This window comes from Pleuronectes platessa, chromosome 3 (genome assembly GCF_947347685.1).
Source record: "Pleuronectes platessa chromosome 3, fPlePla1.1, whole genome shotgun sequence".
Classification (NCBI taxonomy): Eukaryota; Metazoa; Chordata; class Actinopteri; order Pleuronectiformes; family Pleuronectidae; genus Pleuronectes; species Pleuronectes platessa.
This window is the reverse complement of record NC_070628.1, coordinates 30,697,130-30,840,507: the sequence shown is the minus strand read 5'-3', so window position 1 is coordinate 30,840,507 and position 143,378 is coordinate 30,697,130. Positions and strand designations below refer to the sequence as shown.

Sequence of the window (143,378 nt, the reverse complement as noted above, 5' to 3'; positions counted from 1 at the left end):
AAAACAGATTTTATTACTTTTATTTTATTTGTAGCCTGTGATAGAATGTACTGCCAAACTGTTTCTCAGGGGATACACACTGTGGCCTGTCCCACTGACTGACTGCCCATCAACGATCTCTTGAAATAATTGACTGAATTACACTGAGGCAATACCTTTGTGTCCGTCTCCACAAGACACGTGTCCTGACAGATATGACAGTAGCTCTCTTATATACAGTTTTACAAATCCCAAAGGTGACAAAAGCAACTCACTTTGCCACTTTGCAACTTGCCATACTTGCCTCACAAAGTGTCACAGGTCCTTGTCACAAAACCACAAATGGAAATGAGGTTAAATACTAGGGCTACGCTGTAGCACTGGCGGGCCCGAGCACCCGCACGTTGAAGCCTGTTGCGGTCGGTTGAGAGAGCGATCGATGACCAAGCGCATGTCTCCGCGTTGCATCCATTTTGCGCTCTGCGGCAAGGATAAACGCTTCACTTCCTGCGTCCGTCATGTGATATCGATCCTTGCCTGCTAATTGCTCATTAAAAACCAGGCTATTGAATAGCACATCACACTGTGAACATTTTATGTAAATGTAATGATAGTTGTAAAACAAAGTTTACTTCCTTTTGCCAGTATGTGGCGCCATCACTATTATTACGCACAGACATGTAGATCTGTTCATGTAGGCGCTCTGATGTAGCGTGAGTTATTTTGTGTCAATTATACAATGTTAACACAACTTAATTTTCACACTTTTCAGTAGGTGGCGCTATGACCCTGAACTAATATTTATATATGGAGCTGTTCAGATCAGGATTGTGATCATAGGTCAGTAGTTTCGAGCCGGTTGGATAATGCAGAGTGGATTAACAAAGTACTTCCTGTTTCCTGGCGAATCAGTAGGTGGCGCTATGACACTGAGGAAATATTGACACATAGAGCTGTTCAGGCTTGTACTCTTATCATGTGACAGAAGTTTGGTAGTGATAGGACAATGCACAGTGGACTTATGAAAACATCGTGTCCTTTGGCGAAGGACTGTCCTTCGCCGCATCTCAATGTTTACATGGGTTGAGGAAATGTCACAATTCTGACCTTGATCCAAAATCTTGACTGAGCTCATTTGAGCTGTATATCGTAAAGCACCCAGGAGCAGTTCATCAAAGTATAAAAAATGTAACTTCATGTTGCCACCAGGGGCCGCTGTGATTTCAAGTAATAATTTCTGTGTAGATGTCATCAGGCCGGAACTTTTGTCTTACATGTCTAGTTTGGACTCGATTCGACAATATATGTCCGAGATACAGAACCTCGTGTTTTGATGGCGTTTAATCAAACTTTGACGCCACGCCAAGGTCACACGGTGTGACGAAAAATAAATCCCTAAATCAGTTTTTATCCCCATCTTGTTGTGATGACACTGATCTTAATTTGAAGTTAATCTGATGAAAGCCCTGGGACAAGTACATCAAAGTAAAAATGTGGAATATGGCAAAAATGGCCACTAAATCCAAAATGGCGGGGTTCCTGTTTAGTCTAGCATATCTATCCAAGTGAGTTATTTGTTTGTTATAAAAAGACACATGCCCAAATCGATTTTTGTACATGTCGGCAAATCGCAGTGCCGGGGCTGCCCGTTAGGGGGCGCTAGTCAGTTGTTTTGCCACGCCCATTCCTTGAAACCATGTGAATATCTTCAGGGGGGGGATGTTGCTACACACATGTAGTTTAAGTGAGATAGAACCATGAACACTGAAGTTAAAGAAATTTCGTGTTTCACGGCGAGTTGATGAACGTTGATACCACGCCATTAATATGGCGTTTGACTAAAAGTCACAGTTATCTTATGCCTTCATTATCTTTTTTCTGAACAATGTTTTTTTATTAATTTCCAATAAGAACCTACAAAACACATTGACACTTAACACACAAGTTGCACAAAGAAATGCAGGCGAACTTCAATGCATACACATACATAAAAAAATAAAAATAAAAATAGATAAAGATAAACAAGCACACAAACATACATACCTACGTAAAATAATAACGACTAGGGCTACGTTGTCGCACTGACGGGCCCGAGCACCCGCACGTTGAAGCCTGTTGCGGTCGGTGGAGAGAGTGATCGATGACCAAGAGCATGTCACCGCGTTGCATCCATTTTGCGCTCTGCGGCAGTAGGTTTGCCAGTAGGTGGCGCCATCAATATTATTACGCACAGACATATAGATCTGTTCATGTAGGCGCTCTGATGTAGCGTGAGCAATTTTGTGTCAATTGGACAATGTTAACACAACTTAATTTTCACACTGATCAGTAGGTGGCGCTATGACCCTGAACTAGTTTTTATATATGGAGCTGTTCAGATCAGGATTGTTATCATAGGTCAGTAGTTTGGAGCCGGTTGGATAATGCAGAGTGGATTAACAAAGTACTTCCTGTTTCATGGCGAATCAGTAGGTGGCGCTATGACACTGAGGAAATATTGACACATAGAGCTGTTCAGGCTTTTACTCTAATCATGTGACAGAAGTTTGGTAGTGATAAGACAATACACAGTGGACTTATGAAAAAAGCCAATTAGTTTAAGCGAGAGAAAAATAATAACAATAACTAGGGCTACGTTGTAGCACTACCGCCCCGAGCACAGGCAATTTCAAGTCTGTTGCGGTCGGGGAAGAGAGAGCGATCGATGACCAAGCGCACGTCTCTGCCTTGCGTGCGTTTTAAGCTCTGCAGCAAGAATAAACGCTTCACTTCCTGTAGCCAGCAGGTGGCGCTATGATTTTAAGTCATGGTGTCTTTGTAGATGTCATCAGGTCGCGACTCTTGTCTTACATGTGTAGTTTGGAGTCCATGGGACCAAATATATCTGAGATATAGAAGCTCGTGTTTTGATGGCGTTTCTTCACACTTTGACGCCCCGCCACAGTCAGACGGTGTGGCGAAAAGTTTTTTCTTTGATAACTTTAGATCTTCATTTTGTTGTGATGACAGTCGTCTAAATTTTAAGTTGATCTGATGAAAGCTCTACGAGAAGTGCATTAAAGTAAAAAATTATGGAATATGACCAAAATAGTCACTAAATCAAAAATGGCGGGCTTCCTGTTGCGTTTTTCATAATGCTCCAAGAGGCTTTTTTGTACATCTGGTGATGATACACAACTGTCTTCAATTTCGTGAGGATCAGTGAATGCTAAATGAGGTGCATCTCCGTAAATGAGGGGCTCTCCGTTGGTGGCGCTGTTGAGCCATTTTGCCACGCCCATTTCCAAATACCCCAGAATACGTACATTTTCACGACTTTCTAACTTACTGCAAACTTTTACAACTTTTTGAGCATGGTAAAGCCCTCAAAAAGCCAATTCATTAACGACACAGCAAAATAATAATAACTAGGGCTACGTTGTAGCACTAACGGGCCCGAGCACAGGCAATTTCAAGTCTGTTGCGGTCGGGGAAGAGAGAGCAATCGATGACCAAGCGCACGTCTCTGCCTTGCGTGCGTTTTAAGCTCTGCAGCAAGAATAAACGCTTCACTTCCTGTAGCCAGCAGGTGGCGCTATGATTTTAAGTCATGGTGTCTTTGTAGATGTCATCAGGTCGCGACTCTTGTCTTACATGTCTAGTTTGGAGTCGATGGGACCAAATATGTCTAAGATATAGAAGCTTGTGTTTTCATGGCGTTCATCACACTTTGCCGCCACGCCACGGTCAGACGGTGTTTCAGAAAGTTGTTTCTTTGATATCTTTTTATCTCCATATTGTTGTGATGACACTCATCTAAATTTTTTGTTGATCTGATGAAAGCTCTCCGAGAAGTACATAAAAATAGAACATGTACCAAAAACAAGACATTTGCTGTTGCCACCAGGGGACGCTGTGATTTTAAGTCACGATTTCTGTACCGATGTCTTCAGGTCGCGACTCTTGTCTTATGTGTATAGTTTGGACTCGATTGGACAAAATATGTCCAAGATACAGGAGCCTGTGTTTTGATGGCGTTTAATCAAACTTTGAGGCCACACCACGGTCAGACGGTTTTGCTAAAACTTAATCCTTCAATAACTTTAGATCTCCATTTTGTTGTGATGACGATCGTCTAAATTGTAAGTTGATTTGATGAAAGCTGTAGGAGGAGTACTTAAAAGAAAAAATATCGAATATGACCAAAATGGCCACTAAAGTCAAACTGGCGGGCTTCCTGTTGCGTTATTCATAATGCACTGATGGACTTTTTTGTGCATCTAGTCATGATACACAATAGTCTTTGTTTTTTTTGATGATCGGTGAATGCTAAATGAGGGGCTTTTCCGTAGGTGGCGCTATTGAGCGGTTTTGACACACCCGTTTCCAAATACTTCAGAATACGTAAACTTGCGCACATTTCTAATTTACTGTACACTTTAGAAACTTTTTGAGCACGTTAAAGCCCTCAAAAAGCCAATTCACTGAGCGAAGAAAAATAATAATAATAATAATCTTTTCAATTTCAATAGGTCCTCTCACCGATTTCGGTGCTCGGGCCCTAATAATAAGAATAATAATAATCATTTCAATTTCAATAGGTCCTCTCACCGATTTCGGTGCTCGGGCCCTAACTAGGGCTACGTTGTAGCACTAACGGGCCCGAGCACAGGCAATTTCTATTCTGTTGCGGTCGGTGAAGAGAGAACGTTCAATGACCAAGCGCTCGTCTCTGCGTTGCATGCGTTTGTGCACTGCGGCAAGGATTATTGCTTCACTTCCTGTAGCCAGCAGGAGGCTCTATGAACTAGAGGTAAGTAACCTTGAAACCATACAACCAAACCTATTGCTTTAACTATCACCATATACTTACATGCCTCAAGGCTTTTTTAATATAAAATTGTTATAAAAGTTAGTTTATTTAACACGTCTAATGAACACATTGAAGCAAGTTAACTGCAGAGTCGAATGTTTGGCTGTGACTTTGTTTTATTTTAATAAGTTAATATCAATACGCTACATGTGTAAGTTGCATGTGATAATAACTATGTTTCACCATTATTCTGATACAGGCTGATATATCCACCATTACTATTTTCACATTGTTAATTTAGTCTGGCATGGAGTTGTAGAGTCAATTAGACAGTATAGATAAGATTATAATGTCCAAACATCAGTGTTGTAAACACTTCTCCAGTTAATTATATAATTATGTTTTCACACTGAGGGAAGTGGAGAGACTTGATGTGGACTGTTATCAACAGCTCTTTGGGAGATCATCACCTTGAATATTACAGATGAGGTAGAAAGACATTTTATCTATGTGTACAATGTTGTATTTCTTTCTCACGTTTTATCAAAAGCGATTTAAAGTATGTGCATTTAACCATTAGTATACAAACCCAGACCCCAGTACATCGGTTCTATCTGAAATATGTGGTGCTTCATACACAACACAAAACATTCACAACAGTGCGCTTCTGCTCCTCATTAATGCAGCTCCTGATGTCCTCAGCAGCAACATGGTGGAGATTTGCAGCTTCATGCTGGTCAACTGGAAGACAACTGATTAAGATTAAAAGATTAAGATTAAGATCCATTTATTCGTCCCAAACACATGCACAGACATGCAAAGGCACACTCATGCAGGTAGGGAAATTTAATCTCTGCTTTTTACCCATCTGGTGCAGGACACACAGAGCAGTGAGCGACCATGTACGGCGCTCACGGAGCAGATGTTGGGGGAGTGAGGTGCCTTGCTCAGGGGCACTAGAGAGGGTAGGGAGACTCTTGGATTTTTGGACAGATCAATCCAGGTTTGTCTTTTGTTGTCTCTCCGTGGAGTCGAACCGGAGACGAACCAGAGACCTTCTCTGCCCATAGTCCAAGTTTCTGCCCTCTACACATCACTCCATACGTTGCTCCCTTAAATACAGGTGGCCTGCGAATGTCATGGAATTTTACAGTGAATTAGACAGTTTAGATATGATTTTAATCTCCACACATCAGTGTTGTAAACAGTTCTCAAATTAATTATATAATTATGTTTTCACACTGAGAGAAGTGGAGAGACTTGATGTGGACTGTTATCAATAGCTCTGTGGGAGATTATCACCTTGAATATTACAGATGAGGTAGAAAGACATTTTATCTATTTTTACAATGTTGTATTTCTTTCAGTACTTTTATCAAAAGCGACTTAAAATATGTGCATTTAACCATTAGGATACAAACCCAGACCACAGTACAACGGTTCTATCTGAAATCTGTTGTGCTTCATACACAACTCAAAACATTCTTTAACAGTGCGTTTCTTCTCTTCATAGATGAGGAACTGCAGCACCTGACGTCGTCAGCAGCAACATGGTGGTCAACACGTGGACGACTGCATCATCATCAGAAGCTACACAACACTTCTAAATTCCTCCCTTAAATAAAGATGGCCTGCAACTGTTTGGTGGTGGCAGTCATTGCTAAGTGGCATGGATAAGAATTCATTTCTATCTTCATTATGGTTGGTTAAAATAATAAAAACTTATAACAACAATGTGTATCTTTTGCTTTCTGATTTGATACACTTTAGATAAGAACCCAGTGTTTAATATTTCTGCTTTGCCATAAGAGACAAAACATGGTCAATTGGTCATCACAGCTGTGTCCTTCAGGCTCGTCCGTCCCTAATAAAATGAGAGGAAACATAAAAATAATCAGATCATAATCATTTCATCTTAGGAAATAGGTAGTGTACATCATTTTCAAATTCTCTATGAACACTGTCTGTTCTAGTAAAGTTACAAGGCTATAATGTATTTATATTTAACAAAATAATTCAGGGAAGTCTGCCTGAGATTAACGATGTAAACACTAGTAGACACGGTTATTTTTCACTGTAACACGTGACAGGACATCAACACCGTGACTCTGAATAAAGAGCCTTAGGATACGTAGTGCTCCTTTGCACAGCTGCTCTTACAATGTGTAGCAAGTGCTAAATCTCCATTAGTATAATAGTAATGAAAATCACCCTTCACATAATTGAACATATATTTTCCATGTGAACCGCTTTAACACAGTTCAATTCCGGAGCAAAATATAACTTATACAATATTTATTAGAGCTAGTATTAGTAAACAGATCAAACAAATAGCAGTACAACACATCACACGTGCACCAGCATGCAGTCTCACTGTCGCTATGGAATTGTTCTTAGAGTGTGTGCCGCGCACTGTACTATGCACAGTCAGTCCACAGTGTCTCTTTTGCTTATGATCACAGTCAGTCAGAAGTGTCCGTTTCACTTACGTAGCAGTTGAGAGATGCTTTGTTGGAGCTAGCAGGAGCTAGCTAATAGCCAGTGCTGATGTTGAGAAAGGCAGCGGCAGAGTTCACACAGGAAGAAACACGAGGGGAGAGGGGAAAAGAGCGTGGAGACACTCTAACCTGCTGAGCGAACAACGTCCACAGTAACTCCGACGCCGTCCTCTCATCCAGATTCGCCAACCGTTCTCCGGTTTCCCGTGACCCACAGCTCCGCAGCTTGTCACGCTGTAACTTTTTTCAAAGTCTTATGATGCGTTCACTTGCAGCTGTGTTCAATTGAGTTTCGTTTTTCATGTCGAGATGATGACCTCAGCTGCCAAGCAGTTAATCATCATGATGAAAAGTCACAGCAATCTTATGCCTACACTATCAATATCTTGAGACCCATTTCACACAGTTTGAAATGGTTTCGCAAAGTGGCTGAATAAAAATAACTCCAGGTGTGAGTTGACCAAAACAATGCGGTCTAATGATGCGTTCATGGTAACTCCGTTTAAATGAATGCCGTGTTTTAATGTTATTCATCAAACTTTAAGGGCACGCCACGGTCAGACGGTGTGGCGAAAAGTTGTTTTTTTGATAACTTTACATCTTCATGTTGTCTTGAGGAGACTCATGTAATTTTTAAGTTGACCTGATGAAGGCCCTACGACAAGTAAATCAAAGTGTAAGACGTATAAAAAAAAAACATTTCCTGTTGCCACCAGGGGACGCTGTGATTTTAAGTCACGATTTCTGTACCGATGTCTTCAGGTCGCGACTCTTGTCTTATGTGTATAGTTTGGACTCGATTGGACAAAATATGTCCAAGATACAGGAGCCCGTGTTTTGATGGCGTTTAATCAAACTTTGAGGCCACACCACGGTCAGACGGTTTTGCTAAAACTTAATCCTTCAATAACTTTAGATCTCCATTTTGTTGTGATGATGATCGTCTAAATTGTAAGTTGATTTGATGAAAGCTGTAGGAGGAGTACTTAAAAGAAAAAATATCGAATATGACCAAAATGGCCACTAAAGTCAAACTGGCGGGCTTCCTGTTGCGTTATTCATAATGCACTGATGGACTTTTTTGTGTATCTAGTCATGATACACAATAGTCTTTGTTTTTTTTGAGGATCGGTGAATGCTAAATGAGGGGCTTTTCCGTAGGTGGCGCTATTGAGCGGTTTTGACACACCCGTTCCCAAATACTTCAGAATACGTAAACTTGCGCAGATTTCTAATTTACTGTACACTTTAGAAACTTTTTGAGCACGTTAAAGCCCTCAAAAAGCCAATTCACTGAGCGAATAAAAATAATAATAACTAGGGCTACGTTGTAGCACTAACGGGCCCGAGCACAGGCAATTTCTAGTCTGTTGCGGTCGGGGAAGAGAGTGCGATCGATGACCAAGCGCACGTCTCTGCCTTGCGTGCGTTTTAAGCTCTGCAGCAAGAATAAACGCTTCACTTCCTGTAGCCAGCAGGTGGCGCTATGATTTTAAGTCATGGTGTCTTTGTAGATGTCATCAGGTCGCGACTCTTGTCTTACATGTCTAGTTTGGAGTCGATGGGACCAAATATGTCTAAGATATAGAAGCTTGTGTTTTCATGGCGTTCATCACACTTTGCCGCCACGCCACGGTCAGACGGTGTGTCAGAAAGTTGTTTCTTTGATAACTTTTTATCTCCATACTGTTGTGATGACACTCATCTAAATTTTTTGTTGATCTGATGAAAGCTCTCCGAGAAGTACATAAAAATAGAACATGTACCAAAAACAAGACATTTCCTGCTGCCACCAGGGGGCGCTGTCATTTTAAGTCAAGATTTTTGTGTTGTTGTCTTCAGGTCGCGACTCTTGTCTTACATGTGTAGTTTGGAGTCCATGGGACCAAATATGTCTGAGATATAGAAGCTCGTGTTTTGATGGCGTTTCGTCACACTTTGACGCCCCGCCACAGTCAGACGGTGTGGCGAAAAGTTTTTTCTTTGATAACTTTAGATCTTCATTTTGTTGTGAAGACAGTCGTCTACATTTTAAGTTGATCTGATGAAAGCTCTACGAGAAGTGTATTAAAGTACAAAATTATGGAATATGACCAAAATAGTCACTAAATCAAAAATGGCGGGCTTCCTGTTGCGTTTTTTCATAATGCTCCAAGAGGCTTTTTTGTACATCTGGTGATGATACACAACTGTCTTCAATTTCGTGAGGATCAGTGAATGCTAAATGAGGTGCATCTCCGTAAATGAGGGGCTCTCCGTTGGTGGCGCTGTTGAGCCATTTTGCCACGCCCATTTCCAAATACCCCAGAATACGTAAATTTTCACGACTTTCTAACTTACTGCAAACTTTTACAACTTTTTGAGCATGGTAAAGCCCTCAAAAAGCCTATTCATTAACGACACAGCAAAATAATAATAATAACTAGGGCTACGTTGTAGCACTAACGGGCCCGAGCACAGGCAATTTCAAGTCTGTTGCGGTCGGGGAAGAGAGAGCGATCGATGACCAAGCGCACGTCTCTGCCTTGCGTGCGTTTTAAGCTCTGCAGCAAGAATAAACGCTTCACTTCCTGTAGCCAGCAGGTGGCGCTATGATTTTAAGTCATGGTGTCTTTGTAGACGTCATCAGGTCGCGACTCTTGTCTTACATGTCTAGTTTGGAGTCGATGGGACCAAATATGTCTAAGATATAGAAGCTTGTGTTTTCATGGCGTTCATCACACTTTGCCGCCACGCCACGGTCAGACGGTGTTTCAGAAAGTTGTTTCTTTGATAACTTTTTATCTCCATATTGTTGTGATGACACTCATCTAAATTTTTTGTTGATCTGATGAAAGCTCTCCGAGAAGTACATAAAAATAGAACATGTACCAAAAACAAGACATTTCCTGCTGCCACCAGGGGGCGCTGTCATTTTAATTCAAGATTTTTGTGTTGTTGTCTTCAGGTCGCGACTCTTGTCTTACATGTGTAGTTTGGAGTCCATGGGACCAAATATGTCTGAGATATAGAAGCTCGTGTTTTGATGGCGTTTCGTTACACTTTGACGCCCCGCCACAGTCAGACGATGTGGCGAAAAGTTTTTTCTTTGATAACTTTAGATCTTCATTTTGTTGTGATGACAGTCGTCTAAATTTTAAGTTGATCTGATGAAAGCTCTACGAGAAGTGCATTAAAGTAAAAAATTATGGAATATGACCAAAATAGTCACTAAATCAAAAATGGCGGGCTTCCTGTTGCGTTTTTCATAATGCTCCAAGAGGCTTTTTTGTACATCTGGTGGTGATACACAACTGTCTTCAATTTCGTGAGGATCAGTGAATGCTAAATGAGGTGCATCTCCGTAAATGAGGGGCTCTCCGTTGGTGGCGCTGTTGAGCCATTTTGCCACGCCCATTACCAAATACCCCAGAATACGTAATTTTTCACGACTTTCTAACTTACTGCAAACTTTTACAACTTTTTGAGCATGGTAAAGCCCTCAAAAAGCCAATTCATTAACGACACAGCAAAATAATAATAACTAGGGCTACGTTGTAGCACTAACGGGCCCGAGCACAGGCAATTTCAAGTCTGTTGCGGTCGGGGAAGAGAGAGCGATCGATGACCAAGCGCACGTCTCTGCCTTGCGTGCGTTTTAAGCTCTGCAGCAAGAATAAACGCTTCACTTCCTGTAGCCAGCAGGTGGCGCTATGATTTTAAGTCATGGTGTCTTTGTAGATGTCATCAGGTCGCGACTCTTGTCTTACATGTCTAGTTTGGAGTCGATGGGACCAAATATGTCTAAGATATAGAAGCTTGTGTTTTCATGGCGTTCATCACACTTTGCCGCCACGCCACGGTCAGACGGTGTGTCAGAAAGTTGTTTCTTTGATAACTTTTTATCTCCATATTGTTGTGATGACACTCATCTAAATTTTTTGTTGATCTGATGAAAGCTCTCCGAGAAGTACATAAAAATAGAACATGTACCAAAAACTAGACATTTCCTGCTGCCACCAGGGGGCGCTGTCATTTTAAGTCAAGATTTTTGTGTTGTTGTCTTCAGGTCGCGACTCTTGTCTTACATGTGTAGTTTGGAGTCCATGGGACCAAATATGTGTGAGATATAGAAGCTCGTGTTTTGATGGCGTTTCGTCACACTTTTACGCCCCGCCACAGTCAGACAGTGTGGCGAAAAGTTTTTTCTTTGATAACTTTAGATCTTCATTTTGTTGTGATGACAGTCGTCTAAATTTTAAGTTGATCTGATGAAAGCTCTCCGAGAAGTACATAAAAATAGAACATGTACCAAAAACAAGACATTTCCTGCTGCCACCAGGGGGCGCTGTAATTTTAAGTCAAGATTTTTGTGTTGTTGTCTTCAGGTCGCGACTCTTGTCTTACATGTGTAGTTTGGAGTCCATGGGACCAAATATGTGTGAGATAAAGAAGCTCGTGTTTTGATGGCGTTTCGTCACACTTTGACGCCCCGCGACAGTCAGACGGTGTGGCGAAAAGTTTTTTCTTTGATAACTTTAGATCTCCATTTTGTTGTGATGATGATCGTCTAAATTGTAAGTTGATTTGATGAAAGCTGTAGGAGGAGTACTTAAAAGAAAAAATATCGAATATGACCAAAATGGCCACTAAAGTCAAACTGGCGGGCTTCCTGTTGCGTTATTCATAATGCACTGATGGACTTTTTTGTGTATCTAGTCATGATACACAATAGTCTTTGTTTTTTTTGAGGATCGGTGAATGCTAAATGAGGGGCTTTTCCGTAGGTGGCGCTATTGAGCGGTTTTGACACACCCGTTCCCAAATACTTCAGAATACGTAAACTTGCGCAGATTTCTAATTTACTGTACACTTTAGAAACTTTTTGAGCACGTTAAAGCCCTCAAAAAGCCAATTCACTGAGCGAATAAAAATAATAATAACTAGGGCTACGTTGTAGCACTAACGGCCCCGAGCACAGGCAATTTCTAGTCTGTTGCGGTCGGGGAAGAGAGTGCGATCGATGACCAAGCGCACGTCTCTGCCTTGCGTGCGTTTTAAGCTCTGCAGCAAGAATAAACGCTTCACTTCCTGTAGCCAGCAGGTGGCGCTATGATTTTAAGTCATGGTGTCTTTGTAGATGTCATCAGGTCGCGACTCTTGTCTTACATGTCTAGTTTGGAGTCGATGGGACCAAATATGTCTAAGATATAGAAGCTTGTGTTTTCATGGCGTTCATCACACTTTGCCGCCACGCCACGGTCAGACGGTGTGTCAGAAAGTTGTTTCTTTGATAACTTTTTATCTCCATACTGTTGTGATGACACTCATCTAAATTTTTTGTTGATCTGATGAAAGCTCTCCGAGAAGTACATAAAAATAGAACATGTACCAAAAACAAGACATTTCCTGCTGCCACCAGGGGGCGCTGTCATTTTAAGTCAAGATTTTTGTGTTGTTGTCTTCAGGTCGCGACTCTTGTCTTACATGTGTAGTTTGGAGTCCATGGGACCAAATATGTCTGAGATATAGAAGCTCGTGTTTTGATGGCGTTTCGTCACACTTTGACGCCCCGCCACAGTCAGACGGTGTGGCGAAAAGTTTTTTCTTTGATAACTTTAGATCTTCATTTTGTTGTGAAGACAGTCGTCTACATTTTAAGTTGATCTGATGAAAGCTCTACGAGAAGTGTATTAAAGTAAAAAATTATGGAATATGACCAAAATAGTCACTAAATCAAAAATGGCGGGCTTCCTGTTGCGTTTTTTCATAATGCTCCAAGAGGCTTTTTTGTACATCTGGTGATGATACACAACTGTCTTCAATTTCGTGAGGATCAGTGAATGCTAAATGAGGTGCATCTCCGTAAATGAGGGGCTCTCCGTTGGTGGCGCTGTTGAGCCATTTTGCCACGCCCATTTCCAAATACCCCAGAATACGTAAATTTTCACGACTTTCTAACTTACTGCAAACTTTTACAACTTTTTGAGCATGGTAAAGCCCTCAAAAAGCCTATTCATTAACGACACAGCAAAATAATAATAATAACTAGGGCTACGTTGTAGCACTAACGGGCCCGAGCACAGGCAATTTCAAGTCTGTTGCGGTCGGGGAAGAGAGAGCGATCGATGACCAAGCGCACGTCTCTGCCTTGCGTGCGTTTTAAGCTCTGCAGCAAGAATAAACGCTTCACTTCCTGTAGCCAGCAGGTGGCGCTATGATTTTAAGTCATGGTGTCTTTGTAGACGTCATCAGGTCGCGACTCTTGTCTTACATGTCTAGTTTGGAGTCGATGGGACCAAATATGTCTAAGATATAGAAGCTTGTGTTTTCATGGCGTTCATCACACTTTGCCGCCACGCCACGGTCAGACGGTGTTTCAGAAAGTTGTTTCTTTGATAACTTTTTATCTCCATATTGTTGTGATGACACTCATCTAAATTTTTTGTTGATCTGATGAAAGCTCTCCGAGAAGTACATAAAAATAGAACATGTACCAAAAACAAGACATTTCCTGCTGCCACCAGGGGGCGCTGTCATTTTAATTCAAAATTTTTGTGTTGTTGTCTTCAGGTCGCGACTCTTGTCTTACATGTGTAGTTTGGAGTCCATGGGACCAAATATGTCTGAGATATAGAAGCTCGTGTTTTGATGGCGTTTCGTTACACTTTGACGCCCCGCCACAGTCAGACGATGTGGCGAAAAGTTTTTTCTTTGATAACTTTAGATCTTCATTTTGTTGTGATGACAGTCGTCTAAATTTTAAGTTGATCTGATGAAAGCTCTACGAGAAGTGCATTAAAGTAAAAAATTATGGAATATGACCAAAATAGTCACTAAATCAAAAATGGCGGGCTTCCTGTTGCGTTTTTCATAATGCTCCAAGAGGCTTTTTTGTACATCTGGTGGTGATACACAACTGTCTTCAATTTCGTGAGGATCAGTGAATGCTAAATGAGGTGCATCTCCGTAAATGAGGGGCTCTCCGTTGGTGGCGCTGTTGAGCCATTTTGCCACGCCCATTACCAAATACCCCAGAATACGTAATTTTTCACGACTTTCTAACTTACTGCAAACTTTTACAACTTTTTGAGCATGGTAAAGCCCTCAAAAAGCCAATTCATTAACGACACAGCAAAATAATAATAACTAGGGCTACGTTGTAGCACTAACGGGCCCGAGCACAGGCAATTTCAAGTCTGTTGCGGTCGGGGAAGAGAGAGCGATCGATGACCAAGCGCACGTCTCTGCCTTGCGTGCGTTTTAAGCTCTGCAGCAAGAATAAACGCTTCACTTCCTGTAGCCAGCAGGTGGCGCTATGATTTTAAGTCATGGTGTCTTTGTAGATGTCATCAGGTCGCGACTCTTGTCTTACATGTCTAGTTTGGAGTCGATGGGACCAAATATGTCTAAGATATAGAAGCTTGTGTTTTCATGGCGTTCATCACACTTTGCCGCCACGCCACGGTCAGACGGTGTGTCAGAAAGTTGTTTCTTTGATAACTTTTTATCTCCATATTGTTGTGATGACACTCATCTAAATTTTTTGTTGATCTGATGAAAGCTCTCCGAGAAGTACATAAAAATAGAACATGTACCAAAAACTAGACATTTCCTGCTGCCACCAGGGGGCGCTGTCATTTTAAGTCAAGATTTTTGTGTTGTTGTCTTCAGGTCGCGACTCTTGTCTTACATGTGTAGTTTGGAGTCCATGGGACCAAATATGTGTGAGATATAGAAGCTCGTGTTTTGATGGCGTTTCGTCACACTTTTACGCCCCGCCACAGTCAGACAGTGTGGCGAAAAGTTTTTTCTTTGATAACTTTAGATCTTCATTTTGTTGTGATGACAGTCGTCTAAATTTTAAGTTGATCTGATGAAAGCTCTCCGAGAAGTACATAAAAATAGAACATGTACCAAAAACAAGACATTTCCTGCTGCCACCAGGGGGCGCTGTAATTTTAAGTCAAGATTTTTGTGTTGTTGTCTTCAGGTCGCGACTCTTGTCTTACATGTGTAGTTTGGAGTCCATGGGACCAAATATGTGTGAGATAAAGAAGCTCGTGTTTTGATGGCGTTTCGTCACACTTTGACGCCCCGCGACAGTCAGACGGTGTGGCGAAAAGTTTTTTCTTTGATAACTTTAGATCTTCATTTTGTTGTGAAGACAGTCGTCTACATTTTAAGTTGATCTGATGAAAGCTCTACGAGAAGTGTATTAAAGTAAAAAATTATGGAATATGACCAAAATAGTCACTAAATCAAAAATGGCGGGCTTCCTGTTGCGTTTTTTCATAATGCTCCAAGAGGCTTTTTTGTACATCTGGTGATGATACACAACTGTCTTCAATTTCGTGAGGATCAGTGAATGCTAAATGAGGTGCATCTCCGTAAATGAGGGGCTCTCCGTTGGTGGCGCTGTTGAGCCATTTTGCCACGCCCATTTCCAAATACCCCAGAATACGTAAATTTTCACGACTTTCTAACTTACTGCAAACTTGTACAACTTTTTGAGCATGGTAAAGCCCTCAAAAAGCCAATTCATTAACGACACAGCAAAATAATAATAATAATAAGAATAACTAGGGCTACGTTGTAGCACTAACGGGCCCGAGCACAGGCAATTTCTATTCTGTTGCGGTCGGTGAAGAGAGAACGTTCAATGACCAAGCGCTCGTCTCTGCGTTACATGCGTTTGTGCACTGCGGCAAGGATTATTGCTTCACTTCCTGTAGCCAGCAGGAGGCTCTATGAACTAGAGGTAAGTAACCTTGAAACCATACAACCAAACCTATTGCTTTAACTATCACCATATACTTACATGCCTCAAGGCTTTTTTAATATAAAATTGTTATAAAAGTTAGTTTATTTAACACGTCTAATGAACACATTGAAGCAAGTTAACTGCAGAGTCGTATGTTTGGCTGTGACTTTGTTTTATTTTAATAAGTTAATATCAATACGCTACATGTGTAAGTTGCATGTGATAATAACTATGTTTCACCATTATTGTGATACAGGCTGATATATCCACCATTACTATTTTCACATCGTTAATTTAGTCTGTCATGGAGTTGTAGAGTCAATTAGACAGTATAGATAAGATTATAATGTCCAAACATCAGTGTTGTAAACACTTCTCCAGTTAATTATATAATTATGTTTTCACACTGAGGGAAGTGGAGAGACTTGATGTGGACTGTTATCAACAGCTCTGTGGGAGATCATCACCTTGAATATTACAGATGAGGTAGAAAGACATTTTTTCTATGTGTACAATGTTGTATTTCTTTCCCACGTTTTATCAAAAGCGATTTAAAGTATGTGCATTTAACCATTAGTATACAAACCCAGACCCCAGTACATCGGTTCTATCTGAAATATGTGGTGCTTCATACACAACACAAAACATTCATTACAGTGCGCTTCGGCTCCTCATTAATGCAGCTCCTGATGTCCTCAGCAGAAACATGGTGGAGATCTGCAGCGTCATGCTGGTCAACTGGAAGACAACTGATCAAGATTAAAAGATTAAGATTAAGATCCATTTATTCGTCCCAAACACATGCACAGACATGCAAAGGCACACTCATGCAGGTAGGGAAATTTAATCTCTGCTTTTTACCCATCTGGTGCAGGACACACAGAGCAGTGAGCGACCATGTACGGCGCTCACGGAGCAGATGTTGGGGGAGTGAGGTGCCTTGCTCAGGGGCACTAGAGAGGGTAGGGAGACTCTTGGATTTTTGGACAGATCAATCCAGGTTTGTCTTTTGTTGTCTCTCCGTGGAGTCGAACCGGAGACGAACCAGAGACCTTCTCTGCCCATAGTCCAAGTTTCTGCCCTCTACACATCACTCCATACGTTGCTCCCTTAACTACAGATGGCCTGCGAATGTCATGGAGTTTTACAGTGAATTAGACAGTTTAGATATGATTTTAATCTCCACACATCAGTGTTGTAAACAGTTGTCAAATTAATTATATAATTATGTTTTCACACTGAGGGAAGTGGAGAGACTTGATGTGGACTGTTATCAATAGCTCTGTGGGAGATTATCACTTTGAATATTACAGATGAGGTAGAAAGACATTTTATCTATTTTTACAATGTTGTATTTCTTTCAGTACTTTTATCAAAAGCGACTTAAAATATGTGCATTTAACCATTAGGATACAAACCCAGACCACAGTACAACGGTTCTATCTGAAATCTGTTGTGCTTCATACACAACTCAAAACATTCTTTAACAGTGCGTTTCTTCTCTTCATAGATGAGGAACTGCAGCACCTGACGTCGTCAGCAGCAACATGGTGGTCAACACGTGGACGACTGCATCATCATCAGAAGCTACACAACACTTCTAAATTCCTCCCTTAAATAAAGATGGCCTGCAACTGTTTGGTGGTGGCAGTCATTGCTAAGTGGCATGGATAAGAATTCATTTCTATCTTCATTATGGTTGGTTAAAATAATAAAAACGTATAACAACAATGTGTATCTTTTGCTTTCTGATTTGATACACTTTAGATAAGAACCCAGTGTGTAATATTTCTGCTTTGCCATAAGAGACAAAACATGGTCAATTGGTCATCACAGCTGTGTCCTTCAGGCTCGTCCGTCCCTAATAAAATGAGAGGAAACATAAAAATAATCAGATCATAATCATTTCATCTTAGGAAATAGGTAGTGTACATCATTTTCAAATTCTCTATGAACACTGTCTGTTCTAGTAAAGTTACAAGGCTATAATGTATTTATATTTAACAAAATAATTCAGGGAAGTCTGCCTGAGATTAACGATGTAAACACTAGTAGACACGGTTATTTTTCACTGTAACACGTGACAGGACATCAACACCGTGACTCTGAATAAAGAGCCTTAGGATACGTAGTGCTCCTTTGCACAGCTGCTCTTACAATGTGTAGCAAGTGCTAAATCTCCATTAGTATAATAGTAATGAAAATCACCCTTCACATAATTGAACATATATTTTCCATGTGAACCGCTTTAACACAGTTCAATTCCGGAGCAAAATATAACTTATACAGTATTTATTAGAGTTACATATGAACAAAGTGTGTATTCTTATTTTCGGTGGATATTCAACTATGTATTTGAATATGCTTTTGGATTAAAATGTGCACTACCATGACAATGAATGTTTAGTATGGAGCTATTTCACATTAAAAGTATTGCATTATAATTTAACACATTATGTATTATGTGCAATACTTTGTAAGTAATGAAAACAGGTCTGTACCTGGAGTCAGTGTTCAGTCTGGTTGGATTCAAGTTGTGTCTCACGCTGAACATCCTAGAGGAACATTGAACACAAATACACAGATATGTTAAGTCATACATGTGCCATGTTATCTGCTTAACAGACTTTTACATGGTAATAATAAAATATTAATTCAAAGTTAATCAGATCATAATCATTTCAGCTTAGGAAATAGGTAGTGCATATTAGCCTACAATTCTGTATGACACTGTCTGTTCTAGTAAAGTTACAAGGCTATGATTTACTCATATTTAACAAAAGAATTCAGTGAAGTCTGTCTGAGATTAACGATTTAAATACTGAAGGTGGGAGACACGGTTACTTTTCACTGTAACACGTTACAACACTACTCTGAAGAAAGAGCTTTAGGACACGTAATGCTCCTTTGAACAGCTGCTCTTGCAATGCAGATGTGACTTTAAACACTCAGGTTTCTCAGGTTTCAGTTAGCATCGCTAGCCCGCTAGCGAAACTAACTTACAAGCCGACACACAGTCTCCTGTCTCAGAGTCATCCGCATAAAGTAACGCTTATATCTGCTGGGTGGACCCGCTCATGTCGTTTCATGTCGGTGTTTGTCGGTAATAACCCCAATCGAATCGAAGAACAGTTACTGCACCCATGCGAAGATATTGTTAGCTTGCTTGTTAGCGAGCTAGTTAGCCTCCGGCGCTAGCGGAAAAGAAGCCGACACACAGTCTCCTGTCTCAGATTCATCCTTATAAACGAACGCTTATCTCTGCTTGGTGGACCTGGGTTCATGGCGGTTGTTTCGGTAACAGCTGGCATTCGCATCGAACCCGTTGATATACACTGAGCTGGTATGTAGCTCCCGGATTAGCGTCCCTTAGCTATCACGGCTGATTCAAAGGCACCCTGCGAATCACATCGAAATAAAATACTTAACGTGACTTACCACAGAGCGCAGACGTCTTTGACGTGTCCCTCAGGAGAACAAGCAGAACTTCAAACCGTGTTTCTCATACGATATGGGAGTGGAAGCCGCGGACAGTCTGATGAGGCGTGTGCTGCTCACTCTATTGAGCTGAAACCGCAGCATGGCACCAGGAAGTGGGCGCGCGTCCCTGTGACGTCACGTGAATTTCAAACATCTATATCGCTTAAACGAGGGAGTAAAAATAAAATACACCCCCCTCAGAGTTGTCATGAAGGAAGAACTTAGCGATTGAGACTAAAACCAAAGTTTGAGCAATGCTGTAAAAGGTTTAATTCTCCTCTAAAGTTGGCCACCCTGTAAACACAGTCTGTTAATGCATAGATAACACAAAGCATGGTCTGACACTGCCATCTAGTGACTAAATATTGCAGCACATCTGCCAGATATAGATGTTTTCATTCCTCAAACTGGAAGCCACACCACGGTCACACAGTATTATGAAAAGTTGCAATTTCGTTAACTTTAGATCTTCATCTTGTTTTGAACACATGCATCAACTTTTTACGTTGATTTAATGAAGGCCCTACGAGTAGTGAATCAAACTGTAACACATAGAAAAACAAGACATTTGCTGTTGCCACCAGGGGACGCTGTGATTTTAAGTCACGATTTCTGTACCGATGTCTTCAGGTCGCGACTCTTGTCTTATGTGTATAGTTTGGACTCAATTGGACAAAATATGTCCAAGATACAGGAGCCCGTGTTTTGATGGCGTTTAATCAAACTTTGAGGCCACACCACGGTCAGACGGTTTTGCTAAAACTCAATCCTTCAATAACTTTAGATCTCCATTTTGTTGTGACGACGATCGTCTAAATTGTAAGTTGATTTGATGAAAGCTGTAGGAGGAGTACTTAAAACAAAAAATATCGAATATGACCAAAATGGCCACTAAAGTCAAACTGGCGGGCTTCCTGTTGCGTTATTCATAATGCACTGATGGACTTTTTTGTGCATCTAGTCATGATACACAATAGTCTTTGTTTTTTTTGAAGATCGGTGAATGCTAAATGAGGGGCTTTTCCGTAGGTGGCGCTCTTGAGCCATTTTGCCACGCCCTTTTCAAAATACTCCAGAATACGTAAATTTTCGCCGCCTTCGAATTTACTGCAAACTCCTACAACTTTTTGAGCACATTTAAGCCCTCAAAAAGCCAATTCATTTAAGCTAAGAAAAATAATAATAACTAGAACAGGGCTTCCTGTTGCGTTTTTCATAATGCTCCAAGAGGCTTTTTTGTACATCTGGTGATGATACACAACTGTCTTCAATTTCGTGAGGATCAGTGAATGCTAAATGAGGTGCATCTCCGTAAATGAGGGGCTCTCCGTTGGTGGCGCTGTTGAGCCATTTTGCCATGCCCATTTCCAAATACCCCAGAATACGTAAATTTTCACGACTTTCTAACTTACTGCAAACTTTTACAAATTTTTGAGCATGGTAAAGCCCTCAAAAAGCCAATTCATTAACGACACAGCAAAATAATAATAACTAGGGCTACGTTGTAGCACTAACGGGCCCGAGCACAGGCAATTTCAAGTCTTTTGCGGACGGGGAAGAGAGAGCGATCGATGACCAAGCGCACGTCTCTGCCTTGCGTGCGTTTTAAGCTCTGCAGCAAGAATAAACGCTTCACTTCCTGTAGCCAGCAGGTGGCGCTATGATTTTAAGTCATGGTGTCTTTGTAGATGTCATCAGGTCGCGACTCTTGTCTTACATGTCTAGTTTGGAGTCGATGGGACCAAATATGTCTAAGATATAGAAGCTTGTCTTTTCATGGCGTTCATCACACTTTGCCGCCACGCCACGGTCAGACGGTGTGTCAGAAAGTTGTTTCTTTGATAACTTTTTATCTCCATATTGTTGTGATGACACTCATCTAAATTTTTTGTTGATCTGATGAAAGCTCTCCGAGAAGTACATAAAAATAGAACATGTACCAAAAACAAGACATTTCCTGCTGCCACCAGGGGGCGCTGTCATTTTAAGTCAAGATTTTTGTGTTGTTGTCTTCAGGTCGCGACTCTTGTCTTACATGTGTAGTTTGGAGTCCATGGAACCAAATATGTCTGAGATATAGAAGCTCGTGTTTTGATGGCGTTTCGTCACACTTTGACGCCCCGCCAAACTCAGACGGTGTGGCGAAAAGTTTTTTCTTTGATAACTTTAGATCTTCATTTTGTTGTGATGACAGTCGTCTAAATTTTAAGTTGATCTGATGAAAGCTCTACGAGAAGTGCATTAAAGTAAAAAATTATGGAATATGACCAAAATAGTCACTAAATCAAAAATGGCGGGCTTCCTGTTGCGTTTTTCATAATGCTCCAAGAGGCTTTTTTGTACATCTGGTGATGATACACAACTGTCTTCAATTTCGTGAGGATCAGTGAATGCTATATGAGGTGCATCTCCGTAAATGAGGGGCTCTCCGTTGGTGGCGCTGTTGAGCCATTTTGCCATGCCCATTTCCAAATACCCCAGAATACGTAAATTTTCACGACTTTCTAACTTACTGCAAACTTTTACAACTTTTTGAGCATGGTAAAGCCCTCAAAAAGCCAATTCATTAACGACACAGCAAAATAATAATAATAATAAGAATAATAATAATCATTTCAATTTCAATAGGTCCTCTCACCGATTTCGGTGCTCGGGCCCTAACTAGGGCTACGTTGTAGCACTAACGGGCCCGAGCACAGGCAATTTCAAGTCTGTTGCGGTCGGGGAAGAGAGAGCGATCGATGACCAAGCGCACGTCTCTGCCTTGCGTGCGTTTTAAGCTCTGCAGCAAGAATAAACGCTTCACTTCCTGTAGCCAGCAGGTGGCGCTATGATTTTAAGTCATGGTGTCTTTGTAGATGTCATCAGGTCGCGACTCTTGTCTTACATGTCTAGTTTGGAGTCGATGGGACCAAATATGTCTAAGATATAGAAGCTTGTGTTTTCATGGCGTTCATCACACTTTGCCGCCACGCCACGGTCAGACGGTGTGTCAGAAAGTTGTTTGTTTGATAACTTTTTATCTCCATATTGTTGTGATGACACTCATCTAAATTTTTTGTTGATCTGATGAAAGCTCTCCGAGAAGTACATAAAGATAGAACATGTACCAAAAACAAGACATTTCCTGCTGCCACCAGGGGGCGCTGTCATTTTAAGTCAAGATTTTTGTGTTGTTGTCTTCAGGTCGCGACTCTTATCTTACATGTGTAGTTTGGAGTCCATGGGACCAAATATGTCTGAGATATAGAAGCTCGTGTTTTGATGGCGTTTCGTCACACTTTGACGCCCCGCCACAGTCAGACGGTGTGGCGAAAAGTTTTTTTTTTGATAACTTTAGATCTTCATTTTGTTGTGATGACAGTCGTCTAAATTGTAAGTTGATCTGATGAAAGCTCTACAAGAAGTGCATTAAAGTAAAAAATTATGGAATATGACCAAAATAGTCACTAAATCAAAAATGGCGGGCTTCCTGTTGCGTTTTTCATAATGCTCCAAGAGGCTTTTTTGTACATCTGGTGATGATACACAACTGTCTTCAATTTCGTGAGGATCAGTGAATGCTAAATGAGGTGCATCTCCGTAAATGAGGGGCTCTCCGTTGGTGGCGCTGTTGAGCCATTTTGCCACGCCCATTTCCAAATACCCCAGAATACGTAAATTTTCACGACTTTCTAACTTACTGCAAACTTTTACAACTTTTTGAGCATGGTAAAGCCCTCAAAAAGCCAATTCATTAACGACACAGCAAAATAATAATAACTAGGGCTACGTTGTAGCACTAACGGGCCCGAGCACAGGCAATTTCAAGTCTGTTGCGGTCGGGGAAGAGAGAACGATCGATGACCAAGCACATGTCTCTGCCTTGCGCGCGTTTTAAGCTCTGCAGCAACAATAAACGCTTCACTTCCTGTAGCCAGCAGGTGGCGCTAGGATTTTAAGTCATGGTGTCCTTGTAGATGTCATCAGATCGCAACTCTTGTCTTACATGTCTAGTTTGGAGTTGATTGGACCAAATATGTCCAAGATACAGACGCTCGTGTTTTGATGGCGTGTGATCAGACTTTGACTCCACGCCATGGTCAGAGTATGGTGTTTTCCTATTTTGTAGCAGGTAAAAATACCAGTTAAATGTCAACAGTTGTCTTTATTGTCGGTCTGTTATTTAATAAATGCAACAAACTATAGTTTTTATATATATTGTATAACTATATATATATATATATATATATGTATATATATAACTTTATAACCTGTGTTATCAAATATGTTGTGCGGCTCCAGACAGATTTAAATTGGGGGAAGAGGGGACGAAATGGCTTTTTCAATAGTTACATTTTGTGTCTTGATCAAACCATGGTGTTTCACTGACCTCTGGTGCCTTAATATTGGCACTACAGGTGTAATTCAATATTGAGTCACTAGAGAGCAGTGTTGGACCATTAACTACAGACATGGTGTTTTCATTTTGTTTATCAAATTTATAAGCCTCACCACGGTCACACAGATTGATGAAAAGTTTAAATTTTGATAACTTTAGATCTTCATCTTGTTTTGTACACATGCATCAAATTTTTACGTTGATTTGATGAAGGCCCTACGAGAAGTGAGTCAAACTGTAAGACATAGAAAAACAAGACATTTGCTGTTGCCACCAGGGCACGCTGTGATTTTAAGTCACGATTTCTGTACCGATGTCTTCAGGTCGCGACTCTTGTCTTATGTGTATAGTTTGGACTCGATTGGACAAAATATGTCCAAGATAGAGGAGCCTGTGTTTTGATGGCGTTTAATCAAACTTTGAGGCCACACCACGGTCAGACGGTTTTGCTAAAACTTAATCCTTCAATAACTTTAGATCTCCATTTTGTTGTGATGACGATCGTCTAAATTGTAAGTTGATTTGATGAAAGCTGTAGGAGGAGTACTTAAAAGAAAAAATATCGAATATGACCAAAATGGCCACTAAAGTCAAACTGGCGGGCTTCCTGTTGCGTTATTCATAATGCACTGATGGACTTTTTTGTGCATCTAGTCATGATACACAATAGTCTTTGTTTTTTTTGATGATCGGTGAATGCTAAATGAGGGGCTTTTCCGTAGGTGGCGCTATTGAGCGGTTTTGACACACCCGTTCCCAAATACTTCAGAATACGTAAACTTGCGCACATTTCTAATTTACTGTACACTTTAGAAACTTTTTGAGCACGTTAAAGCCCTCAAAAAGCCAATTCACTGAGCGAAGAAAAATAATAATAATAATAATCTTTTCAATTTCAATAGGTCCTCTCACCGATTTCGGTGCTCGGGCCCTAATAATAAGAATAATAATAATCATTTCAATTTCAATAGGTCCTCTCACCGAAATCGGTGCTCGGGCCCTAACTATGGCTACGTTGTAGCACTAACGGGCCCGAGCACAGGCAATTTCTAGTCTGTTGCGGTCGATGAAGAGAGAACGTTCGATGACCAAGCGCTAGTCTCCGCATTGCATGCGTTTGCGCTCTGCGGCAAGGATGATCGCTCCACTTCCTGTAGCCAGCCGCTGGTGCTGAACAAGAGGTAAGTAACCTTCAAACTATACAACATAACCTATTGCTTTATCTATCATCATATGCTTACATGCCTCAAGTTTTGTGTAATATGTAATTGTTATAAAAGTTACCGTTTATTTATCACGTCTAATGAACAGATTGAAGCAAGTTAACTCCACAGTCTTGTTTTGGTTGTGACTTTATTTATTTTTTTAATAAGTTACTATCAATACGCTACACGTGTACGTTGCATGTGATAGTAACTATGTTTCACCAATATTCTGATACAGGCTGGTATATCCACCATTACTATTTTCACATCGTTTATTTAGTCTGTCATGGAGTTGTCGAGTGAATTAGACAGTATAGATAAGATTATAATGTCCACAAATCAGTGTTGTAAACAGTTCTCACATTAATTATATAATTATGTTTTCACACTGAGGGAAGTGGAGAGACTTGATGTGGACTGTTATCAACAGCTCTGTGGGAGATCATCACCTTGAATATTACAGATGAGGTAGAAAGACATTTTATCTATGTATACAATGTTGTATTTCTTTCTCACGTTTTATCAAAAGCGATTTAAAGTATGTGCATTTAACCATTAGGATACAAACCCAGACCCCAGTACATTGGTTCTATCTGAAATATGTGGTGCTTCATACACAACACAAAACATTCATAACAGTGCGCTTCTGCTCCTCATTAATGCAGCTCCTGATGTCCTCAGTTGCAACATGGTGGAGATCTGCAGCTTTATGCTGGTCAACCCAGTGTTTAATATTTCTGCTTTGCCATAAGAGACAGAACATGGTCATCACAGCTGTGTCCTTCAGGCTCGTCTGTCCCTAATAAAATGATAGGAAACATAAAATATATCATTATTGTACAGGAAGTGTTACTTTTGAACAAGTGTGTATTCTCATTTTCTGTGGAAATTCAACTATGTATTTGAATATGCTTTTGGATTAAAACGTGCACTAACATGACAATAAATGTACAGTATGGAGTTATTTCACATTAAAAGTATTGCATTATAATTTAATACATTATGTATTATGTGCAATACTTTGTTTGTAAGTAATGAAAACAGGTCTGTACCTGGAGTCAGTGTTCAGTGTGGTTGGATTCAAGTTGTGTGTCAAGTTGGACCTTCTACAGGTACTTAAAACCAATACACAGATCTGTAAAGTCATACATGGGCCAGGTAAAATAATTAACAGACTTTTACATGGGAAAAATAAAATATTAATTCAAAGTTAATCAGATCATAATCATTTCAGCTTAGGAAATAGGTAGTGCATATAAGCCTACAACTCTGTATGACACTGTCTGTTCTAGTAAAGTTACAAGGCTATGATTTACTCATATTTAACAAAAGAATTCAGTGAAGTCTGTCTGAGATCAACGATTTAAAGAGTGAAGGTGGCAGACACGGTTACTTTTCACTGTAACACGTTACAACACTACTCTGAAGAAAGAGCTTTAGGACACGTAATGCTCCTTTGAACAGCTGCTCTTGCACTCCAGATGTGACTTTAAACACTCAGGTTTCAGTTAGCTTAGCTAGCCCGCTAGCGAAGCTAGCTTACAAGCCGACACACAGTCTCCTGTCTCAGAGTCATCCTCATAAAGTAACGCTTGTCTCTGCTTTGTGGACCTGCGTTCATGGTTGTGTGTCAGTAACAGCTGGCATTCGCATCTAACCCGATCGCAGCTGGTATGTAGCGTCCGGATTAGCGCTACTAAGCTAGCACGCCTGATTCAAAGGCACCCTGCGAATACATCTAAATAAAATACTCTACGTGACTTACCACAGAGCGCAGACGTCTTTGACGTGTCCCTCAGGAGAACAAGCAGAACTTCAAACCGTGTTTCTCATACGATATGGGAGTGGAAGCCGCGGACAGTCTGATGAGGCGTGTGCTGCTCACTCTATTGAGCTGAAACCGCAGCATGGCACCAGGAAGTGGGCGCGCGTCCCTGTGACGTCACGTGAATTTCAAACATCTATATCGCTTAAACGAGGGAGTTAAAATAAAATACACCCCCCTCAGAGTTGTCATGAAGGAAGAACTTGGCGATTGAGACTAAAACCAAAGTTTGAGCAATGCTGTAAAAGGTTTAATTCTCCTCTAAAGTTGGCCACCCTGTAAACACAGTCTGTTAATGCATAGATAACACAAAGCATGGTCTGACACTGCCATCTAGTGACTAAATATTGCAGCACATCTGCCAGATATAGATGTTTTCATTCCTCAAACTGGAAGCCACACCACGGTCACACAGTATTATGAAAAGTTGCAATTTCGTTAACTTTAGATCTTCATCTTGTTTTGAACACATGCATCAATTTTTTACGTTGATTTAATGAAGGCCCTACGAGTAGTGAATCAAACTGTAACACATAGAAAAACAAGACATTTGCTGTTGCCACCAGGGGACGCTGTGATTTTAAGTCACGATTTCTGTACCGATGTCTTCAAGTCGCGACTCTTGTGTTATGTGTATAGTTTGGACTCGATTGGACAAAATATGTCCAAGATACAGGAGCCCGTGTTTTGATGGCGTTTAATCAAACTTTGAGGCCACACCACGGTCAGACGGTTTTGCTAAAACTTAATCCTTCAATAACTTTAGATCTCCATTTTGTTGTGATGACGATCGTCTAAATTGTAAGTTGATTTGATGAAAGCTGTAGGAGGAGTACTTAAAACAAAAAATATCGAATATGACCAAAATGGCCACTAAAGTCAAACTGGCGGGCTTCCTGTTGCGTTATTCATAATGCACTGATGGACTTTTTTGTGCATCTAGTCATGATACACAATAGTCTTTGTTTTTTTTGAAGATCGGTGAATGCTAAATGAGGGGCTCTCCGTTGGTGGCGCTGTTGAGCCATTTTGCCACGCCCATTTCCAAATACCCCAGAATACGTAAATTTTCACGACTTTCTAACTTACTGCAAACTTTTACAACTTTTTGAGCATGGTAAAGCCCTCAAAAAGCCAATTCATTAACGACACAGCAAAATAATAATAATAATAAGAATAATAATAATCATTTCAATTTCAATAGGTCCTCTCACCGATTTCGGTGCTCGGGCCCTAATAATAATAATCATTTCAATTTCAATAGGTCCTCTCACCGATTTCGGTGCTCGGGCCCTAACTAGGGCTACGTTGTAGCACTAACGGGCCCGAGCACAGGCAATTTCAAGTCTGTTGCGGTCGGGGAAGAGAGAGCGATCGATGACCAAGCGCACGTCTCTGCCTTGCGTGCGTTTTAAGCTCTGCAGCAAGAATAAACGCTTCACTTCCTGTAGCCAGCAGGTGGCGCTATGATTTTAAGTCATGGTGTCTTTGTAGATGTCATCAGGTCGCGACTCTTGTCTTACATGTCTAGTTTGGAGTCGATGGGACCAAATATGTCTAAGATATAGAAGCTTGTGTTTTCATGGCGTTCATCACACTTTGCCGCCACGCCACGGTCAGACGGTGTGTCAGAAAGTTGTTTCTTTGATAACTTTTTATTTCCATATTGTTGTGATGACACTCATCTAAATTTTTTGTTGATCTGATGAAAGCTCTCCGAGAAGTACATAAAAATAGAACATGTACCAAAAACAAGACATTTCCTGCTGCCACCAGGGGGCGCTGTCATTTTAAGTCAAGATTTTTGTGTTGTTGTCTTCAGGTCGCGACTCTTGTCTTACATGTGTAGTTTGGAGTCCATGGAACCAAATATGTCTGAGATATAGAAGCTCGTGTTTTGATGGCGTTTCGTCACACTTTGACGCCCCGCCACACTCAGACGGTGTGGCGAAAAGTTTTTTCTTTGATAACTTTAGATCTTCATTTTGTTGTGATGACAGTCGTCTAAATTTTAAGTTGATCTGATGAAAGCTCTACGAGAAGTGCATTAAAGTAAAAAATTATGGAATATGACCAAAATAGTCACTAAATCAAAAATGGCGGGCTTCCTGTTGCGTTTTTCATAATGCTCCAAGAGGCTTTTTTGTACATCTGGTGATGATACACAACTGTCTTCAATTTCGTGAGGATCAGTGAATGCTAAATGAGGTGCATCTCCGTAAATGAGGGGCTCTCCGTTGGTGGCGCTGTTGAGCCATTTTGCCACGCCCATTTCCAAATACCCCAGAATACGTACATTTTCACGACTTTCTAACTTACTGCAAACTTTTACAACTTTTTGAGCATGGTAAAGCCCTCAAAAAGCCAATTCATTAACGACACAGCAAAATAATAATAATAATAATAATAAGAATAATAATAATCATTTCAATTTCAATAGGTCCTCTCACCGATTTCGGCGCTCGGGCCCTAATAATAATCTTTTCAATTTCAATAGGTCCTCTCACCGATTTCGGTGCTCGGGCCCTAATAATCATTTCAATTTCAATAGGGCCTCCCACCGATTCCGTAATCATTTCAATTTCAATAGGGCCTCCCTTCGATTTCGGTGCTCGGGCCCTAATTAGTGTGACATTAAGAGTTCGTCCACTGTTCCTGAGAGACTCCAGCATGGTGTTGGATCCTTCCGTTAGTACACCAAGATATACATGTTATTAAACTGCAGAGAACTACATTGTTAATTTCCACAGGTTAATATTGTCTCAGATCAAATACAGCCATTGTGCACTTACAATGATGATGTAAACATTTGAACACCATTATTGTGGGTCAAAACCTCTGCTTACGGCTTTTACTCACTACAACCTAAATATTGTGTCACCACAGGGGCGAAAGACATGTCCTCCTTCTCAGCCGTCATTTCACTTATACTTTTTTAACTATGCATTGAGCAATTGTACAGTACAAAGTTCCTGCAGGGATCAACAATCGTGTACAGAGTACTTGAAAGCCATACTTGAGTAAAAGTACATATATCTTACCTGAAAGTGACTCCGGTTAAAGTAAATGTCACCCGTAAGAAAATGACTTGAGTAAAAGTCTTAAAGTAGCTGATATTAAATGTACTTAAGTATCAAACGTATCTGGTGTTGAAATGTACTTAAAGGGGACATATTATGCCCATTTCACCACAGTTGATATGGTTCCTTTGGGTCTTAATGAAATGTCTGTAAAAAATGTTGGTCAAAATACCACAAGGATAATTTAAAACAGCACCCTTTTTACCCTGTCTAAAACAGCCTTCCTCAGATTGACCTGTTTTGAGTGCCCCGCCCCCCCTCTCACTGCCCCGCCCCAGACACACACAGACACACACACACATCTTAAATTTCCCCATAGCATATTTAAGGTTGTAAAATCATTTTAAGTCACTGTCCTACACATATATTTCTGTATCCGTTTGTTGTGTTTCTTCATTGAAGCTACAATTTTCAAACTACTACACCTTCTGATAAAGATGTACATTATTTAAATACATGCATTAGATATGTGTGTAAACACTATAATTGTATGTGTATATTCATTCATACAGGGCATATATTCTGAGCGCGCACACAGACACAAACACACACACACATCCAGTTTCACGTCTTAAATCTCCCCTTAGCATATTTAAGGTTGTTAAAATCATTTTAAGTCACTGTCCTACAGACATATTTCTGTATCTGTTTGTTGTGTTTCTTCATTGAAGCTACAATTTTCAAACTACTACACCTTCTGATAAAGATGTACATTATTTAAATACATGCATTTGATATGTGTGTATACACTATATAATTTTATGTGTATATTTATTCATACAGGGCATATATTCTGAGCACGCACACACACACACACAGACACACACAGACAAAGGGATCGTGGGGGGCTACAGCTTTGGAGGCTAACACTGCTGCAACTTTTGCGGCGAAATGCACTTAAAACCCCGGGTATGAGTTTATTTTAAAGCGAGCGACGGAGGCGGCAACAAGCTGCTGGTGACCGTCACCGGTTCGTGCAGCTCGGGGTGCGTGGAGCAAATCTGTACGGGCCACAAAAGTTATAAGGCGCTGCTCTCTCCTCCCCTCCTCCGCTTCGCCGCCCGGGCATCACAGGAGAGGCTGTCCGCTGAGCGCGGGTACAATGCAGCCGGAGACCGGGGGGGTCCTGGAGCACGTTCCGGTGCTATTTTCTAACAAAGACAGACACACACAGAAGCTACGACTCGGGTAAGCCTCCGAGTGCATTGTTTTCTATGTATACCTGCTGCATGCACGGGGCGCCAGACACACACACACAAGCTATGACTACGAGAGCATTGTTCCTCCACTCCGGACCCGAAATGGGATCTCTCCCCCCACCTCCCAGTCCGATGCTTCCCGGCCGGGGTTCCACATGCAATACTGCTGTAAATACGTTCACAAGCAGCCATTCCAGAAAGTGCTGCAACTTTAAACACAAACTAACAGCAAGCTAGCGTTAGCTCCCTGCTGCTAACCGTAAACAAACACCGACAAGTTCACCAGAAGCGAGCCGCTGACATGGAGCCAGCATCCCGACGACATCACCCAGCGAGCCCGAGCTGAGGAGGGGGCTTTGGCTCGTGACTTACCCCGACTGCAGGCTCTGCTTCTCGGACAGATCTCCGCCTCTCACCCCGCTAATAATAATTTTACACTTTTTGAACCACAGATGCTGAGGTTCCAATAGTAATGGACTAGTGCATCTGAAGTTCTAGGGACAACCATGAACTAAAGCAACAGAATAAACAAGGCCCTCTTGTGTCTGCCTAAGAACACTAATAGACCACAGTATAACCGCATACAAATTATTAACTGTAAATATCACTAAACATTGACCTTTCAATTTCTAATCAGTAGCAGGGATGATACACAATGCCCCTCATGCTAACTCAGCAAATGAAAACAAGTTCTAGGCACAAAAAATAGGATAGTTTCTCTTTTGTTAACAACCTGGACAGTGCTAGTACAGAGAACAAAAAATCACTGGACACAGTCTGGTTTTGCTGCAGGCCAAATTTCAGACACAATAATAACACTGAACCGAGCTCCTGCATAATTCTAAAGGGAATAAATGGATCGGGAATGTACTCGTGTTGATTACATCCCTGCTCTTTGTACACACATCGCTACTACCCATTGGATGGTTTAGTAAGCTCCTTGGATCGACCTAGCCAGAGTTGGTCACGTCCCTGGCGGAATGCAGAGAAGTTGAAACTTGAGTATCTAGACTAGGAAGTAAAACTCATAACAAAGTGCCACTGAAGGTGTTTGACAATGGAGTCTTATCACTCCAACCCCACAGCTCTCTTTTGATCTCATTTATGGAATAAATCTGCAATGATACAACATGTGACAGGGGACACATCAGTTCACATCCTCTTCTCAGACTACCGTCTCCTTCAGCTCCAAATGCAGATAGAGTATAACAAAACATGTATACATTGTAGACAAAACCCGTCAATTGAAACGGTCGTATAGTGATTAACTTTTGACAATCATACAAATTTGTTCTATTCAAATCCCATAAGAAAACTACATCTCAGATAATTCCTTGCGACCCTTAACAAGCAGCAGCACTTACTTTTGAAATAACTTGAATACTCCTTACAATACAGACTTGTGCCTTACACATTATAGCTGTAATTGCTCTTTCAGAAAGTAGTCACAGTAAAATGCATTAAACGTTGGAATGACAATTAGAAGCAGAACACTCCATAAACATACCGGTCTCCTTCAGCTCCAAATGTAGACAGAGAGACCGGTTCCTGAGTGGCACATACCAAAGTGCAACAGGGGGGTTCACAGACCAGAATACTAATATACATATTCAGATGAAAAGAAAAGGTTCATAAAACATTACTCCTTTTGTAAGTATTGAAAATAATCTCACAACGATGTTAGGACTTTTTTTAGCCTAATCGTTGGCTAAAAATAAAAATAAGAAAGTATTAGAAATCCCCCCCTCCTCTCATTGTCTGCAAATGGAACATCCCCCTGAGACAATTAAGGTGAAGGAAAACGAACAGAGTTTATTGGCAGGAGAAGATGGTGCAGGCTGGAGCGGCAGGGTGCTAGCTGGCTGGGAGATCCAGGACGAGGCGAGGATGAGAAGCTGAGCGGTAAGGCACATGGAGATTCTGGGTAGATGAAAAGCACAAAGGTTAGTAGAAATCCAAGAAGACGAGATGATCGAGAGAACTACAGCATAACAGCTACCGGAGAAGACGGAATAATCTGGCGTCGAAGTGATGAGCAGACCAGGCTTTTATGTAGGGGATGATGAGATGAATTGGGAGCAGGTGTGCCTCGTCCGCTGCAGTCAGGAGCCAGCCACACCATTGCCACACACAACCTGCACAGGGAGAAACAATAAGGGAAGGAGGAGACACAACAAACAACCACAACACCAAACACAATCCTCACAATAAGTTCCCCTTATTAAAGTCCCCAAGAACTGTCCTTCTCTCCACTCCCAGTACCTGTTCCACGAGTTGACGGTGAGCCTCGCGCACGTCAGCTTGCCGCGGGATGTAAACTCCAGCGGCGAGTTGACGGTGAGCCTCGCGCTAGTGATGTGTCGGTCGTGAACGATTCGTTCGTTTTGAACGAATCCTTACAAGGACTCGGGAGTAACGAGTCCTCTCAAAGAGAGATTCGTTCATTTTCTCGTGGCCGCGCATCGGGACTGTTGCATAGGCTGATGCAGGTCACGTGAAAAAGGATCCAAAGACTCGTATCCGGCAGATGAACGAATCACTGATCCGAAGACTCTGTTGGCAGAAGAACGAAACACTGATCTGAAGACACTAGTGATGTGTCGGTCGTGAACGATTCGTTCATTTCGAACGAATCCTTAAAAGGACTCGGGAGTAACGAGTCCTCTCAAAGAGAGATTCATTCATTTTCTCGTGGCCGCGCATCAGGACTGTTGCATAGGCTGATGCAGGTCACGTGAAAAAGGATCCAAAGACTCGTATCCGGCAGATGAACGAATCACTGATCCGAAGACTCTGTTGGCAGAAGAACGAAACACTGATCTGAAGACACGGTCGGGAGGTGAACGATTCGTTCATCTGCCGGGTACGAGTCTTTGGATCATTTTCTACGTGACCTCCATAGGCTCAGAAGAGGAAACAGTTACCTCATCCCCTTTCGCGTGACCGCTGTTAAAAAGCAGCCATGACTGACAGCTTTTGTGTGGCAGATCATATATTTTTTAAGAAAACCTCCTCTATTAAATACAGTAAAACATGACAGTTTGTATGGTTTTAAATTGTCATTTATTGTCACACTGGCATTTAATTATCACGGGAAATAATTACACTGCACTAAACTGTAAGTGTAAATGTAAAGTGAAAATAACAAAACCAGTCATTATGACTTGTGAATAGGGCTGAACGATTAAGATTTAATATGCGATTCTTTTATTTTATCCTCTCTTCCCCCCCAAAAATAAATAATGAATGATTTAAATATGACCAACACAATATTAGATACTGTACAATATTCTTTCCCACATTTTTATTTGAATGCGGCGTTGTTATAGTCAGTGGATCAGCAGCAGATTAAGCTCTGTGTCCGCGGATGCGGCGGGCCAGCTGGATGTGCTGGCAGCGTGCGAATCAGCAGCTCTATGGATTCCCGTTCATGTCCGGGTGGACGTGCAGCGGTATGGAGGTATGGCGATTTTCCCGTGCGCCGCCCGAGAAAATCTCGGCCACACATGAGCTCGCTCTGTGTGCGCGCACGTCAGCTTGCCGCGGGATGTAAACTCCAGCCAGGATAAATGAAGTGAATTCACAGGGAGAGTAGAACGGTCTGCAAGTGATGAAAAAAGTTTCCAGGTCACGTCGCTGCACCAGCCATGGTTTATATAAAAACAAATCCCTCCACCTTTTGCTTTGCGTCAGATGATCGGGTCGCGGTCCGCGTGTATCAGCTGAAAGCCAGTCAGCTGTACGGTGGAGTCCGGTGTAGCTTCGGTCAGCCACGATTCCGTGAAACACAAGACAGAAGAAAGGGAAAAGTCTCTATTTGTCCGGAGGAGAAGGCGAGGTTAGTCCATCTTATTGCACAGCGAGCAGACATTGGAGAGGAGTATGCTCGGGAGAGGTGAGCGTAATCCTCTCTCCCTGAAGCGCACCAGAGCCCCAGCATGCTTTCCTCTCCGTCTCCGCCTCAGTCTCGCTGCGTGACTGAGGACCACCGTTGGTCAGTAAATCCACTAAATCCAGGGAAGAGGTGAGAAAGTGGGGACATAAATTGGATGGTGTTGTGTCCCTGATGGTAAGAAGATCGTCCATCGTGAAAGTAATCCGAGTAGGGTCGCAGTACACAGAATTAAATACTAAAAACAACCACAGAAATGCGCACCAAAACACCGAGGCAGCCGTTTGTGGCGCCATCTTGTATCGAAGCAACCATTCAATCAGTGGAGTAGAGAAGTATTACCCAGTGAAGAAGGTACTGAAAAGGAAAGGGCTTGAAAGTTTGATTTGTTGTAATTTAAGGTAAAAAAATTCAGTTGGAATATACAAAAAAAATTGTACTACAGAGATACTAATAGGATTTACAATCACCACAACTTCAAACTGTAAAATCATCTGACCATAGGTTTGCTTTTCATGGTAAACATATTTTAATGTTCTTCAGGGGAACATTATGGAACTGGTGGAGCGGGAGCCCTGTTCCATGTGGTATGTAATGTCTCTTAATTGGATTTGATTGTCCCTAAAATTACTTAATTAAGAAATAAGTATTATATATTGTTAGTTTTTCATATATAACATTATGCATTATGTTATATAAGTATAAATTATTTCTTGACAATTGACTATTATCATAATCAGGTAATTGACACTAATCAGCTTACTGAGTGCATGTTAACATATTCAATGCATACAGCATTTATAGCTCACTGTGTCTCATTGCCCTTCTTCCTTTTCAAGTTTTGAATTCCATTCAATGCTAATGTAATTTTTTATTATCAGTTAATTACAGTGGGAAGATGTGGCGCTTGCAGTGGGTGCCAAAGGAGAACACCAGGAGTTGACATACATATACTCAAAACGCATACACACACATACAAGTGTTTATTTTCAAGAAGTTTTTGTTAATATTACATATATATATATATAGATAAATAGATGTATTACAACAGCATGTCAATATATATACTGTATATACAGTATATATTACTAATATTACTATTATTTTTATTTGTTTAAATTAAAAGACTATCCTACTGTATCTTTAGCTTACTGTTATTTTGTATTTTTGGAATTTATTCATATTTGTTTTGTATGTATGGTACATTAAAAGGGTGACGTGGCCTAGGGGGTAGAGCGGGTGTTCTCCAACAAGAAGGTTGCCGGTTCGAATCCCACTCTTTCCCATCTGCATGCCTAAGTGTCCTTGGCAAGATACTGAAACCCTAAATGGCCCCTCATAAATGTTGAGTGTACTAAAAATGTAAGTCGCTTTGGACAAAAGCGTCAGCTAAATAATAATAATAATACATTTTATTTATAAGGCGCCTTTTAGGATACTCAAGGTCGCCGTACAACAGTCAACAATACAGTTAATTAAAAAATTTTAAAATGCACAAAGCAGAGCAGCAGCAGAACAACAGCTTCAGCAGACAGGAACATTAAAAGTTATATGCCTGCCTAAACAGGTGGGTTTTAATGCAAGATTTAAAAAGAGTGAGTGAATTTGGGTCAATGTTCCTGATGTCAGGGGGGAGGGAGTTCCAGAGGTGAGGGGCAGAGTAGCTGAAGGCTCTAGGTCCCATGGTGGACAGATGGACTCGGGGGACGGTCAGGCTGATGGAGGAAGCAGACCTGAGCGACCGGGTAGGGGCATTGATATGGAGGAGGGCCGAAAGGTATGGAGGAGCGAGGTTATGGATGGCCTTAAATGTATGGAGGAGGATTTTATAGTCAATGCGGTGTTTAATAGGAAGCCAGTGAAGTTGATGTAGAACGGGGGTGATGTGACTGATGGATGGTGTTCTAGTGACGATACAGGCAGCAGCATTCTGTACCAGTTGAAGTTTATGGAGGAGTTTGTGTGGGAGACCAAAGAGAAGGGAATTGCAGTAATCCAGGCGGGAAGTGACAAGGGAGTGAACCAGGATTGCGGCGGTGTTGGGAGTGAGTGAGGGGCGGAGTCGGTTGATATTGCGGATGTGGAAGTAGGCAGACCGGATAGTGTTGTTGATGTGGGTATGGAATGATAGGGTGCTGTCGAGGACGACAGCACCCTATCTTATATAAATGACATGTAATGTAATTAAAAACCATTCAAACCCCAACGCCTTGTGTGATTGTGTGAACTGCTGAAACCATTTGCTGCTGGAATTGCTTCCTGAATTTTATATATAATTATATAATTGATTTAGCCCCTGCCTTATACAGTATATCTATACAGTACATCTCTATACAGTTCTACAAAATAAAAACAAAAATTCCAGTAGACAGTAGATTTTTTTTTATTCATCGCTATTACAGGGCACATGAAGATTAACTGTATGTACAAACAACTCTTTACATACTGGAAATACAAATACAAAGTTATAAGCAAAAAGTATTAATGTTATAGGAAAAATAATCTTAATGTTCATCATCATCAGTCCATATCAAATTTATCAAATACACAATAGGCATATATACTGTAACGTCCCCGCCTCACAGACGACACAGAACTTCTTTTTTTATTTGTAACTTTATTAAAGTCTACACGAACATTCCACACTTTTTGTTCCTCCTACGGCACTCCTAACAACATCAAATGTCTTCCTCACTCCCCTTCCTCATTCACCCCTGACCCCCAACAAACCAGCCAGTGTCATCCCACACAACCCCACAGCCTTTGGTCTAGAACTGTCACATGCCCCACTCCGACCTGTTCACTGACCCTCAGGACAGCTCAATACTCATTTAACACGGTTTCTTAAGTGAACATAAGTCATAAAAAACATAAGCATTAACCTAACTACCAGTCCGTTACAATACTGTAGAAATGTGCACTCACCATACTAAGCTGTCCAAGGTGACAGATCCACTCACGCATGCGCGATCGTGCCTGCCTCGGTATGAACAGAGTCGCGGGGACATCTTAGATCCTTTGAATTAGAGGTGTAATCTATCATCAAATATTAATTTTAAATAACGTGAATAACATTCACGATCACTGAACAACACAACACACGGACGATGATTCAAACAGCACGCTACGACGGGGTTTTCAGCATGGCAGCGCTCATAGCAACAATCAGAGCAACGATAAAAACGTGACGTATTGTCTGGCGAGATCTGAAAAACATTTGTGATAACTAATAAAATATACAGTGCCTTGCATAAGTATTCACCCCCTTTGGACTTTTCTACATTTTGTCATGGTATAACCACAGATTAAAATTTATTTCATCGTGAGTTTATGTAATGGACCAACACAAAATAGTGCATCATTTGGAAGTGGGGGGAAATATTACATGGATTTCACAATTATTTACAAATAAAAATCTGAAAAGTGTTGAGTGCATATGTATTCACCCCCTTTACTGTGAAACCCCTAACAAAGATCTGGTGCGACCAATTGCATTCACAAGTCACATTTGCAAGTCACATAATTAGTAATTGGGGTCCACCTGTCTGCAATTTAATCTCAGTATAAATACACCTGTTCTGTGACGGACTCAGAGTTTGTTGGAGATCATTACTGAACAAACAGCATCATGAAGACCAAGGAGCTCACCAAACAGGTCAGGGATAAAGTTGTGGAGAAATATGAAGCAGGGTTAGGTTATAAAAAAATATCCAGAGCTTTGAACATCTCTCTGAGCACCATAAAATCCATCATAAGAAAATGGAAAGAATATGGCACAACCGCAAACCTACCAAGAGGAGGCCGTCCACCCAAACTGAAGAGTCGGACAAGGAGAAAATTAATCAGAGAAGCAACCAGGAGGCCCATGGTTACTCTGGAGGAGTTGCAGAGATCCACAGCTGAGGTGGGAGAATCTGTCCACAGGACAACTATTAGTCGTCTACTCCACAAATCTGGCCTTTATGGAAGAGTGTCAAGAAGAAAGCCTTTGTTGAAAGGGATCCATAAAAAATCCCATTTGGAGTTTGCCAGAAGCCATGTGGGAGACACAGCAAACATGTGGAAGAAGGTGCTCTGGTCAGATGAGACCAAAATTGAACTTTTTGGCCTCAATGCAAAACGCTATGTGTGGCGAAAACCCAACACTGCCCATCACCCTGAGCACACCATCCCAACAGTGAAACATGGTGGTGGTAGCATCATGCTGTGGGGATGCTTCTCTTCAGCAGGTACAGGGAAACCGGTCAGAATACAGGGAAAGATGGATGGAGCCAAATACAGGGAAATCCTTGAAGAAAATCTGATGCAGTCTGCAAAAGACTTGAGACTGGGGCGGAGGTTCATCTTCCAGCAGGACAGTGACCCTAAACATACAGCCAGAGCTACAAAGGAATGGTTTGGATTAAAGAATGTTAATGTCTTAAAATGGCCCAGTCAAAGCCCAGACCTCAATCCAATAGAGAATCTATGGCAAGACTTGAAGATTGCGGTTCACAGACGGTCTCCATCCAATCTGACTGAGCTTCATCTTTTTTGCCAAGAAGAATGGACAAACCTTTCCATCTCTAGATGTGCAAAGCTGGTAGAGACATACCCCAAAAGACTTGCAGCTGTAATTGCAGCGAAAGGGGGTTCTACCAAGTATTGACACAGGGGGGTGAATACTTATGCACCCAACAGATGTCAACTTTTTTGTTCTCATTATTGTTTGTGTCACAATAAAATTTATTTTGCACCTCCAAAGTACTATGCATGTTTTGTTGATCAAACGGGAAAAAGTTTATTTAAGTCTATTTGAATTCCAGTTAGTAACAGTACATAATGGGAAAAAGTCCAAGGGGGGTGAATACTTATGCAAGGCACTGTAGATCATAAGCATGAACTGGCTGAAGACTGTGGAAACAAAGAGCATATTTCTCGCTAGAAATGGTGTCAGAATGTATTTTTATGCCCAAACTAAGTTACAAAATGACATTTTTATCTGAAAAAACAAGGAATTTCAGCCATGATTTCCTTTCCGCAGACGGGAACTTGGGCGTCACGTGACGTGGGAACACGCCAATGCAAAACAATGGGCGGACAAAAAAATTCCCATCTCACAACTTATCTCACAATTTGAGGGTCCAAATTGTGAGATGGGAACGTTTTTCCAAGTGGACCAACGTTGCCACTAAATTATTTCTGGTGAGACAGCAATATTAAAATTAGATTGTTTCAAAACCAGTTAAAAACTCATTGTAGCAACTTAAATGTGTCTGAATACATTGTGGAAGAACTAACAGTGTATGGAGGACGAAGAAGTTGCCGAGAGTGAAGCGGCACCAGGCGGTGAGGTCAAAGGTGCAGAGCTTCTTTGTATTGGGGGAAGCAGTGGTGCTACGGGGGAAAAAGTGAACTGATACTAACAGAGGAGGAGTCTCTGTGTTGCAGTGAATTTCTACCTTCACCATGAGTAACACTACACAAAAGCTTCATAAGAAGAGACATAGTTTAGGATGCTGAAAAGAAACAGAAGAAAACAAGTAAAGCCAATGGGAGAATTAGACGTTGTTGTTAGACGAGTAAAAGCAACAGTGCTTTATTACTTACACGGCACGTTTTTATATTCTCATCCAAGACTAGCTTAGCACATATACTACCTGTGTATTTGTTACCTTGCGGTACTAAGAGTTTAGCCCAAAGTTTCTAGCTCTGATCGGCTCTTTGTTGTTGTAGCAGTGGTCAAAGTAACCTGGTAATCACTACCACTAAATTCTTTAGTGCCACAAATATTTACAATATTACGACACAGCACTTAGCTTAGCTTCTCAATTGCTCCAGTGGGTAAGTGCTCTGTGCATACCTGTGGTATTTATTATTAGTCAGTGCTGAAGTGACCTCAACTGCCTGTTCTGTACGTAGTCTGTTTGAAATGGATAAAGGGGTTATTAGCTGCCATAACCCATTACCTATTGAGATACTTTCCTAGAAACCAATGATGACTCACCTTTTTCCTCTTCCACTTCTTTAACTTAACAATGTTCTTCAAAACCATTGTGATCATCACCATGGTGTAGGAATAAGATTACTGTGACTTTTCGTCAATCGCCATATTAATGGCGTGGCATTAAAGTTCATCAACTTGCCGTGAAACACGAAATTGCTGTTACTTCAGTGTTTATGGTTCCATCTCACTCAAACTACATGTTTGTATCAACAGCCCCCCCCCCCCCGAAGATATTCATATGGTTTTAAGGCTGTGTGACCGTGGCTAGCATTAAAGTTTGATTAAACGCAATCAAAACACTAATAATAATGTTTTAATAATAGGTAATAATTAGTCCGGAAACATAAAAAGCCAGCGATCTCAGCAAATAGAGAACCTCTACAAACGTTCTCTGAAGGTTCCAAGGTTATATTTTGCAACCTTTAGAGCAGTGGTTCTCAACTGGTCTGGCTTCGAGACCCAGCATCACTCCTTAATGACAAGCCGCGACCCAAATCAAGGAAAATGTCAACTTCAATCAATCAATCAATCAAATTTTATTTGTATAGCCCATATTCACAAATTACACTTCGTCTCATAGGGCTTTAACATGGTGAGACATCCTCTGTCCTTAACCCTCAGCAAGAGTAAGGAAAAACAACTTAAAAACCTTGTTAACAGGGTAAAAATACATAGAAACCTCAGAGAGAGCCACATGTGAGGGATCCCTCTCCCAGGACGGACAGACGTGCAATACATGTCAATTGCAGGAAAACATCATCAAGATTCAAGTTTTTTAGCAGCATTGATAAGGGTAAACATCTTGAAGGATAACTTCAATACGATTTGTCAAGTAGTCAAGCTGCAATCATAGTCCATGGTCAGCAGCCAGCAAGATAATGATCCATCATCCTGGTCGGATCCACTATAGTCCACAGTCATTGTCCACTGCCGCTTATTAAGATCCATCATCAGGCGCCGCCTCGGCCGTGGTCCACCACCATTATCTCACTCCAACGCGACAAAGGATCCGTCATTCACACTACGATGAGCCAGCACGATATAGAATCCGCCATACTGGATCCACCATTGCGACCTCTGATGCACGATCCAAAAATCGTAATCCATGGTGCGGCCACAGCGGGTCCGGATCTGCGGGCAATAAAGCAAAGGGACTCGGGTAAGGGTCAGTAACATGTACTGATGAGATATGACTTACTTCAATGTGATAGGGATGGAGAAGAGGAAGGAGAAGCTGGAAAGATAAGCTCTGTGTGTCATAAATTCCCTTTGCGTCTTAGCATCATCAGGGGTTTTTGCCTTGTAATCAATGATACAGGCTGAACTTGGGGGAACTTCTCAAATTTATTTAATGAAAATATGGTGCAGTTTGAACCTGAGATATTACAGAATATCACAGTATGCCGACACAAAAACAAGTTTAATGATAAACCAAAACGACCAGCAGGTGGCGATGCTAGAGAGGGAAAATCCCCTTTGCCCTCAATTAGCTGCATTTTAATCAAAAACCCCAAAGTGCCTCTTAAGGACACAAGGTTATACAACATATATAACAATTCAGTAAATTCAGCCTTTTTTAACAGAAAACGGGTCCAGGACCCACCAGTTGAGATTCACTGATTTAGAGATCATGGTAACATTGCAGTGAGGTAAGTTTTGAACCAGTTTAGAGCTGTGCCTTCGATACCAATCAAATTTTCGAGTCTGTGTAAAATAATCTCATGATCTACTGTGTGATGCTTTTTTGTTATCTGGGCTCACCCTAAATTCAATTATTACTCTCACCAATGCTGTTTCAGTGCTATGTCCCTCTCAAACCTTTCTAAAATCGATCATATATATGGTTCATATGTAAGAACTCGTCCAACTTTTCCAGAATTTTAGGCAGGTTGAAAGTGGGTCTGTAGCTGCTCAGCATAAAGGAATACTTTTTTAAAGAAGGTGCTATACCAGTGCACCTGGAAAGATACCTGTTTCTAGTGAGCAATTTACAATGTCAAAAAGATTAAGAATAAAACAGTGAAAACTTCTTTAGACATTTTTTATCAGAATTGCATCGATTGAGTACGTGGAAAGGTTCCCCCTTCACTGATTTTTGTCAAAAAATAAGTCAAAGTGTCCTGGGATGAGGTAGGTTTATTTGTTGCTTCTATGTTGTTTTCTAAAGTTTCTAAGTTATATTTATAAAACTGTTGAACGATTAAGTATAGCAGTTGATAGCATATAGCATATGCCCTGTATTTTGCAACACTTTCCCCTTAGGATTTTAATAGAGGTATGTACACGATTATTATATATTGTTACTGACTAGTAGTTCATGTTATAGTTGACTGTTATATGTGGTTTTGGTTTATGACTAATATTCAGATGAGTTAGAAGAATGTTGTTGAAGTACTGACTTTTCCCGAATGTCAGTAAACATGTCAGGGTTGGGCATGTGACACTGTTGGACAGTTAAAGACCAATGGCTGTTGGTTTGGTAACATGGGATGCTTCTCATTGGCTGAGAGACAGGGGTTTTCCTCAGGTTAGGGTGAGAAGGAGGGAGTGAGTGTGTAGTGAGACAAGTGCTGCATGTGAGTGAAGAACGGACCGAGAGAGAAGCAGCAGTTTACATGTTCTTTTGGTGTTGATTACGGCCTACAGTAACCTGTGTACGTTCATAGATAAATCTGTAAATAAGGAGAGCTGAAGTCTTGCGTTGTATCTTCTGCCCACATGTTGAGCCGCACGGAGAAGCTCTATCGCCGTCTATGAAAACCTCAAGATATGACGGAAAAGCTAACTAGTAAGCATCCAATGCCGAGGCTGGAAAGTGGTAAACAAAGGGAAAAGCCCTCCAGTCATCCAGACTGAGTTAGCCCAGGACTATTTCCTACAGGCCCTGTAAGCTGACCGGCGTGCCCAGACATTACCGCTCCAGCCAGGCGGTCTTGTGACTCACACCATTACAACACAGACAACAGAGACTGTGACCGACATGCCTGTGTGCTACAGCCCCCCAGCCCCTGCTGCACAGCCTCCTCGGCCTGTCCTCCTACTACAGGAAGTTTGTGAAAGGATTATACTGCATAGCTGTGCCCCTGCTCTACCTGCTAGAAAAGAGGGAGACGTCCTCATGGACAGATAAGTGTCAGGCAGCATACACTTTGCTTCAGAAAGCCCTGGTGGAGGCACCAATTCTCTCCACGTCTGACCTCACCCTTCCCTTTGTTCTTGACACAGATGCCAGCAACGTCGGCTAAGGTGCTGTTTTGACCCAGGTGACACCTGAGGGAGAAAGAGTGGTGGCGTACTAAAGCAGGACATTCAACAAGGCTGAACGTTGCTAATGTGTCACCAGGCGGGAACTGCTCGCTGTGGTCAGCGCCATCCGGCACTTCAAATATTACTTTTGGGGCCTCCACTTCACGGTCCTGACCGATCACTCCGCCTCACAGTGGTTAATGTCCTTCAGGTAGCTTGAAGGCCTACTGGCACATATGATTTCACAGTTGTCCATAGAATAGGTGCACAGCATGGCAACGCAGATGCACTCTTGTTTATCTTGTGGTCCAGTCAGTAGTTTAAAGGTTTCAGTTTGTGGCAATAGAGGATGCCACTGGGGTCTCCCAAACACAGCCAGAGATGAACAGGTTTCTTGTCATCAGTTTGTTTTCCTCAGGGACTCTGAGCAGAAACAATTTGCTAGAAAAATAGCTAATCTACACAGTCTTTCATGCGTGGCAGGGGATAAGCATCTGGTTTTGTTGTACCATTTACCTTCCCGTAGTCAGGACAGGGACTGAGGACTATAATCAGCTTTATCCACAAGCAAGCACGGAGATGCCCAACTTTATTTATTTTTCCTTTACCTTAAGTTTTGCCTGAGATACCCTGTAAAACCAAGTCAATGTCATGTTCAAACAAGTGTGTATGAATTGGAACATCATTAAACAAACACAAGTAATTGTTTGACGAACGCAGACAGCTCAGCGCACCATTCACCATTCAGGCTCTCATTAGGTGAAACCACACCATCTTCTTCATGTACAGACCTACAGCAGCTAGTGAGTGTCTTCAAACAGTGTCTGTCACTAACACAGGTTTCACAGTCTGCTCTGGCACTCTCCCCAGTTTCATAAGATGGTGACTCACGAGAATCAAAAATGGCTTTAACAAATTCATCCATAATAACTCCCCAAACCCCCAAGTGTCCCTACTGATCATGCAAGGTCCTCAGTACCTCTTCGCAAAACTTTGAAGGAAGAACAACCTGAAAAAATGGATAACCGACACAGTTAACGCCACAAGGAACCCATTTCCTCACTAACAACTAATCCTGACACAGATAACCCATAGCAGCACTCTTCCCATCAGCCTCTGGTATCACTTTTTTCAAACAGCTCACTAAGTGAAGGATCAGCTTGCTTCTCAGCTGCCAGGACACTGCAAGGGACTGTTAAAAGATAGTCAGGCATGGAAACAGAGGGGCTCCCAGTCCCCTCTGTGGTGCTCTGCTCAACTTCAGGTTCTGCCTTCTCATGGTATATAGCTCTTTAACTGCACAGGCTGTAAACACGTCTAGGAAGCACTGCACACTCTCATCAGGCACTGTAGTGACAGAAAGAGAGGATGTCATTACAGGAGATGGTGGACAGCTAGCCCACACACGGCTACCTCACAGATCATTCCCCAGAATGATATCCACCCCTGGGATTGGCAGTAAGGGTGCACCCCCATACCTCACCCTGTACCAAGCCACAACCAAGCTCTAACTTATGCACTGGAAGACGCAACACCGTCAAACCAATTTCCAGCATCGGAATGTACTGTCATGTGTTAGTACGCTGCTGCAAAAGCAGTTCTTTAGCCTGTTCAAATGTTAACGCAGCCTAAGACTCTGGAGAAACAGCAGCAGGGAATTTAGCGTCAAAGACACCAATTCCCAACAGATTATCACAACATCCTCACAGCGCTCTAATAACTCCTGATGGAGCACTCAGAAATTAATCCACAGTAGCCTGGACTGAAAGACACAGCTAACGTGCCTGAATATTGATAATCAAACCCTGTGCACACTGGCACATCCTGACACAGCTGTTATGGGAATGCATAAAACAAAAATACCAGTTCAGATATTTGGCAATAAAAACACTCACTGATTTTATAAGGACCTGTATTACTTTAATATGAATATGTGTCTCTTAGCCTAACTATAAATTTAGAAAAGTCACTAACTGATCTGGCATAGAGAGATCATTTAAAGTAAATTTTGACTTTTATTAAATATTGTGGTGTATAGTGGTGACAATTTCACACAAATTACCTACTACAGAATCATATTAAATGTACAGTTATGTGTTTAGAACTATAAGTGTGGTCTGAGAATTATTGTCTGTCCCCTAAGATTCATGCAGTTACACAACTTTGTCTTACAGTGAAAAGCACAGTTAACACAATGTCAAACAGTGACAGTGTTGAAATGTTCAATACATGCTTGTATAACTACAGACGTTTGTGTGTGTGTCCTTGTATGTGTTTGTTTTGTGACTACAGCAAAGTTTGATCAACACAAGTTAGGTCAAGCTGACTGGATAAGCTAACAGTTATATAACTGGCCAAAGAGCAGTGGTAATTTAGATGTCCAGCAAAACACACAATATAATCCCCCCTTTTGTGGTCCTTAGAACCCAAAACTATCTGTCAACATATTACTCAACATTTAAAATCTCACTAGTAAAACAAATCTAACATCCTCAAACTTTCTTCAACACCAAGTGTAAAAGTGGTGTCTGAATAACATATGTCACCAACTGGCTCAAGGTTGAGAACAAAAACGGAGGCCACACACAGATAGATCAATCAAAAATAATTAACTATACTAATACAGCATATTAATAAACTGGTGGGGTGTGTATGTATGAGAGACATCAATTGTGTCAGAAGTGTGTGGATGAGTGACAATATAGTGCGATGTGTGTTGGTTGGTGCAGCAAATCAAACAAAGGAACAAGGATGCGGCTGGTGCAGCAGGCCCTGCTGAGAAAGACACTCCCAGAAGAGCAGTCTTTTATGCCTTCTTGGATGCCCCCACCCAGGTGGGTAGGTAGGAGCAGGTGATTGCAAGGCACACAGAGTGGAAGGGCTGTCCCACATATGACCAATATTGTATTGTTACAAACAAAGTTGTATATGTGGTTATTACTTACATTTTAAACTATAAAAATATTATAACAGGCGAGTGCAAAAAACATATCGTCAACTCAATCAATGTTTAAATGTGCTTATTGAGTATACATGATCCACCTAATCAGAAACAATTTTAAATCATAGGAATTAGGAGATCCCAGTCTGGGCACAAGGTGATGTTTATTTGTCCCTTATTCCAGAGTTCACTCCATTGCTCTGGGATCTGGAATCTCTGCAGATTTTAGAGTAGTAAATGGTGTGGACTTTGTAGATAATTGGCAAACTTTTTGGAGGAAACCTGATCTTGTTAGGAGAGACGGAGTTCATCCCACTTGGGATGGAGCAGCTCTCTTATCTAGGAATATTACTCAGTCTATAAAATGACAACCCAGAGTTGGGATCAAGAAACAGAGCTGCAGTGCTAAACACTTCTCTGCACTACCTCTGGATCAGTCACACAACCACGAACCCATAGAGATTGTGTCTGTCCATCGTCCCATTAAATTATTTAAATTAAACAATAACAGTGGGAGAATTCCACACAAAAATCGAAGACAAATTAACACAACCTCTGCAACAACTCAAGAAACAAAGACGTTTAAATGTGGTCTTTTAAACATAAGATAATTATCATCAAAGGCTATTATAGTTAATGAACTAATGTCAGATCAAAAAATAGATTTATTGTCCCTCACTGAGACCTTGCTGCATCTCAATGAATATGTCGGCCTAAATTAATCTACTCCCCCCAGTTGTGTAAATTCACACGTTCCCCGAGAATTTGGCCGAGGAGGTGGAGATGCTGCCATTTTTAACCCCAGTCTATCAATTAATCCAAAAACCTAAACTAAGCTACAACTCATTTGAAACTCTTGTTCTTAGTCTTCCCCACCCATCCAAGAAATACCAACACCCAATCATATTTGCTGTAGTTTACCGTGCTCCTGGGACTTATTCTGAATTTTTATCAAACCTAGTCCTAAAGACCGATAAAATTATTACTGTGGATGACTTCAATATTCATGTTGATAATAATGATAGCCTTATCGAGCATTTATAGCATTTGTTTCAGTACTAGACTCAATTGGTTTCATTCAGTGTGTACACCAACCTAATCATTGTTGTAACCACACACTTGACCTTGTATTATCATACGGTGTCAAAATGAAATATCTAATAGTACTTCCGCAAAATCAAATTCTACCGGACCATAATTTAATAACCTTCAATTTTTCATTATCAGAATTTATGCCACTAACAAAAAACGAATTTTCTAGATGTCTACCTGAATGATGTCTAGCTAAACTTAAGGAAATAATTCCAATTACATTTAAACCCTTATTATCCGTCGATATAACCAACAATTTCTTTAAAAACTCTAGCTCCACTGAGATTAGACTCAATAGCGCCTCTAAGAAAGAACTGTGTAAAACATAGTAAATTAGCTCCTTGGTATAATTCCAAGACACATGAATTAAAACAAGTGTCAAAAAAACTAGAAAGGAAGTGGTGGTCCAGCAACCGTGTTGAATATCTCCTAGCCTGGATAAATAGTGTTAAAGCATATAAGAAGGCCCTCCACAAAGTAAGAGCTGCCTACTACTCCACTAATAGAACAAAATAAAAGCAACCCCAGGTTTCTCTTCAGCACTGTAGCCAGGCTGACACACCTCCACCAAACCCATTATTCCTCGATCCCTTAATAGCAAAATTTTTATGACCTTCTTTAACGATAAAATTCGAACTATTCGAAATAAAACCAACCATCTCCTGCCCTCAATTGGCACTAATACCCCATCTAGAATGGAAATCTCAGAAACGGCTGAGAATCTTACCAAGTTTTTAGACAGCTTCTCTCTGATCACTCTTGATCAGCTGACCAAAATAATCTCATGTTCTAAACCAACAACTTGTATCTTAGATACCATTCCTACAAAATGACTTAAAGAAATTCTGCCCCTAATTGATAGTATGTTAGTGAACACAATCAATCTGTCATTGTCATCAGGATATGTACCACAGTCTTTTAAAATAGCTGTAATCAAACCCCTTCTCAAAAAAAAAATACCCTAGACCTGGAGGTTTTAGCCATCTAGAGACCGATATCCAACCTCCCCTTCCCGTCTAAAGTCCTTGAAAAAGCTGTTGCCAATCAGCTGTGCAAGTTTCTCAAGAAAGTAGTATATATGAAGACTTTCAGTCGGGGCTTAGAGCTAATCCTTCACAAAAGTTACCTTCTAATATCTTCAGATCGGGGAATTGTGTCTGTCCTCTTTCTGTTAGATCTTAGTGCAGAATTCGAGACAATTGACCATCATATTTTATTACAGAGACTAGAAAGGTTCATTAACATTAAAGGAACTGCCTTAAACTGGTTTAAATCATATTTTTCAGATCGATTCCAATTTGTGCAAATTAATAATGAGTCATCTGTTAACCAGGCAGTTCCACAGGGCTCCATAGCTGGCCCAATTTTATTCTCATTATATATGCTTCCACTAGGAAACATTATCAGGACAAACTATAAATTTCCACTCCTATGCGGATGACACCCAGTTATACTTGTCATTAAAACCTGAAAAGTGAAACAAATTAACTAAACTCCAAGCATGTCTCAAGGACATAAAACATGGATGACCTGAAATTTTCTCTTATTAAACTCAGATAAAACAGAGGTTCTAATACTTGGCCATAAACACCTTAGAGATACATTATCTAATGATATAGCTGCGCTAGATGACATTGCCCTTGCTTCCAATGAAACAGTCAGGAACTTGGGAGTGATCTTCGATCCTGATTTGTCCTTTAATTCACCCTTAAAACAAATTACTAGGACCAGCTTCTTCCACTTGCGTTATATCTCAAAAATCAGACATGTCCTTTCTTAAAAAAAAATGCTGAAAAACGAGTCCACGCCTTTGTTACATCAAAACTTGATTATTGTAATTACTTATTATCAGGCTCCAGCAGTATGCTTCTCCGAGTCCGTTGCGGACTGACGGACGGACGGAGCGGACGGACCCTTTTTGATTTATAGTTCTACCAGCCTTTTTGTAGTGAAAACAATTCACCGCCAGAACAGTAGATGGCGCAACGGAAGTTGAGCTTAGAGAAGCCTACCTCATGAGGTATATAGAAGAAGTCCACGCTGGTTTATTTACGTCCTCCCGGCTCCTCACACACAGTGAACGATGGCAACTAACAGAAAAAGGATGTTGATGACGAGACAGTTTTTGCTGAAATAAAGTGACACCCAGCGGGTCAAAATGCTTATGTTATCGTGTCTTAACGCAGCGGTTCCCCGGTCTTGTTTCCAAACTGCGTTGCTAATTCAACAGCTGCAACAGCTTGAAGCTACACGGAGGCAGCTAGCTTCCCCCCAGCTTCCACACAGAGTCAGCAGGGACACCCGATACTAACTACTACCAAGTGTTTGCTTCTAACCTGACTGTGTTTGAGAAACAGTGTCATGACAGCCGTGGGATTAAAGTCAGCGGGTTTTTGCGCTGTTCCCACCGCAGTTGGCATGGTGGCTAGCCCGCTAGCCCCGTTATGAAAGTTCGTTATAACCGCATGTGACCGTACACACATGCCGTAAGTGCTCTAACCAGCCACCGTCAGCCGGACAACGCCGCTGGCTTAACACACTTGTCACATTAATCATAGAGTCGTAGTTGTGATTTTGGTTTATTGTGATGTAGGGAATGGAACAGGAAGTTTGAGATCCCGAAATGCTGGCGTTAGCGGACCAATCACAGCCAAGGGCTCTCCGCTATTTCGACGTGTAGTTAGAAAAATGAAAGCTGCACGAAAAGCTCTCCGAGGAGACGCGGAGAGGCCCGGAGAGGGCGTTCCACGTTGGAGAAGGCGGTCCTATCTGTCCGTGTCGGTCAAAACGGAGAAGCATACATTGGCCTTAAGTCGTTAAACAATCTGCGGCTTGCCCAAAATGGAGCAGCACGTGTCCTGACAACAACCAAGAAAGATACCATATTTCTCCAGTATTAGCTTTGCTACACTGGCTTCCGGTTAAATCTCAAATATAATTGAAAATTCTCCTCCTCACCTTCAAGGCCCTTAATAATATGGCACCATTTTTCTTTAAAGAGCTGTTAGTACCTTATCAACCCACTAGAGCACTGCTCTCCAATAATTCAGGCTTACTTGTCGTCCCTAAAGTCTCTTAAAGTAGAGTAGGAGGCAGAGCTTTCAGCTACCAAGCCCCTCTCCCATGGAATCAGCTCCCACTTTCAGTTCGGGAGGCAGACACCATCTGTACATTTAAGAGTAGGCTTAAAACCTTCCTTTTTGATAAAGCTGTGGTGGCTGATTGTGATAATAATGGCGGATCCAAAAGTACAGATATCTTACCTGAAAGTGACTCCGGTAAAAGTAAAAGTCACCCGTCAGGAAATTACTTGAGTAAAAGTCTTAAAGCAGCTCATATTAAATTTACTTAAGTATTAAAAGTATCTGGTTTTGAAATGTACTTACGTATCTTAAGTAAAAGTACAAGATGCAAAATGCTTTTTATAGCAAGCCTATACAAACATAAAACAACCCAACATTTTTCTCTTCAGGATTTATGTCAACTGACTGAAGAATTATAACAACAATCTACATATAATGTATAATTTTACAAATTTTGAACCCAAGATGCTGAGGTTCAAATGGTATTGGACTAGTCCATCTGATCTTCTAGGGACAACAAAGAATCAACACCACAGAATAAACAAGGTCCTCTCGTGTCTACCTAAGAAGATTAATAGACCACAGTATAGCCACTAAACAATTCTGTAAATATCACTAAACATGGACCTTTCAACAGTAGCAGGAATGATGCCCATCATGATAATTCAGCAAAAGTAAACAACTTCTAGCTCACAAAATAAGGTAGTTTCTCTTTTGTTAACAGCCTGCACAGTGTTAGTACAGAGAAGAAAAAAATCACTGGACACAGTATAGCTTTGCTGCCAAATTTCAGACAGAATACTAAAGACTGAACTGAACCGAGCTTGCCCCTCATGATAATTCAGCAAAAGTAAACAACTTCTAGCTCACAAAATAAGGTAGTTTCTCTTTTGTTAACAGCCTGCACAGTGTTAGTACAGAGAAGAAAAAAATCACTGGACACAGTATAGCTTTGCTGCCAAATTTCAGACAGAATACTAAAGACTGAACTGAACCGAGCTTCTGCATGAGCACCTGGATAATTCTAAAGGGAATAAATAGATTGGGAATGTGCTCGTAATGATTAAGTCCCTGCCCTTTGTACACACATTGCTACTACCCATTGGATGGTTTAGTGAGTTCCTCGGATCGGCCCTTGGTCACGGCCCTGGCGGTGTGCCGAGAAGACGATCAAACTGGACTCTAGAGGAAGTCAGACTCTTAACAAAGTTTCTGAAGGTGAACTTGCGGAGGGATCATTACCGGTACAGCCTGCTCGACCCCGGTCGACCAAGGCAGCCCGACCAACCTCCGGACGCTTAGGGTCTTGTGCTGCCTATAGACTATGATTGCAGCAGGACTGCTTGATACACAGTATTTCTCTTCAGATATTAGACCATTACTGACAATAATCCATCAATTAATTGACCTTTGGTTATGCTTCAAAATGTTTCCCCTTATCAATGCTGCTAAAACCTTTATCTTGATGATGTTCTCCTATACACTTGACATCTATTGTACACCTTTCCGTCCTGGGAGAGGAATTCCTCACATCTCTGAGGTTTCTACGTTCTTTTTACCCTGTTAAAAAGTTTTTTTAGTAGTGTTTCCTTACTCTGTTAAGATCCCTGCGATCTAAGACATTTCCCTTGTGCTTGTTGTGTTTATGTTGTCAGGCCATGTGCGTTCTGTCATTGTCCGGAGACTCTGCCCTCTGCTGCTTCCCGGCCTTTTCCCCCTCACCAGTTCCCTATCATCACCCTGATTGTTTTCCTGATTTGTTCACCTGTGTCTTTTCTTTGTTCCCCCTTCTATATAAGTCCAGTCTTTCTGTAGTCCCCTGTCGGATTGTTATTGTTTGTCTGTGAGAAGCTACGCCAGGATACTGCAATTTTTTAGCTCTGTTTACCTGGAATGGTATTGGACTTTCTGATTTTTAATCCTCTGTATTTTTCCCTTTTTGGAATTTCTGTGTTTTTTGCATCTTGGTCTGCGATTTGGTCCTTACTGTGAGAAAGCCTAACATTCTTGTTGGGGGTTAAGGGCGGAGGATGTCACACCATGTCAAAGACCTATGAGACAAATTGTGATTTGTGAATATGGGCTATACAAATAAAATTTGATTGATTGACTATGATTACAACAAGACTGCTTGATATATAATATTTCTCCTCAAATACTCGACCATTACTGACTATAATCCATCAATTCATTGACCTTCAGTTATGCAACAAAGTGTTTATTCTAATCAATGATGCAAATACCATTATCTTGCTGAAGTTCTCCATTACACGTTGCATCTATTGCACTTCTGTCCGTAATGGGAGAGGGTTTTTAGTAGTTTTTCCTTACTCTTGTTGAGGGTTAAGGACAGAGGATGTCACATCTTGTTAAAGCTCTGAGACAAATTGTGATTTGTGAATATAGGCTATACAAATACAATTTGATTGATGGCACCTGGAACTGATGGCATACCTGGCCGAGCTCTCAAGGTGTGTTCAGATCAGCTGGCAGATGTGTTCACAGACATTTTCAACTTTTCACTGCTCCGTTTTCCCTATTCCCAAGAAAACGAAAACCCTCTGCCTGAACGTCTACCACCCAGTATTACTCACCTCAACCATCATGAAGTGTTTTGAGTGGTTAGTCAAATCCTTCATCACCTCCTGACTCACTGGACCACTTTCAGTATGCCTACAGGCCGAATAGGTCATCCATATGCCATCTCCCTCACGGTACACACTGCCCTCTCCCACCTGGACCAGAGGGACACATGAGAGAATACTGTTCATAGACTAAAGTTCAGCGTTCAATACCATCGTGCCCCTGTAGCTCGTCACCAGGCTGAGAGACCTTGGGCTCAACATCGCCCTCTGTGGGAGGCCCTCACATCCTCCACCCGGACTATAAACACTGGTACCCCCAGGGCTGCGTGCTCAGTGCTCTCCTGTTCATGACTGCATGGCCACTCACAGCTCCAGCACCATCATCAAATTAGCTGATGACACTGCCGTCATAGGCCTGATCACGGGTGACGATGAGAAGGCCTACAGAGAGGTCAGAGCCCTGACATCTTGGTGCCAGGACAACAAACTCCATATCAACGTCTGCAAAACAAATGAGCTGATCAAGGACTACAGGAAGAGACAAGGAGTAGAACACGCCCCCTCTCCATCAACGGGACTACGGTGGAGGGAGTCAGCCGCCTCAGGTTCTGACCTGACCTGACCTAGACTCACCACACAGACTCCATCACGAAGACAGCGAGCCAGCGGCTCTTCTTCCTCTGCAGGCTTCAGAGGCCCAACATGGATTGCCGGGATCCTCTGCAATTTCTACAGGTGCACAAGACAGTTATCATCCCAGAGGCCCTTAAGACTTTTAAACTCCTCCAATCTCCCATACTCCCGCAATTTGCACTACTTTTTTAAGGTGTATGTTTTTTTTTTTCTTCACTAAATCCACATCTGGCTCATGTTGTGCTCACAAACAATCAGGGAAACATTTAAGCATATCTTGCTTGAATGGATTTTCTCCTCTTTAACGTGTGTCAGTAGTGACGTATTTGAAAACCTGTTTTCCCTTCCGGTATTTTTGCAAGCATAGGCATTCTACACAAGAATTTAACCATGGTCACATCAGGAGAACAGAAAATCAAATGATTATCACAATTACTTTCCGTTTGACATTTAAAGGAATTTTCATGATTACACTGTACAATGATTACACTGTACAATGATAATCAAAGAATGAAGAACAGCTTGCTGTACAAACCGCACACACACATAACGTTGAATAAAGGATGATTTTAAGAAAATGCTCCAACTCGAACTGTGTGTTGACGTTCACAAACAAAATTTCATGGTCAACTCTGGTGCAGTTTATTCTGTGGTCAGGATGTCCGATTTGCCCACATCTCTTAAAATGAGTGGTCGCTTTATTTTCTATCAAGGCTCAACAAAGGAAAATTTTACAAAACCTCTCCCATGCACGGTTGAATTTGACAAACATCCCATAAGGTTTGAACATGATTTTTTGTTGTCTCCCTGTATTTGGTATCCTCCCCTGATCAAGTGGCGGTTACGCACAATTCCTCATCTCCTTTCCTCACGTCACAAACCACACATGAGCAGCTATTTGTATATCAGTGCATTGCACCTCAAATGTGACAGACACACCAGATCACGTTTATGAATCTCTGTTATTGCCTTTTCCCGAAGATTCTCTGAATGTGTGCAACATTTTTGGGTCTGGTTCCAGAAGTGCAGCTGCCATCTCACTCACCGACCAGCAGATGGCACTGCCTAGCTTCTCAAATTCCAGCCCTCACGTCTTGCTTTCTATGTCCCATGATGACCAGTGGCACGACTTATGCCCATTGGTCAGATCATGCAAGTCTACCACTGATTGGCTACCCACAACTACGCCTGACGTAATTTATTCACCTAGTCTAAGAGCATTTGATCGAAAAGTTCTCCAACCGTGCTTTTCGGTTGTAGACTTATCCAATGTTTTTTGGGGGACGACAGGGAAGAACACAACGGTATTGCTTAAGTTCAAGTCCAGTGTTCACCATGAACTGACCTGTCTGACGAACCTCTTTCTAACTCTGACTTGACTCTGTATGTAGATGGGTCCTCTGGTACTAACTGTGTTGGTTTTTCTGTTTGTTCAGATAACGACATTCTTCTCTCGAGTTCTCTATCCTTACCCTTCTTCATCACCTCTCAGCCCAAACAGCAGAGAAGTATGTAAATTGGCTAGTGACTGTTGCTGTATGCAAATGTATGGCACATAGAGGTAATACGGATGTTGTGTTTCAGGGAAATGCTGCTGCTAAAGCTGCGGTTCGCCTACCACTTCCTCTTTCAAACAACAGGCTGTCACACTTACATCTGACATGTCACTTCCCTCTTTTTGATACACAGACGCTATTAACACTTCTGATATTTCCTCTCTCTCTGCAGTACAGTCCACTGTCACTCCTCCTGAGATCTCCCTATTCAAGACCTCTGGTGTATGTTCTGAACTGGTGTGTGGTATGGTCCTGACAACAAACCCTGTTTGCCAAAATATTTCTTCCCTCATTATGCAAAGTTGGTCACGGTAAAGATCACATCTAAAATGGGGATTTGCTATCTATGATCAAAGAACATTGGTTTACGAAAGGTTTCTCCACCTATGCTCAGAAATACTGTCAGGCATGTGTTATCTGCAGCAAACACAATGTTGGCAGGCCAGTGGCTGTAACCAGCCAGGCAGCACACCCACCGCCTGTACGATCTTTTCAACATCTGCTGATGTACTTCATAGAGCTATCACCATCATAACGTAAATCTCACTGCTGAGTGATGGTCGCCATGTGGTAAAAATGGGTTGAAGTATTTCCTGCCTCAAAACAAACTGTAAGTGTGGTCACCAAGCCACTGGTGGAGATGTGGAACAAGAACATGGCACACTCAAAACTAAGCTTGCTAAGTGCTGAGAAGACACAGGTCTCACATGGACAATGGTCCTGCCTCTGGTGCTGATGTAAATGAGGATGAGAAAAGGAACCAGGTCTAATATTTCACCTTATTAGATTCTCTTTGGATTGTTGTCTTTTCCACAGACTTGTGTGATAATGATGATGTTTAGCAACCTGATTTCCTCCTACACCTTGCATATTCTTGCAAGGACAAGTCTTATTTTCCTAGATAATTGATAGAAAAACCCTTTCAGCACTATATTCTGGGTTTATAATGTGTATAATTTGACTGCATCACATTTAAATACAACTGCAGCTCCACACTCACACTGGAGAATAAGCCAGAACCCTTGACCCTCTTTTTTGTCTCAGTACTAGTTTGCCCAGCAATGAGTAAACAACTCTCTTTCAATGCACCATACTCACCGACACTGACAATGTAGTGTCTTGACACACACATTCTTCGAACTCACCTCAAATGTCAATATACTCACTTAATACAAATATGAAAAGAGATCAACTGCAAGAACCCCACTACAAAGAGCAGTCTCAACCTGGTAGGCAACAAGATCTACGCATTCCACAGCCACACCCAATGGTTATCTGCTCAACAATATATTGCTTCAAACAAAAGATATCCGAACCCCAGACGCATTGTCAAACATTGACGCCAGAACAGGAGTGGCGTCTGCCGGGACCCTCCGGTGCAGGACAGAGACTGGAGAGGCGCCTGCCGAGACCCCCGACGCCGGAAATGGATTGGTATCTGCTGTGACCCTTTGGCGAGGAACAGGGACTAGAGTAGTGCCTGCCGACACCCCCGACGCAGGAACTGGAGTGGCGTCTGCCGGGACTCTCCATCGCAGGCCTTGAGTGGCGCCTGCCGGGACCCCCGACACCGGAGGAGACTGCGGCCCAGCCAGGACTGGAGGAGGCTGACGCCTAGCCAGGATGGATTGCTGGTGCCTGGCTGTAGAGGAGCAGGCTGTAGAGACGTGGGGTTCTTGCTGTGGACGCTGCCTCTCCGACGTTTGCCACCCAGAGCAGAAACCTGACGGAAGCTGCAGGGTTCTCCAAAAGCCAGGCGGATTCCCAGGTAAGGGTTAGTGGATAGGGCTGGAGGGGTGAGGTAGTCCTTGAGCCTGTCCTGCACCATCACCAGGCAACCATATCTTTTTGAACCAGAGTCAGGTGGGCCAGAGCCTGCCCAGCTCCCCAGTGCAGCCCCTCAGTGGGAGCAGTGGGAGCTGGAGCTTGTGCAGCAGCAGGATCCTTCCACACTGTTGAGTCAACGTTTAGAGGTGACCCTTTCCGCAGGATCCGAGCTTCACCCTAATGCACAGTGTCGGCAGTGTCAGCCCGGGCTCCACTGGCCCGGCTCCGTCGGCGCTGTCTCTCCCCGGAGCCGGTGAGATGATGGTGGGAGGTGTTCCAAGGCCATGTAGCAAGACTATGACATATCGTAATCCCATTCGACGCCATCTAGCGTATCGTTTCTGACATAGAGGAACCACAACTAATCGGGGGAGTTGTTTTTTTCCAGAGTTTTTGGGACAGTAGACATGCCAGATACCCAAATTAACGTGTAGAAGCACTACAAAAGTGGAATTTTCATAATATGTCCCCTTTATTACAATGAACCGACAAGGACAAAGGGAAGCACAGAGGCTTATATACACACACAGGGAAGGCAGGGGTGATTGAACAGGAAGTGAAGAAAGAAAACACACTAGGAGCAGGGCCTACAAAATAAAACAGGAAATAGAACACAGGGAGTGGGAAAACCAAAGACACAGAAACAACAACACATACAAACATAAACACAAGGATATACATGAAACACAACGAGGTTCTAGTACTAACTGAAAACACTCTAAAAACTAAACAATCAAAAGACAAAACCATGACAGGCATTGGCAACAGAACTAGCACTTTATCACAAAGCTTGAATTGTCGCTCAACGGCTGTCTTATCAAACCTTCTCTTCTTGCTGTTCTGGGAGGAGGAAAGAATTCCCCTGTCCACATGGACACAAGCTGTAAGAGCTCCAGACACAGCGAAACAAACTTCACCTTGTCAGTCTTGTGCAAAGACCCAGAGAGCAACTTCTTCTTTAACCCTTTTAATGGGCCACGCACTTTGTCACCAAATGTTTAGAAGGACTAAACCCAAGGGATTCTTGCTTTGAATCAAAAGTGGCAAGAAAATAAAAAAGGCCAACCCTCATCCCAGTCTTTCCCGGTGTCATAAATGGTAAAATGGTAAATGGTTTTGTATTTATATAGCGCTGTTCTAGTCTTGATGACCACTCAGAGCTCTTTACAGTACAATTTTACATTCACCCATTCACACACACATTCATACAGTGCATCTATTAGCAGCACTTTTTTTTGTTCGTTCTATGAGGGGCAATTTGGGGTTCAGCATCTCCCCCAAGGACACTTCAGCATGCAGACAGGGAAGATTGGGGATCGAACTGCCGACCTTCAGGTTGGAGGACTACCGCTCTACCCCTCAGCCACACTGCTTTCGTAGCACACACTTCAGAGTCTGATGCCATCGTTCAAGTGCACCTTGTGACTATGGATTGTAAGCGCTAGACACTAAGTGGGAAACACCCAGGGACTACAGTGTGTGTTTAAGGGTCTTGGAGATAAGATTTGTGGCAGTTGACCATGCCACAGAGCTCTCACCACAGCAGCAAGAGACACACCATTCAGGTTTCAGTATAGTTGTATTCATTTTAAGATTCACAAACTGTAACTCAAAATACGCTAGCACTTCCTGCTGGTGTCTCTGCTTTTCAGCTCTGTCTCTCTGTGTGGCTCTCTGTGTGTCAATCTCAGTCTTTATGTGTCTCTGTGAGGCAGCTATGCTGCTGCCTTTTGTACCAGAGGATCAATCAGCTAACAGCTCTCACCTGCGCTGATTGATCCTATGGTCCAGGTCCTCCACATAACCCCATCATCAAATTCAGGCCAGGAGGGGAAGCCAGTCCGCATGCTGAGGCTCTCCCGGGGTGCAGCAGGCAGGTGTCGCCGCACGTAGGGCGTCTCCGCAGGCCGGACCGCTGGCCTCAGCTTAGCGAGGAGGCGTGGAACCAGGAACAGGTGGCGTCGGCTTCACCACCAACGAAGGGCCACCGACAGGAGAGGGAGCAGGGGGCATTGGCCTCAACACTGACAAAGGGCCACTGACAGAGGCAGGAGTAGGGGTGTCTGCCTTATCAGGGAGCACAGAGGAACAGGAGCAGGCCCCGACTGGGCCAGCAGATGCTCCATCAGCGCTGTTTTCCTCTCTGCCTACCTCTTGAGAGCCTCCAGCTGCCATTTGTTCTCTGCTGCCTGCTCCAAGTACACAGCCAATAGTTCTCTGCCATCCGTACCAGTGCCATCTCAGCCTGCAGGTCTTCATCTCTGGCTGCGTGGAGCCACGCGTTGGCTGCCACTGTGGAATAAAACTATCAATCAATCAATCAATCAAATTTGATTTGTATAGCCCATATTCACAAATCACAACTACAGTATGTCTCCCAAACACAACCAGAGACAAATGTGTTGCTTTTTAGTATCTTTTATTAATATCACACAGTGCAAACATAACTTCAACAAACTTAACTTAAGATGCCAGCACTTTCTGCTGTTGTCCAGGTTTTCAGCTCAGTCTGTCATAAGTCTCTCCCATGTGTGTGTCCCACCTGCGCTGATTGATCCTCTGGTACAGGTGAAGGTACCCTCCCAACCACCTCCACTTACCCAGTCAGCTCTTTCTATCCCGGAAGAGCTCCCATTTGTTACGTTCAGGGGATGCGGGGAGTAACAATATATATAACCCAAGGAGAAGAGTAATTGGCAATGGATGAATAATCCGAAATAGTAATTTATTAACAAATGACTGAAAACTTCTTTCTAAAAAGAAAAGTGACACTGACAAACAGCAGTTTTTCTGTTCATGCTACCAACTGCAGCACACATGACTCGAGCAGAGGAGATCACAACATCCACAACACACACAGTTTATAAGCTGCCCCCTGGCCCACTTGGGTGTCTGTCTGCTACTCCCAGCCTCTTAACCACCATGGCCTCAACTGGTGATTGAGCCCACACAGAGCAGAGAGAGAGCATAAAGAAGACACAACAAGGCATGTAACAGAGCATGTGACACATTTTCCATCTAAAACCATCATTCTGCTCCTCTGTCAGCTGACATCCATTCCCATGCTGAAACCCTAAATGCATATCAGACCATATTCATGAAAAATCTAACTCATTAACAGAGCGGCCTGCCTTATGTTATGAATTGCAATTTAATTATAAACCCTGCCACAGTCTTTATAAGATCTGGAGCTCTGTACAGATCACTGTAGCTCACAGCACTCTGATCTAACAAGCAGGCCTATCACGGAGATAATGATAATTTTCCAGTCATTATTTTTGCATGTTTTAGGCACAAAAAAAAAACTTTTCATGCTGATCTCCTAACAAGCCCTCAGTTAGTTTGGGTCATTTTCTGCCCCGTGTCTGATCTCATGGATGACATAACTCCGAAAATGTCATCTTGATAACGCTTAGATCATTTCCAACCTAAACATAGCATTAGAGAGAGATAGGAAAGTCATAAAGACAGCAAAAAGACAATATCTAACCAACGTTTGCTACAAGCTAATCTTTTCAACGATAAGTGGGTTTGATTTGAATTTCACTTACTACTGGACAAGCTGCTACACAATGTACTTGAATATGTACAGTAAAATCTCTTTTATACACAAATGATTGCAGGTCCATTTGAGAGAGACTGTACAGACGCACAGACATAGAATGAGACTGAGTGTAATGCCATGTGGAAAGATAATCTTGTTTCTGGCTATTCTGGTTTCTATTCTGTAGTATGTTTTGAAGGGGAGAGGCTAAACCATTTACATCCAGGATGTGAGGAGTCTAGAATGATTTTTCCTGTCTGTTCCCCAAGTTACAGCATGTACAAGCACAGGGGAGTGAGATCCGAATATCTCCTCCACAGTTCTTGTTGCATTCGCCTCCTGAACTTTGGTTTGGTTCAAAAGCTGAGGCTTACCTGGAACAGGACGTCCCTCTTCTGCAATGAAGAGGCCCCCACTCCACTTCAAGTAATGATGGGTGATAGTGCTGAGCATAGCCAGGTCATCCTTGAAGGAAGGAAGTAAGATAAGGAGGAGGGGGGAAGGAAGGGAGGAGGGAAGTGAAGAGTACAAAAAGTAGTTTTTTCTTTTTGTTTTAGCTTTTCCCATGTTTATTCTGTATTATTTTTAGGAATCTCAAGGAGAGATATGACCATGTTAAGTCACCAGTTAGCTGCTGTTGTTTCCATTTATTTCAGCACAGTGTGAAAACAACATGCAGAGACCTGACTCCTAGTCAAATGTATCACTGAACATGTTGTGTAACAGTAGTCACACAGAAAACACATTAAAATCTTACATTGGTGTGTTGAAGAGAAGAATGAGAGATTGACAACTTCTTATGAAGCAAGCATCCAAGTTCCTTTCGTGTCAGGTCAACACAGATAGATTTCAGAGATGAGGTGAAGGCAGGAGGGCAGCTATAACAATCTGTAATTATTATCCCACAGTTTACCTAACCTTTGATTCTCTCTCTCTCTCGCTGTCTGTCTCTCTCTCTCTCTCTCTCTCTCTCTCTCTCTCTCTCTCTCTCTCTCTCTCTCTCTCTCTCTCTCTCTCTCTCTCTCTCTCTCTCTCTCTCTCTCTCTCTCGCTCTCTCGGAGTGAAGAGGGAGGGAAATCAGCCCAGTAAAGAGAATGAAAATACAGTGAGGGGTGAGAAAGTCTGATTGTGTCACATAGAGAAGATAGGTACATAAACACACATAGGAGGACTGAGCAAGAAGACAGAGAGAGGGAAAGTCGGAGTAAGTGAGTGAGTGAAGCACAGAGAGAGAGAGCAGCAGGAGAGGTAAAGTGTGACGGAGAAGGAGAAGGAGAAAGACAAACTGTTAGGGGGTTTGCTGCTGCTGTGCTGGGATCATGTCTCTTCAAGGCAAGGTGGCTCTTGTGACAGGGGGGGCTCAGGGCATCGGCAGAGCCGTGGTCCAATCACTGCTACACAGCTTAGCCAAGGTCAGTACCACAGCGTCTAAATAACCTTACAACTCTCCATTTTAATCCTCTGACTTTATAAAGTTTAACGAATGGTGCTTTAACTTTACTGCCTGTTTGTTTAAACCAGGTTCGTCATTACGAGCTCTGTTCAGCTCTTGAACAACATTACTGTTGCCTGTTTTAACTTTACATATTACATTTAATCATATTTCCTGTGTGTTATTTTTACTGCATCACCGCATTTGTTCTAATAGTAATCCAGCCATGTCAGCTCGGCTGCTGACCTGCTTTTATGTTTTTTAAGGCCTTCAAGAACTGAATCCATTGAGTTTTACTAATGTTTTAGAATGAGACCAAGGAGTTATTTGGAAATTATACAAACTATTATATAAGAAAAAAAAAGTATATATATATATCACAGGCAAACCAAACAGGTTTTTAAGGGAGACAACTTAGCTTTTTAGAGCTTCGTTCACACTCTTTGATAGCAGGCTAATTGTGGCAAAGCACAAACATGACCATGTCATTATTCTTGTATTGTGTTCCTTATGTGCTATTCAACACTTGTCAAACCACAGCAGGTGATATGCGTAAGCAGGGCTCTCTCCTCTGTGCTGTAGCACTAAGTTCTGCAGAGATGAAGACAATTGTTAGAACCTATACTCATTCAGCGTACAGCTGCAGGTGAATTAAAAAATGTGAGTTTTATCCTCCAGGTAACTGTGGTCGATCTGAACAAGATCTGTGGTGAAGAGTGCAAGACACATCTGGATGCAGAGTTTGGAGAGGGCAACTGCACCTTTATTCAGTGTGATGTGTCTGATGGAGATTCACTGAAAGGTAAGAGTGCCTATGGGACTTGAAAAAGAGTTAAATGACTGGTTGGTTGGTTGATGGTTTTGTATTTATATAGCGCTTTTCTAGTCTTGATGACCACTCAAAGGGCTTTACAGTACAGTTTTACATTCACCCATTCACACACACATTCATACAGTGGATCTATTCCAAGCACTTTGTTATTCTATGGGGGCCATTCAGGGTTCAGCATCTTGCCCAAGGACACTTCAGCATATAGATGGGTCAGTTTGGAGAACGACCACTCTACCCCTCAGCCACAGCCGCCCCAATGGTGCCTTTACATCACCTACCCCTTGTTGAGTGACACAACACATTCAGTTTGTTGATTTGTTGGCAGCTGCCTAAGCAGTTGTTATGACTCCTTAGGCAGCCTGAAAATATGACTGCACAAGAAGGCTGTACTAATCCCAATCCTTTTAAGCTTCCTCTTGATGAATGAAGAGAATTAAAAAAGCAAAAACACAGGTCTATTTTTAGCAAGCATTATAAGCTTTAGCCTGGAGAGCCTCTTTGAGTTGACAGCCGCAGTTAGAGGGTGTGAAAAAGCAGCATACTCAGTCAAGCAGACCGCAAAGGATGATCTGTGACTTTTGTCAAAGCAGGAGGTTCTTACCTTAAGATTACCTTAACAGTCAAGCTAAAATTATATTTATACAACACGACGTGTACATAGATATATAAAATGCTCCATGCTCTTCACTTCTGCCACTGCTGTTGTGTGTGTTTGTGTGTCTGGGTGAAAGAAGAAGAGAAGAAGCAGGGAACAGAGCGAGAGAGAGGAACAAGGTTTCATTGTCTGATATTGAAAAAGTCAATCCCTGCAGGCGAATGCGTGCGGAATGCTGTTTGGTGTTGCTCCTAACTTTGTGATAGCGATGCTGTTGATATGGACACAGTGTGTATATATATACTAGCCTGCATGTCTGTGTGTGTGTGTGTGTGTGTGTGTGTGTGTGTGTGTGTGTGTGTTGTGTTTGTGTGTCTCTCAGGCAGGTGAGTGTGTTTTTTTCTAATTGGGGGTTGTCCAGGTGTGGAATGCGGTAGGTGATGACACATGCAGGTTTTACCACCTCAGGTTTCTCCCCGCAGCTGTTTATCCAGCTATGTCTGTCTGCCCAAATTGGGAGATGAATAATGAGGTGGGGGCTCATTCTTTAAGAGCACAATGTGTATCAGTTTTTGTGTCTTTTGCCGACACGTTTTAAGTCAGTTTAGCCGCATACACAAGGAAACAAAATATGTGTGTAGTGAAGGGATCTTGCCTCATTATTAAGACAGCAATGGAAAAACTGACACATTCTTGTGTAAGAATTTCAAGTCCTCTAACATTCTAAGAAAATAAAAAACATTTGGACAAAGAGATCATGTTTTAGGTGGGACTACGTCTAAATGAAACTAGAATTGTGTCAGGCTGGGGGTTACATCGTCGTCTGTCCTGATTAATAACATATGTAGTGAAGACTTTGGAGGAAATACAGCCATGACAGTAGATGGTGCCTCATATATGTATGGTGTTGCAAAGAAGCCACATATTTAAAACACATATCTTTAGTTAGTTTGAAGAACTGTTGTATCAGCTGGAGTATTTAAATCCTTACAGCTAATCTTACATCTAATCTTAAACAGCCCATGTCAGTGGCGGGGAATAAAAGCAGACACTGGACACTGTAACAGATTGGCTGAGGGTCTGTTCAAATAGTCCATTTTGCTTATGAGGGTCCATAACTGAGTGAAATGACCCAGAAGTATTTTAGGGGCCGCAATAATAGGAGGTATTCAAATTCTCAAAATGACAAGGAAAGGAGCTTCAATTCTTTCTGTCTTCTCTCCTTTAGCATGTAAACACTTGATCCTTTATGAAAGTAAAGGAGAAAATACTATACCACAATTCTTTGCGGCTGCAACATTTAAAGCAACGCAATCTTTTAAGTAGCACCTGGAGACCCACGTAAACATAAAAAAACAACAGCTGTTTTATTCACGTGTCAAAATCCAGACTTAAGGTAAATCCTCCGATGATTGTCTGAGCTCCTGATTTCTTCTTTCTCACATCTGTCAAGGAGTCTGAACAACAAACATGTTATACATACAATTCATGATATCATAATCAAAACTAAATGCACATATAAATTAGGGCTGTGAAATGATTACAATTTTTAATCAAATTAATCACAGGTTTCTATGGATTAATCATGATTAATCACATTACCGATTTTTTCGGAATATTTTTGTGAAAACAAGATTTATGACATTTAACTTTTCTTTTGTGCTGCAACTCAGCAGTTCTTCAGCAGTTATCATTGCTTTTCCATATGGAACATTAATATAATCTTCATCCTAAACAGAATTCGGGCTCCTTAGCCATTGTGTGGTTGAATAAAACTTTTTTTTTTAAATTAAACAGAAATTATTTGAGCTTCTTAGCCATAGGATGGTTGACATTTTTTATATTTTTTGTCACACAACCATTAACCACACCATGATACAATCTAATGCCTCTAAAGGCCCTCTTAGCTACTCGGTCTTTAGCCAGTTGGTGAGGCAAACTAACTTGTTCAAATTCTCTGACAGTAAAGCTGACCGCTTCTTTTGCACAATGTGTCCGGCGAGTGAGTCTGGTTTGGCGCATTCCACTTGAACGCCCCTCGCCGACCAACACATGCTTCGCGTTGCGGTGGTTAGGCGGGTATTGCTACGGTGAAACAATAACGTCTTCTCGCAGAGTGTGCATATCACCTTGGTTTTACTGAATGTTCGATCTTTGTTTTTTTGGAACACGATCTTCCCATCCAGAAGGTCCTCAGGTTCATCAGAATTATCCATGTTGTTTGTTTGTTTGAATGGCAGCTGCCGTCTGACTGCATTAGAGCGGCGACTAGTGCAGAGGCGGCGGAATTGGAAGGTCCTTCTGCGCATGCGTTAAATGCGTTAAAAAAAAAAAAACGAATTAATCCTGTAATTTAATCATAACGCGTTAACGCGTTATTTTTCACAGCTCTAATATAAATATCATCATTACAACATTGCAGCTCCTCATTTATATTTATTTCCAATTAAATGTATGGTTTGTAACTGTAGGTGCACACCCTACAGCACAGAGTACCATACAGTATGTGTGTATCTTCAGTGAAGAAATAAAGACAGACAGCAAACCAAAATAAACCTGAGCCTGTCTGGACAGGCTAAAGGGATTAGTGAAAACATCTTCTTCTATGCAAGCGTGAGTTGTGGGGAATCTCCACCCATCTCTTACTTAAGTGTAATTGGATTGGTTCTTTTTCGTGGGTGAACCTCCCACTTGAAATCTGATAGGTTATTTTGGGTGTCAATATAACATTTTGTTACTGAAACAAAGAATCGGCATAAGATTACACTGCTGGGGTGAGTTTAGCAGGGTGGATTGTTGGTCCACATAGACTGCACTGAGGAGGCGCTCGGAAGGGTAAAAAAAAATCTGTAGGACGTTTCATACACAGAAGACTATGCAAGCAGCATAGTTCACAGAGGCTTGGCAGTGAGTGCCCACATCTGGGATTTCATGTACATACATCAGATACGTCGACTTGCACACTGCCTCCAATGTTGCCAAATAAGTCTCAACAGAAGTAGCTATTGGCTCTCTGAAATGTAGCTAAAAGTTGCTAGATTATAATGTAAAGGATGTGAAAGCATGATTATGTCAGAATAATTACAATATGTGCCTCTCCCTCTACCCTTCTTTCCACAGTCAATCTTGATCAATTAATTGCGTAACAGTGGAGAAGTTAATCAGATCTGGTCGGGAGTTTTCAGGAAATGGGCTAAAGCTGTAAATCCTGGTTTTCAGCTCTAATGATGTCAGTTTCTAAAGTTACTCACAAATTACTTTTATTTGTGCTAGATGCCTTCCAGAGAACTGTGGACCAGTTTGGTCGTCTGGACATCGTTATCAATAATGCTGGCATTAACAATGAAAAGAACTGGGAGAAGACCATACAAGTCAACTTGGTAAGATGGCAGTAAGACTTTATAAACCTGTAAAATCTATCTACATCGGATTAAAAAATGTGTACAGTGACAAAAAAATTGACATTGTAAACAAATTGAAACAGAGTGGTAAAGTTAACACACAGACATGTAAGAGTGGAGGTTTTGAGAACATCTGTGTAAATATGTATATATAAACCCTTACATTTGACTGAATCCACTTCTGTGATTATTGTACCCTGGTTTGAAATTTTGTGAAACTGTCGTGGACACTGCAGAATGCCACTATATCACATGGTATTATAACCTTGCTGAAGCAGGACAGCTGCAGTTTTCTGAATCAGGTGCTGCAGTTTCCCTTCACCAATAAACCACTTCTTTTGTCCAAATTGGCTGGAGGCTTCACAACAGATACAACATGGTCTCTGTTTTTATTAAAAATAATTGAAGATCTGTTATCTCCTGTAGTTCTCTCTCCCAGAGGAAGCTATACAGTGTTTGACCTCCTCATGGCAGCTAATTATTTTACATTTCACCCACACTTTTACAGGAATGAAGCTGTAAAGACAGTGTTTGGTCAGGGTAACATTCTTCATGTGGATTAAGATTAAAAAGGTTGTGTCAGCTGAAAATGTCATTTGCCTGATGGTATATACGTGGTTTATCAGGTGACAAAATATATGGACATTTCAGTGGCCAAAAAGACTAAAATAAGGTCACAGTAAGTTAAATATTCTTCATTGTTGAGGTCTTGGTTGCTCAGCAACACAGTTATTTATCCTAACCAACTAATTAACCTTCATAATGGGCCAGAAATCCATCGTCAGTTTCAAATGGGCTGATGTCCCGGCACACAAACTTCAGCCCCTGATGTCCTCTCGTTTGGTGGTTTGAGTGTTGAGTTTTTGCAAATGTATCTGTGAATGGGCATGGCACCTGTGCTTCTGCAGCTGTCAAGGTGTTTCCTCAGCGACGAAGTACCTAGCTTTCGGTTATCAAAATCTAATACTTTTTGGCATTGTTTACAAGCAGCAAAGCCATTGACAATGTTGTTCTCAGAGTCTTGATAATACCAAATTTGTCCCAAACGTCCGACTTGGCTCTCGACGATGTGTTGTCCACATTTTGACATTCACCACTGACTATTTTTGTCTTTTGTCATCCATTCTGATCTACTAGCTAGCAGCAAGCCCACACCGCTGTCACATCAATGATGTCAAAATAAAGTTTAGGTCAACCTGTGTCACAGGATTTCGCAGTAAAAACATTTTTCAGTGGCTTAGACTTTTCATCAATGATATCAATTAAAACAATTACAGCAACCACATAGTTTTGTTATCACCTGCTATCTGCCTGAATTAAATTCACTTTTACCTGTGCCAGTATCCATGAATTTACAAACTAATAAAAATCGTTATTGCGGGTTACCATCATCAGGATAAAGGTTTTAGCGGCATTGATAAGGGTAAACATTTTGAAGGATAACTGAAGGTCAGATACTTGAAGGTCAAGTATCTGAGGAGAAATACTAAATGCCAAGCTGTCCTGCTGCAGTCTATGGTCAACAGCCAGCAAGATCATGATCCACCATCAAGATCGGATGCCACTATAGTCCACAGTCATTGTCCACTGCTGCCAATTAGGATCCATCATCAGCTGCCATCTCGGTCGTGGTCCACCACCATTATCTGATGCCAACGTGATAAAGGATCCTCCATTATTAATCATCTCGCTTGTGGCTCTCATGTCACTTGGTCGGTAAATTATGGGCAACAGAGACGCAGACAGTTAGCCTCCAGGTTAGCAACTATCAGATTGCAGGGGAGCTGGAGAAGCCCCAAGAAGTGCAAAATTTACTAAGAAAAAAATTCCCCCTACCGGATGATTGTTCCAAGAATATAAAGCTAACGCAGGCCTTCTGCAAGTTCATCCAAAAACACAGTCTGTGTATCATACTAAAGTGACCAATAAACAGCCAATTCAAACTTAGCATAACTGCTAGCTACTTAGCCCCGGTTCCTGTTGGTAGAGTTCATTCTAAAGGCCGGAGCATGCTTCTGCGTTTTCACGGGCCCGTAAGCGCAAGAGCCTTTCTTGGTCCCTTACGTGCTTATGCATCTCTTCTTACGTGCTTACGTGCGTCGCCCAATTTTTCTAACTATACGAAAAAGCGACACGTGCCTCACGCAGCCCGCCTGGCTTGTGATTGGTCTGCTTACTACATCCCGTCCGGAGTCTAGTTTCCGGTTTCATGCCCCCATAATACCGGCAGAAATCACGGAAGATTTAGAAGAACGAATATGGACCAAATAGAAGAACACTTGGCAGAAGAGATCTGAAAGTATGATCACTTGTATAACCCGTCACTGACTGGCGGATTTGTCCGCCAGAGAAAGGCTACGAGGAGCCATAGTTGCTATGTAAATAAACAATCGACGAAGAAGAAAGAAGGCTTGGGGAAGCTTGGGGAAGCATGAATGACAAAGAGTCCTGAGACACAGCTGCGTGAAAAGCCGCCGACGCAGTTGCAGAAGCATGCGCCGGCCTTTAGTCCGGCTAGCCAGTGTGATTTGTAGGCATGCTGGGGATAGTATGTCGTATCTCCACTATTAAACCTGCAGGGATGGTGACAAAGTTGGATTATTAAATTGCGGGAGATCGACTTCACCACAATGTGTATTTAATAGTTAGTTGCTGTTAACAGAAAAATGTAAGCATTATAACATATTCTTAACACTGTCGTAAAATTTATAGCAGCCTAGATACACATTAAGACAACATTCAAAAAGACAAAACAGCCGATTAATTAACACGCTGCAGCGCAATGTTATGAGATCACTAACAGTAGAAGCAATTCACCAATCTGGCGATCAGAGGGATTCATTCAACAGGTGCCCTGTTTGTGGATGTTACCAAGCTAGCAAAAAATCACAATGCCGTCACTGTATAAGGATTTTAAGTAAAAATTTGGTTGGGATACAAAAATTGCCTGTACTTTAGTTAATGTATTTCTATCAACTAAGCAACTCTCTGCCACCTGTTTGTAGCCCGGTAGCAGCTCTGCAAGACTTCATGTGATCTTACATTTGTTACCTGGGTTATAAAAGCACCTAGCTTTGCAGACTGTATTAGTATCACAGTTAGCAACAGATGTCCTGAGTTACAAACACAAGTATAAATACCTTAGCCTTTCAGTTCACACATTGATCACTTTTAGTTTCACTTCCTGCTTAACATGCTACACTTGCCTGCTGTGACTATGTTGTCTCTTTATCTTCGTAGACATCTGTAATAAAGGGAACCTACTTGGCACTGGAACACATGAGTAAAGAGTATGGCAACGAAGGAGGCACCATTATAAATGTATCCTCTATGGCAGGTAACAGACACACACACACACACACACAAACACGTGTGTACTCCCATGTTTACTGAACCATTAAAGACATTTTTATTTTTAATGTATTATCAACCTTCCTTGACACATATAACATTAGTCAAGCTGATGAGGTAAGCATTGTTTGAACTAAAAGACAACGGTTGTTTTCTGATTTACTTATTTAAGTCATGTAAATACAGATAGATCTGAGTTGTATAAACATTTACAGAGATGCCAACTGTAAAGGCATTTCCTGTCTCAGTTTGGTTTGTAATGAAGGTGGGATCAGGTGAACCAGCGAAGTTTTTTTTTAATATATATATATATATATATATTTTCTATGCAGGCACATTTAAAAAAAGATAAGGAAAAGTGTTTTCACAGCACATTGACAAATACTGACTTGCTGCCAGAACTTGATGGAATCATTATGTCAGTTAAACAGGCTGTGGAAGGAAAGTATGGCAGAATTTGATTTAGCTGGACTGAAAATATACACGTGTAATGTGGACCCTATTACTTTTGTTGGCTCACTACTTTCTCTCTATGCCAGTTTATGTTGTGTTTGGTAAAAAAGCAACTATACCTCACATTTAACTGCTCAAGCTGTGGTCACTAAGCACTACAATATTCTTTGTTGCTTTGAAATTGGCATCAGTGCATATAAGTTGGAGAGGAGTGATGTGAGCAATGTACAGTTATGTTATGCAGCTATGGATATAATGTCACACACATATTCTCTCTCCCACACCCATGCATACACACACACCCATTTGCACATTCCAGTAAGAGGATGGTCTCCATTGTTATTACAAGATATCATTATGAATGGTCCAGTTGATTTGTGAATAGTGTACTACTGCAGATTTCAGAGGAAGGCAATATGTAGGAGAAAAAAATGACAGTACATTAACCTTGAGAACTAACCTTGTTGGAAGGTTGGACGGAAAATGTATTTTCACTTTCCTCTGACTCAGGATCCTGCTGCAGTGTAGTCATTCCACTGGTATCAAATTACAGAGTAAAGAATGACAAAGAGGAAACTCTACCAAAAATGTAGCTGTTCACTGAAGCTGTTGGAAGATTGTTAAATTGTAAAATCAGCAACTCCAGGTTGGTGGATGTCAACTGTAAGTGAAAATACTGAAGCATGGTGCACATATATGAATGTGTATGGAAAAGCTCATGCTTCTTCAAAATCGTATTATGCTATTTTCACACACACATACACATTCTTTCCCCCAAACAATAGGCTTGTAATACGTTTGCCCATGTTTGGACTAGTCTGTTTGTTATAGGAATGAAAAGCACACACACACACACACACGCACAGATTTTATCACGACTGATATAATTGAAAAACGAATACCATATGTCTGCTAACCAGAGGCTGAACTGTTCTAGATCTACAAGGTGATATGTCTGCCTGCAGAAATCAAGAACATCCACACACAGCACGGACTGTAACCAAACAACGCTTATCTTGGAATTCCATTAAAACATACAGCAGCAAAATTCTTCTCTTTAGTATGAAAAAAGAGCATCTAAGAGAAAGCAGGTCCTTTTGTTTTTAACTCTTGATGAACCACACAAAGGTCACCTGTAGTGCACGTTCATTTGTGTCGTGACTTATTGATAGTCTTACCACATTTTTCAATAAAATGAAAAATGTACTGCATCTCTACCCTAGACCTTGTTACCTTTGGTGTGTAACTGATAGGTAAATCATGGGCTAATTATTTACTGCCTAAATTGCCCAGCTGCACATTTGACATTAGAATTTTCAAAAGCAAATAATTTAACCTAAATTGGAGGATGAAAGTAATGGTTATGTATTGGAGAAACAGAGTTTGTTGCAGGTGGCAGCACCTCCATTGTTATGGGAGTTAGGGCAGTGGAGCGGGTTGTCCACTAACAGAAGGGTTGGTGATTTAGATTGAACCCCAACATGATCCTGACTGATAGACAAAATGCTTGATCAATAAGTACTGTATGAATGTGTGTGAATGTCAACTACACTGTAAAGCAGAAACAGGTGAGGACCCAAATGCAGGCCTTCGAAAAGAAAAATTCAAGTAAAGGGTCTATTCTGACTTTTCAGGTTCTGCCCACAGCTGATCAATTAGAACAGAGGTCCCCAACCTTTTTTGCGCCACGGACCGGTTGGAGGTCAGACAATATTTTCACGGACCGGCCTTTAAGGTGTGGCTACGGACCCTCACTACGGAGGCCCTCTGGTGACATCGGAAGATTATTTTTTAATTTAACGAAATTAACGAATTGTAAATACGCAGCCTCAAATTAATTATTGCGTGGTAAGTTATCAGCAAGATGGAGACGGATGGATAGCAAAGCTCAATTACGCACACACTACGCCTCTGTTTTTGTTTGTTATTTAAAATTAAAAATGAATTTCGTCTATTAAAAAAATTTCCACCGATGTCACTAGAGCAGGGGTGGGCAATTCATTTTCTCCAGGGGCCACATGAGAAACATGGACAGTTGTGGTGGGCCGGAACAATTAGCTGAACTCAATTCTACTCATAATAATTTGATAAGCTTCTACAGCTAAGAGTAAATGTTATGGTTAGGCAATGAAAAAGTGAGACAGGCAAAGTAATAACGCCAACATTATATTACACTTTAATCAACATTTATAAGAACAGTTGTGAACAAAAAATGCAATTTTTGCACTTTGCCCAGAGTCATCTGACAGCTATGTGGTAGCCTATGTCCCCATGTTCAGTCTCATGCTCCTCCAAAAGTGCAACAAACTGTCTGAGATAGAGATGAGCCGGATACTCGGCTGAAACGAGTATCCGGTACGGATAAAGCACTTTTGCCGAGCACGAGTATTATACGAGTAATACGAGTCAATATCTGTGCTCGGACTGAATGAAAATCCTCACACAGCGTCACAGCGCTCCTCCCCTTCACACACCGCTCTGCTCACTCACTCAAAGAACAGCTCTCTGTCTCTCAGTCACTCAGGTTCGCGGGTCTTTTCCGTTAACGTTTAGGGTTTCTTCAGCTTGAAGTTTGTTTTTATTTCAGTTTGTACTTACTTATTAACCAGTAGAGTTCTGTTAAACGTGGGTTCGTTCAGACGTGGTGCTGGTAGAAAGCGACTCGCGTTGCGTCTCTGCCTGTCGGAGATTTTTTTTTAAACAGTTTTTTTTTTTTTACTTTAACGGTTTAAACTTTTTTTAAACCGTCAGTTGGCTCTAACCAGTTTTATTTTACTTCACGCACTGAGTGTCTGACAAGTTCTAGGTAGTAGTGGTATAAAAAATATTACAAATTAAGCTACACACACACACACACTCCCCCTCTCTCTCTCTGTCTCTCTCTTACTCACTTACACACACACACACACACACACACACACACACACACACATACACACACACACACACACCTGGTGTGGAAATAAATTTAAAAAAATTCAAAGTTAAAAAAGAAAGTTATGTTGAGTATGAAAACTGAAGATTGATCTGAAGCTCAATGCTGATGCTGTCCTGTAATAGTTTTCTAATCAGCAATAAATATAACAATTTCTGATCAACCCATATCAATTGCATGCTTAAAATAACATACTGGTTAAAGCCCCGCCCATTTCAAGACAACCCGGCCCACTTCCGGGTTAAATCACACCCACTTCCGGGTTAGGCCCCGCCCACTCCGAGTACGGATACGGATACAGATAATTGATATGGTTAACAGATACAGATACAGATACAGATAATACTGTACTCGCTCATCCCTAATAAACGGTAACTTTTATAACAATTTTATATTAAAAAAGCCTTGAGGCATGTAAGTATATGGTGATAGTTAAAGCAATAGGTTTGGCTTTAATGATTCAAGGTTACTTACCTCTAGTTCATAGAGCCTCCTGCTTGCTACAGGAAGTGAAGCAATAATCCTTGCCGCAGTGCACAAACGCATGCAACGCAGAGACGAGCGCTTGGTCATCGAACGTTCTCTCTTCACCGACCGCAACAGACTAGAAACCGCCTGTGCTCGGGCCCGTTAGTGCTACAACGTAGCCCTAGTTAGGGCCCGAGCACCGAAATCGGTGAGAGGACCTATTGAAATTGAAATGATTCTTATTAGGGCCCGAGCACCGAAATCGGTGAGAGGACCTATTGAAATTGAAATGATTCTTATTAGGGCCCGAGCACCGAAATCGGTGAGAGGACCTATTGAAATTGAAAAGATTATTATTATTATTATTTTTCTTCGCTCAGTGAATTGGCTTTTTGAGGGCTTTAACGTGCTCAAAAAGTTTCTAAAGTGTACAGTAAATTAGAAATGTGCGCAAGTTTACGTATTCTGAAGTATTTGGGAACGGGTGTGTCAAAACCGCTCAATAGCGCCACCTACGGAAAAGCCCCTCATTTAGCATTCACCGATCATCAAAAAAAACAAAGACTATTGTGTATCATGACTAGATGCACAAAAAAGTCCATCAGTGCATTATGAATAACGCAACAGGAAGCCCGCCAGTTTGACTTTAGTGGCCATTTTGGTCATATTCGATATTTTTTCTTTTAAGTACTCCTCCTACAGCTTTCATCAAATCAACTTACAATTTAGACGATCGTCATCACAACAAAATGGAGATCTAAAGTTATTGAAGGATTAAGTTTTAGCAAAACCGTCTGACCGTGGTGTGGCCTCAAAGTTTGATTAAACGCCATCAAAACACAGGCTCCTGTATCTTGGACATATTTTGTCCAATCGAGTCCAAACTATACACATAAGACAAGAGTCGCGACCTGAAGACATCGGTACAGAAATCGTGACTTAAAATCACAGCGTCCCCTGGTGGCAACAGCAAATGTCTTGTTTTTCTATGTCTTACAGTTTGACTCACTTCTCGTAGGGCCTTCATCAAATCAACGTAAAAATTTGATGCATGTGTACAAAACAAGATGAAGATCTAAAGTTATCAAAATTTAAACTTTTCATCAATCTGTGTGACCGTGGTGAGGCTTATAAATTTGATAAACAAAATGAAAACACCATGTCTGTAGTTAATGGTCCAACACTGCTCTCTAGTGACTTAATATTGAATTACACCTGTAGTGCCAATATTAAGGCACCAGAGGTCAGTGTAACACCATGGTTTGATCAAGACACAAAATGTAACTATTGAAAAAGCCATTTCGTCCCCTCTTCCCCCAATTTAAATCTGTCTGGAGCCGCACAACATATTTGATAACACAGGTTATAAAGTTATATATATATATAGTTATACAATATATATAAAAACTATAGTTTGTTGCATTTATTAAATAACAGAACGACAATAAAGACAACTGTTGACATTTAACTGGTATTTTTACCTGCTACAAAATAGGAAAACACCATACTCTGACCATGGCGTGGAGTCAAAGTCTGATCACATGCCATCAAAACACGAGCGTCTGTATCTTGGACATATTTGGTCCAATCAACTCCAAACTAGACATGTAAGACAAGAGTCGCGATCTGATGACATCTACAAGGACACCATGACTTAAAATCCTAGCGCCACCTGCTGGCTACAGGAAGTGAAGCGTTTATTCTTGCTGCAGAGCTTAAAACGCACGCAAGGCAGAGACGTGCGCTTGGTCATCGATCGCTCTCTCTTCCCCGACCGCAACAGACTTGAAATTGCCTGTGCTCGGGCCCGTTAGTGCTACAACGTAGCCCTCGTTATTATTATTAGGGCCCGAGCACCGAAAGGTGAGAGGCCCTATTGAAATTGTAAGGATTTTTATTAGGGCCCGAGCACCGAATGGTGAGAGGCCCTATTGAAATTGTAGGCATTATTAGGGCCCGAGCACCGAAATCGGTGGGAGGCCCTATTGAAATTGAAATGATTATTATTATTATTATTATTATTATTATTTTTTTTTTTTTCCGATTAAACTTATTGGCTTTTTGAGGGCTTTAATGTGCTCAAAAAGTTGTAGGAGTTTGCAGTAAATTCGAAGGCGGCTTAAATTAACGTATTCTGGAGTATTTTGAAAAGGGCGTGGCAAAATGGCTCAAGAGCGCCACCTACGGAAAAGCCCCTCATTTAGCATTCACCGATCCTCTAAAAAAACAAAGACTATTGTGTATCATGACTAGATGCACAAAAAAGTCCATCAGTGCATTATGAATAATGCAACAGGAAGCCCGCCAGTTTGACTTTAGTGGCCATTTTGGTCATATTCCATATTTTTTCTTTGATGTACTTGTCGTACAGCTTTCATCAGATCAACTTCAAATTTAGACGATCGTCATCACAACAAATTGGAGATCTAAAGTTATTGAAGGATTACGTTTTAGCAAAACCGTCTGACGGTGGTGTGGCGTTAAAGTTTGATGAAACGCCATCAAAACACAAGCTTCCATATTTCAGACATAGTTTGTCCAATTGAGTCCAAACTAGACACATACGACAAGAGTTGCGACCAGAAGACATCACTGCAGAAATTGTGACTTACAATCACAGCGCCCCCTGGTGGCAACAGGAAATGTCTTGTTTTTAAGACGTGTTATGTTTTTATGTACTACTCGGAGAGCTTTCATCAGATCAACTTAAAAATTAGATGAGACTCTACAAAACAAGATGAAGATCTAAAGTTATCAATATTTAAACTTTTCATCATACCGTGTGACCGTGGTGAGGTCTCAAAGTTTGACTAAACGCCAATATAAGCGAGCTTCTGTAACTTAGACATATTTTGTCCAATCGACTCCAAACTACACATATAAGACAAGAGTCGCGACCGGAAGACATCTACCTAGAAATCATGACTTAAAAGGAAAGCGCCCCCTGGTGGCATCAGGAAATGTCTTGTTTTTGTACATCGTGCGCTTTGATTTATTTGTCGGAGAGCTTTCATCACATCAATTTAAAATTTAGACGGGTGTCATCACAACAAGATGGAGATCTAAAGTTATCAAAGAAACAACTTTTCGACACACCGTCTGACTGTGGCGGGGCGTCAAATCAGCTCGCCATGACACACGAAAACGCTTTAAAGGGGACATATTCGCTTTAAAGGGGACATATTATTTCCATTTCACCACAGTTGATATGGTTCCTTGGGTTCTTAATGAAATGTCTGTAAAATATTTTGGTAAAAATACCCCAAGGATAATTTAAAACAGCACCTTTATACTCTGTCTAAAACAGACCTCCTCAGATCAACCTGTTTTGAAGGCCCCGCCCCCCTCTCACCCCGCCCCCATCTTACCCCACCCCCTTTCACCCCTCTCATCCCTCCCCCTTCTCACCCCTCCCCCCTCTCATGGAGGTGTAGGACATGTGCTTGAATGTGTTCTCACTACAGAATGCATTCAACATCTATAGAGCAGATTATGGGCCTCGTGAAAATTTACGTATTCTGGGGTATTTGGAAATGGGTGTGGCAAAATGGCTCAACAGCGCCACCAATGGTGCTTTCCCTCATTTACGGAGAAACACCTCATTTAGCATTCACTGATCCCCACGAAATTGAAGACAGTTGTGTATCATCACCAGATGCACAAAAAACGCGCTCGGAGCAATATGAAAAACGCAACAGGAAGCACGCCATTTTCGATTTCGTGGCCATTTTGGTCATATTCCATAATCTTTTACTTTGATATACTTCTCGTACAGCTTTCATCACATCAACTGAAAATTTAGACGAGTGTCATCACAACAAGATGGAGATCTAAAGTTATCAAAGAAACAACTTTTCGTCACACTGTCTGACTGTGGCGGGGCGTCACATCAGCTCGCCATGACACACGAAAACGCTTTAACTTCCGTGTTCATGGGTCCATCTCCCTCAAACTACATGTGTGTATCATCAGCCCCCCTCCCTTGAAGATATTCAGATGGTTTTAAAGAATGGGCGTGGCAAAATGGCTCAACAGCGCCACCAACAGAGCTTCCCCTCATTTATGGAGAAACACCTCATTTAGAATTCACTGATCCTCACGAAATTGAAGACAGTTGTGTATCATCACCAGATGCACAAAAAACGCGCTCGGAGCAATTTGAAAAACGCAACAGGAACCCCGCCATTTTCGATTTGGACCATATTCCATGTTTTTTATTTTCAAGTACTTCTTGGAGAGCTTTCATCAGATCAACTGAAAATTTAGACGAGTGTCATCACAACAAGATGGAGATCTAAAGTTATTGAAAGATCAATTTTTCGCCACACCGTGTGACCGTGGCGAGGCGTCAAAATGTGACTAAACGCCATCAAAACACAAGCTTCTGTATCTTGGACATATTTGGTCCAATCGAGTTCAAACTACACATGTAAGACAAGAAGCGCGACCTGATGACATCAACAAAGACACCATGACTTAAAATCATAGCGCCACCTGCTGGCTACAGGAAGTGAAGCGTTTATCTTGCAGCAGTGCGCAAATGCATGCAACGCTGAGACGAGCGCTTGGTCATCGAACGTTCTCTCTTCCCCGACCGCAACAGACTTGAAATTGCCTGTGCTCGGGCCCGTTAGTGCTACAACGTAGCCCTAGTTCTTATTATTATTATTAGGGCCCGAGCACCGAAATCGGTGAGAGGACCTATTGAAATTGAAATGATTATTATTATTATTATTAGGGCCCGAGCACCGAAATCGGTGAGAGGACCTATTGAAATTGAAATGATTCTTATTATTATTATTTCGCGGAGCGCAATGAATTGGCTTTTTGAGGCCTTTAACATGCTCAAAAAGTTGTAAAAGTTTGCAGTTGGTTAGAAAGTCGTGAAAATGTACGTATTCTGGGGTATTTGGAAATGGGCGTGGCAAAATGGCTCAACAGCGCCACCAATGGAGCTTCCCCTCATTTACGGAGAAGCACCTCATTTAGCATTCACTGATCCTCACGATTTTGAAGACAGTTGTGTATCATGACCAGACGCACAAAAAAGCCTCTCGGAGCATTATGAAAAACGAAACAGGAAGCCAGCAATTTAGGATTTAGTGGCCATTTTGGGAATATTCCATGTTTTTTTCTATGATACACTTGTAGCAGAGCTTTCATCAGATCAACTTACAATTTAGACGAGTGTCCTCACAACAAAATGGAGATCTAAAGTTATCAAAGAAACAACTTTTTGACACACCGTCTGACTGTGGCGTGGCATCAAAGTGTGACGAAACGCCATCAAAACACGAGCTTCTATATCTCAGACATATTTGGTAAAATGGACTCCAAACTACACATGTAAGACAAGAGTCGCGACCTGAAGACAACAACACAAAAATCTTGACTTAAAATGACAGCGCCCCCTGGTGGCAGCAGGAAATGTCTTGTTTTTGGCACATGTTATATTTTTATGTACTTCTCGGAGAGCTTTCATCAGATCAACAAAAAATGTAGATGAGTGTCATCACAACAATATGGGGATAAAAAGTTATCAAAGAAACAACTTTCTGACACACTGTCTGACTGTGGCGGGGCGTCAAAGTGTGACGAAACGCCATCAAAACACGAGCTTCTATATCTCAGACATATTTGGTCCCATGGACTCCAAACTACACATGTATGACAAGAGTCGCGACCTGAAGACAACAACACACAAATCTTGACTTAAAATGACAGCGCCCCCTGGTGGCAGCAGGAAATGTCTTGTTTTTGGTACATGTACTATTTTTATGTACTTCTCGGAGAGCTTTCATCAGATCAACAAAAAATTTAGATGAGTGTCATCACAACAATATGGAGATAAAAAGTTATCAAAGAAACAACTTTCTGACACACCGTCTGACCGTGGCGTGGCGGCAAAGTGTGATGAACGCCATGAAAACACAAGCTTCTATATCTTAGACATATTTGGTCCCATCGACTCCAAACTAGACATGTAAGACAAGAGTTGCGACCTGATGACATCTACAAAGACACCATGACTTACAATCATAGCGCCACCTGCTGGCTACAGGAAGTGAAGCGTTTATTCTTGCTGCAGAGCTTAAAACGCACGCAAGGCAGAGACGTGCGCTTGGTCATCGATCGCTCTCTCTTCCCCGACCGCAACAGACTTGAAATTGCCTGTGCTCGGGCCCGTTAGTGCTACAACGTAGCCCTAGTTATTATTATTATTTTGCTGTGTCGTTAATGAATTGGCTTTTTGAGGGCTTTACCATGCTCAAAAAGTTGTAAAAGTTTGCAGTAAGTTAGAAAGTCGTGAAAATTTACGTATTCTGGGGTATTTGGAAATGGGCGTGGCAAAATGGCTCAACAGCGCCACCAACGGAGAGCCCCTCATTTACGTAGATGCACCTCATTTAGCATTCACTGATCCTCACGAAATTGAAGACAGTTGTGTATCATCACCAGATGTACAAAAAAGCCTCTTGGAGCATTATGAAAAACGCAACAGGAAGCCCGCCATTTTTGATTTAGTGACTATTTTGGTCATATTCCATAATTTTTTACTTTAATGCACTTCTCGTAGAGCTTTCATCAGATCAACTTAAAATTTAGACGACTGTCATCACAACAAAATGAAGATCTAAAGTTATCAAAGAAAAAACTTTTCGCCACACCGTCTGACTGTGGCGGGGCGTCAAAGTGTGACGAAACGCCATAAAACACGAGCTTCTATATCTCAGACATATTTGGTCCCATGGACTCCAAACTACACATGTAAGACAAGAGTCGCGACCTGAAGACAACAACACAAAAATCTTGACTTAAAATGACAGCGCCCCCTGGTGGCAGCAGAAAATGTCTTGTTTTTGGTACATGTTCTATTTTTATGTACTTCTCGGAGAGCTATCATCAGATCAACAAAAAATTTAGATGAGTGTCATCACAACAATATGGAGATAAAAAGTTATCAAAGAAACAACTTTCTGACACACCGTCTGACCGTGGCGTGGCGGCAAAGTGTGATGAACGCCATGAAAACACAAGCTTCTATATCTTAGACATATTTGGTCCCATCGACTCCAAACTAGACATGTAAGACAAGAGTCGCGACCTGATGACATCTACAAAGACACCATGACTTAAAATCATAGCGCCACCTGCTGGCTACAGGAAGTGAAGCGTTTATCCTTGCTGCAGAGCTTAAAACGCACGCAAGGCAGAGACGTGCGCTTGGTCATCGATCGCTCTCTCTTCCCCGACCGCAACAGACTTGAAATTGCCTGTGCTCGGGCCCGTTAGTGCTACAACGTAGCCCTAGTTATTATTATTTCTTCCGATAGTGAATCGGCTTTTTGAGGGCTTTATCATTCTCAAAACGTTGTAAAAGTTTGCAGTTGGTTAGAAAGTCGTGAAAATTTACGTATTCTGGGGTATTTGGAAATGGGCGTGGCAAAATGGCTCAACAGCGCCACCAACGGAGCTTCCCCTCATTTACGGAGAAGCACCTCATTTAGCATTCACGGATCCTCACGAAATTGAACACAGTTGTGTATCATCACCAGATGCACAAAAAACGCGCTCGGAGCTATATGAAAAACGTAACAGGAAGTCCGCCATTTTGGATTTAGTGCTTATTTTAGTCATATTCCATAATTTTTTCTTTGATGTACTACTCGTACAGCTTTCATCAGATAAACTTAAAATGTAGATGACTGTCATCATAACAATATGGAGATCTAAAGTTATTGAAGGATTAAGTTTTAGCAAAACCGTCTGACCGTGGTGTGGCGTTACAGTTTGATGAAACGCCATCAAAACACAAGCTTCTGTATTTCAGACATGTTTTGTCCAATCGAGTCCAAAGTAGACACATACGACAAGAGTCGCGACCAGAAGACATCGGTGCAGAAATTGTGACTTACAATCACAGCGCCCCCTGGTGGCAATAAGAAATGTGTTGTTTCTGTTAGTGTTACAGTTTGATTCACTACTCGTAGGGCCTTCATCAAATCAACGTAAAAATTTGATGCATGTGTACAAAACAAGATGAAGATCTAAAGTTATCAAAATTTAAACTTTTCATCAATCTGTGTGACCGTGGTGAGGCTTATAAGTTTGATAAACAAAATGAAAACACCATGTCTGTAGTTCATGGTCCTACACTGCTCTCTAGTGACTTAATATTGAATTTCACCTGCAGCGCCAATATTAAGGCACCAGAGGGCATCCTAAGACCATAGTTTGATCAAGGCTCAAATTGTGACTCCTGACAGAGCCATTTCGTCCCCTCTTCCCCCAATTTAAATCTGTCTGGAGCCGCACAACATATTTGATAACACAGGTTATAAAGTTATATATATACATATATATATATAGAGAGATATACAATATATATAAAAACTATAGTTTGTTGCATTTATTAAATAATAGAACGACAATATAAAAAACGGTTGACATTTAACTGCTATTTTTACCTGTTACAAAATAGGAAAACACCAAACTCTTATGAATTGGAGAACAAAATACATGTGTGGGCCTAGTTTGGATTAAACTAAACACAGAACTCAGCTTTTTTTCCTCATCTCCAGCTTGGTACTTTTCAGCAGATGCTGTGAGCTTGCTCTGGAAATATCTTTCAACATTACATTTCTTAATGTTTGCTAATTCCTCGCCACATATCAAGCATACATGTAAGACAGCATCGGTGGCAGTGAAAGCAAATTAATCTGTCCACGCAGAATTAAACTCTATTTTCCTCCCAGACTTTTCTTTTCTGGGATTTATCCATGATTAGTTTACCGAGGCTGGGGGTCGGAACTATAGATTAGCGACCTCCAGGGAAGAGCGCTGGGACGTAATAGGATGTGACGCATATTTTAGTTGCTGAAATATTAAAACAAAGCGTGAGAGCAGGTCAGACTGGAGGCCGACACAGAAACTGCAGATCGGTACAAACCACCTGCAGCTTCTGCTCTGATCAAGAAGCTTAGGCGATGATCTCTGATCAGCTGAGACCAGAGAAACTCGTTGTTTTCACTGTTTCCACTGTTGAGAAGCAGCCGGTCAGTCACTGAGAGGCTGCTCCACGTGAACGAGCTCCGATCTCACTGTGTCTCTCTGAGCGAGTGAGCGTGGGCTCAGGGCGGGGGGCGGAGCCCCGGATCTGTGTGTGTGTCCACTATCTGGGAGCGCGCACCCACACACACACATTGACCCGCTCCTGGTATTTCATGATGGCCTGATACGATGATTATTTAAAAAATGAACGTGAACGCTACATTCACTCACGTTCATCATGTGAAAGAACTGATTCGTTAAGTTCACCATTCGAGAACAATATGCGCAACATGCACTGTAGAGGGAGCCACTGCAGAGGGGCTGAAGAGCTGCATGCGGCTCCATAGCCTATGTTACATCTATTGACAACATTAGGACTCACCATCACGAACGATGCCATATGATGAATATGAGCGCAACAACACTGCTGTAATACATCACTGCTTAAAACACTGCATTTATTGAACGATTAAAAAAATCACATGATACAGCTTGTCACACAAATTCAGCTTTAAAAGTTACTGTCATTTGTCTATTGCAGACGAAAATTAGCTGCCTGCATATGAAACTGATTGCCCCCAACCACTTGGAACAAGGAACAGATGCCAACAAGAGCATGATTTAGTAGAAGACATCAAGTTATCAAAAAAATCAACATTTCGTCACACCGTCTGACGATGGCGTGGAGTCAAAGTCTGATCACACACCATCAAAACACGAGCCTCTGTATCTTGGACATATTTGGTCCAATCGACTCCAAACTAGACATGTAAGACAAGAGTCGCGACCTGATGTAATCTACTAAGACACCAAGACTTAAAATCATAGCACCACCTGCTGGCTACAGGAAGTGAAGCGTTTATTCTTGCTGCAGAGCTTAAAACGCACGCAAGGCAGAGACGTGCGCTTGGTCATCGATCGCTCTCTCTTCCCCGACCGCAACAGACTTGAAATTGCCTGTGCTCGGGCCCGTTAGTGCTACAACGTAGCCCTAGTTAGGGCCCGAGCACCGAAATCGGTGAGAGGACCTATTGAAATTGAAATGATTATTATTATTCCTATTATTATTATTTTGCTGTGTCGTTAATGAATTGGCTTTTTGAGGGCTTTACCATGCTCAAAAAGTTGTAAAAGTTTGCAGTAAGTTAGAAAGTCGTGAAAATTTACGTATTCTGGGGTATTTGGAAATGGGCTTGGCAAAATGGCTCAACAGCGCCACCAACGGAGATCCCCTCATTTACGGAGATGCACCTCATTTAGCATTCACTGATCCTCACGAAATTGAAGACAGTTGTGTATCATCACCAGATGTACAAAAAAGCCTCTTGGAGCATTATGAAAAACGCAACAGGAAGCCCGCCATTTTTGATTTAGTGACTATTTTGGTCATATTCCATAATTTTTTACTTTAATGTACTTCTCGTAGAGCTTTCATCAGATCAACTTAAAATTTAGACGACTGTCATCACAACAAAATGAAGATCTAAAGTTATCAAAGAAAAAACTTTTCGCCACACCGTCTGACTGCGGCGGGGCGTCAAAGTGTGACGAAACGCCATCAAAACACAAGCTTCTATATCTCAGACATATTTGGTCCCATGGACTCCAAACTACACATGTAAGACAAGAGTCGCGACCTGAAGACAACAACACAAAAATCTTGACTTAAAATGACAGCGCCCCCTGGTGGCAGCAGGAAATGTCTGGTTTTTGGTACATGTTCTATTTTGATGTACTTCTCGGAGAGCTTTCATCAGATCAACAAAAAATTTAGATGAGTGTCATCACAACAATATGGAGATAAAAAGTTATCAAAGAAACAACTTTCTGACACACCGTCTGACCGTGGCGTGGCGGCAAAGTGTGATGAACGCCATGAAAACACAAGCTTCTATATCTTAGACATATTTGGTCCCATCGACTCCAAACTAGACATGTAAGACAAGAGTCGCGACCTGATGACATCTACAAAGACACCATGACTTAAAATCCTAGCGCCACCTGCTGGCTACAGGAAGTGAAGCGTTTATTCTTGCTGCAGAGCTTAAAACGCACGCAAGGCAGAGACGTGCGCTTGGTCATCGATCGCTCTCTCTTCCCCGACCGCAACAGACTTGAAATCAGGGGCGTCAGCTCACCCAATACCATACAGGGGCACAATAGGGCACCGAAAAAAAAATGTGAGCGCGCGAAGCGCGCGAGCTAAAAAAATTTTGGGCAATTATTTATTTAAAAAAAGCATGGGCACAGATAATTAATGCAAGCACGCAAGCAAATATTTTATAGCACTTATTTATTATCATAAAGCGTATCTTTATCAAACATGAATAAATATCTGTCAGCAAACATGAACTTGAAAACTGAAAACTTGAAATGTGCAACTGTAAAAGGAAAAACAAAAAAACACCTCTACATACATACATGTCTGTGTTTATCATTTCTATTTCAGACCATCCTATGTGTGATGGTGATGATCCTATGAGGTGTGTATATCATGGCCAGAAAGATAGGGGAGCTGTTCATTTTTTTAACAGTAAACGGTAGCGCCTCTGCTTCATTTTTGCGAAGCTGTCGATCAATTGTGACTGGCTTAATTTGGAGAGTTCTCCTCGCTCAACCGACATGATGGCAAGATGATGAAGCCTATCTTGCCCCATTGTGCTCCTCAACCAAGTGTGAAGGCGTCTCAGTACGCTGAATGTCCTTTCACAACTGCAGCTGGACACAGGAATGGTCAGACATATTTTAATGACCTGTGTCAGTGTAGGGAACATGACATTATCGAGTAAACCGAAAAGACATTGCATGTCAGTAATTGGCAGGCTCTCCTGCTTTCTGTCCAGGTAATGTTTCGCTACCCACACCTCCTCTTGTTTAAGATCAACATTGTAGTGATCTGCGAGACCTCTGAGGTCCTCCTCTTTGAGAAAGGTGCTCGAGCCTGGGTTACAGGCCTGAACACCCTTCAGAACAACGCTGTTCAGAGATGAAAAGCGTTGCTCCAGCTCCGCAATCATCCTGTCTAGGCAAGGTAGGTAGACATTTGTTCTCAATTTTTCAGCATTGCCTAGGTCACTCGCTGCCCCACAACTAGACTCGACTATGTACTCCTCCAGGCGTCTTTGCTTTTGCCTTTGTCTTGGAACACATGACTCAGGGATTTGGTGCGTTTCGCACAAGGCCTTTGCACGGTCATATACCTCCGTCGCTTTGGGGTCAGTGCGCATTTCTTTTAGAGTGGCACACACAGCGCATTTAAACTCCTCTGCTTTTGCCAGGTCCACAGTTTCACTTTGCAGGTATTTGTGAAGACTTTCTGTCACAGACAAAAAAGTCTTGAAGACCATCAACAGATAAATTGTGGTGAACCTGGCAAGGTTGGCATGCAAACCCACAGCCGTGGGGTTGCTGATGTTGGACAGGCACGTGAGAACTGCGGGGAAATTCTCTATCATAGCGTTGATTGACCTCAGCTGGCACGACCATCGGGTCTTGGACAGCTGTACCAGCTCAGAAGGCTGTAAGCCAAGCTGTTTCTGGGTCTCCTTAAACTTGTCGTGGTTAACAAGGGAGACTGAAAAGAATGTATACACATTCTGCATGAGGTCAAATAAATTCCTGGCCTCTGGTATGGCTTGACATGTGCAACACAGCACTAAATTCAATTGATGTGCATAGCAATGCACATAAATGGCCATGGGATGGTTCTCTCTGAACTTAGCTTGGACCCCTCCAACAGTCCCACTCATGACTGAGGCGCCATCATAAGCCTGTGCAACCACCTTCACATGATCTAAGCCATTCAATCTTAGCTGATCTTCAATTGCAGTGGTAATGGACTCTGCGTCAAACCCTTTCAAATCTGTCATGGCTAGCAAATGCTCTTTCACACTCCCCCCAGCAACATAACGAACACACACAGCTAGCTGCTCAGTGGTGCCATCTCTCGCTTCATCTGCCATTACTGAAAACATTCCAGCCTCCTTTATTTCTTGACTGATAGCTTTTACTATCTCTTGGGCACAGCATTGAATGACCTCATTTTGGGATGAAGGTGATAAGTATGTACTGTGAGATGGTGGTGAATATGCCTGAAGAAAAGGATCAAACTCTTTCAAGAGGTTCATACACTCCAGAAAGTTTCCCTGGTTGTCGCTGGACATGCCCTCATCATGGCCACGGAATGGGATATTTTGTTTACCCAAAAACTTGGTAACAGCCACAACCCGGCTGAGGTACTCGCGTCTCTCTTTGATTTCACGCTCACTTGCAGAATCCAACTGCTCGACAACACTGCCATGAGCCGCACTGGCTTTATAACTACACCAAGACTCCATGCTTGCCTTATGGGCTGGTGATTTCTCATGCTCTCTATAGACATCCAGAGCTTTTTTCCAATTTTGAAAGCCAGTGTTTACAAAGGTGTCATTCTTCAAATGTTTCCCAAATATTCTACAGGGAAAACAAAAGGCTGCATCTTTAGACTTGGAATATTCCAGCCATGTAAAGCTTTCAAACCAGTTGGCGTTAAAGGATCGATTCTTGGCACCAAAGTTGTGCTGGGGATATTTTGACAACTTAACTTGGTTTGGGCCAGACTCCTTTCCCCCAAGATCACTTGTATGTCCCTCAACATTGTGGACACTGCTTTTTTCTCTTGCCCCCAGTCTAATGTTCTCTGCCACTGTGGCAACTGTTTTCTCAGTCTCATATCTGGGGTGTGATCTCTCTGGCCTGTCTGTCTCCTGTTGTCCTTCCTTCTCTCTCTGCATTTCCCCTGCCTCAACCAGCTCATTCTCTTCTGCCCTCTGATTCTCCTGTCTGGTGCAACATACAAAAAATCATATGATCAATGGTTACCTCAGATAACCATTAAAAGTTCAAATAAAATTAATCAAATCTAAGCTGAGTCTCACCTGTCAGTGTCATCTCTCAATGCCAACTCTACCTGCGTCCCTTCAATCTGCTCCTCTCCTCTGCACTCTGCTGCACTGAGTCTTGAAGCAACAAGAACATATTACAGTCTCCTGTCTGCATTTTCACTATCTAGATTTGTATATATGCATATGTAAAGTTACTTGTGTATAACCTGTTTGCAGTTATTCCTAATTAATATGAAAGTAATAGTCATATCACCTCTGCTCGTGCTCATCAACATCCCTCTCTCCTTCACCTTTTCCTTCAACTCCTCCGTCACCTCCTCCGGCACTCTGCTGCTCCTCTTTGTCTGGACAGATATGTAACTGTTAGGCTTGGGCTAGTGACCAGTGGTCAACTCAACTGGGTTGTTACCTAAAAGTGGTTTGCATTGCCTTGTTACCTAGCGTAGCTCTCTCATTTCTCCTTGCTGCTTTATCCCTGCTCCGAGCGAATAACTTTCTGATGTCCATCTACAAGAACAATGTTGTTTGAGTTGAATTGAGATCAAAATCATAACTAATACAGTAGGCTGTTATATCTAGTTCCGGTCACTGAGATAACAAATAATTCAATGCCAGCAAAAGATCATAAAATAACATAGCCTACTAGTACAACATACTTCTTCCATAACTCTCTACATACCTGACACACCAAAAAAACGAATAGTAAAAACAGGACATTCGTCTATATGCATGCTATGAATGATACCTATCAATTGTTTGTTTTTTCTACATTATGTTTCTACTGTCTTGAAAGTAACCACCTGTATGTCATCATGCCCCCTTAATGTCTGTGCTTTTGTCTGTAGGCCTACTCGAGCAGAAAACACCAGAATGAGAATAATTTCAGAATCATTCATTTTCAACTTTGAGACCAACGTGTGCTTGAGCTGCTTAAGCCAGCCTGCTTATTTAAGCATGCACTGGGCTATTTTTAAAAGCAACAGCGTACAAAACAGCTTCCACCTCCGAGTGTTGTATTCTGTTATAAATTGCGCTAGTATAACATCGGTGCCATTGGTTCCAGGCAACTTGAGAAGATGTCTTATACAGTATGCCGATAGCTAGCTAACTAAGCTGACAAGACAACTTGGATACCCCATCACGGGATCATCACCCCCTGAAAACATGAACGTAAAGAATCGAGAAACACCATAAGATGGCATGTAGTGTGAACCCGACATTTGTGATCTTTCTCCGATCAACAGGTCCAGCTTAAACAGTTATCGCTACAGTTTAATATATTAGCGAACTGTCTGGCTACTATAGCATAACGACAGACGTGACCACATTAGCTAATAACACCACTTCAGAGACGCCCCTTCACCTTATTTGATGAAAGGCATACACATTTGTTAGACATTCTATGCTTCCAGAGGATAAAAATGTAACGCTTACTGTTTACTTCACTTCACGCCGGCCGGAGTGAATGGTCGCTGACGCTGTGCTGGACAACTCCTGGCTCTGTGTTACAGGCAACTCTCCGGCTGCAACATGCTCCGAGTGGCCGCAAGTGGATTCTAATTACTCTGTCCGTATGTCGGACTTAAATTCTAACGAAAGTGGTAGTCTATAGGCCTATTTTAAGAAAAAAAAATGCTAGCATGCATTCTGTAGATTGCCAGATGAGTCAGACTTAAATAAAAAAAAATTAAAGGTATAAATAAATTAATTAATTAAAAAATCAGTGCCCCAGGCATACCCAGGCACCGCAGATCCACAACGGGGCACGTGCCCCGGTGAAAAGGGTCTGCCGACGCCGATGCTTGAAATTGCCTGTGCTCGGGCCCGTTAGTGCTACAACGTAGCCCTAGTTATTATTATTTTCATTCGCTCAATGAATTGGCTTTTTGAGGGCTTTAACGTGCTCAAAAAGTTTCTAAAGTGTGCAGTAAATTAGAAATGTGTACATGTTTACGTATTCTGAAGTATTTGGGAATGGGTGTGTCAAAACCGCTCAATAGCGCCACCTACGGAAAAGCCCCTCATTTAGCATTCAGCGATCCTCACAAAAATGAGGAAAGTTGTGTATCAAAACCCGACGCACAAAAAAGCCTCAAGGAGTATTATGAAAAACACAACACGAAGCCCGCCATCTTGGATTTAGTGGCCATTTTGGTCATATTCCATATTTTTACTTTGATGTACTTGTCGTAGAGCTTTCATCAGATCAACTTAAAATTTAGACAAGTGTCATCACAACAAAATGGAGATATAATGTTATCAAAAAAACAACTTTTCGTCATACCGTCTGACCCTGGTGTGGCGTCAAAGTTTGATGAAACGCCATCAAAACACGAAGACACAAACACAAAGCTTCTGTATCTCAGACATATTTGGTCCAATCGACTCCACACTAGACATGTAAGACCAGAGTTGCAACTTGAAGACATCTACACAGAAATCGTGACTTAAAATCACAGCGTCCCCTGGTGGTAGCAGGAAATGTGTTGTTTTTGGTACGTCGTACACTTTGATGTATTTCTCCTCATCCACTTTGCAAAAACATGTCAAACCGCGTCAAATGGGTCTCACGACATAGATAATGTAGCCGTAAGATTTCTGTGACTTTTCATCATACAGATTATTAATGGCGTGGCATCAAAGTTCATCAGCTCGCCATGACACACGAAATTGCTGTAACTTCAGTGTTCATGGTTCTATCTCCCTCAAACTATGTGTTTGTATCAACAGCCCCCCCCCTGAAGATATTCAGATGGTTTTAAGGAATGGGCGTGGCAAAATAACTGACTAGCGCCCCCTAAAGGGCAGCCCCGGCACTACGATTGGTCTACATCTACAAGAATACATAGGGACATGTATCTTTTCATGACAAAGAAAAAGGTCTCTTGGACAGATATGCTAAACCACACAGGAAGCCCGCCATTTTAGCTTTGGTGGCCATTTTGGCCATATTCCACACTTTTACTTTGATGTACTTGTTGTAGAGCTTTCATCAGATCAACCTAAAATTTAGACGAGTGTCATCACAACAACATGGAGATAAAAAGTTATTAAAAGATCGATTTCTACTCACACGGTGTGACCGTGGCGTGGTGTCAAAGTTTGATCACACGCCATCAAAACACAAGCTTTTGTATCTTAGACATGTTTGGTCCAATCGCGTCCAAACTACACATGTAAGACAAGATTCGCGACCTGATGACATCTACACAGACACCATGACTTAAAATCATAGCGCCACCTGCTGGCTAGAGGAAGTGAAGCATTTATCCTTGCAGCAGTGTGCAAACGCATGCAATGTGGAGACGAGCGCTTGGTCATTGAACGTTCTCTCTTCAACAACCGCAACAGACTTGAAATTGCCTGTGCTCGGGCCCGTTAGTGCTACAACGTAGCCCTAGTTTAAGATATATTTTAATTAGGGCCCGAGCACCGAATGGTGAGAGGCCCTATTGAATCTGTAAGGATTTTTCCTATTATTATTATTTCCCTTTAGGGGGCTTTTTGAGGGTCTAGACATGCTCAAAAGGTTATGAAACTTTACAGGAAATTCAAGGTCTACGGATATTTTTGTATTCTGGAATAATTTGAATTGGGCGTGGCAAAATGGCTCAACAGCGCCCCCTGGAACACAGCCCCTAGGTTTTGCTTTGTCCGATCTTCACAAAAATCATGGCCTACGTGTATCATGACCAGACGCACAAAAAACTCTCAAGGGCCATTATGAAAAACGCAACAGGAAGCCCGCCATTTTGAATTTAGTGGCCATTTTGGCCATATTCCACATTTTTACTTTGACGTACTTGTCCCAGGGCTTTCATCTGATCAACTTCAAATGCAGATGAGTGTCATCACAACAAGATTGAGGAAAAAATTATTCAGGGATTTATTTTTCCTCACACCGTGTAACCGTGGCCTGGCGTCAAAGTATGCTTACACGCCATCAAAACAAGAGCATCTGTATCTCGGACATACATGGTCCAATTAAGTCCAAACTAGACATGTAAGACAAGAGTCCCGGCCTGATGACATCTACACAGAAATTATGACTTGAAATCATAGCGCCCCCTGGTGGCACCAGGAAATGTCTTGTTTTTTGCTTGTCTTACACTTGGATGTATTTCTCCTCATCCACTAACCTCAACCATGTCAAACTGTGTCAAATGGGTCTTAAGACATTGATAATGAAGACTTAAGATTACTGTGACTTTTCGTCACACGTCATATTAATGGCATGGCATTAAAGTTCATCAACTCGCCGTGAAACACGAAATTGCTGTAACTTCAGTGTTCATGGTTGTATCTCACTCAAACTACATGTGTGCAACAACATCCGCCCCCTGAAGATATTCATATGGTTTTAAGGAATGGGCGTGGCAAAATAACTGACTAGCGCCCCTAACGGGCAGCCCCGGCACTACAATTGGCCGACATGTACAAAAATCGATTTGGGCATGTGTCTTTTCATAACAAACAAATAAGTCTCTTGGATAGATATGCTAGACTAAACAGGAAGCCCACCATTTTGGATTTAGTGGCCATTTTGGTCATATTCCATATTTTTACTTTGATGTACTTGTCATAGAGCTTTCATCAGATCAACTTAAAATTTAGACGAGTGTCATCACAACAAGATTCAGATAAAAAGTGATTTAGGGATTTATTTTGCGTCACACCGTGTGACCGTGGCGTGGCGTCAAACTTTGAATAAACGCCATCAAAACACGAGGTTCTGTATCTCTGACATAAACGGTCCAATCGAGTCCAAACCAGACATGTAAGACAAGAGTCCCAGCCTGATGACATCTACACAGAAATTATTACTTGATATCACAGCGCCCCCTGGTTGCTACAGGAAGTGACATGTTTTATACTTTGATGAACTGCTCCTGGTTGCTTTACGATATACAGCTCAAAAGAGCTCAGTCAAGTCATTGGATCATAGTCAGAATTGTGACTTTTCCACAAACCGTGTAAACATTGATGTGCGGCGAAGGATTTTCCTTCGCCAAACGACACGATGTTGTCATAACTCCACTGCTCATTGTCCTATCACTACCAAACTTCTGTCACATGATTAGAGTACAAGCCTGAACAGCTTTATGTGTCAATATTTCCTCAGTATCATAGCGCCACCTACTGATTATCCATGAAACAGGAAGTACTTTGTTAATCCACTCTGCCTTATCCAACCGGCTCCAAACTTCTGACCTATGGTCACAATCGTGACCTGAACAGCTCCATATGTAAACATTAGTTCAGGGTCATCGCCCCACCTACTGATCAGTGTGAAAATTACGTTGTGGTAAAATTGTCCAATTGACACAAAATTGCTCACGCTACATCAGAGCGGCTACTTGAACAGATCTATATGTCTGTGTGTAATAATAGTGATGGCGCCATCTACTGGCAAACCTACTGCCGCCGAGCGCAAAATGGATGCAACCTGGAGACATGCACTTGGTCATCGATCGCTCTCTCCACCGACCGCAACAGGCTTCAACGTGCGGGTGCTCGGGCCGCCAGTGCTACAACGTAGCCCTAGTTAAGCATGTGACTGTAAAAGCGGCTGTGAGAAATATGAGCGGATCGGTGGTTGAAATGTAAGGCTGGCGTTCGGAAGCAGATTCAGATGGGTTATTTGACCAACTCTGATGGGTGCCTTGTTAAAGAATAACATCAGGAATTGTGGTGGGCAAAAAACACTATATATCTGAATTATTTTCAATAAGTTATTTTGCTGACGAGTTTGTTTTCATCTCTCCTCAGCCTTCCTCCATTCTCCTCATCAGCCTGTCTACACTGCTACCAAACATGGAGTCATCGGGTTTACAAGAGCTATGGCAGTAAGACACACACATGCACACACACACACACACACACACACACACACACACTAGCATATCCTTAGCTCATTCCACATGTCCTTGCAGGACGCATCCAATCAGGGTAACTACGGTGTTCGTATCAACGTCCTGTGTCCAGCTTTCGTCGACACGCCTCTGCTGCACTCTGTGGAACATGAGGACAACATGGGCAAGTTTGTCAAGTTCAAGGATGATTTCAAACGCAGCATGCACAAGTTTGGAGTTTTACAGTGAGTCATTGACTAACACAACTCTGTCTACTTTCCTCCTTAAATCTATTTCTTAACTTTAATGCAGAATTAATAGTGGGATTTTGTGTTGATGGTGGTGAGGTATAACTAGAAGCCTAATTTATTTGTTTGTGTGATGCAACTGTGCTGAGTAAAACTCTTTAAAAAACAAAAAATTATCTTAAAAGTTGGGAAATTATTAGGCCCAGTTCACAACAGGAAACGGACCTTTTGGATACAAAAAAGTCTTCACATTGTCATTTAATTATATTAAACTTTCGGGCCAAAAATGTGTTTTGTGATCTCACAGGGAGGTTTATCCACTGACCTTTTGATCCTTGACCACCAAAATCTAACAAATTCGGTTTTATTGGTGAGTAAAGTAAGTAAAGATTTGAGCCAAATTTGAAAAATGTATTGTGTTAAATAGAGTGGGACAAGTAGACAGATTTAAGATATATTGTATCCTACCACAGCCATCACCGAAGCTGAGGATACTAAAAAATAGTATCCAAGACATATGGTCCAATGAAAAAATTACTTTAATGCAATGTTGAGAACCTTTCTTAAAAACATTTGCAGGCATACACATATAAAGCAAGCTTAATAACTAGAGATGAGCCGGATACGCTGAAACGAGTATCCGGTACGGATAAAGCTTTTTTGCCGAGCACGAGTATTATACGAGTAATACGAGTCAATATCTGTGCTCGGACTGAATGAAAATCCTCACACAGCGTCACAGCGCTCCTCCCCTTCACACACCGCTCTGCTCACTCACTCACAGAAAAGCTCTCTGTCTCTCAGTCACTCAGGTTCGCGGGTCTTTTCCGCTAACGTTTAGGGTTTCTTCAGCTTGAAGTTTGTTTTTATTTCAGTTTGTACTTACTTATTAACCAGTAGAGTTCTGTTAAACGTGGGTTCGTTCAGACGTGGTGCTGGTAGAAAGCGACTCGCGTTGCGTCTCTGCCTGTCGGAGATATATATATTTTTTTTAAACAGTTTTTTTTTTTTACTTCACGCATTGAGTTTCTGACTACTCTCTAGCGTCTGGATACTCTCTCTCTCTCTCTCTCTCTCCCTTTCTCTGCGGTCGTTGGAGTTTTTTTTTTTTTTTTAAACCGTCAGTTGGCTCTAACCAGTTTTATTTTACTTCACCCACTGAGTGTCTGACACTTTCTAGGTAGTAGTGGTATAACAAATATTATAAATTAAGCTACACACACACATTATATATTATATATATTATATTATATTATATTACATTTCACTTCATAATTGCAACAGCATGTGTTGTATTCATTGTTGCAAAACTTGTTCTGTAAATAGTTCGTTTGCTATTGTGATCAAAATCATTGATCTGAAGCTCAATGCTGATGCTGTCCTGTAATAGTTTTCTAATCAGCAATAAATATAACAATTTCTGATCAACCCATATCAATTGCATGCTTTCAAGACAACCCGGCCTACTTCCGGGTTAAATCCAGCCCACTTCCGGGTTAGGCCCCGCCCACTCCGAGTACGGATACGGATACAGATAATTCATATGGTTAACAGATACAGATACAGATACAGATAATGCTGTACTCGCTCATCCCTATTAATAACCTATAACTTAATGATATGAAATTATAATTTTAAATTCTGTTGTATTCATGAACCAGATGAGCCACTGTATGAATCAACAGCGATGTACTTGGGCAGAGTGGTGATTTTATATTATTGCAGTTTAACATGTTAGCATGCAAACTTTTGCTAATTGATACCAAAAACAAAATGAACAGTGTATTTAGTTCTGCTAGATATTTGGTAAAACAAAAGAGCTGGACAAGTGCAAAATGATCATATTTAATGCATTTCATCTAGAGGTACATGAAGATCACGTCATGGTAAATTACCTCAAAGTGTTTGGATAGTTCAGTCTGGATCAAAGTGATGAATTGCTACAACTTATTCAGCTTGATTAATGCCTCACAGTAACTTGTTAAAAAAGCTAGGTGCATGTGTGTCAGCGAGAAAACATGTCGAGATCAATCTGATGTGTGCTAATAAACTACTTTTCCTTTTTGGTTATTGTTTTCTTCCTTGTGTGTTTCTTTTCTTCCTGCTTTTGAACTACTTTTTTTGCAAACACAGTTACGTCAGACCTCCTCTGCTACTTTCTGGCCTTTCTCTCTCTGTTATCATTAGATTATTTTACATGCAAGTGCTCCAGAGTTCATTTGGCTGTTAAATGATTTTTTATTATTAAGTAATTTGGAGCAATTCTGAATGAGAATGAAAGAAGACAAATGTATATTCTTGCACTACACATAACAGGAAAGCTTAGAAAAAATAAAATGAAACAAAGTATAATTGTATAATGTGTCAAAGGTCACTATAACTTTACTATGAGGGATCATTACAGTTGATACTGAGCATTGATCAGACAATGTGACCAAACTGTGCTCTGTGCTTATTGCTCTTGGGAAACATTTAAAAGTTAAAACAGTGCAGCAGGAAGTATTTTACTGTCAGAGGAAATTGTGGCCAGATGACTTCCTGACACACACATCCATAGACCCTATTCTGACCTGGTGTTAACATCAGTCATCAGTGATCCAATCCTTCAAGTGTTCAGCTTTGAGTGTGTCAGTTCATATGTTAATAAACACGCACGTAATTTCTTTTAACAAAGATGCATTCTCTTGGAAATACATAACTGTTCACTTTGTGATGTGTGTGTGTGCGTGCGTGTGTGTGTATAATCTCAGCCTCATGTTCCTCTTCCTCTCTGTGCTTCTGTGCAGGCCTTCACTGATAGCAGAGGGAATGATGAAGTTGATCATGGACTCCAGTCTGAATGGAGCAGTGATGAAGATCACCTGCTCCAAGGGAATCCACTTCCACACCTATGAACCAATGTCTGCTTGAGCCTGGAGAAATACTGGACTCCATGCTGCTGCTAAAGGAACAGTGCAGCGCTTTAATCTGTCTCACTATAACACACTGACTCATGACACCTGGCTGCTGTTGGGGTTAACATCTGAACCACATCTGACCAGCATTTTAATTTTGATCATCTAAGAACTATTTTTAATATTTCCATAATTATCGGAATTAAATTCCGTCTTTGGCAAACCAAACATATAGATGAGCCTCTTTCGGTTCGGTTTAGTCATTCATAGTCATTCACCTCAGACGTGACTTTACTGTAAGAGTTGTAGCTGATTTGATAGATTTGTTTAAAAACTCATATGTGTGTGTGTGTCTATGGTTACACGTTGTTCTCATTTACACAATTAGGCAATTCAGCATCAGCTATACTGGTATTTGAAAGTAGAGCAGCTTATTACTGCCTCACAGGCCCTGACCCCTAGTGGGAGGTCCGAATTAACACACATCACGCACACTGAGACACCAAACCAGCGTATTAAGATTTACACACTGAAGGCTTATTTGCTAAAGTTTATAGGTACAGTTTTGATTGTTGGCTGAAATGGAGAGATGATAATGTAACCATTTTAATACAGATGTTCTCTAAATGCCAGAGTCGCAATTCATTGCACACTTCACATATAAAAGCTAACAAAGTAATAAACTTCATATTCTACAAACATTGCCAGTACTTTAATGTGCTCAGTACTATATACATATACTTTTACGACTGTGATTTACCAAAGAGGTCGGTGCAAGTTGAACCTTTAGCAATGACACCAGAGGAAAGCTTATTATCGTTCATCCTCTGAGGACCATGTCCATCCATTTCATATTTCATGTTGATCTGGTCACAGTTTGGACAGATTTTTATGATTAATCTGAACTCTGCTGGTAGGACGTACCTATCATATACATACTTCTATTAGATATTTCCTTAAGATTCTACAAATTTTACATTAACCTTCATAAACTTTGAATTACATTATTACATTCTGGTTTGGACAATACATTGATGATTCAGGAGTGAATTTGAATATACAGTATACCATGTCTTTATTACTAAAAATATTAATTGCAATATTTTTAAATCCTGAAATAAAAGATAAACTGTAGCTTGTTTTGCTGCTGCTGTCCTTAGTAAAAACACATTAATCTCCCATTTAAGAGCAAGTCTATGATATCCTCAGATCTGTGTGTTAAACTGTGTAAAGGAAAATTCGACTGACCAGGTGTCTCACAGAGGAGGATTTCATATCTTTTTCAAATAAAGTTTTATGAAGCACCTCTTTGTATTAGTTCTGTCATGTCTTCTTCTTATTTTCATATTGTTTTGTGAAACCCATCTTTGTATAAGTCCTACCTTTTCCCACTTGCAGCCAGTTGTTCCATCCTGAGCACCCGTGCTTGTTGTGTAACTCTGCAGAGAGCAACTCCAGTCTGGGAATTTCATTATTTTAAATCTCAAGATGAATTTCCATCACAAATTTGACGTCACGAACAGGATCCCTTGAAAGATCGTCTGGACCCGAGAACCCTTCGGTGGCTGATCACCCAGGAGAGAAATCTTCTGCCTCTACCTCCAAAACTGAAGAGAAGAGAGGGCTGAAAAAACTTGGGCTCCGGACCTTCTTCACAGGGATCCAAAGACCTCTCTTTGGTCATCTTATATCTGGTGAGATGTTGAAATTCTGCTTTTTGTGACTGTTTAGGTAATATCTCAAATACAACATCAAACATTAGAAATAATACATTTAAAGGGTTTTATTTGTAACAGGTGTATTAGTCATTCTCTTTGGATTATTGTGGATTATTAGTGTTAATCTGATCCATTTTGTGACAAACATTTTAGTTGAAGACTTTCTCCTGCTTAGCCGCAGAACGAAACAAGGATTCGTGGAGACGTCCTAGTCTTAAATTAGTGTTGTGAAAGTTGTTGATAAGTCCGATTTCACACACCTAATTAATAAGGTTATGAAAATTGTGGATCAGCCAACAACGGATGGGAAAGTGTGACAATTCTTCCAGTATGGTCCAGAGACTTTGGTTTTCCTCATAACGGGTCATTCAGTGTCGAAAAAATTTAACTTTTAATAGAGAAACTCGAGAGAGGAAGAGTTAAAAAGCAAGAAAAAGGTCAAGGTCGCAATGTGGAAAGACATTGAAGACAATAAAAAGTGTCTTGAAATGTGGGAAAAAGAGGCAGAGTGTAGGGACAGGAAAAAAACGTTTAAACAGATGGCAAAGGTTGACAAGAAGGAAATTGAGAATTTTGAAAAGAAAGTTGAAAAGAAATCATATACATCTCTTTATCCTCCCCTTACAGGGTGTCAAGGGCCTCTCCTCGACGCCTGCCTCCCTCCTCCCCAACGACAAAACCCCCCTCCATATGATGTGCAGATACCAGACTCCACCGATTAACGCTCAGTTCCATCCCAGCCTCCATCCGCCGCTCTGCCACTCTATGGAGACGGGGCAGCTGGAGGACTGAATGATGACGTCACCTCTTCCTCATCTCTGGGCTCCGATTCCTTCTCTCCCATCGCAAATAGAACTCGTCAACAGCGGGAGAAGTGATAACTGCTCCTATGATAAACGTCATGGAACCAACCGGCCCAGCCCTCGACTACCGCCCCTGGACTGACGCAGACATGACTAAATCACGTCCCAGACCCACGGAACTCTGGCACAGCATTTGCCCTCCAGTTTGAAACATTTTGCCATGAATTCATGCCAACAGTGTCTGAAATCAGACGACTTCTAATGAAGAAATTAGGCCCCACTGACTTTGCGGAAATACGTCAGCACTGTGGAGGTGACCTCCTTCTGAATTCACCAGACTGGGAGGATGCGGGTAATGCAGCATACGTCAACGCTCTCAACACACTCCTCAATGGCCTGAAGACCGCCTTCCCCAACAAAATTGACATGTCCAAAATAACGGGGTGCAAACAACAACCAGGCGAAACCGTAGGAGATTTCCTCACATGTCTGACTGTCCTGTTTAATCAACACAGCGGCATCCCCATACCTGACAACCTTGGCAATGAGCCAGGGGCTTATGAAACACATCTGAAACAGGCCTTCCTGAATGGTCTGCTCCCCCCATTACGGGCAGACGTAGGCCACACCTGCATCGGGCTTGAGGATGCTTGCTTGACAGAGATCAGCTGAACGCCAACACAAAGAAAACAAAGACAGAGAAAAACAAAAAAAGGAACAACAGCTCCAGAAAGCACAGTTAACCATGATGCAGGCCGTGTCTACCCTTTCAAGGCCAAACAGACAAGATAACACTGATAGCAGAGCCAACTTCACTCAACCAGGAAGAGAGGGGCGCCGACTTGGCCGTGGGAGAGGCTTCCCAGAGATGAGTGTTTGATCTGCAGAGAAAAAGGACACTGGGCGAAGAACTGCCCCCAGCGGCGAGAGGAGGGGGAGACTTTCACTGCCAACTGAAATAGAGAAAGTGAGGAGATGACAGACGGAGAGGAGACCTCCAGCCTACCCGTCGAGGAACAGAGAAAGATAAGTGAAACACACACACACACACAAGCACACACACACACACACACACACACACACACACACACACAGAAGCCACTGCAAAGAAGTATCAGCTTGCATTACTAACCGCACACACACACAAACACCAGATCACACACAACTTTGTGGTACTTATGTTAAGTACAATAGTGATGCTTTTAAGAAAATGCCTCAACTCGAACTGTGTGTTAACGGTCACAAACTTAATTTCATGGTTGACTCTGGTGCAGGTTATTCTGTGGTTAGGACGTCAGATTTGCCCACATCTCCTGAGATGAGTGGTCGCTTTATATTCTCTCAAGGTGCCACTGTAAAATAAAATTTCACAAAACCTCTCAAATGCGCTGCTCAGTTTGACAAACATCAACAACATCCCATAAAGTTTGAACATGGTTTTCTGTTCTCTCCCTGTTGCCCAATTAATCTAATAGGAAGAGATTTGATGATTGGGTTAGGCCTCAACTTAGTATTCTCCTCTGGAGTGACGGTTACACACAAGTCTTCTTCACCCACATTCACAATGTCACAGACCACACATGAGCAGCTGTTTGCATATCAGTGGCAACTTCCTATAAATGCCTCCACTGATCTGCTCTCCACGTCGCACTCTCTTGTCACTCCTTTTTCTGATTTCATGCACACTGATTCATTGCATCGCACCTCACATGTGACAGACACAGCAGATCATGTTTATGAATCTCTGTTTTTGCCTTTTTCTGATGATTCTATGAAAGTGTCCAATATTTTTTGGTCTGGTTCCAGAAGCCATCTCACTCACTGACCAGCAGATGGCAATGTTTCGCGTCTCGAATTCCAAAGTTGTCCAGCCCCTCTGATGTTTCTCCTTTACTTTCAGATCTGCCTGAAACACTGTGGGCAAAAGACAAATATGATGTGGGCCTCATCAGGAACTGTGATCCAGTCAAAATCACTCCAAAATCTGATTATAGACCATGTAATCAACAATATTCACTCAGACAGGAAGCAGTGGAGGGGATAAGTCCTGTTTTTGAATCCTTTTTGCAGGCTGGTGTAATTGTCCCCTGCCCTGATTCACCGGTCCGCACTCCACTTATCCCAGTTATAAAGATCAGAGACCTACCTATTGTGGCCTCATCGCCAGTGATTCTATATGTACGCAAAGTACCAGGGTTGCAGACTCGTACATTTTTCTTCTATGATTTGATCTTTTTTATTGATAATGATTATGATGTTTCTTGATTATTTTTCGTCAGTGATCATATTCTTATTGATGATCAAATGGGGGAGTGTAAGGGAAAATTCAACTGACCAGGTGTCTCACTGCTGTGGCCTTGGCAAACAGGGAGTTTGCTACAGCGGACGGACACAGCAGATAGACACAGAGGAGGATTTCATATCTTTTTCATATTAAGTTTTATGAAGCACCTCTTTGTTTTAGTTCTGACATGTCTTCTTCTTATTTTCATATTTTCTTGTGAAACGCCTCTTTGTATAAGTCCTGGCTTTTGCACACCTGCAGCCAGTTGTTCCATCCTGAGCACCCGTGCTTGTTGTGTAACCCTGCAGAGATTACTATTATAAAGACTCAATGGCAACTCCAGTCTAAGAATTTCATTATTTCAAGTCTCAAGATGAATTTCCATCACAACTGTTATATGATGCAAAACAGTATAGTGGTGGGTTGTAAAAAGTACATTTACTATACGTAAGTACATTTTCATATATCTGTACTTTACTTAAATGGATATATTTTTTAGGTACTATTAATTTTCACTCCACACAGATACTGTATCAGCAAACATATGTTGTTACGCATTGTGTTAAATCGTCCAATATCTTCCTTCTAAAGTCAATAGCAACGTATTTGGAAGGCCAGCTCGGTCCAGGGATACCTGCTTGTCCCAGGGGAGGTGGTGGGACAGTGGAGGATGATGGCAAAGCTGTCTTCTCTCATGGATAACCATTCCCACCCCCTGCAGCACTGGGCAGCTCTTTCCGCACAAGACTTATCCACCCTAAGTGCAGTGTTGTGCATGAACAAGTTCAAAAGAACGCGGAGCTAGCTACTGAGCTGGAAAGCTCAGAGAAGTTTGCAGTTTGAATTTATGTTGTTATTGATAAATATGCTTCAAAGCAACATGTGTGTCTCTGGCGGTGTCTGGGAGAGCCCTGTGGCATGGTCTACTGCCACAGTTGTATATTTCTATTTCTTTATAATCCTTCACCCAAGTTCTGCATGCTACTTATGTGACTTCTTCTGCTGCTGTAACATTGCACATTTCCCCATTGCAAGATTTATAAAGGATTTCTTAATCTTAATCTTAAACAATGTGCCTCCACCTAAGACAATAAAAGGAAATGCTCTCATTCTTAGGAATGTCAAACTATTCTAGACACTGCATCTACGAGTAATCTGCCATGGACTCCATCGTGTGCTCCGCCATGCTGCCACCTTCAGCACAATGGACAGAGGAGATGGTTGTGGTTTTCTCACTTTTTCCTGTTCTAAATGTTCTGATAAATTCAAGGACATATTCTTATAACAGGAAATAATTCCAATTACATTTAAAACTGTATTAGCAGTAGATATAAACAGCAAATTCTTTAAAAACTAGAGCTACATTGAGATCGACCACCTCGTCGATAGCTCTGCAGACTCATTACGATTAACATTAGACTCAATAGCGCCTCTAAAAAAGAAAAATTTCAAACATAGTAAATTAGCTCAGTGGTATAATTCCCAGACAAATGAGTTAAAACAATTATCAAGAAAACTAGAAAGGAAGTGGCGCTCCAGCAACCATGTTGAACATCTAATAGACTGGAAGAATAGTGTTAAAGAATATAAAAAGGCTCTCCACAAAGCAAGAGCCGCCTACTATTCAAAACTAATAGAAGAGAATAAAAACAACCCCAGGTTTCTCTTCAGCACTGTAGCCATGCTGACAGAGAGTCACACCTCCACCGAACCCAGTATTCCTCGATCCCTAAATAGCAATATCTTTATGACCTTTTTTAATGATAAAATTCAAACTATTAGAAATAAAATCAACCATCTCCTGCCCTCAATTGGCACTAATACCCTCCCAACAACAGAGATATCAGAAACGGTTGAGAATCCTTACAATTACTTAGACAGTTTCTCCCTGATCACCCGTGATCAGTTTACCAAAATAATCTCAGGTTCTAAACCAACAACCTGTATCTTAGATCCCATTCCTACAAAATTACTTAAAGAAATACTGCACCTAATTGATAGTTCGTTACTTAACATTATCAATCTGTCATTATCATCAGGTTATAGATAGATAGATAGATAGATAGATAGATAGATAGATAGATAGATAGATAGATTACTTTATTCATCCCCGAAGGGAAATTAAGTCGTCATAGCAGCCGGTACATTTGAATACAATAAAATACAATACAATAGAATAAAATATAAAATATAAAATATTGCAGTAGAAAGAATAAGAACAGAAACACAAGATAAATAGGTAGATAAGGTGCAGTGGCAGATGATGGTAATAGTACTGATGATATGATGGTAAATGTTATTGTTAGACAGTATATAAAAAATAGTACAGTATATATAGTATGTAATGTATATTTATATATGATAGTAATTATACCAATATAATAGCAGTATATAGTAATAATAGCAGCAACAGTATAGATAATAATAATAATAATAGTAAAATATAATAATAATAACATGTACACATGTATAAATATGTGTATATAGACTTATATATACAAAGAATATACAAAGAGTATGATATAATATATGATATATAGTACGGGTATAAATATAAGTATTTGGCGATACAATAGATAATATAATATACTATGAGTGTGAGAATATGTAAACAGAGTGTGCAAAAGACAATATTATTGTATAAAATGATGAATTGAGACAGGTATATTTAGTGCAGTTCTGTGATGGTGGCTCTGACAGAGGTAGATGCGTTGTACAGTCTTATTGCGGTTGGGAGGAACGACTTCCTGTATCGTTCCTTAGAGCAGCGGGGTTGAATGAGTCTGTGGCTGAAGCTGCTCCTTAGCTTGTCTAGTGTTTTGTGGAGGGGGTGAGACGGATTGTCCATGATTGCCAGCAGATTTGCCAGCATCCTGTCCTCCACCACCTCCTCCAGGGTGACAAGCTTAGAGCCAACCACAGACTCTGCCTTCCTAATCAGTTTTTTCAGTTTGTTGGCGTCCTTAGCCTTGATGCCTGCACCCCAGGACACCACAGCAAAGAAGATGGTGCTCGCCACAACAGACTTATAAAACATCTGCAGCATCTTGTTGCAGACGTTGAAGGACCTGAGCCTCCTCAGGAAATAAAGCCGGCTCAGGCCCTTCTTGTAGACGGCCTCTGTGTTGGTGGACCAGTCCAGTTTATTGTCCAGTGTGACACCCAGGTACTTGTATGCAGGGACCACCTCCACAGCCGTCCCACCGATGCAGACAGGAGAGGGCAGGGGCTTGTTCCTCCTGAAATCCACCACCATCTCCCTCGTCTTCGTCACGTTGAGCTGCATGCGGTTCTCCCCACACCACTTCACAAAGCGGTCAACCAGGTCCCTGTACTCAGCCTCCCCTCCGCCCTCAACACACCCCACAATGGCTGTGTCATCAGAGAACTTCTGCTGATGGCACGTCTCTGTGCAGTGCTTAAAGTCAGCAGTGTATATGGTGAAGAGGAAGGGGGACAGCACAGTTCCCTGGGGGGCCCGATGTTACTGATCAGACGATCAGACACACAGTTCTGTAATCTCACAAACTGTGGTCTGCCCGTCAGATAGTCATCGACCCAAGCGATGAGGGGAGCACTCACCTGCGTGCCCTCCAGTTTGGCCTTCAGCAGTCTGGGCTGGATGGTGTTGAAGGCGCTGGAGAAGTCGAAAAACATGATCCGGACTGAGGTGTTGGGTCTCTCCAGGGAGGAGTAAGCCTTCTGCAGCAGGTAGATGATTGCAACATCAACCCCAACATGGGGCTGATATGCAAACTGCAGGGGGTCTTGTGATGGGCACACCAGCGGTCTGAGGTGGGTCAGGACCAGTCTTTCCATGACCTTCATGATGTGAGAGGTCAGTGCCAACGGCCTGTAGTCCTCCAGTGCAGCAGGACGTCCTTTTTTGGGCACTGGGACCAGGCAGGATGTTTTCCAGAGCACTGGCACTCTCTGAAGGTGTAGGCTCAGGTTGAAGAGGTGCTGGAGAACTCCACAGAGCTGGCTGGAACAGGCCTTCAGCACACGAGGGCTGATGCGGTCCGGCCCCGCAGCTTTCCTCGGTTTGAGCCTCTCCAGCTCTCTCCTCACCTGACTGGCTGGGATGTGGAGTCCAGACGGGGGGTGTGGGATGTCAGTGGTGGGTTTGAGGGTGGTGCAGAGATGTATGTGTTGCAGGAGGTGGTGGGGGGCTGTGGGGGATGTGAGGATGTCCTGGGGGTGGGAGGTGTGAATAGGTCTGTGGTAAAAGCCAGTGGGGGGGTGGGGGGAGATGGTGACGGGGGTGGTGGGGGGCAGGGGGTGATGGGGGGAGGTGGGGGGTTGTTGCTCAGAGAAGCAGTAGAGGCAGTCATAGAGTCAGTGGAGGGTCCGCTGGGGGTGGGGGGGTTGGAGTTGAACCTATTGAAGAACGTGTTCAGTTCGTTCGCACGTCGTTCATCCCCAGCTGCTCCCCCATCTTTCCTCTTGAAACCAGTGATCTCCTTCATCCCCCTCCAGACGTCCCTGGTGTTGTTTTCCTCCAGTTTGTGCTCCAGTTTTCTTCTGAAGTTGTCCTTGCTCTCCCTGATGCTGCGCTTGAGCTCCCTTTGTACCCGTTTGAGTTCTGCTCTGTCCCGTGATCTAAAGGCCATCTTCTTCTCGTTGAGAAGGGCCTTCAGGTCGCTTGTTACCCACGGCTTGTTATTTGGGTAACAGCGGACCTCTTTAGTGGGGATGGTGTTATCTATGCAGAACCCAATGTACTCAGAGACACAGTCAGTCAGGCCATCAATGTCCTCACCATGTGGCTCATACAGAACATCCCAGTCTGTGGCCTCCAGCGCCCCACGCAGTGTTTCCATGGCCTCATGAGACCATTTCCTCACTGTCCTCACTGTGACTGGGTGCTGCTGAATCACAGGCTTGTATGATGGTGAGAGCAGGACTAGGTTGTGGTCTGACCTGCCCAGTGGTGGCAGGGCAGTGGAGCTGTATGCATCCTTAACATTTGCATACAGCAGGTCCAAAGTCTTATTTTCACGGGTGGCACATTTTACAAACTGGAAGAAGGTTGGGAGTGTGGATGAGAGGGAAGCATGATTAAAGTCACCTGTGATGATGATGAAGGCCCCGGGGTGTTGTGTCTGTAATCCTGCAGTCACAGTGTGTATGACGTCACACGCTGCTTCTGCGTTCCCAGATGGAGGAATGTAAACATTGATGGCAAAAACACTGGTAAACTCCCTCGGCAAATAATATGGACGAAGTCCGACGGCGACGAGCTCGATGTCCGGGCTGCAGACACTCTGTTTAACGGTGACGTGCCCGGGGTGACACCACCTGTTGTTCACGAGCACGGCGAGTCCCCCTCCTTTCTTCTTGCCGGTCGCGATGGTGTCTCTGTCGGCTCGAACCGTCTGGAAGCCAGGAATGGTGACGTTGGAGTCCGGTATCTGCTCGTGCAGCCACGTTTCCGTGAGACACACAATACTGGACTCCCTGACTCCCTCTGTGTCCTGATGAGCGCTTCCAGTTCGTCCACTTTATTTGCCAGCGACCTCACGTTTCCAGTGATGACTGCAGGGATGAAGGGCTTAAACTTCCTCTTCTCCATCCTCCGTTTAAGCCCCGCTCTGCAGCCCCGCCGTCTCCTCTTTAGTTCCTCCGGGATGGTGGGTCTCTCTCCGGCCAAGAGGGTAGTGTGCCTCAGGGCGATCAGCTGGTCGCGGGTGTAAACAATGCCGGCGTGTGTTGCAGGCATTCTCCCAGTGATCCGAAGAGACCGAAGTGCGGTTAAAAGTTATAAAAAAGTGTCCAATAAATTTCAAAAGCATCTCGTCCTTGTGCGGGACGAAGATGCACAGAGCAGCGCAAAAATAAATATAAAAAACAAACAGCAAACGTTATAAAAACACAAAAAACCGACAGTAATACCAGGAGCTGCTACGACAGGCACCCGTTAGTACGGCGCCATTTGTTTTTCGTACCACAGTCTTTTAAAATAGCTGTCATCAAACCCCTACTCAAAAAACCCACCCTAGACCCAGAGGTTTTAGCCAATTACAGGCCAATATCTAATCTCCCTTTCATGTCTAAAATCTTAGAAAAAGTTGTAGCCAATCAGCTGTGTGAGTTTCTCCAGGAAAATAATATATATGAAGACTTTCAGTCGGGGTTTAGAGCCAATCACAGTACAGAGACAGCCTTGGCAAAAGTCACTAATGACCTTTTAATAGCCTCAGATCAGGGACTTGTGTCGGTCCTATTGACATACACCAAACACATAATACATACTCATATTGATACACCACATATATTCCTTAAACCATACTCATAGTCAACACTTTATATCACACATCCCAGCTCCCTGATTCAGTTCGCACAGAGACAGTGAGTAGACCCTGGCCCACAATCTCTCCCCCAGACAGCACACTAACGCAGCTGCACTGATACAGCAACATTATCACCTCTGGTAACCACGACAACGGAGTGCACGTACGACATCGTCATCACGCGATATTCCAAGAGGATATAATCTATGTGCGCACTCTGTTTAAGCGTCTTTCTTCCTGTGCAGCCTCCTGCGTAGAACTAGAGACCCATGCATGTTCAATTGCTGGACACCGCGTTTTCCTGACCTGTGACCTCTGAATAAACTTGCTTAACTTCAACTTGAGAACGACGACTCCTCTCCTTTGATTTCCACCCGCAACAAATGGTAGCAGAGGATGGTTTTAGACGATTGAAAAGAGCGGAGTGGAAATCAACCAGTCGGGGAGGAGGTCGTCTCTCGGACGGGAAAGAACCGCCCTGCGTGGCTTGTCTCTCCTCGGGAACCTGATCAAAACAGCGCTGTACTATTAAAAGGTAAGCAGAGCCTATTTAATTGAAATCTGCATATTGTCATGATAGGAAAAAAACCAAATTCTTGATCAGTAGTACTGAGGGTGAGTACAAGTTGCATATGCTAAATTTAGAATAGTAATTAGAAAGGTCTGAAAACGCTGTGTATTTAGCAATTGTGTTTTTTTTTTTTTTTTTTATATTTAATAAAGAGATACCAGCTGCTTACACCGTAAAATCTGACTAAATGAGTTGGTGTAAGAGTTGCTGAAGAAGAAAAAAGGAGTTAAAATTCAGCCAGACGCATGTTGTAAAATCGCTCCACGATGGTGGTTAATGTGGGGGTTGGCGTGACGACACACACTGTAAAACACAGCACCTTAACGGGTTTGTGTGTGGGCATGTCGCTACGGATTTAACTCACAGGCCCTCCAAATCTCGCAAAAAAGGGAATGGAAGGGCCTAACAATTGGACTATCAAATATTATATGTAGAAAGAGATATCAAATTAGAAAAAGTGACTGTGGGGGAGACTTCTGAGGAGCAGCCCTTTTTGCGGTCTCTGCCCGTGTGTTAGCATTCCTACACACTGATAGTAAAGCGCACACACATCCCCTCTCACTGACGGAGCAACACACACACAATTTCATGGACTGACTGAAAAAATGGAGGATTTTGGGGAATATGTGACAGCGCAAGTGAGAAATATGACCGCTCCTAAGGAGTGGAAGGGTAGGGAGGAAGTGTGGAGCAAGATTTTGATCGGGTGGCGGAATAAAGGGTGGATATTGCCAGGGAACATAGCCCCAACCCGGAAGGTGATTGGAAGTATGAGAGCCGCACTGCTCTTAGCAGTGGACGAGGTGGAATCAGCAGAGAAAGCAGCTAAATGCACTCTGTTCACCAAACACCATGTTACAACTAAAATGGCTAAATTGGAATTGGAGATAGGCTCACAGGCTTTGGATGTTTGCTTGCGGGTTGTGTTCGGTATGCCGAAATTCGGAGAAGGGACTGATGGCTTGGGAGTGAATGTCAAACTCCCAGTGGGGACAAGGAGCAACTGCAGGAAACAGCCAACGCCCTTGCAGTGCCAACCCCGGCCGCTGTGCCATCCCTATATCCCCAAATGCCCCCTCCTTACGGTGTCATTACAGGTGTGATACCCCTGTCTCCCCACCAGAGGGAGACAGGGAGGGTTCAAACTGCACCTCCACCAAATGCCCACACAATGGCGCCAGTGCGCGTGGCAGGGGGAGGACCTCCACCACCATCCCACACGATGGCGCTAGTGCGCGTGATAGAGGGAGGAGTGCTTCATGAAGTCATGCAATTGACAGGAGGACAACTTACGGTGAAAGATGATTCACTTTCGGAGGCAACACAGATCCTTACAGGAACAGTAGAAACAGTCCAAGGTGAAATCAGACTGCTGAAAGAGGAAATGGCTGCAATGACTGCAGCGGGAACAACTGAAGGAGACCAAGATGGAGGGCACGAAGGTCACAGAAGCAGAAGAGAGACACCATCACGCTCCACCAGTGGATCGGTGAAATCGCTTCGCTCACCGTCACCAGATGGGGCTAAAAGAGGGCCGGCCTCTGCCCACGCATTTGAAGGGAGGATCAGAGAAAGGAGGTCCAGCCTTGGAGACCACACTCCATGGGGAAAGGGGTACACCTGGACAAGGTCAAAACAACATCCCTCCATGACACGCACCCTGCTGCCCTCAGAACGATGGGACCTGTCTAGCCCCACGTTGGGCGCCGGTTCTCCATCACTCAGATGACGAGTGGGAGAAAGAAACACAAGATTGGGACAAGCACCAGTATAGGTCGGGCCACTCAGAAGAGGAAGGCGAAAAGGGGGAGGAAAAAGAGGGAGTCCACGTAATTAACGGCATCTTACATGACAGCCTCTCCCTACGCCTCAGCCCCTGATGCAGGTTCCTCCCCTCTACTATGGCCCACAACAACAGCAGCAGTATGGCCAGTATCAGCAACCACAAGGCCCGTATCAGCACCAACCCCAAGGAGGAAGAGGAGGTTGGGCACCAGGAGGAAGAGGAGGTTGGGCACCAAGAGGCAGAGGACGTGGCACAGGAAACACCACATATTTCTGCTATAACTGTGGAGGACCAGGGCATATAGCCAGAAACTGCAGGCTAGAACCCCAGCAAATGGGGCCCCCACGTGGTCAAGGCTGTGACCAACCCAGAGAACCACCTTACCAACCACCTTACCAACCACCCCCTCAGAGACAAGCCAACATGCCTTACCCAGTCCCATATGATGTGGACCCAGCCACCCAGACCCCCCTGAGGGAGTGGAGGAACGAATGAGGATGCCCGCCACCAGAAGGGGGACTGATGCGACACTTTGGACTAAACACCGAACCACTTGTGTCATGTGACATCGATGGTGTCCCTCATCTCATGCTGGCAGACACTGGAGCAACATACTCCTGTCGGCGGACCACACAGCCACTTTCAGAAAACTCCACTATGGTGGTGGGAGTTACGGGGTCCCCAATTAGACAGTCCTTCACCCAACCCCTCCGTGTGACGCTGGGAAGCCACACAGTTTCTCATGCATTCCTCTCTGCCCCAACATGCCCGGCCAACTTATTAGGACGTGACTTGATGTGCAAACTCAAGTTGAAGATTTATCTCGATGAAAAGGGGGTCCAAATCTCCTCTGAAGTCCCAGAAACCACAAGACAGCATCCAATTCGTATCCTATTCACTGGAGAAACACCCCAACCGCAGGATCAAGAAGTGTTTTGGCTCAGATTGATGCCCACTGGCCCCTCAACACCACACATCCAGTTCCTGTTCAATACATACAAACCTAAAATGTATGCCTTACACCCATACAAAACACCCCTCTCACACATACACTGCACTCTTAATGTCACCTCGAACCCTGATGAACAATATGAGGAAGACTGGGACGAGAACATGGCTCATCTACAACCCAAGATCACATGATCAAGTATAGTGTGTGGCAAAGAAGGAGTGGCTGCAGAGGTTAAACTGGATGTCTTTGCTGAAGAATGGTACCAGCTCACAGAGTCTGCTCCACATATAACACTAACTGTGGGATTTGGCCATGAAGCTCGCAGTCTAGGCCCCATGATGAAGAGAGCACAAGGTTTGACCTGGATTGCCACTACAGACCCAGATGTTCTCAAGGCCGCCACTGAAGACATGTGGAAGTTCAACATCCCTGCCACCACGGAAACCACACTCCCAGAACACTTGCCCATACCAAGACATCAAGGTTTGTCCTGCACTGGCCACACCAGACTACACCAAGCTAATTCATCTTGATGTTGCAGAGATGGGTGGTGTTGTTAATGCAGTATTATTCCAAAGGCGTTCAACAGACCGATGTGTCCTCATCTACCATTCCTCCAAACTCGACACGGTCGAGACAGGACAAAGTTCGTGTGCCCGATACGTTGCAGCTGTAGCGAAAGCCATTGACAAAACCAGCCATGTCGTCATGGGACATCCAACTCAGATTCACACCCAGCATGGAGTTGCCGCTTTCCTCCAGAGCAAAGAGTTCAACTTCAGTGCAGCCCGGAAGACCAAACTTCAGGTCCAGTGCACTCAGTCACACATAACCTTTGTTCCAAGCATCAACAACATGGCGACCAACATTACAAGTGGAACACCCCATGTGTGTGGAGAACTTGCGATCAAGGAAAACAAGCTCAGACCAGAACTGAGTGCAGATCCCATTCTGAATGCTGATGCCTGGCTGTACACGGACGGTTGCTGCTACAAAGGAGAAGATGGCAATGTGGCTGCCTATGCTGTAGTGCAGCAACACACAGATGGAAGTCACACCACCTTGGAAGCTGGAATCATTCCCCAGCCAGCTTCAGCTCAGTTAGCTGAAGTCACAGCCCTCACAAGAGCCCTAGAGTTGGGGCAAGGGCAAATTGTAAATGTCTACACTGACTCTGCATACGCACATGGTGCCGTTCAGCTTGATGGCCCGTCCTGGATGAGACGAGGCTTCCTGACTACCGGTGATCAACCGATCAGACATCAAGTTCCAATGAGACGCCTCCTGAGTGCAGTTCTGTTGCCCAGATGCCTGGCTGTCATGAAGTGCAAAGGACACGACACCAACCAAACCAGAATCAGTGCTGGAAATAAAGCAGCGGACCAAGCTGCCAAGGAGGCAGGAGGTTACACGCCGCCTCAGATGGTCATGGCCTCCCCCAGCCCAGCTCAGTTCCCTGAACTCACTGAAGACACGCTCATCCAAATTCAGGAAAAAGCTGGACCGTATGAATGGTCCACATGGAGACAAAAGGGCGCCCTGAAGTCTAAAGAAGGCCTCTGGAGGTCCCATGATGGACGCATCGTTGCCTCGGCAGAACTTTGTGCCATGTTGCTCAAAGAAGCACATGGCCTCACCCATGAAGGAAAACTCAGAACCTTCCAGAGAATTTCAGCCCTATGGTGGCATCCACATCTCGAGAGCATCTCCAATTTATTTTGTGACGAATGTTCCATTAGTGGGAACCCCAATCCTAGAAGACCTTTCCAACGCCCATAGGTTCATATCCCGTTCCTGCCGTCTGTTTCCAAGACATCAGTATAGACTATACAGATATGGGTGCAGACATGAGAGTGCAGGGAATGAGATACATGTTGGTAATGGTATGTGGGTTTTCTAGATGGGTTGAAGCCATCCCCCCCAGACGGGAGGATGCAAAGTCAGTGATCAAGTGGCAGCAGAAGGACTTGATCCCCCGTTACGGGGTTCCACGGTTCATCCGCTCAGACAATGGCACACACTTTAACAACACACACCTAAGAGAGGTAGAGGCTGCCTTGGGCATTCACCACAAGTTTGGCTCAGTGTATCATCCACAGTCACAAGGCCTTGTAGAAAGAGCCAATCAAACGTTGAAAGCCAAAATTGCGAAGGTTTGTGCAGACACTAAAATGACATGGGTTGAAGCCCTGCCATTGGTGTTGATGACAATGAGGTCGTCCCCAGGCGGTAAGACACACCTGTCGCCACATGAACTGTTGACAGGCAGAGTTATGCCTGGTCCACCCAGGGATGGAGGTCACGTGCCACCCCTGGATGTACATTGAAATGTCAAGTTATATGAAGGTTTTAACTGCTGTTACTGTAGCTCTCTCCAATCAGGTCTCCAGGGCCCTGGCGACTGATCCGGAGGAAGCTGCAGGACCAAAGGTAAAAGTCGGTGACTGGGTAAGAGTTAAGGTTCACAAAAGAAAGTGGCCAGAACCCAGGTGGACTGGACCGTACGAGGTGAAGGAAATTACTTCACACTCGGCCCAGGTCAAAGGTAAATCAGGCGCTCCTTGGCACCACCTGACACATTGTACCCCAGCACCTTCAACTTCCCGCCCATTGGCTGAAATAAGAACTAATTTGAAAAATGGAGAGGGTATAAGTTGTGCCTGTGTTACTCCTGGACTGCCATGGAGTCCTGTGCTTCTTCTGGTCATAAAATGACTCCCAAGATTAAGACGTGCACAGCACAGGATGAAAAGGGGGAGGGCCAGAAGCCTTACAGCTTACCACTGGCGTTAAACATCACAAAGAGACGTGGTTGTATGATTGTATGTCTGTTTGTTTTTATTTGCTTCATTCAGAAGTAAAGAATTCCCAAAGAAATTGTTAAAATTACACTGTTTGGTAGCAATTTGTTGTTTCAGATTTTAAAAATATATCCAATCCATTAGAGGAAAGGAGAAACGGTTTAGGCCTCCAAATTTCTACATAAAATCAGATCATTTAATATCTTATTTTATTTTAACCTGACACAGCAGGGCTAATAGTAAAGACCATTTTAATACTCCACAAGTTACTAATTGGGTTCGTAATATAAATTCAAGGATGAGTGATTCACTACATTAAATTAAGGTGTCCTTTTAAAGCCCATCTCTAAGTACAGTTTATGTGCAAAGTTTTTCCTTCTCTTTCTCTGTTTGTATTATATTTAAGCCACTTACACCCATACAAAAGTTTCATCCGCGACTGTGGCCTTGTGAGAATGAGATAACAATGTTTTTTGTTTTTAGTCTGGTGAAGTTGCTGCTCCGATGAAATGAGCCCAGTGAAAGTTCAATAACAGCTGATCTGTTCTGCAATGCTCAGGTTTGATGAGAAGGGAAATCAAGCTCTTCTCTTTGGTTGTTGAAAAGCTGTTTTATTGACTTTTATTAATTTTGTTTTGCTGGCTGTGATTCTTTTAATCACAGCTATGTTTTGACATTAAGCGCTCCAGTTCCCCAAGCAAGCACACAGAACTTGGGACACACTATACTGATACAGCCTGAAGTGCTAGCAACCTCTCAGAGCTACACCACACCCCTTCTCACACACTGATAAAGATCCTCTCGGCGGGACCTGCGAACCGACACCGGAGTTTTATTTTTCCTTATGTTTTCTATTTTCCTATTCATTTTTGAGCATTTAACAGAGTCCACAGTGTCAGAGGTTGATTTTGCTTTTTGTGTTACATTTTCTCTCTAAATCCACAGTATCATGCATGTGTTTTAATTAAATAAGATATGATTGCTGTGATTCCTTTAAATCACAGCTATGTTTAGACAATTATTTATCTATAATTGTCAGTTTTGAATTTTTGATTGATTGCTGTGATTCTTTTAATCACAGCTATGTTTAGACAATTCTATATCTATAATTGTCAGTTTAGAATTTTTGATTGATTGCTGTGATTCTTTTAATCACAGCTAGGTTTTGACAATTTTATAAATGCAATTGTTAGTTTAATCATTTTTGGTTTTAGTAGCTGTGATTCTTATATCACAGCTATAAGTTGACGTTTCATTTTTTTTTTGTATAATTCCCCTTTTTCCTGCCCTTTACCTTCCCTGTGATGTCCACACCTATCAGGTGTGGAAAGGGGGATTTATTGACATACACCAAACACATAATACATACTCATATTGATACACCACATATATTCCTTAAACCATACTCATAGTCAACACTTTATATCACACATCCCAGCTCCCTGATTCAGTTCGCACAGAGACAGTGAGTAGACCCTGGCCCACAATCTCTCCCCCAGACAGCACACTAACGCAGCTGCACTGATACAGCAACATTATCACCTCTGGTAACCACGACAACGGAGTGCACGTACGACATCGTCATCACGCGATATTCCAAGAGGATATAATCTATGTGCGCACTCTGTTTAAGCGTCTTTCTTCCTGTGCAGCCTCCTGCGTAGAACTAGAGACCCATGCATGTTCAATTGCTGGACACCGCGTTTTCCTGACCTGTGACCTCTGAATAAACTTGCTTAACTTCAACTTGAGAACGACGACTCCTCTCCTTTGATTTCCACCCGCAACAGTCCTCGTTCTGTTAGATCTCAGTGCAGCATTCAACACAATTGACCATCAAATTTTATTACAAAGACTCAAACAGTTAATTAAAATTAATGGAACATCTCTTAACTGGTTTAAATCGTATTTTTCTGATCGCTCCCAATTCGTGCAAATTAATCATGAGTCATCTGTGCGCACCAAAGTTAACCATGGTGTTCCACAGGGCTCTGTGACCGGCCCAATTTTATTCTCATTATATATGCTTCCACTAGGAACAATTATCAGGACACACTCTGTAAATTTCCACTGCTATGCGGATGACACCCAGTTATATTTGTCAATAAAACCTGAACAAAGTAATCAATTAACTAAACTTCGAACATGTCTCAAGGACATAAAAACCTGGATGACCCGCAATTTTTTCTTATTAAACTCAGACAAAACAGAGGTTATAATACTTGGCCCCAAACACCTTAGAGATACATTATCTAATGATACAGCTGCGCTAGACGACATTGCCCTTGCTTCCAATGAAACAGTCAGGAACTTGGGAGTGATCTTCGATCCTGATTTATCCTTTAATTCTCACTTAAAACAAATTTCTAGGACCGCTTTTTTCCACTTGCGTAATATTTCAAAAATTAGACATGTCCTTTCACAAAAAGATGCAGAAAAACTAGTCCATGCCTTTGTTACATCGAGACTGGACTATTGTAATTCATTATTATCAGGCTCCAGCAGTAAGTCGTTAAAGACTCTACAGCTTGTCCAAAATGCCGCAGCACGTGTCCTGACGAGAACAAAGAGAAGAGAGCACATTTCTCCAGTATTAGCATCGCTACACTGGCTTCCAGTTAAATCTAGAATAGAATTTAAAATTCTCCTCCTCACCTTCAAGGCCCTTAATAATATAGCGCCTTTTTACCTTAAAGAGCTGTTAGTACCTTATAAACTCACTAGACCACTCCGCTCCCAGAATTCAAGCCTACTTGTCGTCCCTAAAGTCTCTAAAAGTAGAGTAGGAGCCAGAGCTTTGAGCCATCAAGCCCCTCGGCTGTGGAATAATCTACCACTTTCAGTTCGGGAGGCAGACACCATCTTTTCGTTTAAGAGTAGGCTCAAAACCTTCCTTTTTGATAAAGCTTATAGTTAGAGCTAATTACTGCGCCAGAACGTTACTTGTTCTATTTTATGACACATGACACACGGAGCTTCTCTTTCCAGCTTCTCCTTCCTCTTCTCCATCCCTATCCCCCTTCCCCGGAATCCCTTTGCTTTATCACCCGCAGATCCAGGGCCTCTGTGGCCGCACCATGGATTGCGGTTTGTGGATCGTACACCGGGGGTCGCGGTGGTGGATCCATTGTGGCGGATTCTGAGTCATGTGGGCTGATCGTGGTGCTGGTGGCGGACCCTGTGTCGCGTTGGCATTGGGCACGAGCGGTGGACCAGGACCGCAGTGGTGGCTTGTGATGGGTCCTGGTGGGCGGCGGTGGACGGTGACTGAGGACTGGAGTGGCGTCTGGTCTGGATGGTGGATCGTGGTCTAGATGGTTGCTGAGCATTGACTGTGCTTGCAGCAGGACTGCTTGGCATGTCATGTTGGGGTTGTCCTTCGGGATGTCTACCCTCATCAAATGCTGCTAGAGACTTTGATTATTGATGATGTTTTCCTGCACGTGGCATCTATTGCACTTCTGTCCGTCCTGGGAGAGGGATCCCTCACATGTGGCTCTCTCTGAGGTTTCTACGTATTTTTACCCTGTTAAAGGGTTTTTAGTAGTTTTTCCTTACTCTTGCTGAGGGTTAAGGACAGAGGATTTCACACCCTGTTAAAGCCCTATGAGACGAATTGTAATTTGTGAATATGGGCTATACAAATAAAATTTGATTGATTGATTGATTGATTACCGGTGATTGCCGGTATCCATTTCAAAACATTAGTACTCGCGTACCGTGCTGCGAACGGATCGGGTCCAGTCTACTTCCAGGACATGGTCAAACGTTAGACCCCAGCCTGTTCACTCCGCTCTGCATCTGCCAATCGGCTTGTTGCTCCCTCACTGCAAGCTAAAGACTCAACAAAATCACCACTGTTTGCTGTCCTGGCTCCTAAATGGTGGAAAGAGCTCCCCAATTACATCAGGACAGCAGAAAGTCTATAAATCTTCTGCCGCATACTAAAAACACTCCTCTTCGACTATACATTGTAGTTTTGCTTTTTTGAAGGAATTGTACTTTCTTGATTCTTGTTGTTCTGTTTTGTACCTTCATGGTTGAATGCACTTATTGTAAGGCGCTTTTCGATAAAAGCTAAACGAAATGAAATGTAATGTGATAACGTGCTTTTATTTCCTGCCTGATGTGGTGGATCCTCGCCGTTCTATGGTTCTTTGTGTAAGGTGTTGCAGAGCCTCAGAACCGTTCAGCAGAGATGCTGGTAAGGCTGGTGGTCATGGCTTGTAGCTTCCCATTGGCCTCTACCTTCACCGTTGGATGCCAATCTCCATTAAATAATAATAATAAGAAGCCTCTTAGCCGGCGCTGCTCACATTTTCCCACATGAATGTCAGTGAAGTGCAGCCCTCATTGGCAGAAGACTACGGCTTTGTTTTTCATAAGGACCATGCTGTGTGCACGTTATGTTTTGAAAATGTTGTTGGTCAAATGTCCAGTGTCAAGCGCCACTTTTTGACTAAGCACGAAATAAGTTTCAAAGATCAGGCAGACAAGGGAGGATCAATCAATCAAACTCTCTCAAAGTCTTTGCCACTGCCAAAAACCATGCGACTAAAGCAGGTTTTTGCAATTCTGAATGAGTGTGGTTGGTGGGGTTAATGACAACTTATTATTGCAATCATAATGAGTAGGGATGAGTGAGTACAGCATTATCTGTATCTGTATCTGTTAACCATATGAATTATCTGTATCCGTATCCGTACTCGGAGTGGGCGGGACCTAACCCGGAAGTGGGTGTGATTTAACCCGGACGTGGGCTGGATTTAACCCGGAAGTAGGCCGGGTTGTCTTGAAACGGGCAGGGCTTTAACCAGTATGTTATTTTAAGCATGCAATTGATATGGGTTGATCAGAAATTGTTATATTTATTGCTGATTAGAAAACTATTACAGGACAGCATCAGCATTGCGCTTCAGATCAATGATTTTGATCACAATAGCAAACGAACTATTTACAGAACAAGTTTTGCAACAATGAATACAACACATGCTGTTGCAATTATGAAGTGGAATGTAATATAATATAATATAATATATATAATGTGGTTGTGTAGCTTAATTTGTAATATTTTTTATACCACTACTACCTAGAAAGTGTCAGACACTCAGTGCGTGAAGTAAAATAAAACTGGTTAGAGCCAACTAACGGTTTAAAAAAAAAAAAAAAACTCCAACGACCGGCAGAGAGAGGGAGAGAGAGAGAGAGAGAGTAGCCAGACGCTAGAGAGTAGTCAGACACTCAATGCGTAGAGTAAAAAAAAAAAAACTGTTTAAAAAAAAAATAAAAAAATTCTCCGACAGGCAGAGAAGCAACGCGAGTCGCTTTCTACCAGCACCATGTCTGAATGAACCCACGTTTAACAGAACTCTACTGGTTAATAAGTAAGTACAAACTGAAATAAAAACAAACTTCAAGCTGAAGAAACCCTAAACGTTAGCGGAAAAGACCCGCGAACCTGAGTGACAGAGAGCTGTTCTGTGAGTGAGTGAGCAGAGCGGTGTGTGAAGGGGAGGAGCGCTGTGACGCTGTGTGAGGATTTTCATTCAGTCTGAGCAAAGATATTGACTCGTATTACTCGTATAATACTCGTGCTCGGCAAAAGTGCTTTATCCGTACCGGATACTTGTTTCAGCCGAGTATCCGGCTCATCTCTAATAATGAGATAAACATGTTTCTTTGTGTTTGTGTTTCCTAGTGTTCTATTCATAGCCAATATGGAAGAAAAAAAAAATACACGACTGTTGGAAATATTAATGTGGTTCAATAATGTCAATAATATGGCACACTAATTAACAAGAAATTTCACATCGGCACTTATTGTCAAAGGGTTTGCCGACCCCTGATCTAGAGTTATAAGATCCTCTATAGGATTTATGATGCCTGTGTAAGGAAGTTGCCAGCCTGTCTTCGTGTTGAGATAAGGCAAACCTTGAAGGTCTATTGGGGGACTGAGGTGACGCAGGCTAATATATTTTTTCACTCTAGAACGTATTATTCTTTGAAGCATTTCCTGTACTCTAAGCTTCTAGGTTTGGCTATCTGCATGTACTTTATACCAATAATCTTCTCTATTATGACATGAATCTGTGAGGCTCATCAAATAATTCCTTTATTCAGCCCATCAACTTTATCATCAGACAACTGTACAGAAGATATTTCTTCATCAATTAACTGGCATCACAAACAAGATTCAAAAAGAGACGGACACTGGCTAAGTGAAGAAATTATATTATTTTCCTATGCGGAAAATCTTGATCCTATTGATTGAATAGTAACAAAATGTTTGAAAAAAGAAATTCATCTGGCTCACTTTTGGCTGATGAATAAAAGAAAATACATTGTTGTGTAAGGAACCCCCACAACAACTGCACAAGTCCTATTCAGAGACAGTTGCAGAGAAATGTGCAATCAGAACAAAGAGACCCCACAACTCAGACACAAGTTTGAAATTCACAATCAGAATCGAAACCAAATTCTCATAAGCCTCAAGTTGCATTGAATTTATGATCTTTGTCTTTTGTGTTGTTGATGCTGCTCTATATCAACGTTATGGAATTTGACACCTCGAAATAGGCCAAGCAACAGGAATTTGATGGACCTAAGACTCCAACACATCTAAAAACCAGAATGAAGCATATAATTCAAGGGCGACCTAGCACAAAGAATATCTGTATCCATCTCGCAGCATTACGGACGAGTGACATAGCATTATATGTTTATGGCAATCGGATTGATTGCTTCACACATCAGTGGGATCCTGATTGGATTTACAAAGTACTTCCTGTTTCATGCCGAATCAGTGGCGCTATGACACTGAGGAAATATTGACACAGAGCTTTTCAGGCTTGTGGCTTCAGGCTCAGTCTTATCATGTGACAGAAGTTTGGAAGTGATAGCAAAATGCACAGTGGAGTTATGACAACATTGTGTCATTTGGCGAAGGACCATCCTTCACCGCACATTAATGTTTACACAATTTGAGAAAATAAGTCTCTTGGACAGATATGCGTCACCACACAGGAAGCCCGCCATTTTGGATTTGGTGGCCATTTTGGCCATATTCCACACTTTTACTTTGATGTACTTGTCGTAGGGCTTTCATCAGATCAATTTAAAATTGAGATGAGTGTCATCACAACAAGATGGAGTTTTTAAATATTCAGGTTTTTCGCTAGCGAAAAACAAGCCGACACACAGTCTCCTGTCTCAGATTCATCCTTATAAACTAACGCTTATCTCTGCTTGGTGGACCTGGGTTCATGGCGGTGTGTCGGTAACAGCTGGCATTCGCATCGAACCCGTTCGGAGCTGGTATGTAGCTCCCGGGTTAGCGTTAAAAAGCTAGCACGCCTGATTCAAAGGCACCCTGCGAATCACTGCGAAAACATCTAAATAAAATACTAAGCGTGACTTACCACAGAAACGGGAGCGCAGACGTCGTTAACGTGTCCGTCAGGAGAAGGAGCAGAACATCAAACTGTGTTATTTACCGGATATGTGAGTGCAAGCCATTTGACGGTCTCATGAGGCATTCACTTGTAGCTCGTTAAAGTCGAACTCACAACACACAGCACAGCTTACACTGTGACATCACGTGAATTTCAAACATCTATATCGCTTAAACGAGGGAGTTAAAAACAAATTCACCCCCTCAGAGTTGTCATGAAGGAAGAACTTAGCGATTGAGACTAAAACCTAAGGTTTATTATAATAATTATAATAATAATAATTATAATAATAATAATAATAATCCTTTCAATTTCAATAGGGCCTCTCACCAGAGGTGCTCGGGCCCTAATAATAATCATTTCAATTTCAATAGGTCCTCTCACCGATTTCGGGGCTCGGGCCCTAATAATAATAATAATAATAACTAGGGCTACGTTGTAGCACTAACGGGCCCGAGCACAGGCAATTTCAAGTCTGTGGCGGTCGGTGAAGAGAGAACGGTCGATGACCAAGCGCTCGTCTCTGCGTTGCCTGTGTTTGCGCACTGCGGCAAGGATTATCGCTTCACTTCCTGTAGGCAGCAGGAGGCTCTATGAACTAGAGGTAAGTAACCTTGAAACTATACAACAAAACCTATTGCTTTATCTATCATCATATGCTTACATGCCTCAAGACTTTTTTAATATGTAATTGTTATAAAAGTTACCGTTTATTTAACACGTCTAATGAACAGATTGAAGCAAGTTACCTGCAGAGTCGTGTGTTTGGTTGTGACTTTATGTTTTATTTTAATAAGTTAATATCAATACGCTACACGTGTAAGTTGCATGTGATAGTAACTATGTTTCACCATTATTCTGTTACAGGCTGGTATATCCACCATTACTATTCCCACCTCATTTATTTAGCCTGTCATGGAGTTTTACAGTGAATTAGACAGTTTAAATATGATTATAATCTCCACACATCAGTGTTGTAAACAGTTCTCAAATTAATTATATAATTATGTTTTCACACTGAGGGAAGTGGAGAGACTTGATGTGGACTGTTATCAATAGCTCTGTGGGAGATTATCACCTTGAATATTACAGATGAGGTAGAAAGACATTTTATCTATTTGTACAATGTTGTATTTCTTTCAGTACTTTTATCAAAAGCGACTTAAAATATGTACATTTAACCATGAGGATACAAACCCAGACCACAGTACATCGGTTCTATCTGAAATATGTTGTGCTTCATACACAACACAAAACATTCTTTAACAGTGCGTTTCTTCTCTTCATAGATGAGGAACTGCAGCACCTGATGTCCTCGGCAGCAACATGGTGGAGATCTGCAGCTTCATTCTGGTCAACACGTGGACGACTGCATCATCATCATAATCTACACAACACTTCTAAATTCCTCCCTTAACTAAAGATGGCCGGCAACTGTTAAGTGTTGGCAGTCATTGCTAAGTGTCATGGATAACAGTTAATTTCTGTCTTCATTATGGTTGGTTAAAAAAATAAACACTTATTAGAACAATGTATATCTTTTGCTTACTGATTTGATACACTTTAGATAAGAACCCAGTGTTTTATATTTCTGCTTTTGGCATGATGAAAAGTTGACATTTTGATAACTTTAGATCTTTATCTTGTTTTGAAGACACTCATCTAATTTTTACGTTGATTTGATGAAGGCCCTACGACAAGTGCATCAAACTGTAAGACGTACCAAAAACCAGACATTTCCTGTTGCCACCAAGGGGCGCTGTGATTGTAAGTCACGATTTCTGCACAGATGTCTTCAGGTCGCGACTCTTATGTGTCCCTAGTTTGGACTCGATTGGCCAAAATATGTCCAAGATACAGAAGCCCGTGTTTTGATGGCGTTTCATCAAAGTTTAACGCCATACCACGGTCAGACGGTATCGCAAAAAGTTGTTTTTTTAATAACTTTTGATCTTCATCTTGTTGTGATGACACCCGTCTAAATTTTAAGTTGATCTGATAAAAGCTCTCCAACAAGTACATCAAAGTAAAGGTGTGGAATATGGGCAAAATGGCCTCCAAATTCAAAATGGCGGGCTTCCTGTGTGGTGTAGCATATCTGTTCAAGAGACTTATTTCTTTGTCATGAAAAGACACATGTCCCTATGTATTTTTGTAGATGTAGACCAATCGTAGTGCCGGGGCTGCCCTTTAGGGGGCGCTAGTCAGTTATTTTGCCACGCCCATTCCTTAAATCCATCTGAATATCTTCAGGGGCGGGCTGTTGATACACACATGTAGTTTGAGGGAGATGGACCCATGAACACGGAAGTTAAAGCGTTTTCGTGTGTCATGGCGAGCTGATTTGACGCCCCGCCACAGTCAGACGGTGTGACGAAAAGTTGATTTTTTTGATAACTTTAGATCTTCATTTTGTTATGATGACTAAGTTGATCTGATGGAAGCTCTACGACAAGTGCATTAAAGTAAAAAATAATGGAATATGACCAAAATGGCCACTAAATCGAAAATGGCGGGCTTCCTGTTGCGTTTTTCATAATGCTCCAAGGGGCTTTTTTGTGCATCTGGTGATGATACACAACTGTCTTCAATTTCGTGAGGATAAGTGAATGCTAAATGAGGTGCTTCTCCGTAAATGAGGGGCTCTCCGTTGGTGGCGCTGTTGAGCAATTTTGCCACGCCCATTTCCAAATACCCCAGAATACGTACATTTTCACCACTTTCTAACTTACTGCAAACTTTAGAAACTTTTTGAGCACGTTAAAGCTCTCAAAAACCCAATTCATTAAAACTAGAAATAATAATAATAAGAATCATTTCAATTTCAATAGGGCCTCTCACCATTCGGTGCTCGGGCCCTAATAATCATTTCAATTTCAATAGGGCCTCCCACCGATTTCAGTGCTCGGGCCCTAATAATAATCATTTCAATTTCAATAGGGCCTCTCACCATTCGGTGCTCGGGCCCTAATAATAAGAATCCTTTCAATTTCAATAGGGCCTCTCACCATTCGGTGCTCGGGCCCTAATAAGAATCATTTCAATTTCAATAGGGCCTTCCACCGATTTTCGGTGCTCGGGCCCTAACTAGGGCTACGTTGTAGCACTAACGGGCCCAAGCACAGGCAATTTCAAGTCTTTTGCGGTCGGTGAAGAGAGAGCGTTCGATGACCAAGCACTCGCGTCGCGTTGCATGCGTTTGCGCACTGCGGCCAGGATAAACGCTTCACTTCCTGTAGCCAGCAGGTGGCGCTATGATTTTGAGTCATGGTGTCTTTGTAGATGTCATCAGGTCGCGACTCTTGTCTTACATGTCTAGTTTGGACGTGATTGGACCAAATATGTCCAAGATACAGAAGCCCGTGTTTTGATGGCGCGTAATCAAACAACTGATTTGATGAAAGCTCTACGACAAGTACATCAAAGTAAAAATTTGGAATATGGCCTCTAAATCCAAAATGGCGGGCCTCCTGTTGCGTTTTTCATGATGCTCCAGAGGCTTTTTTTTATGATTAGTCACGATACACCTTTGTCCCGTTTTTGGTGAAAATCGGTTATGTGGAAACCTATGGGCTGCGTTCCAGGTGGCGCTGTTGAGCCATTTTGCCACGCCCATTTCCGAATACTCCAGAATACGTAAATTTTCACCACTTTGTACTTTACTGCAAACTTTAGCAACTATTTGAGCACTTTTAAGCTCTGCCCATCCTCATCTCAGCCGGAGTCCGGATTTCTCTGCCTAGCATGAGTAGGGCGGGGGAGCAGGATGTGGAGTCTTGGGCAGCAGACCTGTATGCCATCAGCACGAGGGGAACATGGGTGTCCCAGTCCTTTTGGTGTTTAGCGTTTACTTTGAAAAAGTAACTTAGTTACTTTACAGATTACTTGATTTTAAAAGTAACTTAGTTACTCTACAGATTACTTGATTTTAAAAGTAACTAAGTTAGATTACAAGTTAGTTTAGTAATTACATTCAGCAGCTGACGACAACACCCCCGCCGCCTCAACATAAAAATGACAACTGGTTTTGCCAACACTCACTTTATTAGAAGCCGCCGGAGGCCCCCCCCCGCGCGAACGAAGGGTTCCCCCAGCGGGCGCCGTAGCTGAGGTGATCCGCGAGAAGGGACCGACCAGAGTCGCTGCCGCCGACCGCCGTACCCCTCCAGCCTGTCCCCGCCTTCCGCACTGCCGACGGACACCGCCCCGCGGCCCAAGAGAAAAGAGACAGGCCCCCGCACCAGCAACGCCGTGAGGTGCCACCAGACGAGGACCTCCCCCCCCAAAAAAACCTTGAAGAGTTCCGCACACCGAGCCTCCGGCGGCGTGGAGAGGAGGGCGACGGGGCGACTGCTTCCCCAGCCGCGGCACGTGCCCAGCGGTTTAACCACAAATACCAAAATAGTAACGCACAGTGACAAGTAACTTTTATCCGATTACTGGTTTGGAAATAGTAACGCGTTAGATTACTCGTTACTAAAAAAAAGTGGTCAGATTAGAGCAGGGGTGTCCAAACTACGGCCCGCGGGCAATCTGCGGCCCGCCATCCATTTTAAATAAGCCCGCCTAAAAAAAAAAATTTTAAAAAAATTACAAAAATATTTAAACTAACAATTTGGTAGCACTTAAATGGCACTTACTTATAGCATTTTGTAGTTTTGCACTATTTTTGAAGAAATTTTACTTTCTTGAATCTTGTTGTTCTGGGTTTGCACCCTCGGGTAGGGGAGAGCGGGGTAATGTGAGACATTTTTTACATTTGCTCCCCTCTAGGCGAGCTAAAATTATATATCAGTAAAATGTACACATTTCCCATTAATTCAGGATGTTTCCTAGCAATGGAAATGATCAGAATGTCTATAGGACAAAGGGCAGTTAAAATATGATTGTTTTTTAAAAAGTGGTCTTGTTTCTCACTTTACCCCAGCTTAGGGGTAAAGGGAGACAGACCAGAGAAATCAAGGGGGTAAAGTGATCCATTTACTTTTTCCAATTTAAAACTACCATAACAACACATTTTGTAATAGGTACATTAAGCACATTTATGATTATTTTGATTCATGTGATCTCTTGCACACCCTAGCTTACCTGCACATTGTTTCTCTTTCCAATTGGCAGGGACAGGGATATTGTTGTTCTCTGCGTATTCAAATGCCAGTCCACTGGAGCAAGGCCATGGAACTGGTCAGCTAGTTGTTTCAAGTTTTTGGCAAGCTCCTCCTCCATCTCATCTGTGAATATTCTCTTTACCTCAGCTACTGCACCCCAGGCTACTGATTTTACTTCCCCTTTCTCTTTTTTCTTTATGAATCTCTTGAGGGTTGTCTTATCAATATTTCTATCCCTTCCAGCTTTTCTTAAGGACTTCTTTCCTTGCATGACCTCAGCGGCTACACTCTCCATCTCTGCGAGGGGTGGTTGGCCCCAGGTTGTCTTCCTGGTGTAGTTTCTTGGCATGATGGCTTTTCTACAATGTTTATGGCATTAAAAATAAAACATATGTAATGTAATATTGCACTAAAATATGTTTAAGACTAAACTTAACTTGTGCTACATGTCTCACTTTACCCCAGAGCATTTGTCTCACTTTACCCCACAGCCATCATTTTGAAAAAAACAACATCTCTTAGCAATTCGGGCTAATCTTCAGCTAGCATCAATCACATGGTTTTATATGTTCGAAGTTCATCAACATGTATGATAAAAGTTTTTCTACCTGGATAAATATTTTGTATACAACAGTTGATTAAGTTCAAAGCAAGAAAATTTACTTTGTGAAAAAACATTCTAACCACAGCACCAGCACCAACTTGGCAAGGGTGGAATGGGAGTGGCTTGAAAACATAATGATCACATGACCACAAATGTGTTCTGTTGCCTAGATACAGGGGGTGTCTCACATTACCCCGCTCTCCCCTACCCTTGAATGCACTGATTGTACATCGCTTTGGATATAAGCGTCAGCTAAATGAATTGTAATGTAATGGACTATGGCCCACTGTATTGTACTTCTCAGTTTTGACACTAGGTGGCACCCAACTCACCCCTGACCTGCCAGCTGTACCCTCAGAGCGCCGCCACGCCCCCCCCCCGCCCTAAGCGACGCGATTGAGGTGCACTGTCAACAGTCCGCTCCAGGGCAGGGGGGCGTGGCAGCGTGAGTGGCCCAGACCTTCAAATTTTTTTCTGTATGTGGCCCTCGGGATGAAAAGTTTGGACACCCCTGGATTAGAGTAACGCGTTGTAGCACTAACGGGCCCGAGCACAGGCGATTTCAAGTCTGTTGTGGTCGGTGAAGAGAGAGCGTTTGATGACCAAGCGCTCGTCTCTGCGTTGCATGTGTTTGCACACTGCGGCAAAGATAAACGCCTCACTTCCTGTAGCCAGCAGGTGGTGCTATGATTTTAAGTCATGGTGTCTTTGTAGATGTTATCAAGTCACGACTCTTGTCTTACATGTCTAGTTTGGACTCGATTGGACCAAATATGTCCAAGATACAGAAGCTCATGTTTGATGGCATGTAATCAAACTTCGAAGCCACGCCACGGTCACACGGTGAGACGAAAAATGTAAAATACTCCAGAATACGTTGATTTTCAACAATTTCTAATTTACTGCAAACTTCAGAAACTTTTTGAGCATGTTGAAGCCCTCAAAAAGCCAATTCACTACGCTCAGAATAATCCCTACAATTTCAATAGGGTCTCCCACTGGAGGTGCTCGGGCCCTAATAATAAGAATAATGCCTACAATTTCAATAGGGCCTCCCACCTTTTCGCTGCTCGAGCCCTAATAATCCTTACAGTTTCAATAGGGCCTCTCACCATTCGGTGCTCGGGCCCTAATTAATTCAGGCGAATATTGATAATCGCTCCCTTGAACGGTCAGTTTTAATTTTCTTAACCCACCAGTAAATATTTTAGGCAGGGATGCCTTGTGTGATTTAACTGCTGTGATTCACTGTACTCTTCGTGGTTTGTTTATGGAAAATAAATGTTTCAAGCGGCCCAATTATTACAAACATCAATTTTTGCCATGTTCAATTTCCGTCACTCTTTAAATTGTTGTCATTAAACAATTTTCAATCATTGGCTAAAACAGCACACCTATTTTCCCAACTCCTAAACCCAATGACGCTTCATTTAAGATCTTAGAGTAGAACAATAGTGAAGGAAATCCAGGAATGTTCTTACTAGGTTTGCCCTCCACATAAGCACTCTCCCATAATCACTAAAAATGTTCAACAAACTTTTGGTACTTGATCATGAATGCATTGTTAAAATGGTTTAAGAATATCCTACATACAATAGCATTCTGGTACAGAGAGATTTATTTGTATTGTATTGTCTAACAAAAGGATAAGTGCGGTCCTTAGGGGTAACGGGGGGTTCATTTCTTAAGATTCGATTCACCATCCTAGAGTATTTACCATCAGAGCTCAAACATACACTGTTAAAAGGCCAATATCCTTCTGAGTGGAAGCAAATTATGCATAGTGCCACATAAATCATAACCTTATAATTCTAAATCCCTTTTTACCATTCTATATCAATGAGAGTTAAAGGACAAACAACTTAACGTGATAGTATCCGCGTCAATACTATCAATCAATCAAATTTTATTTGTATAGCTTCGGGGTAGGCAATCTTTACTATCGAAAGAGCCATTTCACCCCCTCTTCCCCAAAATTAAATCTGTCTGGAGTCGAAAACATATTTGGTAACACAGGTTATAAAGTTATATATATAGTTATACAATATAAAAACTATAGTTTGTTGCATTTATTTAATTATAGAATATTGACATACACCAAACACATAATACATACTCATATTGATATACCACATATATTCCTTATACCTTTCACTCCACCGTTAATGCACAGTCAACACTTTATATCACACATCCCAGCTCTCTGTTTCAATTCACACACACACAAAGTAGAACACCAACAGCAGATAATGAGTAGACCTTGGCCTACAATCTCTCCCCCAGACAGCACACTAACGCAGCTGCACTGATACAGCAACATTATCACCTCTGGTAACCACGACAACGGAGTGCACGTACGACATCTTCATCACGCGTCATTCCAAGAGGATGAGGCACTGTCCCGTCTAGATGCAGCAGCCTCCATCTAGTTTTGACCAATCCAAGACGAAACCCAGTCACGCCCAATATAACAATATATAATCTATGTGCGCACTCTGTTTAAGCGTCTTTCTTCCTGTGCAGCCTCCTGCGTAGAACTAGAGACCCATGCATGTTCAATTGCTGGACACCGCGTTTTCCTGACCTGTGACCTCTGAATAAACTTGCTTAACTTCAACTTGAGAACGACGACTCCTCTCCTTTGATTTCCACCCGCAACAAATGGTAGCAGAGGATGGTTTTAGACGATTGAAAGAGCGGAGTGGAAAAACAACCAGTCGGGGAGGAGGTCGTCTCTCGGACGGGAAAGAACCGCCCTGCGTGGCTTGTCTCTCCTCGGGAACCTGATCAAACAGCTGTACTACTAAAAAAGGTAAGCAGAGCCTATTTAATTGAAATCTGCATATTGTCGTGATAGGAAATAAAACTAAATTTTTGATCAGTAGTACTGAGGGTGAGTACAAGTTGCATATGCTAAATTTAGAATAGTAATTGCAAAGGTCTGAAAACGCTGTGTATTTAGCAATTGTGTTTTTCTATATTTAATAAAGAGATACCGGCCGAGAGAAAGAGATACCGGCAGCTTACACTGTAAAATATGACTAAATGAGTTGGTGTAAGAGTAGCCGAGAGAAAGAGATACCGGCAGCTTACACTGTAAAATATGACTAAATGAGTTGGTGTAAGAGTAGCCGAGAGAAAGAGATACCGGCAGCTTACACTGTAAAATATGTCTAAATTAGTTGGTGTAAGAGTAGCTGAGAAAAAAGTTAAAATTCAGCCAGACCCATGTTGTAAAATAGCTCCACGACGGTGGTTGATGTGGGGGTTGGCGTGACGACACACACTGTAAAACAAAGCACCTTAACGGGTTTGTGTGTGGGCATGTCGCTACGGATTTAACTCACAGGCGCTCCAAATCTCGAAAAAAAAGGGAATGGAAGGGCCTAACAATTGGACTATCAAATATAATATATCAAAAAAGATATCAAATTAGAAAAAGTGACTGTGGGGGAGACTTCTGAGGAGCAGCCCTTTTGCGGTCTCTGCCCGTGTGTTAGCATTCCTACACACTGATGGTAAAGCGCACACACATTCCCTCTCACTGACGGAGCAACACACACACAATGGAGGATTTTGGGGAATATGTGACAGCGCAAGTGAGAAATATGACCGCTCCTAAGGAGTGGAAGGGTAGAGAGGAAGTGTGGAGCAAGATTTTGATCGGGTGGCGGAATAAAGGGTGGATATTGCCAGGGAACATAGCCCCAACCCGGAAGGTGATTGGAAATATGAGAGCCGCACTGCTCTTAGCAGTGGACGAGGCGGAATCAGCAGAGAAAGCAGCTAAATGCACTCTGTTCACCAAACACCATGTTACAAGTAAAATGGCTAAATTGGAATTGGAGATAGGCTCACAGGCTCTGGATGTTTGCTTGCGGGTTGTGTTCGGAATGCCGAAATACGGAGAAGGGACTGATGGCTTGGGAGTGAATGTCAAAACTCCCAGTGGGGACAAGGAGCAACTGCAGGAAACAGCCAACGCCCTTGCAGTGCCAGATCCGGCCGCTGTGCCATCCCTATATCCCCAAATGCCCCCTCCTTACGGTGTCAACACAGGTGTAATACCTCTGTCTCCCCAGAAGAGGGAGACAAAGAGGGCTCCAACTGAACTTCCACCAAGTGCCTACACGATGGCGCCAGTGCGCGTGGTAGAGGGAGGAGTGCTTCATGGAGTCATGCAATTGACAGGAGGACAACTTACGGTGAAAGATGATTCACTTTCGGAGGCAACACAGATCCTTACAGGAACAGTAGAAACAGTCCACGGTGAAATCAGACTGCTGAAAGAGGAAATGGCTGCAATGACTGCAGCGGGAACAACTGAAGGAGACCAAGATGGAGGGCACGAAGGTCACAGAAGCAGAAGAGAGACACCATCACGCTCCACCAGTGGATCGGTGAAATCGCTTCGCTCACCGTCACCAGATGGGGCTAAAAGAGGGCCGGTCTCTGCCCACGCATTTGAAGGGAGGATCAGAGAAAGGAGGTCCAGCCTTGGAGACCACACCCCATGGGGAAAGGGGTACACCTGGACAAGGTCAAAACAACATCCCACCATGACACGCACTCTGTTGCCCCCAGCGCGATGGGACCTCTCTCGTCCACCTAAAAAGGGGGCGCCGGCTTTCCATCAGTCGGATGACGACTGGGAAAAAGAACCACATGATTGTGACAAGCACCAGTATAGGTCGAGCCACTCAGAAGAGGAAGGCGAAAAGGGGGAGGAAAAAGAGGGAGTCCACGTAATTAGCGGCATCTTACATGGCAGTGCCACACCTATGAGGACGAGAGGGGATCATGAACGGATGAAGGAGGCCCAAAGGCAGGAAGAAGCAAGACAGGAGGAGAGGCCTGCATTCTCGCTCCCCTTGAGACAGGCACCTGGACAGGCACCCGGCATGTGTGATTTCCACCCATGGGGATTTGCTGACATGGCTGGCCTGATTGAAGGATTGCCTCCTCTCACATCAGGAGCCACCCCCTGGATTGAGGTGTTTGAAACCCTCACCCTGGGGAACAACCTGGCCGCTGGGGACCTCCGCCCGGTGTTAGCTCGCTGCACAGATCCACATCGTGCGACCAAGCTGCTACAGGAAGGAGAATCACTGCATCGGTCCCCAATTAGACAGTCCTTCACCCATCCCCTCCGTGTGATGCTGGGAAGCCACACAGTTTCTCATGCATTCCTCTCTGCCCCAACATGCCCGGCCAACTTATTAGGACGTGACTTGATGTGCAAACTCAAGTTGAAGATTTATCTCGATGAAGGGGGGGTCCAAATCTCCTCTGAAGTCCCAGAAACCACAAGACAGCATCCAATTCGTATCCTATTCACTGGAGAAACACCCCAACCGCAGGATCAAGAAGTGTTTTGGCTCAGATTGATGCCCACTGGCCCCTCAACACCACACATCCAGTTCCTGTTCAATACATACAAACCTAAAATCTATGCCTTACACCCATACAAAACTCCCCTCTCACACATACACTGCACTCTTAATGTCACCTCGAACCCTGATGAACAATATGAGGAAGACTGGGACGAGAACATGGCTCATCTACAACCCAAGATCACATGTTCAAGTATAGTGTGTGGCAAAGAAGGAGTGGCTGCAGAGGTTAAACTGGATGACTTTGCTGAAGAATGGTACCAGCTCACAGAGTCTGCTCCACATGTAACACTAACTGTGAGATTTGGCCATGAAGCTCGCAGTCTAGGCCCCATGATGAAGAGAGCACAAGGTTTGACCTGGATTGCTACTACAGACCCAGAAGTTCTCAAGGCCACCACTGAAGACATGTGGAAGTTCAACATCCCTGCCACCACGGAAACCACACTCCCAGAACACTTGCCCATACCAAGACATCACGGTTTGTCCTGCACTGGCCACACCAGACTACACCAAGCAAATTCATCTTGATGTTGCAGAGATGGGTGGTGTTGTGAATGCAGTATTATTCCAAAGGCGTTCAACAGACCGATGTGTCCTCATCTACCATTCCTCCAAACTCGACACGGTCGAGACAGGACAAAGTTCGTGTGCCCGATACGTTGCAGCTGTAGCGAAAGCCATTGTCAAAACCAGCCATGTCGTCATGGGACATCCAACTCAGATTCAAACCCAGCATGGAGTTGCCGCTTTCCTCCAGAGCAAAGAGTTCACCTTCAGTGCAGCCCGGAAGACCAAACTTCAGGTCCAGTGCACTCAGTCACACATAACCTTTGTTCCAAGCATCAATAACATGGCGACCAACATTACAAGTGGAACACCCCATGTGTGTGGAGAACTTGCGATCAAGGAAAACAAGCTCAGACCAGACCTGTGTGCAGATCCCATTCTGAATGCTGATGCCTGGCTGTACACGGACGGTTGCTGCTACAAAGGAGAAGATGGCAATGTGGCCGCCTATGCTGTAGTGCAACAACACCCAGATGGAAGTCACACCACCTTGGAAGCTGCAATCATTCCCCAGCCAGCTTCAGCTCAGTTAGCTGAAGTCACAGCCCTCACAAGAGCCCTAGAGCTGGGGCAAGGACAAATTGTAAATGTCTACACTGACTCTGCATACGCACATGGTGCCGTTCAGCTTGATGGCCCGTCCTGGATAAGACGAGGCTTCCTGACCACCGGTGATCAACCGATCAGACATCAAGTTCCAATGAGACGCCTCCTGAGTGCAGTTCTGCTGCCCAGACGCCTGGCTGTCATGAAGTGCAAAGGACACGACACCAACCAAACCAGAATCAGTGCTGGAAATAATGCAGCTGACCAAGCTGCCAAGGAGTCAGGAGGTTACACGCCGCCTCAGATGGTCATGGCCTCCCCCAGCCCAGCTCAGTTCCCTGAACTCACTGAAGACACGCTCATCCAAATTCAGGAAAAAGCTGGACCGTATGAATGGTCCACATGGAGACAAAAGGGGGCCTTGAAGTCTAAAGAAGGCCTCTGGAGGTCCCATGATGGACGCATCGTTGCCTCGGCAGAACTTTGTGCCATGTTGCTCAAGGAAGCACATGGCCTCACCCATGAAGGAAAACTCAGAACCTTCCAGAGAATTTCAGCCCTATAGTGGCATCCAAATCTCGAGAGCATCTCCAATTTTTTTTGTGACGAATGTTCCATTTGTGGGAACCCCAATCCTAGAAGACCTTTCCAAACGCCCATAGGTTCATATCCCGTTCCTGCCGTCTGTTTCCAAGACATCAGTATAGACTATACAGATATGGGTGCAGACATGAGAGTGCAGGGAATGAGATACATGTTGGTAATGGTATGTAGGTTTTCTAGATGGTTTGAAGCCATCCCCCCCAGACGGGAGGATGCAAAGTCAGTGATCAAGTGGCAGCAGAAGGACTTGATCCCCCCTTACGGGGTTCCACGGTTCATTTGCTCAGACAATGGCGCACACTTTAAAAACACACACCTAAGAGAGGTAGAGGCTGCCTTGGGCATTCACCACAAGTTTGGCTCAGTGTATCATCCACAGTCACAAGGCCTTGTAGAAAGAGCCAATCAAACGTTGAAAGCCAAAATTGCAAAGGTTTGTGCAGACACTAAAATGACATGGGTTGAAGCCCTGCCATTGGTGTTGATGACAATGAGGTCGTCCCCAGGCGGTAAGACACACCTGTCGCCACATGAACTGTTGACAGGCAGAGTTATGCCTGGTCCACCCAGGGATGGAGGTCACGTGCCACCCCTGGATGAACATTGAAATGTCAAGTTATATGAAGGTTTTAACTGCTGTTACTGTAGCTCTCTCCAATCAGGTCTCCAGGGCCCTGGCGACTGATCCGGAGGAAGCTGCAGGACCAAAGGTAAAAGTCGGTGACTGGGTAAGAGTTAAGGTTCACAAAAGAAAGTGGCCAGAACCCAGGTGGACTGGACCGTACGAGGTGAAGGAAATTACTTCACACTCGGCCCAGGTCAAAGGTAAATCAGGCGCTCCTTGGCACCACCTGACACATTGTACCCCAGCACCTTCAACTTCCCGCCCATTGGCTGAAATAAGAACTAATTTGAAAAATGGAGAGGGTATAAGTTGTGCCTGTGTTACTCCTGGACTGCCATGGAGTCCTGTGCTTCTTCTGGTCGTAAAATTACTCCCAAGATTAAGACGTGCACAGCACAGGATGAAAAGGGGGAGGGCCAGAAGCCTTACAGCTTACCACTGGCGTTAAACATCACAAAGAGACGTGGTTGTATGATTGTATGTCTGTTTGTTTTTATTTGCTTCATTCAGAAGTAAAGAATTCCCAAAGAAATTGTTAAAATTACACTGTTTGGTAGCAATTTGTTGTTTCAGATTTTTCAAATATATCCAATCCATTAGAGGAAAGGAGAAACGGTTTAGGCCTCCAAATTTCTACATAAAATCAGATCATTTAATATCTTATTTTATTTTAACCTGACACAGCAGGGCTAATAGTAAAGACCATTTTAATACTCCACAAGTTACTAATTGGATTCGTAATATAAATTCAAGGATGAGTGATTCACTACATTAAATTAAGGTGTCCTTTTAAAGCCCATCTCTAAGTACAGTTTATGTGCAACGTTTTTCCTTGTCTTTCTCTGTTTGTATTATATTTAAGCCACTTACACCCATACAAAAGTTTCATCCGCGACTGTGGCCTTGTGAGAATGAGATAACAATGTTTTTTGTTTTTAGTCTGGTGAAGTTGCTGCTCCGATGAAATGAGCCCAGTGAAAGTTCAATAACAGCTGATCTGTTCTGCAATGCTCAGGTTTGATGAGAAGGGAAATCCAACTCTTCTCTTTGGATGTTGAAATGCTGTTTTATTGACTTTTACATTTTTTTGCTGGCTATGATTCTTTTAATCACAGCTATGTTTTGACATTAATCGCTCCAGTTCCCCAAGCAAGCACACAGAACTTGGGACACACTATACTGATACAGCCTGAAGTGCTAGCAACCTCTCAGAGCTACACCACACCCCCTCTCACACACTGATAAAGATCCTCTCGGCGGGACCTGTGAACCGACACCGGAGTTTTATTTTTTCCTTATGTTTTCTATTTTCCTATTCATTTTGAGCATTTAACAGAGTCCACAGTATTAAAGTTTGATTTTGCTTCTTGTGTTACATTTTCTCTCTAAATCCACAGTATCATGCATGTGTTTTAATAAATAAGATATGATTGCTGTGATTCCTTTAAATCACAGCTAGGTTTTGACAAATTTTATAAATGCAATTGTTAGTTTAAATCGTTATTGGTTTTAGTAGCTGTGATTCTTATATCACAGCTATAAATTGACGTTTCATTTTTTTTGTATAATTCCCCTTTTCCTGCCCTTTGCCTTCCCTGTTATGTCCACACCTATCAGGTGTGGAAAGGGGGATTTATTGACATACACCAAACACATAATACATACTCATATTGATATACCACATATATTCCTTATACCTTTCACTCCACCGTTGATGCACAGTCAACACTTTATATCACACATCCCAGCTCTCTGTTTCAATTCACACACACACAAAGTAGAACACCAACAGCAGATAATGAGTAGACCTTGGCCTACAATCTCTCCCCCAGACAGCACACTAACGCAGCTGCACTGATACAGCAACATTATCACCTCTGGTAACCACGACAACGGAGTGCACGTACGACATCTTCATCACGCGTCATTCCAAGGGGATGAGGCACTGTCCCGTCTAGATGCAGCAGCCTCCATCTAGTTTTGACCAATCCAAGACGAACCCCAGTCACGCCCAATATAACAATATATAATCTATGTGCGCACTCTGTTTAAGCGTCTTTCTTCCTGTGCAGCCTCCTGCGTAGAACTAGAGACCCATGCATGTTCAATTGCTGGACACCGCGTTTTCCTGACCTGTGACCTCTGAATAAACTTGCTTAACTTCAACTTGAGAACGACGACTCCTCTCCTTTGATTTCCACCCGCAACAAGAACGACAATGAAAAAAACAACTGTTGACATTTAACTGCTAGTTTTACCTGTTACAAAAAAGGAAAACACCAAATTCTTATGAAGAGGAGATCAAAATACATGTGTAGGCCTCCCTTGAAATAAATGAAACACAGAACTATGCTTTTTTTGCTCATCTCCAGCTTGGTATTTTCAGCAGATGCTATGTGCTTGCTCTGGAAATGTCTTTAAACATTACATTTTGTTTTGTTTGCTAATACCTCGCCAAATATAAAGCATACAGGTAAACCTGCATCGTCTGCAGTGAAAGCAAATGAATCTGTCCACACAGAATTAAACTCTATTTTCTTCCCAGACTTTTCTTTTTGGGGATTTATCCATTGTTAGTTTACCGAGGCCAGGGTTCAGACACTATAGATTAGCGACCTACAGGGAAGAGCGCCGGGACGTAATAGGATGTGACGCATATTTGGTTGACGAAATATTAAAACAAAAAATGAGAGCTCCTGGTATTTAATGACGGCCTGATACGATAATGATTTAAAAAATGAACGCGACGTTCACTCACATTCATCATATGAAAACTGATTCGTTACGTTCTCCGTCCGCGAAAAGTATGCGCAACATGCAGAACACTGTACAGGGAGCCACTGCAGAGGGGCTGAAGAGGATAGTAGATGCACACATGCTGCCTTGTGACACTTTAGCACACCAAGCAGAACTGTTCGCATTTACACATGCCTGCATGTGTAAATGCTACACTACACTGATTCTAGATATGTTTTTGGTGTCACCCATGATTTTGGCTCTATGTGGAAACTCTAAAGTTTTTAAAGCAATCCTTTTACCCAAACAATTTGCAGTTGTGGAATTCGTAGCACACAGGTGGTACTGATTCAGTCTCACAAGGTTATGCACAGACCATGCTGCTAAATAAGCGGCGCTTAACCCATCCTCTATAATACTTAAATATCCAAGAATACCTACAGAGTCAAAACTGTGGCTCTGTCTCAATGGCCGACATGTTTGTCGTTGTTTATTTAGAACTTTGGATCATGTGCCATAGAGACTACTGTTGTAAATGTCGATTCTGGAGGTGATGAAGGCATGGACCAAAGTTTCAGAACCAGAGGAGGAGAGTCATTGGCGGCAATGTTTTTTAGGTGGAAAAGTCAGTTTCAGTAATTTGGTTAACGTGGTGTTCAAAGGAGAGGTTGCTACCTAACACAAGTCTGTCAGGGTTGGGTTAAGCAGGTGGACCCAGAAGCAGAGCTTTTAAAAAAAAGTGTCCTTAAGAGGTAAAAATGTCCAACAGAGAAAAACAACTAAGAGCATACTGGGGTAAACACTAGCAACTTGCTGCAAGGCAGAGGATGGGACCAAAGTATCAAGGCATTTACGACAGGACAGGAGACCAGGTATTGATGACAACGAACCGACAAGGACAAAGGGAAGCACAGAGACTTCTACACACACACAGGGGAGGCAGGGCAATTTAACACAGGTGGAACACATGAGGACTGGTGCAGACAATCACAAAAACAGGAAGTGAAGAAAGAAATCACACTAGGGGCCGAGCCGTCAAAATCAAACAGGAAACAGAACAAGGGAGTGGGACAACCTGAGACACAGAAACAACTCACAAACAAACATAAACAGGGATAAACATGAGACACAAGGAGGTAATAATTAAATGGAAAACACTTAAAAAAGAGGCGGAGACAGAGTGGAGTTGTCAATGGTGAGGCAGAAATGATGATGATTGAGATGATTGACAATGTTAGATATATCACAGTTTAGTTTGAGGAAGTTGGTTTGCATCCATGATTTAATGTCAGTGAGGCAGTTGGTCAGAGTGGAGTGAGTAACAGTGGTGATGGATTTAGTGGAGCTGGACGTCATCAGCGTAGCCGTGGAAGTGGAGACCATGTTAAAGTGGGATATATTTCCAAGAGGGAGCAAGTAGAGGATGAACAGCAGAGGACAAAGCACCTAACCCTGGGGGACACCTTGAGACAGAGAAGTAGTTGATGAGGTGCAGTTGTTGATACTGATGAACAGTTGTCTGTTTGTAAGATATTATTTATTGTGTTCAGGTTGCTTTAAATTGAGTTTTTTTATTGTGGAGAAGAGAGCCTTGGGGTTGGAGGAGCCACAGCGTATGAGGTGTGATTAGTAGGTGGGCAAGAGAGGCTGAAAGAGTTGTGTGGGAGATAAATTTGAGATTTCTAAAGGATATATTGCGCTATGGGGGAATAGGGATGTCAATGTCGAGGGTGATTGCTAGGTGGTCAGAGATATTGAGGTTGAGGCTGGAGAGATGAAGTGTGGGGAAGTGAATTTTCCTTTTTTGATTAACTATCATTTTGACAAGTTCTAACATCTTTTGTCTTTAACCCTCAACAACAGTACGGAAAAACTAAAAGCACTGCGGTCCTGAATCTGCAAACGATAAAGAACAAGGAACCCAGGGGAGAATTCAAGTAAAATGTATTGATAATATATTAATGTCATAAAGAGTGAGAAGAGCAAAGAGAAGCTCCATGTGTCATGGGTCCCCCAGCATTCTAGACTTATAGCAGCATAACTAAGAGCAGGCCCAAGACAGACCTAAACCAACACTAGCTATAAGCTTTATCAAAAAGGAAGGTTTCATGCCCACTCTTCAACATAGAGAAGCTGTCTTCCTCCCTAGGAGATTGATAGCTGAAATCTCTGGATGCTACTCTACTTTTAGAGACTTTAAGGACTACAAGTAAGCCAGAATTCCTGAAGTGCAGTGCTCTGGTGTGGTGATATGGTACTGTAAGCTCTTTAAGGTTTGATGGTGTCATATTATAATGGGCCTTTTAAGTGAGGAGGAACTTTCAAATTATATTCTAAATGTAACAGGAAGCCAGTGTAGTGCAGCTAATAAATGAGAAATGCGATCTCTTTTCCTGATTCTTTTCAGGACACATGCTGAAGCATTTTGGACAAGCTGCAGAGTCTTTAATGACCTACTCCTTTAGCTTTAGATTTAGATTTGCATCTGCCACACGTTAGAAGCGTCATCAGACATCCCCACTCGCTCGCTGTGTGAATCCAGCAGAGATTCCCCTGCTGGGTTCACACATCCACTTCTCCTGGATTTATGTGGACTTTGTTATGACTCTGAGTCAGGGTTTCAGGTTGCGGTTGGTGACTGGAGTGGAGACTGATGGAGCTCATTTTGAAAGCTCACCTGCCGATGCCGGATGGCTTTCGCCTTTATCCTGGCTCCCAACATGACCATGCTGACTTCGTTGTAACAATCCAATTTGTACTTTCCTCTGTTTTGAAAGCCTGTAAATAATATTCTGAAGAGCAGTCTCGTTAGCTGCAGGGGTGAGAAGCCCTGTTGGTTTTTACTATATTTTCTCCTGTTATGTTAGTTAGGTAGGTTAGATCTCTGTTTTTTGTTTCTTTACTTTTGGTTTAAATAGGTTAGGTAGTTGATATTGTAGATGGTTTTATTGTTTTGTTTTTAGCTGTACTCTCCCTGAAACCCATTTTACCTGATTTATAAAGTAAATAATTTGTTTGGACTGATATCTACTGGGGCACTGGTCATGGGAGTGAGGAAAAAGGGGAGCCACATTTTATTTTATGCTCGGGTTTACCCTAGTTTGGGAATAAAGCTATATGTCCACATTCTTTTAACAGTGACAACGCAAATCCGTCCTGGGCCACATATGAAAGAACGATTACTCAAGTGATGTCCCTGAGCTGTTTCAGTTTCACTACGAATCGAACATATTTTTTCCCTTCTCCTTAATTTGTTTGAAACCAACGATATCAACACTGATCACCCATAATAGTAAAGTGAGAGAAAAAGAAGAGAGAATGAGAGGAAACAGGAGAAATACAAAATTTTCATGTACATATTTGTCATAAAGACTATACCTCATTGGGCTGCAAACAGTTATTTAAGTGCTTAAAGTGCTGTGTTGTGCAAGTTCACACCTCTCATGAACTAGTTCAAAGTTCAGTTCATACAAGTAAACATGAATAGTTCACGTTGTTGGGACATGGTTTTTGTGCAAACCACAGGCCTCCTTTCAGTCAAACTTGAAACAAGCAAGCCGCATGTTCTGGAGTGAACTCAGTCTCCCAGAGTGCCACATGTTCCCTTTGTCTTAAGACAGTCAAGGAACTCCGTCTCCCAGGATGTAACAGGATGCTGCATTTCCTGTGGTCTGGGCAATGTCACACAAAGGTGTCAAGAACCACCAGGGTCAACTCCTATTGGTCACTCTGGTCCAAGACCTGTGAGGTCACCGGGGCCAATATAAGGAGAGGTCTCCCCAAAATCTCTCTCTTCTCTCATCCCTCCAAGGACGAAAGGATGCTACAGCCTCTCTCTCCTACATCGCCAAGGGGGGGGGGCCTGGCTGATCCAGCTTCCTTCTCTTTTCCATCCACCCACCGAGGACAGCAGGGCTTTCCAGCCGTTTCTCCTGCATTGCTGAGGAGAGGGCCTGGCTGCCCCAGCCTAATCTTCTCTTCCCACCAACTACCGGAGGTCAAAGGTGCAGCTCCCAGCTCATCTTCTCAAGGAAATCTCCTCGCCCTTCAAGCTCTACAAAACTCCTCATAGCGACGCGATGTCCTGCAGGAGAACTTCAACCAGCATCTGAGCACACGGCTCGTCAGAATCGCGAATGCAGAACTCTACCACCACAAAGCCAGGAGACATCACAGAATTGCAAACTGAACAGCAACTTCTTTTCCTCTTTCCCTCGGACTGGTAACATAATCTGGGCTTAATAATTATACATGCTAAGCAAGACTGTTTACTCAATTCTGTGTGTTTACAAGTTTGATATATGCTGTGATGTTGTAGGTATAAGTTAAATGAAGGTTAATGCTAGTTAGGCTCGCCACAGGCTTTGTCCCTGACTCTATCATTATCTGATTAACATCCACACAGACACGCATAGCATCTCACCTAGTTAAACCTTCCCCCTCAGCCGTAAAGCAACGGCCATAAAGCAACCACAGAAGAAGGGGGGGCTCTTATCTTAGGGACCATATTTGTTAAAGCATGCTAATTTACATACACACCTCCTTGTTAGTTAGTTTGATTATTTAGTAATT

At 42.4% G+C, this 143,378-nt stretch overlaps 3 protein-coding genes and 5 long non-coding RNA genes across 8 annotated transcripts; 5 read left to right on the top strand and 3 right to left on the bottom strand.

Moving 5' to 3' along the window:
* Positions 1 to 25,071: 25,071 nt before the first annotated feature.
* On the bottom strand, positions 25,072 to 26,964 carry LOC128437113 (uncharacterized). The gene is made up of 3 exons (XR_008338165.1): positions 26,844 to 26,964; positions 26,131 to 26,213; positions 25,072 to 25,877 (listed from the first exon to the last, which is right to left on the bottom strand). It is a non-coding gene; the product is annotated as an uncharacterized LOC128437113 (long non-coding RNA).
* Positions 26,965 to 32,268: 5,304 nt separating this feature from the next.
* Positions 32,269 to 54,255, bottom strand: LOC128437112 (uncharacterized). Its single transcript, XR_008338164.1, has 4 exons — positions 54,017 to 54,255; positions 38,000 to 42,191; positions 33,182 to 33,317; positions 32,269 to 33,102 (listed from the first exon to the last, which is right to left on the bottom strand). It is a non-coding gene; the product is annotated as an uncharacterized LOC128437112 (long non-coding RNA).
* On the top strand, positions 43,608 to 46,552 carry LOC128437116 (uncharacterized). Its single transcript, XR_008338167.1, has 2 exons — positions 43,608 to 44,192; positions 44,286 to 46,552. It is a non-coding gene; the product is annotated as an uncharacterized LOC128437116 (long non-coding RNA).
* Positions 54,256 to 55,846: 1,591 nt separating the features above from the next.
* Positions 55,847 to 56,998, top strand: LOC128437117 (uncharacterized). Its single transcript, XR_008338168.1, has 3 exons — positions 55,847 to 55,944; positions 56,077 to 56,148; positions 56,225 to 56,998. It is a non-coding gene; the product is annotated as an uncharacterized LOC128437117 (long non-coding RNA).
* A 5,614-nt stretch (positions 56,999 to 62,612) lies between these two features.
* On the top strand, positions 62,613 to 99,266 carry hpgd (15-hydroxyprostaglandin dehydrogenase). The gene is made up of 7 exons (XM_053419150.1): positions 62,613 to 62,979; positions 63,678 to 63,801; positions 67,700 to 67,806; positions 71,068 to 71,164; positions 94,738 to 94,814; positions 94,902 to 95,065; positions 97,855 to 99,266. The coding sequence occupies exons 1-7, from the start codon at positions 62,887 to 62,889 to the stop codon at positions 97,976 to 97,978; spliced, it is 786 nt and encodes a 261-aa protein (XP_053275125.1). The 5' UTR covers positions 62,613 to 62,886; the 3' UTR covers positions 97,979 to 99,266.
* LOC128437114 (uncharacterized) lies at positions 88,515 to 90,762 on the bottom strand. Its single transcript, XR_008338166.1, has 3 exons — positions 89,222 to 90,762; positions 89,002 to 89,082; positions 88,515 to 88,906 (listed from the first exon to the last, which is right to left on the bottom strand). It is a non-coding gene; the product is annotated as an uncharacterized LOC128437114 (long non-coding RNA).
* Positions 99,267 to 108,258: 8,992 nt separating the features above from the next.
* On the top strand, positions 108,259 to 116,924 carry LOC128437110 (uncharacterized). Its single transcript, XM_053419149.1, has one exon. The coding sequence runs from the start codon at positions 112,754 to 112,756 to the stop codon at positions 114,146 to 114,148; it is 1,395 nt and encodes a 464-aa protein (XP_053275124.1). The 5' UTR covers positions 108,259 to 112,753; the 3' UTR covers positions 114,149 to 116,924.
* A 17,343-nt stretch (positions 116,925 to 134,267) lies between these two features.
* On the top strand, positions 134,268 to 135,765 carry LOC128437109 (uncharacterized). Its single transcript, XM_053419148.1, has one exon. The coding sequence runs from the start codon at positions 134,268 to 134,270 to the stop codon at positions 135,405 to 135,407; it is 1,140 nt and encodes a 379-aa protein (XP_053275123.1). The 3' UTR covers positions 135,408 to 135,765.
* Positions 135,766 to 143,378: the final 7,613 nt, after the last annotated feature.

Coding starts and splice junctions, on each gene's coding strand:
- LOC128437110 (XM_053419149.1), top strand. CDS start 112,754: ATGTTCTCAAGGCCGCCACTGAAGACATGTGGAAGTTCAACATCCCTG.
- hpgd (XM_053419150.1), top strand. CDS start 62,887: ATGTCTCTTCAAGGCAAGGTGGCTCTTGTGACAGGGGGGGCTCAGGGC. Junction 63,802..67,699: donor TGATGGAGATTCACTGAAAG/GTAAGAGTGCCT, acceptor TATTTGTGCTAG/ATGCCTTCCAGAGAACTGTG. Junction 95,066..97,854: donor CACAAGTTTGGAGTTTTACA/GTGAGTCATTGA, acceptor GCTTCTGTGCAG/GCCTTCACTGATAGCAGAGG.
- LOC128437109 (XM_053419148.1), top strand. CDS start 134,268: ATGGGTGGTGTTGTGAATGCAGTATTATTCCAAAGGCGTTCAACAGAC.